The following is a 144,179-nucleotide window of genomic DNA, read 5'->3' as shown; positions in this document are numbered from 1 at the left end:
AGTTGTATGACTCATTATGCTAGAGGGCAGTTGTATTACTCATTATGCTAGAGGGCAGTTGTATTACTCATTATGCTAGAGGACAGTTGTATTACTCATTATGCTAGAGGACAGTTGTATTACTCATTATGCCAGAGGACAGTTGTATTACTCATTATGCTAGAGGACAGTTGTATTACTCATTATGCTAGAGGACAGTTGTATTACTAATTATGCTAGAGGAAAGTTGTATTACTCATTATGCTAGAGGACAGTTGTATTACTCATTATGCTAGAGGACAGTTGTATGACTCATTATGCTAAAGGACAGTATAATTACTCATTATGCTAGAGGACAGTATAATTACTCATTATGCTAGAGGACAGTTGTATTACTCATTATGCTAGAGGACAGTTGTATTACTCATTATGCTAGAGGACAGTTGTATTACTCATTATGCTAGAGGACAGTTTTATTACTCATTATGCTAGAGGGCAGTTGTATTACTCATTATGCTAGAGTGCAGTTGTATTACTCATTATGCTAGAGGACAGTTGTATGACTCATTATGCTAGAGGACAGTTGTATTACTCATTATGCTAGAGGACAGTTGTATTACTCATTATGCTAAAGGGCAGTTGTATTACTCATTATGCTAGAGGACAGTTGTATTACTCATTATGCTAGAGGACAGTTGTATTACTCATTATGCTAGAGGACAGTTGTATTACTCATTATGCTAGAGGACAGTTGTATTACTCATTATGCTAAAGGACAGTTGTATTACTCATTATGCTAGAGGACAGTTGTATTACTCATTATGCTAGAGGACAGTTGTATTACTCATTATGCTAGAGGACAGTTGTATTACTCATTATGCTAGAGGGCAGTTGTATTACTCATTATGCTAGAGGACAGTTGTATTACTCATTATGCTAGAGGACAGTTGTATTACTCATTATGCTAGAGGACAGTTGTATTACTCATTATGCTAGAGGACAGTATAATTACTCATTATGCTAGAGGACAGTATAATTACTCATTATGCTAGAGGACAGTTGTATTACTCATTATGCTAAAGGACAGTATAATTACTCATTATGCTAGAGGACAGTATAATTACTCATTATGCTAGAGGACAGTTGTATTACTCATTATGCTAAAGGACAGTATAATTACTCATTATGCTAGAGGACAGTATAATTACTCATTATGCTAGAGGACAGTTGTAATACTCATTATGCTAGAGGACAGTTGTATTACTCATTATGCTAGAGGACAGTATAATTACTCATTATGCTAGAGGACAGTTGTATTACTCATTATGCTAGAGGACAGTTGTATGACTCATTATGCTAGAGGACAGTTGTATGACTCATTATGCTAGAGGACAGTTGTATTACTCATTATGCTAGAGGGCAGTTGTATTACTCATTATGCTAGAGGACAGTTGTATTACTCATTATGCTAGAGGACAGTTGTATTACTCATTATGCCAGAGGACAGTTGTATTACTCATTATGCTAGAGGACAGTTGTATTACTCATTATGCTAGAGGACAGTTGTATTACTAATTATGCTAGAGGACAGTATAATTACTCATTATGCTAGAGGGCAGTTGTATTACTCATTATGCTAGAGTGCAGTTGTATTACTCATTATGCTAGAGGACAGTTGTATTACTCATTATGCTAGAGGACAGTTGTATTACTCATTATGCTAGAGGACAGTTGTATTACTCATTATGCTAGAGGACAGTTGTATTACTCATTATGCTAGAGGACAGTTGTATTACTCATTATGCTAGAGGACAGTTGTATTACTCATTATGCTAGAGGACAGTTGTATTACTCATTATGCTAGAGGACAGTTGTATTACTCATTATGCTAGAGGACAGTATAATTACTCATTATGCCAGAGGACAGTTGTATTACTCATTATGCTAGAGGACAGTTGTATTACTCATTATGCTAGAGGACAGTATAATTACTCATTATGCTAGAGGGCAGTTGTATTACTCATTATGCTAGAGTGCAGTTGTATTACTCATTATGCTAGAGGACAGTTGTATTACTCATTATGCTAGAGGACAGTTGTATTACTCATTATGCTAGAGGACAGTTGTATTACTCATTATGCTAGAGGACAGTTGTATTACTCATTATGCTAGAGGACAGTTGTATTACTCATTATGCTAGAGGACAGTTGTATTACTCATTATGCTAGAGGACAGTTGTATTACTCATTATGCTAGAGGACAGTTGTATTACTCATTATGCTAGAGGACAGTTGTATTACTCATTATGCTAGAGGACAGTATAATTACTCATTATGCCAGAGGACAGTTGTATTACTCATTATGCTAGAGGACAGTTGTATTACTCATTATGCTAGAGGACAGTATAATTACTCATTATGCTAGAGGACAGTTGTATTACTCATTATGCTAGAGGACAGTTGTATTACTCATTATGCTAAAGGACAGTTGTATTACTCATTATGCTAGAGGACAGTTGTATTACTCATTATGCTAGAGGACAGTTGTATTACTCATTATGCTAGAGGACAGATGTATTACTCATTATTCTAGAGGGCAGTTGTATTACTCATTATGCTAGAGGACAGTTGTATTACTCATTATGCTAGAGGACAGTTGTATTACTCATTATGCTAGAGGACAGTTGTATTACTCATTATGCTAAAGGACAGTATAATTACTCATTATGCTAGAGGACAGTATAATTACTCATTATGCTAGAGGACAGTTGTATTACTCATTATGCTAAAGGAGGGTATAATTACTCATTATGCTAGAGGACAGTATAATTACTCATTATGCTAGAGGACAGTTGTATTACTCATTATGCTAAAGGACAGTATAATTACTCATTATGCTAGAGGACAGTATAATTACTCATTATGCTAGAGGACAGTTGTAATACTCATTATGCTAGAGGACAGTTGTATTACTAATTATGCTAGAGGACAGTATAATTACTCATTATGCTAGAGGACAGTTGTATTACTCATTATGCTAGAGGGCAGTTGTATTACTCATTATGCTAGAGGACAGTTGTATTACTCATTATGCTAGAGGACAGTTGTATGACTCATTATGCTAAAGGACAGTATAATTACTCATTATGCTAGAGGACAGTATAATTACTCATTATGCTAGAGGACAGTTGTATTACTCATTATGCTAGAGGACAGTTGTATTACTCATTATGCTTGAGGACAGTTGTATGACTCATTATGCTAGAGGACAGTTGTATGACTCATTATGCTAGAGGGCAGTTGTATTACTCATTATGCTAGAGGGCAGTTGTATTACTCATTATGCTAGAGGACAGTTGTATTACTCATTATGCTAGAGGACAGTTGTATTACTCATTATGCCAGAGGACAGTTGTATTACTCATTATGCTAGAGGACAGTTGTATTACTCATTATGCTAGAGGACAGTTGTATTACTAATTATGCTAGAGGACAGTTGTATTACTCATTATGCTAGAGGACAGTTGTATTACTCATTATGCTAGAGGACAGTTGTATGACTCATTATGCTAAAGGACAGTATAATTACTCATTATGCTAGAGGACAGTATAATTACTCATTATGCTAGAGGACAGTTGTATTACTCATTATGCTAGAGGACAGTTGTATTACTCATTATGCTAGAGGACAGTTGTATTACTCATTATGCTAGAGGACAGTTTTATTACTCATTATGCTAGAGGGCAGTTGTATTACTCATTATGCTAGAGTGCAGTTGTATTACTCATTATGCTAGAGGACAGTTGTATGACTCATTATGCTAGAGGACAGTTGTATTACTCATTATGCTAGAGGACAGTTGTATTACTCATTATGCTAAAGGACAGTTGTATTACTCATTATGCTAGAGGACAGTTGTATTACTCATTATGCTAGAGGACAGTTGTATTACTCATTATGCTAGAGGACAGTTGTATTACTCATTATGCTAGAGGACAGTTGTATTACTCATTATGCTAAAGGACAGTTGTATTACTCATTATGCTAGAGGACAGTTGTATTACTCATTATGCTAAAGGACAGTTGTATTACTCATTATGCTAGAGGACAGTTGTATTACTCATTATGCTAGAGGACAGTTGTATTACTCATTATGCTAGAGGGCAGTTGTATTACTCATTATGCTAGAGGGCAGTTGTATTACTCATTATGCTAGAGGACAGTTGTATTACTCATTATGCTAGAGGACAGTTGTATTACTCATTATGCTAGAGGACAGTTGTATTACTCATTATGCTAAAGGACAGTATAATTACTCATTATGCTAGAGGACAGTATAATTACTCATTATGCTAGAGGACAGTTGTATTACTCATTATGCTAAAGGACAGTATAATTACTCATTATGCTAGAGGACAGTATAATTACTCATTATGCTAGAGGACAGTTGTAATACTCATTATGCTAGAGGACAGTTGTATTACTCATTATGCTAGAGGACAGTATAATTACTCATTATGCTAGAGGACAGTTGTATTACTCATTATGCTAGAGGACAGTTGTATGACTCATTATGCTAGAGGACAGTTGTATGACTCATTATGCTAGAGGACAGTTGTATGACTCATTATGCTAGAGGACAGTTGTATTACTCATTATGCTAGAGGGCAGTTGTATTACTCATTATGCTAGAGGACAGTTGTATTACTCATTATGCTAGAGGACAGTTGTATTACTCATTATGCCAGAGGACAGTTGTATTACTCATTATGCTAGAGGACAGTTGTATTACTCATTATGCTAGAGGACAGTTGTATTACTAATTATGCTAGAGGACAGTATAATTACTCATTATGCTAGAGGGCAGTTGTATTACTCATTATGCTAGAGGACAGTTGTATTACTCATTATGCTAGAGGACAGTTGTATTACTCATTATGCTAGAGGACAGTTGTATTACTCATTATGCTAGAGGACAGTTGTATTACTCATTATGCTAGAGGACAGTTGTATTACTCATTATGCTAGAGGACAGTTGTATTACTCATTATGCTAGAGGACAGTTGTATTACTCATTATGCTAGAGGACAGTTGTATTACTCATTATGCTAGAGGACAGTTGTATTACTCATTATGCTAGAGGACAGTTGTATTACTCATTATGCTAGAGGACAGTTGTATTACTCATTATGCTAGAGGACAGTATAATTACTCATTATGCCAGAGGACAGTTGTATTACTCATTATGCTAGAGGACAGTTGTATTACTCATTATGCTAGAGGACAGTATAATTACTCATTATGCTAGAGGGCAGTTGTATTACTCATTATGCTAGAGTGCAGTTGTATTACTCATTATGCTAGAGGACAGTTGTATTACTCATTATGCTAGAGGACAGTTGTATTACTCATTATGCTAGAGGACAGTTGTATTACTCATTATGCTAGAGGACAGTTGTATTACTCATTATGCTAGAGGACAGTTGTATTACTCATTATGCTAGAGGACAGTTGTATTACTCATTATGCTAGAGGACAGTTGTATTACTCATTATGCTAGAGGACAGTTGTATTACTCATTATGCTAGAGGACAGTTGTATTAGTCATTATGCTAGAGGACAGTATAATTACTCATTATGCCAGAGGACAGTTGTATTACTCATTATGCTAGAGGACAGTTGTATTACTCATTATGCTAGAGGACAGTATAATTACTCATTATGCTAGAGGACAGTTGTATTACTCATTATGCTAGAGGACAGTTGTATTACTCATTATGCTAGAGGACAGTTGTATTACTCATTATGCTAGAGGACAGTTGTATTACTCATTATGCTAGAGGACAGTTGTATTACTCATTATGCTAGAGGACAGTTGTATTACTCATTATGCTAGAGGACAGTTGTATTACTCATTATGCTAGAGGACAGTTGTATTACTCATTATGCTAGAGGACAGTTGTATTACTCATTATGCTAGAGGACAGTATAATTACTCATTATGCTAGAGGACAGTTGTATTACTCATTATGCTAGAGGACAGTTGTATTACTCATTATGCTAGAGGACAGTTGTATTATTCATTATGCTAGAGGACAGTTTAATTACTCATTATGCTAGAGGACAGTTGTATTACTCATTATGCTAGAGGACAGTTGTATTACTCATTATGCTAGAGGGCAGTTGTATTACTCATTATGCTAGAGGACAGTTGTATTACTCATTATGCTAGAGGACAGTATAATTACTCATTATGCTAGAGGACAGTTGTATTACTCATTATGCTAGAGGACAGTTGTATTACTCATTATGCTAGAGGACAGTTGTATTACTCATTATGCTAGAGGACAGTTGTATTACTCATTATGCTAGAGGACAGTTGTATTACTCATTATGCTAGAGGACAGTTGTATTACTCATTATGCTAGAGGACAGTTGTATTACTCATTATGCTAGAGGACAGTTGTATTACTCATTATGCTAGAGGACAGTTGTATTACTCATTATGCTAAAGGACAGTTGTATTACTCATTATGCTAGAGGACAGTATAATTACTCATTATGCTAGAGGACAGTTGTATTACTCATTATGCTAGAGGACAGTTGTATTACTCATTATGCTAGAGGACAGTTGTATTACTCATTATGCTAGAGGACAGTATAATTACTCATTATGCCAGAGGACAGTTGTATTACTCATTATGCTAGAGGACAGTTGTATTACTCATTATGCTAGAGGACAGTTGTATTACTCATTATGCTAGAGGACAGTTGTATTACTCATTATGCTAGAGGACAGTATAATTACTCATTATGCCAGAGGACAGTTGTATTACTCATTATGCTAGAGGACAGTTGTATTACTCATTATGCTAGAGGACAGTATAATTACTCATTATGCTAGAGGACAGTTGTATTACTCATTATGCTAGAGGACAGTTGTATTACTCATTATGCTAGAGGACAGTATAATTACTCATTATGCTAGAGGACAGTTGTATTACTCATTATGCTAGAGGACAGTTGTATTACTCATTATGCTAGAGGACAGTATAATTACTCATTATGCTAGAGGACAGTTGTATTACTCATTATGCTAGAGGACAGTTGTATTATTCATTATGCTAGAGGACAGTTGTATTACTCATTATGCTAGAGGACAGTTGTATTACTCATTATGCTAGAGGACAGTTGTATTACTCATTATGCTAGAGGGCAGTTGTATTACTCATTATGCTAGAGAACAGTTGTATTACTCATTATGCTAGAGGACAGTTGTATTACTCATTATGCTAGAGGACAGTATAATTACTCATTATGCTAGAGGACAGTATAATTACTCATTATGCTAGAGGACAGTTGTATTACTCATTATGCTAGAGGACAGTTGTATTATTCATTATGCTAGAGGACAGTTTAATTACTCATTATGCTAGAGGACAGTTGTATTACTCATTATGCTAGAGGACAGTTGTATTACTCATTATGCTAGAGGACAGTTGTATTACTCATTATGCTAGAGGACAGTTGTATTACTCATTATGCTAGAGGACAGTTGTATTACTCATTATGCTAGAGGACAGTTGTATTACTCATTATGCTAGAGGACAGTTGTATTACTCATTATGCTAGAGGACAGTATAATTACTCATTATGCTAGAGGACAGTTGTATTACTCATTATGCTAGAGGACAGTTGTATTACTCATTATGCTAGAGGACAGTTGTATTACTCATTATGCTAGAGGACAGTTGTATTACTCATTATGCTAGAGGACAGTTGTATTACTCATTATGCTAGAGGACAGTTGTATTACTCATTATGCTAGAGGACAGTATAATTACTCATTATGCCAGAGGACAGTTGTATTACTCATTATGCTAGAGGACAGTTGTATTACTCATTATGCTAGAGGACAGTTGTATTACTCATTATGCTAGAGGACAGTTGTATTACTCATTATGCTAGAGGACAGTATAATTACTCATTATGCCAGAGGACAGTTGTATTACTCATTATGCTAGAGGACAGTTGTATTACTCATTATGCTAGAGGACAGTATAATTACTCATTATGCTAGAGGACAGTTGTATTACTCATTATGCTAGAGGACAGTTGTATTACTCATTATGCTAGAGGACAGTATAATTACTCATTATGCTAGAGGACAGTTGTATTACTCATTATGCTAGAGGACAGTTGTATTACTCATTATGCTAGAGGACAGTATAATTACTCATTATGCTAGAGGACAGTTGTATTACTCATTATGCTAGAGGACAGTTGTATTATTCATTATGCTAGAGGACAGTTGTATTACTCATTATGCTAGAGGACAGTTGTATTACTCATTATGCTAGAGGACAGTTGTATTACTCATTATGCTAGAGGGCAGTTGTATTACTCATTATGCTAGAGGACAGTTGTATTACTCATTATGCTAGAGGACAGTTGTATTACTCATTATGCTAGAGGACAGTTGTATTACTCATTATGCTAGAGGACAGTTGTATTACTCATTATGCTAGAGGACAGTTGTATTACTCATTATGCTAGAGGACAGTTGTATTACTCATTATGCTAGAGGACAGTTGTATTACTCATTATGCTAGAGGACAGTATAATTACTCATTATGCCAGAGGACAGTTGTATTACTCATTATGCTAGAGGACAGTTGTATTACTCATTATGCTAGAGGACAGTATAATTACTCATTATGCTAGAGGACAGTTGTATTACTCATTATGCTAGAGGACAGTTGTATTACTCATTATGCTAGAGGACAGTTGTATTACTCATTATGCTAGAGGACAGTTGTATTACTCATTATGCTAGAGGACAGTTGTATTACTCATTATGCTAGAGGACAGTTGTATTACTCATTATGCTAGAGGACAGTTGTATTACTCATTATGCTAGAGGACAGTTGTATTACTCATTATGCTAGAGGACAGTTGTATTACTCATTATGCTAGAGGACAGTTGTATTATTCATTATGCTAGAGGACAGTTGTATTACTCATTATGCTAGAGGACAGTTGTATTACTCATTATGCTAGAGGACAGTTGTATTACTCATTATGCTAGAGGACAGTATAATTACTCATTATGCTAGAGGACAGTTGTATTACTCATTATGCTAGAGGACAGTTGTATTACTCATTATGCTAGAGGACAGTTGTATTATTCATTATGCTAGAGGACAGTTTAATTACTCATTATGCTAGAGGACAGTTGTATTACTCATTATGCTAGAGGGCAGTTGTATTACTCATTATGCTAGAGGACAGTTGTATTACTCATTATGCTAGAGGACAGTATAATTACTCATTATGCTAGAGGACAGTTGTATTACTCATTATGCTAGAGGACAGTTGTATTACTCATTATGCTAGAGGACAGTTGTATTACTCATTATGCTAGAGGACAGTTGTATTACTCATTATGCTAGAGGACAGTTGTATTACTCATTATGCTAGAGGACAGTTGTATTACTCATTATGCTAGAGGACAGTTGTATTACTCATTATGCTAGAGGACAGTTGTATTACTCATTATGCTAGAGGACAGTTGTATTACTCATTATGCTAAAGGACAGTTGTATTACTCATTATGCTAGAGGACAGTTGTATTACTCATTATGCTAGAGGACAGTTGTATTACTCATTATGCTAGAGGACAGTTGTATTACTCATTATGCTAGAGGACAGTATAATTACTCATTATGCCAGAGGACAGTTGTATTACTCATTATGCTAGAGGACAGTTGTATTACTCATTATGCTAGAGGACAGTTGTATTACTAATTATGCTAGAGGACAGTATAATTACTCATTATGCTAGAGGGCAGTTGTATTACTCATTATGCTAGAGTGCAGTTGTATTACTCATTATGCTAGAGGACAGTTGTATTACTCATTATGCTAGAGGACAGTTGTATTACTCATTATGCTAGAGGACAGTTGTATTACTCATTATGCTAGAGGACAGTTGTATTACTCATTATGCTAGAGGACAGTTGTATTACTCATTATGCTAGAGGACAGTTGTATTACTCATTATGCTAGAGGACAGTTGTATTACTCATTATGCTAGAGGACAGTTGTATTACTCATTATGCTAGAGGACAGTTGTATTACTCATTATGCTAGAGGACAGTTGTATTACTCATTATGCTAGAGGACAGTATAATTACTCATTATGCCAGAGGACAGTTGTATTACTCATTATGCTAGAGGACAGTTGTATTACTCATTATGCTAGAGGACAGTATAATTACTCATTATGCTAGAGGGCAGTTGTATTACTCATTATGCTAGAGTGCAGTTGTATTACTCATTATGCTAGAGGACAGTTGTATTACTCATTATGCTAGAGGACAGTTGTATTACTCATTATGCTAGAGGACAGTTGTATTACTCATTATGCTAGAGGACAGTATAATTACTCATTATGCCAGAGGACAGTTGTATTACTCATTATGCTAGAGGACAGTTGTATTACTCATTATGCTAGAGGACAGTATAATTACTCATTATGCTAGAGGACAGTTGTATTACTCATTATGCTAGAGGACAGTTGTATTACTCATTATGCTAGAGGACAGTATAATTACTCATTATGCTAGAGGACAGTTGTATTACTCATTATGCTAGAGGACAGTTGTATTACTCATTATGCTAGAGGACAGTATAATTACTCATTATGCTAGAGGACAGTTGTATTACTCATTATGCTAGAGGACAGTTGTATTATTCATTATGCTAGAGGACAGTTGTATTACTCATTATGCTAGAGGACAGTTGTATTACTCATTATGCTAGAGGACAGTTGTATTACTCATTATGCTAGAGGGCAGTTGTATTACTCATTATGCTAGAGGACAGTTGTATTACTCATTATGCTAGAGGACAGTTGTATTACTCATTATGCTAGAGGACAGTTGTATTACTCATTATGCTAGAGGACAGTTGTATTACTCATTATGCTAGAGGACAGTTGTATTACTCATTATGCTAGAGGACAGTTGTATTACTCATTATGCTAGAGGACAGTTGTATTACTCATTATGCTAGAGGACAGTATAATTACTCATTATGCCAGAGGACAGTTGTATTACTCATTATGCTAGAGGACAGTTGTATTACTCATTATGCTAGAGGACAGTATAATTACTCATTATGCTAGAGGACAGTTGTATTACTCATTATGCTAGAGGACAGTTGTATTACTCATTATGCTAGAGGACAGTTGTATTACTCATTATGCTAGAGGACAGTTGTATTACTCATTATGCTAGAGGACAGTTGTATTACTCATTATGCTAGAGGACAGTTGTATTACTCATTATGCTAGAGGACAGTTGTATTACTCATTATGCTAGAGGACAGTTGTATTACTCATTATGCTAGAGGACAGTTGTATTACTCATTATGCTAGAGGACAGTTGTATTATTCATTATGCTAGAGGACAGTTGTATTACTCATTATGCTAGAGGACAGTTGTATTACTCATTATGCTAGAGGACAGTTGTATTACTCATTATGCTAGAGGACAGTATAATTACTCATTATGCTAGAGGACAGTTGTATTACTCATTATGCTAGAGGACAGTTGTATTACTCATTATGCTAGAGGACAGTTGTATTATTCATTATGCTAGAGGACAGTTTAATTACTCATTATGCTAGAGGACAGTTGTATTACTCATTATGCTAGAGGGCAGTTGTATTACTCATTATGCTAGAGGACAGTTGTATTACTCATTATGCTAGAGGACAGTATAATTACTCATTATGCTAGAGGACAGTTGTATTACTCATTATGCTAGAGGACAGTTGTATTACTCATTATGCTAGAGGACAGTTGTATTACTCATTATGCTAGAGGACAGTTGTATTACTCATTATGCTAGAGGACAGTTGTATTACTCATTATGCTAGAGGACAGTTGTATTACTCATTATGCTAGAGGACAGTTGTATTACTCATTATGCTAGAGGACAGTTGTATTACTCATTATGCTAGAGGACAGTTGTATTACTCATTATGCTAAAGGACAGTTGTATTACTCATTATGCTAGAGGACAGTTGTATTACTCATTATGCTAGAGGACAGTTGTATTACTCATTATGCTAGAGGACAGTTGTATTACTCATTATGCTAGAGGACAGTATAATTACTCATTATGCCAGAGGACAGTTGTATTACTCATTATGCTAGAGGACAGTTGTATTACTCATTATGCTAGAGGACAGTTGTATTACTAATTATGCTAGAGGACAGTATAATTACTCATTATGCTAGAGGGCAGTTGTATTACTCATTATGCTAGAGTGCAGTTGTATTACTCATTATGCTAGAGGACAGTTGTATTACTCATTATGCTAGAGGACAGTTGTATTACTCATTATGCTAGAGGACAGTTGTATTACTCATTATGCTAGAGGACAGTTGTATTACTCATTATGCTAGAGGACAGTTGTATTACTCATTATGCTAGAGGACAGTTGTATTACTCATTATGCTAGAGGACAGTTGTATTACTCATTATGCTAGAGGACAGTTGTATTACTCATTATGCTAGAGGACAGTTGTATTACTCATTATGCTAGAGGACAGTTGTATTACTCATTATGCTAGAGGACAGTATAATTACTCATTATGCCAGAGGACAGTTGTATTACTCATTATGCTAGAGGACAGTTGTATTACTCATTATGCTAGAGGACAGTATAATTACTCATTATGCTAGAGGGCAGTTGTATTACTCATTATGCTAGAGTGCAGTTGTATTACTCATTATGCTAGAGGACAGTTGTATTACTCATTATGCTAGAGGACAGTTGTATTACTCATTATGCTAGAGGACAGTTGTATTACTCATTATGCTAGAGGACAGTTGTATTACTCATTATGCTAGAGGACAGTTGTATTACTCATTATGCTAGAGGACAGTTGTATTACTCATTATGCTAGAGGACAGTTGTATTACTCATTATGCTAGAGGACAGTTGTATTACTCATTATGCTAGAGGACAGTTGTATTACTCATTATGCTAGAGGACAGTATAATTACTCATTATGCCAGAGGACAGTTGTATTACTCATTATGCTAGAGGACAGTTGTATTACTCATTATGCTAGAGGACAGTATAATTACTCATTATGCTAGAGGACAGTTGTATTACTCATTATGCTAGAGGACAGTTGTATTACTCATTATGCTAGAGGACAGTTGTATTACTCATTATGCTAGAGGACAGTTGTATTACTCATTATGCTAGAGGACAGTTGTATTACTCATTATGCTAGAGGACAGTTGTATTACTCATTATGCTAGAGGACAGTTGTATTACTCATTATGCTAGAGGACAGTTGTATTACTCATTATGCTAGAGGACAGTTGTATTACTCATTATGCTAGAGGACAGTATAATTACTCATTATGCTAGAGGACAGTTGTATTACTCATTATGCTAGAGGACAGTTGTATTACTCATTATGCTAGAGGACAGTTGTATTATTCATTATGCTAGAGGACAGTTTAATTACTCATTATGCTAGAGGACAGTTGTATTACTCATTATGCTAGAGGACAGTTGTATTACTCATTATGCTAGAGGGCAGTTGTATTACTCATTATGCTAGAGGACAGTTGTATTACTCATTATGCTAGAGGACAGTTGTATTACTCATTATGCTAGAGGACAGTTGTATTACTCATTATGCTAGAGGACAGTTGTATTACTCATTATGCTAGAGGACAGTTGTATTACTCATTATGCTAGAGGACAGTTGTATTACTCATTATGCTAGAGGACAGTTGTATTACTCATTATGCTAGAGGACAGTTGTATTACTCATTATGCTAAAGGACAGTTGTATTACTCATTATGCTAGAGGACAGTTGTATTACTCATTATGCTAGAGGACAGTTGTATTACTCATTATGCTAGAGGACAGTTGTATTACTCATTATGCTAGAGGACAGTATAATTACTCATTATGCCAGAGGACAGTTGTATTACTCATTATGCTAGAGGACAGTTGTATTACTCATTATGCTAGAGGACAGTTGTATTACTAATTATGCTAGAGGACAGTATAATTACTCATTATGCTAGAGGGCAGTTGTATTACTCATTATGCTAGAGTGCAGTTGTATTACTCATTATGCTAGAGGACAGTTGTATTACTCATTATGCTAGAGGACAGTTGTATTACTCATTATGCTAGAGGACAGTTGTATTACTCATTATGCTAGAGGACAGTTGTATTACTCATTATGCTAGAGGACAGTTGTATTACTCATTATGCTAGAGGACAGTTGTATTACTCATTATGCTAGAGGACAGTTGTATTACTCATTATGCTAGAGGACAGTTGTATTACTCATTATGCTAGAGGACAGTTGTATTACTCATTATGCTAGAGGACAGTATAATTACTCATTATGCCAGAGGACAGTTGTATTACTCATTATGCTAGAGGACAGTTGTATTACTCATTATGCTAGAGGACAGTATAATTACTCATTATGCTAGAGGGCAGTTGTATTACTCATTATGCTAGAGTGCAGTTGTATTACTCATTATGCTAGAGGACAGTTGTATTACTCATTATGCTAGAGGACAGTTGTATTACTCATTATGCTAGAGGACAGTTGTATTACTCATTATGCTAGAGGACAGTTGTATTACTCATTATGCTAGAGGACAGTTGTATTACTCATTATGCTAGAGGACAGTTGTATTACTCATTATGCTAGAGGACAGTTGTATTACTCATTATGCTAGAGGACAGTTGTATTACTCATTATGCTAGAGGACAGTTGTATTACTCATTATGCTAGAGGACAGTATAATTACTCATTATGCCAGAGGACAGTTGTATTACTCATTATGCTAGAGGACAGTTGTATTACTCATTATGCTAGAGGACAGTATAATTACTCATTATGCTAGAGGACAGTTGTATTACTCATTATGCTAGAGGACAGTTGTATTACTCATTATGCTAGAGGACAGTTGTATTACTCATTATGCTAGAGGACAGTTGTATTACTCATTATGCTAGAGGACAGTTGTATTACTCATTATGCTAGAGGACAGTTGTATTACTCATTATGCTAGAGGACAGTTGTATTACTCATTATGCTAGAGGACAGTTGTATTACTCATTATGCTAGAGGGCAGTTGTATTACTCATTATGCTAGAGGACAGTTGTATTACTCATTATGCTAGAGGACAGTATAATTACTCATTATGCTAGAGGACAGTTGTATTACTCATTATGCTAGAGGACAGTTGTATTACTCATTATGCTAGAGGACAGTTGTATTACTCATTATGCTAGAGGACAGTTGTATTACTCATTATGCTAGAGGACAGTTGTATTACTCATTATGCTAGAGGACAGTTGTATTACTCATTATGCTAGAGGACAGTTGTATTACTCATTATGCTAGAGGACAGTTGTATTACTCATTATGCTAGAGGACAGTTGTATTACTCATTATGCTAAAGGACAGTTGTATTACTCATTATGCTAGAGGACAGTATAATTACTCATTATGCTAGAGGACAGTTGTATTACTCATTATGCTAGAGGACAGTTGTATTACTCATTATGCTAGAGGACAGTTGTATTACTCATTATGCTAGAGGACAGTATAATTACTCATTATGCCAGAGGACAGTTGTATTACTCATTATGCTAGAGGACAGTTGTATTACTCATTATGCTAGAGGACAGTTGTATTACTCATTATGCTAGAGGACAGTTGTATTACTCATTATGCTAGAGGACAGTATAATTACTCATTATGCCAGAGGACAGTTGTATTACTCATTATGCTAGAGGACAGTTGTATTACTCATTATGCTAGAGGACAGTTGTATTACTCATTATGCTAGAGGACAGTTGTATTACTCATTATGCTAGAGGACAGTTGTATTACTCATTATGCTAGAGGACAGTTGTATTACTCATTATGCTAGAGGACAGTTGTATTACTCATTATGCTAGAGGACAGTTGTATTACTCATTATGCTAGAGGACAGTTGTATTACTCATTATGCTAAAGGACAGTTGTATTACTCATTATGCTAGAGGACAGTATAATTACTCATTATGCTAGAGGACAGTTGTATTACTCATTATGCTAGAGGACAGTTGTATTACTCATTATGCTAGAGGACAGTTGTATTACTCATTATGCTAGAGGACAGTTGTATTACTCATTATGCTAGAGGACAGTTGTATTACTCATTATGCTAGAGGACAGTTGTATTACTCATTATGCTAAAGGACAGTTGTATTACTCATTATGCTAGAGGACAGTTGTATTACTCATTATGCTAGAGGACAGTTGTATTACTCATTATGCTAGAGGACAGTTGTATTACTCATTATGCTAGAGGACAGTATAATTACTCATTATGCCAGAGGACAGTTGTATTACTCATTATGCTAGAGGACAGTTGTATTACTCATTATGCTAGAGGACAGTTGTATTACTAATTATGCTAGAGGACAGTATAATTACTCATTATGCTAGAGGGCAGTTGTATTACTCATTATGCTAGAGTGCAGTTGTATTACTCATTATGCTAGAGGACAGTTGTATTACTCATTATGCTAGAGGACAGTTGTATTACTCATTATGCTAGAGGACAGTTGTATTACTCATTATGCTAGAGGACAGTTGTATTACTCATTATGCTAGAGGACAGTTGTATTACTCATTATGCTAGAGGACAGTTGTATTACTCATTATGCTAGAGGACAGTTGTATTACTCATTATGCTAGAGGACAGTTGTATTACTCATTATGCTAGAGGACAGTTGTATTACTCATTATGCTAGAGGACAGTATAATTACTCATTATGCCAGAGGACAGTTGTATTACTCATTATGCTAGAGGACAGTTGTATTACTCATTATGCTAGAGGACAGTATAATTACTCATTATGCTAGAGGGCAGTTGTATTACTCATTATGCTAGAGGACAGTTGTATTACTCATTATGCTAGAGGACAGTATAATTACTCATTATGCTAGAGGACAGTTGTATTACTCATTATGCTAGAGGACAGTTGTATTACTCATTATGCTAGAGGACAGTTGTATTACTCATTATGCTAGAGGACAGTTGTATTACTCATTATGCTAGAGGACAGTTGTATTACTCATTATGCTAGAGGACAGTTGTATTACTCATTATGCTAGAGGACAGTTGTATTACTCATTATGCTAGAGGACAGTTGTATTACTCATTATGCTAGAGGGCAGTTGTATTACTCATTATGCTAGAGGACAGTTGTATTACTCATTATGCTAGAGGACAGTATAATTACTCATTATGCTAGAGGACAGTTGTATTACTCATTATGCTAGAGGACAGTTGTATTACTCATTATGCTAGAGGACAGTTGTATTACTCATTATGCTAGAGGACAGTTGTATTACTCATTATGCTAGAGGACAGTTGTATTACTCATTATGCTAGAGGACAGTTGTATTACTCATTATGCTAGAGGACAGTTGTATTACTCATTATGCTAAAGGACAGTTGTATTACTCATTATGCTAGAGGACAGTATAATTACTCATTATGCTAGAGGACAGTTGTATTACTCATTATGCTAGAGGACAGTTGTATTACTCATTATGCTAGAGGACAGTTGTATTACTCATTATGCTAGAGGACAGTATAATTACTCATTATGCCAGAGGACAGTTGTATTACTCATTATGCTAGAGGACAGTTGTATTACTCATTATGCTAGAGGACAGTTGTATTACTCATTATGCTAGAGGACAGTTGTATTACTCATTATGCTAGAGGACAGTATAATTACTCATTATGCCAGAGGACAGTTGTATTACTCATTATGCTAGAGGACAGTTGTATTACTCATTATGCTAGAGGACAGTTGTATTACTCATTATGCTAGAGGACAGTTGTATTACTCATTATGCTAGAGGACAGTTGTATTACTCATTATGCTAGAGGACAGTTGTATTACTCATTATGCTAGAGGACAGTTGTATTACTCATTATGCTAGAGGACAGTTGTATTACTCATTATGCTAGAGGACAGTTGTATTACTCATTATGCTAGAGGACAGTTGTATTACTCATTATGCTAGAGGACAGTTGTATTACTCATTATGCTAGAGGACAGTTGTATTACTCATTATGCTAGAGGACAGTTGTATTACTCATTATGCTAGAGGACAGTTGTATTACTCATTATGCTAAAGGACAGTTGTATTACTCATTATGCTAGAGGACAGTATAATTACTCATTATGCTAGAGGACAGTTGTATTACTCATTATGCTAGAGGACAGTTGTATTACTCATTATGCTAGAGGACAGTTGTATTACTCATTATGCTAGAGGGCAATTGTATTACTCATTATGCTAGAGGACAGTTGTATTACTCATTATGCTAGAGGACAGTTGTATTACTCATTATGCTAGAGGACAGTTGTATTACTCATTATGCTAGAGGACAGTTGTATTACTCATTATGCTAGAGGACAGTTGTATTACTCATTATGCTAGAGGACAGTTGTATTACTCATTATGCTAGAGGACAGTTGTATTACTCATTATGCTAGAGGACAGTATAATTACTCATTATGCCAGAGGACAGTTGTATTACTCATTATGCTAGAGGACAGTTGTATTACTCATTATGCTAGAGGACAGTATAATTACTCATTATGCTAGAGGACAGTTGTATTACTCATTATGCTAGAGGACAGTTGTATTACTCATTATGCTAGAGGACAGTTGTATTACTCATTATGCTAGAGGACAGTTGTATTACTCATTATGCTAGAGGACAGTTGTATTACTCATTATGCTAGAGGGCAATTGTATTACTCATTATGCTAGAGGACAGTTGTATTACTCATTATGCTAGAGGACAGTTGTATTACTCATTATGCTAGAGGACAGTTGTATTACTCATTATGCTAGAGGACAGTTGTATTACTCATTATGCTAGAGGACAGTTGTATTACTCATTATGCTAGAGGACAGTTGTATTACTCATTATGCTAGAGGACAGTTGTATTACTCATTATGCTAGAGGACAGTATAATTACTCATTATGCCAGAGGACAGTTGTATTACTCATTATGCTAGAGGACAGTTGTATTACTCATTATGCTAGAGGACAGTATAATTACTCATTATGCTAGAGGACAGTTGTATTACTCATTATGCTAGAGGACAGTTGTATTACTCATTATGCTAGAGGACAGTTGTATTACTCATTATGCTAGAGGACAGTTGTATTACTCATTATGCTAGAGGACAGTTGTATTACTCATTATGCTAGAGGACAGTTGTATTACTCATTATGCTAGAGGACAGTTGTATTACTCATTATGCTAGAGGACAGTTGTATTACTCATTATGCTAGAGGACAGTTGTATTACTCATTATGCTAGAGGACAGTTGTATTACTCATTATGCTAGAGGACAGTTGTATTACTCATTATGCTAGAGGACAGTTGTATTACTCATTATGCTAGAGGACAGTTGTATTACTCATTATGCTAAAGGACAGTTGTATTACTCATTATGCTAGAGGACAGTTGTATTACTCATTATGCTAGAGGACAGTTGTATTACTCATTATGCTAGAGGACAGTTGTATTACTCATTATGCTAGAGGACAGTATAATTACTCATTATGCCAGAGGACAGTTGTATTACTCATTATGCTAGAGGACAGTTGTATTACTCATTATGCTAGAGGACAGTTGTATTACTAATTATGCTAGAGGACAGTATAATTACTCATTATGCTAGAGGGCAGTTGTATTACTCATTATGCTAGAGTGCAGTTGTATTACTCATTATGCTAGAGGACAGTTGTATTACTCATTATGCTAGAGGACAGTTGTATTACTCATTATGCTAGAGGACAGTTGTATTACTCATTATGCTAGAGGACAGTTGTATTACTCATTATGCTAGAGGACAGTTGTATTACTCATTATGCTAGAGGACAGTTGTATTACTCATTATGCTAGAGGACAGTTGTATTACTCATTATGCTAGAGGACAGTTGTATTACTCATTATGCTAGAGGACAGTTGTATTACTCATTATGCTAGAGGACAGTATAATTACTCATTATGCCAGAGGACAGTTGTATTACTCATTATGCTAGAGGACAGTTGTATTACTCATTATGCTAGAGGACAGTATAATTACTCATTATGCTAGAGGACAGTTGTATTACTCATTATGCTAAAGGACAGTTGTATTACTCATTATGCTAGAGGACAGTATAATTACTCATTATGCTAGAGGACAGTTGTATTACTCATTATGCTAGAGGACAGTTGTATTACTCATTATGCTAGAGGACAGTTGTATTACTCATTATGCTAGAGGACAGTATAATTACTCATTATGCCAGAGGACAGTTGTATTACTCATTATGCTAGAGGACAGTTGTATTACTCATTATGCTAGAGGACAGTTGTATTACTCATTATGCTAGAGGACAGTTGTATTACTCATTATGCTAGAGGACAGTATAATTACTCATTATGCCAGAGGACAGTTGTATTACTCATTATGCTAGAGGACAGTTGTATTACTCATTATGCTAGAGGACAGTATAATTACTCATTATGCTAGAGGACAGTTGTATTACTCATTATGCTAGAGGACAGTTGTATTACTCATTATGCTAGAGGACAGTATAATTACTCATTATGCTAGAGGACAGTTGTATTACTCATTATGCTAGAGGACAGTTGTATTACTCATTATGCTAGAGGACAGTATAATTACTCATTATGCTAGAGGACAGTTGTATTACTCATTATGCTAGAGGACAGTTGTATTATTCATTATGCTAGAGGACAGTTGTATTACTCATTATGCTAGAGGACAGTTGTATTACTCATTATGCTAGAGGACAGTTGTATTACTCATTATGCTAGAGGGCAGTTGTATTACTCATTATGCTAGAGGACAGTTGTATTACTCATTATGCTAGAGGACAGTTGTATTACTCATTATGCTAGAGGACAGTATAATTACTCATTATGCTAGAGGACAGTATAATTACTCATTATGCTAGAGGACAGTTGTATTACTCATTATGCTAGAGGACAGTTGTATTATTCATTATGCTAGAGGACAGTTTAATTACTCATTATGCTAGAGGACAGTTGTATTACTCATTATGCTAGAGGACAGTTGTATTACTCATTATGCTAGAGGACAGTTGTATTACTCATTATGCTAGAGGACAGTTGTATTACTCATTATGCTAGAGGACAGTTGTATTACTCATTATGCTAGAGGACAGTTGTATTACTCATTATGCTAGAGGACAGTTGTATTACTCATTATGCTAGAGGACAGTTGTATTACTCATTATGCTAGAGGACAGTTGTATTACTCATTATGCTAGAGGACAGTTGTATTACTCATTATGCTAGAGGACAGTTGTATTACTCATTATGCTAGAGGACAGTTGTATTACTCATTATGCTAGAGGACAGTTGTATTACTCATTATGCTAGAGGACAGTTGTATTACTCATTATGCTAGAGGACAGTTGTATTACTCATTATGCTAGAGGACAGTTATATTACTCATTATGCTAGAGGACAGTTGAATTACTCATTATGCTAGAGGACAGTTGTATTACTCATTATGCTAGAGGACAGTTGTATTACTCATTATGCTAGAGGACAGTTGTATTACTCATTATGCTAGAGGACAGTTGTATTACTCATTATGCTAGAGGACAGTTGTATTACTCATTATGCTAGAGGACAGTTGTATTACTCATTATGCTAGAGGACAGTTGTATTACTCATTATGCTAGAGGACAGTTGTATTACTCATTATGCTAGAGGACAGTTGTATTACTCATTATGCTAGAGGACAGTTGTATTACTCATTATGCTAGAGGACAGTTGTATTACTCATTATGCTAGAGGACAGTATAATTACTCATTATGCTAGAGGACAGTTGTATTACTCATTATGCTAGAGGACAGTTGTATTACTCATTATGCTAGAGGACAGTTGTATTATTCATTATGCTAGAGGACAGTTGTATTATTCATTATGCTAGAGGACAGTTTAATTACTCATTATGCTAGAGGACAGTTGTATTACTCATTATGCTAGAGGACAGTTGTATTACTCATTATGCTAGAGGGCAGTTGTATTACTCATTATGCTAGAGGACAGTTGTATTACTCATTATGCTAGAGGACAGTATAATTACTCATTATGCTAGAGGACAGTTGTATTACTCATTATGCTAGAGGACAGTTGTATTACTCATTATGCTAGAGGACAGTTGTATTACTCATTATGCTAGAGGACAGTTGTATTACTCATTATGCTAGAGGACAGTTGTATTACTCATTATGCTAGAGGACAGTTGTATTACTCATTATGCTAGAGGACAGTTGTATTACTCATTATGCTAGAGGACAGTTGTATTACTCATTATGCTAGAGGACAGTTGTATTACTCATTATGCTAAAGGACAGTTGTATTACTCATTATGCTAGAGGACAGTATAATTACTCATTATGCTAGAGGACAGTTGTATTACTCATTATGCTAGAGGACAGTTGTATTACTCATTATGCTAGAGGACAGTTGTATTACTCATTATGCTAGAGGACAGTATAATTACTCATTATGCCAGAGGACAGTTGTATTACTCATTATGCTAGAGGACAGTTGTATTACTCATTATGCTAGAGGACAGTTGTATTACTCATTATGCTAGAGGACAGTTGTATTACTCATTATGCTAGAGGACAGTATAATTACTCATTATGCCAGAGGACAGTTGTATTACTCATTATGCTAGAGGACAGTTGTATTACTCATTATGCTAGAGGACAGTATAATTACTCATTATGCTAGAGGACAGTTGTATTACTCATTATGCTAGAGGACAGTTGTATTACTCATTATGCTAGAGGACAGTATAATTACTCATTATGCTAGAGGACAGTTGTATTACTCATTATGCTAGAGGACAGTTGTATTACTCATTATGCTAGAGGACAGTATAATTACTCATTATGCTAGAGGACAGTTGTATTACTCATTATGCTAGAGGACAGTTGTATTATTCATTATGCTAGAGGACAGTTGTATTACTCATTATGCTAGAGGACAGTTGTATTACTCATTATGCTAGAGGACAGTTGTATTACTCATTATGCTAGAGGGCAGTTGTATTACTCATTATGCTAGAGGACAGTTGTATTACTCATTATGCTAGAGGACAGTTGTATTACTCATTATGCTAGAGGACAGTTGTATTACTCATTATGCTAGAGGACAGTTGTATTACTCATTATGCTAGAGGACAGTTGTATTACTCATTATGCTAGAGGACAGTTGTATTACTCATTATGCTAGAGGACAGTTGTATTACTCATTATGCTAGAGGACAGTATAATTACTCATTATGCCAGAGGACAGTTGTATTACTCATTATGCTAGAGGACAGTTGTATTACTCATTATGCTAGAGGACAGTATAATTACTCATTATGCTAGAGGACAGTTGTATTACTCATTATGCTAGAGGACAGTTGTATTACTCATTATGCTAGAGGACAGTTGTATTACTCATTATGCTAGAGGACAGTTGTATTACTCATTATGCTAGAGGACAGTTGTATTACTCATTATGCTAGAGGACAGTTGTATTACTCATTATGCTAGAGGACAGTTGTATTACTCATTATGCTAGAGGACAGTTGTATTACTCATTATGCTAGAGGACAGTTGTATTACTCATTATGCTAGAGGACAGTTGTATTATTCATTATGCTAGAGGACAGTTGTATTACTCATTATGCTAGAGGACAGTTGTATTACTCATTATGCTAGAGGACAGTTGTATTACTCATTATGCTAGAGGACAGTATAATTACTCATTATGCTAGAGGACAGTTGTATTACTCATTATGCTAGAGGACAGTTGTATTACTCATTATGCTAGAGGACAGTTGTATTATTCATTATGCTAGAGGACAGTTTAATTACTCATTATGCTAGAGGACAGTTGTATTACTCATTATGCTAGAGGACAGTTGTATTACTCATTATGCTAGAGGGCAGTTGTATTACTCATTATGCTAGAGGACAGTTGTATTACTCATTATGCTAGAGGACAGTATAATTACTCATTATGCTAGAGGACAGTTGTATTACTCATTATGCTAGAGGACAGTTGTATTACTCATTATGCTAGAGGACAGTTGTATTACTCATTATGCTAGAGGACAGTTGTATTACTCATTATGCTAGAGGACAGTTGTATTACTCATTATGCTAGAGGACAGTTGTATTACTCATTATGCTAGAGGACAGTTGTATTACTCATTATGCTAGAGGACAGTTGTATTACTCATTATGCTAAAGGACAGTTGTATTACTCATTATGCTAGAGGACAGTTGTATTACTCATTATGCTAGAGGACAGTTGTATTACTCATTATGCTAGAGGACAGTTGTATTACTCATTATGCTAGAGGACAGTATAATTACTCATTATGCCAGAGGACAGTTGTATTACTCATTATGCTAGAGGACAGTTGTATTACTCATTATGCTAGAGGACAGTTGTATTACTCATTATGCTAGAGGACAGTTGTATTACTCATTATGCTAGAGGACAGTATAATTACTCATTATGCCAGAGGACAGTTGTATTACTCATTATGCTAGAGGACAGTTGTATTACTCATTATGCTAGAGGACAGTTGTATTACTCATTATGCTAGAGGACAGTTGTATTACTCATTATGCTAGAGGACAGTTGTATTACTCATTATGCTAGAGGACAGTTGTATTACTCATTATGCTAGAGGACAGTTGTATTACTCATTATGCTAGAGGACAGTTGTATTACTCATTATGCTAAAGGACAGTTGTATTACTCATTATGCTAGAGGACAGTATAATTACTCATTATGCTAGAGGACAGTTGTATTACTCATTATGCTAGAGGACAGTTGTATTACTCATTATGCTAGAGGACAGTTGTATTACTCATTATGCTAGAGGACAGTTGTATTACTCATTATGCTAGAGGACAGTATAATTACTCATTATGCCAGAGGACAGTTGTATTACTCATTATGCTAGAGGACAGTTGTATTACTCATTATGCTAGAGGACAGTTGTATTACTCATTATGCTAGAGGACAGTTGTATTACTCATTATGCTAGAGGACAGTATAATTACTCATTATGCCAGAGGACAGTTGTATTACTCATTATGCTAGAGGACAGTTGTATTACTCATTATGCTAGAGGACAGTATAATTACTCATTATGCTAGAGGACAGTTGTATTACTCATTATGCTAGAGGACAGTTGTATTACTCATTATGCTAGAGGACAGTATAATTACTCATTATGCTAGAGGACAGTTGTATTACTCATTATGCTAGAGGACAGTTGTATTACTCATTATGCTAGAGGACAGTATAATTACTCATTATGCTAGAGGACAGTTGTATTACTCATTATGCTAGAGGACAGTTGTATTATTCATTATGCTAGAGGACAGTTGTATTACTCATTATGCTAGAGGACAGTTGTATTACTCATTATGCTAGAGGACAGTTGTATTACTCATTATGCTAGAGGGCAGTTGTATTACTCATTATGCTAGAGGACAGTTGTATTACTCATTATGCTAGAGGACAGTTGTATTACTCATTATGCTAGAGGACAGTTGTATTACTCATTATGCTAGAGGACAGTTGTATTACTCATTATGCTAGAGGACAGTTGTATTACTCATTATGCTAGAGGACAGTTGTATTACTCATTATGCTAGAGGACAGTTGTATTACTCATTATGCTAGAGGACAGTATAATTACTCATTATGCCAGAGGACAGTTGTATTACTCATTATGCTAGAGGACAGTTGTATTACTCATTATGCTAGAGGACAGTATAATTACTCATTATGCTAGAGGACAGTTGTATTACTCATTATGCTAGAGGACAGTTGTATTACTCATTATGCTAGAGGACAGTTGTATTACTCATTATGCTAGAGGACAGTTGTATTACTCATTATGCTAGAGGACAGTTGTATTACTCATTATGCTAGAGGACAGTTGTATTACTCATTATGCTAGAGGACAGTTGTATTACTCATTATGCTAGAGGACAGTTGTATTATTCATTATGCTAGAGGACAGTTGTATTACTCATTATGCTAGAGGACAGTTGTATTACTCATTATGCTAGAGGACAGTTGTATTACTCATTATGCTAGAGGACAGTATAATTACTCATTATGCTAGAGGACAGTTGTATTACTCATTATGCTAGAGGACAGTTGTATTACTCATTATGCTAGAGGACAGTTGTATTACTCATTATGCTAGAGGACAGTTGTATTACTCATTATGCTAGAGGACAGTTGTATTACTCATTATGCTAGAGGACAGTTGTATTACTCATTATGCTAGAGGACAGTTGTATTACTCATTATGCTAAAGGACAGTTGTATTACTCATTATGCTAGAGGACAGTTGTATTACTCATTATGCTAGAGGACAGTTGTATTACTCATTATGCTAGAGGACAGTTGTATTACTCATTATGCTAGAGGACAGTATAATTACTCATTATGCCAGAGGACAGTTGTATTACTCATTATGCTAGAGGACAGTTGTATTACTCATTATGCTAGAGGACAGTTGTATTACTCATTATGCTAGAGGACAGTTGTATTACTCATTATGCTAGAGGACAGTATAATTACTCATTATGCCAGAGGACAGTTGTATTACTCATTATGCTAGAGGACAGTTGTATTACTCATTATGCTAGAGGACAGTTGTATTACTCATTATGCTAGAGGACAGTTGTATTACTCATTATGCTAGAGGACAGTTGTATTACTCATTATGCTAGAGGACAGTTGTATTACTCATTATGCTAGAGGACAGTTGTATTACTCATTATGCTAGAGGACAGTTGTATTACTCATTATGCTAAAGGACAGTTGTATTACTCATTATGCTAGAGGACAGTATAATTACTCATTATGCTAGAGGACAGTTGTATTACTCATTATGCTAGAGGACAGTTGTATTACTCATTATGCTAGAGGACAGTTGTATTACTCATTATGCTAGAGGACAGTATAATTACTCATTATGCCAGAGGACAGTTGTATTACTCATTATGCTAGAGGACAGTTGTATTACTCATTATGCTAGAGGACAGTTGTATTACTCATTATGCTAGAGGACAGTTGTATTACTCATTATGCTAGAGGACAGTATAATTACTCATTATGCCAGAGGACAGTTGTATTACTCATTATGCTAGAGGACAGTTGTATTACTCATTATGCTAGAGGACAGTATAATTACTCATTATGCTAGAGGACAGTTGTATTACTCATTATGCTAGAGGACAGTTGTATTACTCATTATGCTAGAGGACAGTATAATTACTCATTATGCTAGAGGACAGTTGTATTACTCATTATGCTAGAGGACAGTTGTATTACTCATTATGCTAGAGGACAGTATAATTACTCATTATGCTAGAGGACAGTTGTATTACTCATTATGCTAGAGGACAGTTGTATTATTCATTATGCTAGAGGACAGTTGTATTACTCATTATGCTAGAGGACAGTTGTATTACTCATTATGCTAGAGGACAGTTGTATTACTCATTATGCTAGAGGGCAGTTGTATTACTCATTATGCTAGAGGACAGTTGTATTACTCATTATGCTAGAGGACAGTTGTATTACTCATTATGCTAGAGGACAGTTGTATTACTCATTATGCTAGAGGACAGTTGTATTACTCATTATGCTAGAGGACAGTTGTATTACTCATTATGCTAGAGGACAGTTGTATTACTCATTATGCTAGAGGACAGTTGTATTACTCATTATGCTAGAGGACAGTATAATTACTCATTATGCCAGAGGACAGTTGTATTACTCATTATGCTAGAGGACAGTTGTATTACTCATTATGCTAGAGGACAGTATAATTACTCATTATGCTAGAGGACAGTTGTATTACTCATTATGCTAGAGGACAGTTGTATTACTCATTATGCTAGAGGACAGTTGTATTACTCATTATGCTAGAGGACAGTTGTATTACTCATTATGCTAGAGGACAGTTGTATTATTCATTATGCTAAAGGACAGTTGTATTATTCATTATGCTAGAGGACAGTTGTATTACTCATTATGCTAGAGGACAGTTGTATTACTCATTATGCTAGAGGACAGTTGTATTACTCATTATGCTAGAGGACAGTATAATTACTCATTATGCTAGAGGACAGTTGTATTACTCATTATGCTAGAGGACAGTTGTATTACTCATTATGCTAGAGGACAGTTGTATTATTCATTATGCTAGAGGACAGTTTAATTACTCATTATGCTAGAGGACAGTTGTATTACTCATTATGCTAGAGGACAGTTGTATTACTCATTATGCTAGAGGACAGTTGTATTACTCATTATGCTAGAGGACAGTTGTATTACTCATTATGCTAGAGGACAGTTGTATTACTCATTATGCTAGAGGACAGTTGTATTACTCATTATGCTAGAGGACAGTTGTATTACTCATTATGCTAGAGGACAGTTGTATTACTCATTATGCTAGAGGACAGTATAATTACTCATTATGCCAGAGGACAGTTGTATTACTCATTATGCTAGAGGACAGTTGTATTACTCATTATGCTAGAGGACAGTTGTATTACTCATTATGCTAGAGGACAGTTGTATTACTCATTATGCTAGAGGACAGTATAATTACTCATTATGCCAGAGGACAGTTGTATTACTCATTATGCTAGAGGACAGTTGTATTACTCATTATGCTAGAGGACAGTATAATTACTCATTATGCTAGAGGACAGTTGTATTACTCATTATGCTAGAGGACAGTTGTATTACTCATTATGCTAGAGGACAGTATAATTACTCATTATGCTAGAGGACAGTTGTATTACTCATTATGCTAGAGGACAGTTGTATTACTCATTATGCTAGAGGACAGTATAATTACTCATTATGCTAGAGGACAGTTGTATTACTCATTATGCTAGAGGACAGTTGTATTATTCATTATGCTAGAGGACAGTTGTATTATTCATTATGCTAGAGGACAGTTGTATTACTCATTATGCTAGAGGACAGTTGTATTACTCATTATGCTAGAGGGCAGTTGTATTACTCATTATGCTAGAGGACAGTTGTATTACTCATTATGCTAGAGGACAGTTGTATTACTCATTATGCTAGAGGACAGTTGTATTACTCATTATGCTAGAGGACAGTTGTATTATTCATTATGCTAGAGGACAGTTTAATTACTCATTATGCTAGAGGACAGTTGTATTACTCATTATGCTAGAGGACAGTTGTATTACTCATTATGCTAGAGGACAGTTGTATTACTCATTATGCTAGAGGACAGTTGTATTACTCATTATGCTAGAGGACAGTTGTATTACTCATTATGCTAGAGGACAGTTGTATTACTCATTATGCTAGAGGACAGTATAATTACTCATTATGCTAGAGGACAGTTGTATTACTCATTATGCTAGAGGACAGTTGTATTACTCATTATGCTAGAGGACAGTTGTATTACTCATTATGCTAGAGGACAGTTGTATTACTCATTATGCTAGAGGACAGTTGTATTACTCATTATGCTAGAGGACAGTTGTATTACTCATTATGCTAGAGGACAGTTATATTACTCATTATGCTAGAGGACAGTTGAATTACTCATTATGCTAGAGGACAGTTGTATTACTCATTATGCTAGAGGACAGTTGTATTACTCATTATGCTAGAGGACAGTTGTATTACTCATTATGCTAGAGGACAGTTGTATTACTCATTATGCTAGAGGACAGTTGTATTACTCATTATGCTAGAGGACAGTTGTATTACTCATTATGCCAGAGGACAGTTGATTGGACCTTACTGTATCCATTGGGACCCTGTTTTCATGTGTTTTTTCCCCCATTTTTCGAGCCTTGGTAATTGAATGCAGTTTTACTTCATCATGTTGATAATTAGCAATGCTTTCTGTATGCAATATAACTGTATAATCATCAATAGTCATTTTATTTTATGTTCATACGCACATACTTAAAAACACAGGCGCTGGGCTAATAAAAGATTACTGGTACAGAAGAAGAACGCCCGCACACTGTTAAAGCTGCCAATTCATTCATTATGGACAACGCTTCGATCCTAAACAGATCTTCGCCAGGTCAAAACAAACTGAGTGCTCACATCCCCCAAAAAATACACATTTCACCTCACATGACCATCGCGGACATGATGCATGGTGGGTGTAACAAAACAAAACAGATCTCTAATCATGTAATAACAATGAGATAGGTCCATGTAGTAGATCCAGAAAATAATATTGACCAAGTGGGTTTTTACCCCGGAAGGCAAGACAAATCAAAAGTGACATTCATGTAATAAAAATGGTGTGATATCAAACTCTTGAGTTCAGACTTCTAGGACCTCTAGGACTGCCATTTAACAGCTGATGGACATGCGAACAAAAGCTCTTTGAGTTCAGACCTCTAGGACCCTCTAGGACCCTCTAGGACCGCCATTTAACAGCTGATGGACATGCGGACAAAAGCTCTTTGCACACTTCTTCTGAATGCGTTACTAAAACTTCACTACCCAGCGAAATCATTTTTAGCTAAGACAAAGTAGGGTCCGTTCCAAATTGCACCCTACTTCCCATGTAGTGCACTATACACAGTGCATTTGGAAAGTATTCTGACCCCTTGACTTTTCCCACATTTTGTTACGTTGGCACCTTATTCTAAAATGGATTAAATTGACCCCCCCCCCCCCATCTAAACACAATACCCCATAATGAAAGCAAAAAACGGTTTTTAGAAATGTTTTCAAATATCTTCAAATAGAAAAACTGATATCACATGCACATAAGTATTCAGACCCTTTACTCAGTACTTGGTTGAAGTACCTTTGGCAGAGACTACAGCCTCGAGTCTTCTTGGGTAAGAGACTACAGCCTCGAGTCTTCTTGGGTAAGAGACTACAGCCTCGAGTCTTCTTGGGTAATAGACTACAGCCTCGAGTCTTCTTGGGTAAGAGACTACAGCCTCGAGTCTTCTTGGGTAAGAGACTACAGCCTCGAGTCTTCTTGGGTAAGAGACTACAGCCTCGAGTCTTCTTGGGTAAGAGACTACAGCCTCGAGTCTTCTTGGGTAAGAGACTACAGCCTCGAGTCTTCTTGGGTAAGAGACTACAGCCTCAAGTCTTATTGGGTAAGAGACTACAGCCTCGAGTCTTCTTGGGTAAGAGACTACAGCCTCGAGTCTTCTTGGGTAAGAGACTACAGCCTCAAGTCTTATTGGGTAAGACGCTACAAGCTTGGCACACCTGTATTTAGGAGTTTCTTCCATTCTTCTCTGCAGATGCATTTTTGTTACGTTACAGCCTTATTCTAAAATGTATTAAATATTTTTTTTTTCCTCATCTACACACAATCCCCCATAATAATAAAGCAAAAACAGGTTTTTAGAACGTTTTGCAAATGTATTAAAAAAATACAACTGAAATGCCTTATTTGCATAAGTATTCAGACCCTTTGCTATTAGACTCCAAATGGAGCTCAGGTGCATCCCGTTTCCATTGATCATCCTTGAGATGTTTCTACAACTTGATTGGAGTCCATCTGTGGTAAAATCAATTGATTGGACATGATTTCGAAATGCACACACCTGTCTATACAAAGGTTCCACAGTTAACAGTGGATGTCAGAGCAAAAACCAAGCCATGAGGTCGAAGGAATTGTCAGTAAAGTTCCGAGACAGGATTGTGTTGAGGCACAGATCTGGGGGAAGGGAACCAAAAAAAATGTATCACCAAGAATAGTGTCCTCCATCATTCTTAAAATGAAAGAAGTTTGGAACCACCAACACTTCCTAGAGCTGGCCGCCCTGGCAAACTGAGCAATCAGGGGAGAAGGGCCTTGGTCAGGAAGGTGACCAAGAACTCGATGGTCACTCTGACAGAGCTCCTCAGTGGAGATGGGAGAATCTTCCAGAAGGACAGCCATCTCGGTAGCACCACCAATCAGGCCTTCATGGAAGTGGCCAGATGGAAGCCACTCCTCAGTAAAAGGCACATGATAGCCTGCTTGGAGTTTGCCAAAAGGCACCTAAAGGACTCTCAGACCATGAGAGACAAGATTCTCTGGTCTGATGAAACCAAGATTGAACTATTTGGCCAGAATGCCAAGACAACAACCCTAAGCACGCAGCCAAGACAACGCAAGAGTGGCTTCGGGACAACTCTCTGAATGTCCTTGAGTGGCCCAGTCAGAGCCCGGACTTGAACCAGATCGAACATCTCTATCGAGACTTGAAAATAGCTGTGCAGCAAACACTCCCCATCCAACCTGACAGAGCTTGAGAGGATCTGCAGGGAAGAAACTCCCCAAATACAGGTGTGCCAAGCTTGTAGCGTCATACTCAAGAGGACTCAAAGCTGTAATCGCTGCCAAAGGTGCTTCAACAAAGTACTGAAAAGGGTCTGAATACTTATGTAAATGTGTTAGTTTATTTTAAATAAAGGTGAAAACATTTCTAAAAACCTACTTTCGCTTTGTCATTACGGGGTATTATTGTGTGTAGATTGATGAGGGGAATTCATTTTTAGAATAACGCTGTAATATAAAATGTGGAAAATGTGAAGGGGTCTGAATACGTTCCGACTGCACCGTAAAAGGGAAGCGGATGCCATTTCGGACACAACCTAGGATTTGTTAACTCTACATGGCTGTAACATACAGAACAACTCTTTGGTACAGGTATATATACACACACAGACAATTTTATTTTTTTGAAAATCTCTTATTTTGGATGGGGGGGCCTCTTATGAACATAATATTACTTAATGAAACCCACAAAACATGAGAAAACCAGTCTCTTATCCAATGAGAATGAATCAATGACAAGGTAGAACAATAACAGATTCTGTACAAACAAGGTGGTGTGGATTTTACTGATCCGAACAGCTAGACAGTCCTCTAAATGAATTTCCTGTGGAGAACTAGAAATCGTTCAGTCAGAAAAGAGAGAGAGTGGAGTGCAACCTACACGTTTGTTCATGTTCGTTTGCCCCATGTGCAACTTCCTAATACAAAACAAAATGCCTTATGGGTGAAGGTGTAACACATTAGTACTCTTAGCCTTTATCAGAGGAAAAACCAAGTGGTATCAAGTTATATGACAGAGAAAAGTGGTGGAGAACACTAGTGACTACAGTTCCTTGATCGTGTTCTGCTCCAGGTCTTTTGCTGGGTTAGAACAAAGCAAGATGGTGTTGGAAATCACAAGTTATCTTACACTACATAACCAAAAGTATGTGGACACCTACTCAACGAACATCTCATTCGGAAACCATTAATATGGAGTTGACGTTGCTTCCGGAGGTAGTTTGGAACTCGGTAGTGAGTGTTGCAACCAAGGAGATGATTTTAAACGTGCTTCAGCACTCGGTGGTCCCGTTCTGTGAGTTTGTGTGGCCTACCACTTTGCGGCTGAGCCGTTGCTGCTCCAAGACGTTTCCCACAACAGCAGCATTTACAGCTGATCGTGGCACCTCTAGCAGGGCAGAAATTTGACAAAATGACTTTTTGGAAAGATGGCATACTATGACAGTGCCACGTTGAAAGTCACTGAGCTCTTCAGTAAGGCCATTCTACTGGCAGTGTTTGTCTATGGAGATTGCACGGCGGCATGCTCGATTTTATACACCTGTCAGCATCGGGTGTGGCTGAATTAGCCAAATCCACTAATTTTGAAGGGGTGTCCACATACTTTGTATATATAGTGTACATCGGTGAGAAGTGTACAGAGCACAGAATTGTGGACCACCAAAATGATTGGTTTATATGGTCAGTGTTGTCTACTGGCTTCTTAAACATCAGTACAAAAGGAAAGAAAAAAGGAGAAACAAATATTTTTTTTAAAAGACAAAGAGTCCTTGATGATGACAATAAGAACAAAATGTAAGAATATAAACCAAAAATAAATAGCCATCTCTCAGATGATCCAATTGGAAAGTGATCTGTTGCAACAAGTCTCTTGCAAGAGGTTTAATTTGCATCCCAGTGGCCAGATGCCTCCACATCTAGGGATGTAATTCAGGGACGTGAAACGCTACTTTTACATTTGGAGTCATTTCGCACAGTATTTCCTAACTCCACAACAGTACACATTCTCAGATAAGCACACCTGATTCAACTATTCATCAGGTCCTCAGTGAGCTGTATCAGGTGTGTTTGTCCAGGTCTACAACAAAAGGCTGCTGTAGGGCTTTACTGGAGGACCGGAATTGAGCTTTACTGGAGGACCGGAGTTGAGCTTTACTGGAGGACCGGAGTTGGGCTTTACTGGAGGACCGGAGTTGGGCTTTACTGGAGGACCGGAGTTGAGCTTTACTGGAGGACCGGAGTTGAGCTTTACTGGAGGACCGGAGTTGGGCTTTACTGGAGGACCGGAGTTGGGCTTTACTGGAGGACCGGAGTTGGGCTTTACTGGAGGACCGGAGTTGGGCTTTACTGGAGGACCGGAGTTGGGCTTTACTGGAGGACCGGAGTTGGGCTTTACTGGAGGACCGGAGTTGGGCTTTACTGGAGGACCGGAGTTGGGCTTTACTGGAGGACCGGAGTTGGGCTTTACTGGTGGACCGGAGTTGGGCTTTACTGGAGGACCGGAGTTGGGCATTACTGGAGGACCGGAGTTGGGCTTTACTGGAGGACCGGAGTTGGGCTTTACTGGAGGACCGGAGTTGGGCTTACTGGAGGACCGGAGTTGGGCTTACTGGAGGACCGGAGTTGGGCTTACTGGAGGACCGGAGTTGGGCTTTACTGGAGGACCGGAGTTGGGCTTACTGGAGGTTACATACTCCTGAACATAGCCCCAGGGTTTTACATTACAGTGGTTGGAAGGTTTCATCAGGGGCAAACCAGGCCGGGCCGCATTCAGCAGGGCAAAACGTTATGGAACGTTCGGATAGAACTCCTTAACGGAGAACAAACATGCCTCAATGACAAGTAGAAAAATGAGTTAAGTCAGCTCCAGTCATTCGAATTAGCTGCAACATTCAAAAACGTTTGTCGACTGAACAGGCCCTAGGTGTTTTGCATTGCAGTACTGGGGGGCCGTCACTGGGGGGCGATCCAGGGGTGGCGCAGGCAGTCTGCAGCCGTGGCTCTCTTCTCTGGTACCAGCTCCAGCATGGGGAGGAGGAAGTCAGCGAAACAATCAGCCTCCTCTTTGGACCACTCGTACTTATCCTGCAGCACCTCTAGTAACCCCCATGGCTTCAGCTTGGTGATGTGCTTCAGGTCCCCTAGGAAAGAGAAGAGACAGTCATAGTCAGAGACACATAGAAGGATTAGACAGAGAGAGAGAGACGGCAGTCAGCCAGCCAGTCAGACAGGGTTTCACGTCACCACAGCACACGACAAGACTCACCACCATCACACACACACACACATTACACCATACAAGAAAATCCAACCCAAAAAACTTTGGCACTATGAAATACACGCATAGATGTACAACAAAGGAGAGAAAGGTCATTTAAAAACCTTTACATAACCACTTTTCTTTACCTTTCTTGGTGAAAAAATCCTTTGAATATCTCCCGGCTGTTACGAGTTTGTGTGGGACTTGCCCCAGCAGCTCGATGATCAATGCGATATGGTCTGCACAGACACAACGAGAGGAAAGAAACCAGGGGAAGAGAAGAGAACGAGACAAACAGAGTCATCAGACTTGGTGTGCCAGTCAGTCACAAGCCCACCCCGGGTGAGGGTGAAGGGGTCAGTCTGACAGCACTGAGGAACCCGCCTTTTATTTTGGGGGTGTACAGTCCCTTTTATTTTGGGGGTGTACAGTCCCTTTTATTTTGGGGGTGTACAGTCCCTTTTATTTTGGGGGTGCACAGTCCCTTTTATTTTGGGGGTGTACAGTCCCTTTTATTTTGGGGGTGCACAGTCCCTTTTATTTTGGGGGTGTACAGTCCCTTTTATTTTGGGGGTGTACAGTCCCTTTTATTTTGGGGGTGCACAGTCCCTTTTATTTTGGGGGTGTACAGTCCCTTTTATTTTGGGGGTGCACAGTCCCTTTTATTTTGGGGGTGCACAGTCCCTTTTATTTTGGGGGTGTACAGTCCCTTTTATTTTGGGGGTGTACAGTCCCTTTTATTTTGGGGGTGCACAGTCCCTTTTATTTTGGGGGTGCACAGTCCCTTTTATTTTGGGGGTGTACAGTCCCTTTTATTTTGGGGGTGCACAGTCCCTTTTATTTTGGGGGTGCACAGTCCCTTTTATTTTGGGGGTGTACAGTCCCTTTTATTTTGGGGGTGTACAGTCCCTTTTATTTTGGGGGTGTACAGTCCCTTTTATTTTGGGGGTGTACAGTCCCTTTTATTTTGGGGGTGCACAGTCCCTTTTATTTTGGGGGTGCACAGTCCCTTTTATTTTGGGGGTGCACAGTCCCTTTTATTTTGGGGGTGCACAGTCCCTTTTATTTTGGGGGTGTACAGTCCCTTTTATTTTGGGGGTGTACAATCTCTATAACTACCTGTCAAACAGTAAAAAGACCGCTGCCTAAAACTAAGTAGAGAACACCTTCACATGACAGAGACTGAATTTAAAGTGGTTCTGATTCTACGTAGTATACAAGTGTTGACATTTGGAATGTAGCAGTTGGGTCTCCTGGTGCTCTCAGAGGAGAGCCTGCTCTACCTCCCCACACAGTACCGCTGTCAGAGGACCTCGCCTGCTCTACCTCCCCACACAGTACCGCTGTCAGAGGACCTCGCCTGCTCTACCTCCCCACACAGTACCGCTGTCAGAGGACCTTGCCTGCTCTACCTCCCCACACAGTACCGCTGTCAGAGGACCTTGCCTGCTCTACCTCCCCACACAGTACCGCTGTCAGAGGACCTTGCCTGCTCTACCTCCCCACACAGTACCGCTGTCAGAGGACCTCGCCTGCTCTACCTCCCCACACAGTACCGCTGTCAGAGGACCTTGCCTGCTCTACCTCCCCACACAGTACCGCTGTCAGAGGACCTTGCCTGCTCTACCTCCCCACACAGTACCGCTGTCAGAGGACCTTGCCTGCTCTACCTCCCCACACAGTACCGCTGTCAGAGGACCTCGCCTGCTCTACCTCCCCACACCCCCCAGTGCTGGCCACAGACACACAGTAGCGCTGTCAGAGGACCTTGCCTGCTCTACCTCCCCACACCCACCAGGGCTGGCCACAGACACACAGTACCGCTGTCAGAGGACCTTGCCTGCTCTACCTCCCCACACCCCCCAGTGCTGGCCACAGACACACAGTACCGCTGTCAGAGGACCTTGCCTGCTCTACCTCCCCACACCCCCCAGTGCTGGCCACAGACACACAGTACTGCTTCTGGTGAACCATTCCTGGGAGAATTTCCCACTCTGTTCATTGTGGTGGGGAACTTCCCCAACAACTCAATAAATCAGAGATATATATATACATAAATAAAAGAGAGAGACATGAGAAAGTGGAGGAAGAGAGAAAGCCAGGAAGAAGCAGAGAGGAAGAAAGAAGCAGAACAGAGCCAAGCGGCAGCATATTTTGGGGCGCCCGAGTGGCGCAGCGGTCTAAGGCACTGCATCTCAGCGCTAGAGGCGTCCAGGCTGTATCACAACTGGCCGTGAATGAGTCCCATAGGGCGGCACACAATTGGCCCAGCTTGGTCCGGTTTTGGCCGGTGTAAATAACAACTTGTTCTTCAATGACTTGCCTAGTTAAGTAATAGCTTAAATAAAACACTATTAAGACAACGAGAACGTAGTATGACATGAAGCACATGTAGACGACAACCACAGTATCTTTGCCAACTGAACACCTTCAGTCTTTGGAACAGAGCTGTCAGAAACCATAGCGATAATCCATTCAACACCATCCTCTCTGTAGATTTATCTCTACGGCAGAAACTAGTTTCAGTAGACTGAAGTCACAAAGCAGAAGGAAGACAATGTCTGCTTACATGCAGACATTACAAGCCAGTAAGTTAAAAGATGGACATGGAGTTAGAAGATCCTCAGATCAACTCACATGTCTTACTATACTTGACATTCAAAATCCTATTTTCACTAAACCTAACCCTATAATAGCCTTTAAAAACAGTGAGGACTGTCCTCAACTTCTACATTTTATCTTATTTATGATTCTTGTAAGGACTTCTGGTACTCACAAGTAGAGTAATACGTGTCCACACGCACAACGTCGGGCCAATCTATAACTAGGTGTTGAGGTTCAAGGTGTGAGTAGTCAACACGTGGCTGCAGCAGATGGAGAGCTGTAGCTTATGACAGTTAGCCCTGGGCTAGCTTCCATCTACCTCTGCAAATACCTAACGTGCCACTGAATCAAATCAAGCTGTGCCAAATATATATATATATTTTTTTTATTAAAGTTACTCAACATACGCAAGTCTGAGCAAAAAGCCTAGCAGAGGAGAAGAAGGAGGAGGAGGCAGATGAGTAGAGGGTGTGGGGAGGAGGAGAAGGAGGAGGCAGATGAGTAGAGGGCGTAGGGAGGAGAAGGAGGAGGCAGATGAGTAGAGGGCGTAGGGAGGAGGAGAAGGCAGATGAGTAGAGGGCGTGGGGATGAGGAGAAGGAGGAGGCAGACGAGTAGAGGGCGTAGGGAGGAGAAGGAGGAGGCAGATGAGTAGAGGGCGTAGGGAGGAGAAGGAGGAGGCAGATGAGTAGAGGGTGTGGGGAGGAGGAGAAGGAGGAGGAGTAGAGGGTGTAGGGAGGAGGAGAAGGAGGAGGCAGATGAGTAGAGGGTGTGGGGAGGAGGAGAAGGAGGAGGCAGATGAGTAGAGGGTGTGGGGAGGAGGAGAAGGAGGAGGAGGCAGATGAGTAGAGGGTGTGGGGAGGAGGAGAAGGAGGAGTAGTAGAGGGCGTAGGGAGGAGAAGGAGGAGTAGGCAGATGAGTAGAGGGCGTGGGGAGGAGGAGAAGGAGGAGGCAGATGAGTAGAGGGTGTGGGGAGGAGGAGGCAGATGAGTAGAGGGTGTGGGGAGGAGGAGGCAGATGAGTAGAGGGTGTGGGGAGGAGGAGAAGGAGGAGGCAGATGAGTAGAGGGTGTGGGGAGGAGGAGAAGGAGGAGGCAGATGAGTAGAGGGTGTGGGGAGGAGGCAGATGAGTAGAGGGTGTGGGGAGGAGGAGGAGGAGGAGTAGAGGGCGTAGGGAGGAGGAGAAGGAGGAGGAGGCAGATGAGTAGAGGGCGTAGGGAGGAGGAGAAGGAGGAGGCAGATGAGTAGAGGGCGTAGGGAGGAGGAAAAGGAGGAGGCAGAAGAGTAGAGGGTGTGGGGAGGAGGAGAAGGAGGAGGAGTAGAGGGCGTAGGGAGGAGGAGAAGGAGGAGGAGTAGAGGGCGTAGGGAGGAGGAGAAGGCAGATGAGTAGAGGGCGTGGGGAGGAGGAGGAGGCAGATGAGTAGAGGGTGTGGGGAGGAGGAGAAGGAGGAGGAGGCAGATGAGTAGAGGGCGTGGGGAGGAGGAGAAGGAGGAGGAGTAGAGGGCGTAGGGAGGAGGAGAAGGAGGAGGAGGCAGATGAGTAGAGGGCGTGGGGAGGAGGAGAAGGAGGAGGCAGATGAGTAGAGGGTGTGGGGAGGAGGAGGCAGATGAGTAGAGGGTGTGGGGAGGAGGAGAAAGAGGAGGAGGCAGATGAGTAGAGGGCGTGGGGAGGAGGAGAAGGAGGAGGAGTAGAGGGCGTAGGGAGGAGGAGAAGGAGGAGGCAGATGAGTAGACGGCGTGGGGAGGAGGAGAAGGAGGAGGCAGATGAGTAGAGGGTGTGGGGAGGAGGAGAAGGAGGAGTAGTAGAGGGCGTAGGGAGGAGGAGAAGGAGGAGGCAGAAGAGTAGAGGGCGTAGGGAGGAGGAGAAGGAGGAGGCAGATGAGTAGAGGGCGTAGGGAGGAGGAGAAGGAGGAGGCAGACGAGTAGAGGGCGTAGGGAAGAGGAGAAGGAGGAGGCAGAAGAGTAGAGGGCGTGGGAAACTGGAGTGGATGTGCAGTGTTGACAGAAATATAGCTCCAATTGTCACGAGGGGGAAAATAAACACAGGAATGCAGGTAGGTACTCAACATCACATGATCATAGATTTACTCATAACAATAATGTCCAATAAACACCTAGCAGGTTATTACATAGCAGAAAAGCTGTAAAAGAGGCGTGGATAGGTTAACATAGCAGGTTATTACATAGCAGAAAAGCTGTAAAAGAGGGTGGATAGGTTAATTAACACATAGCAGGTTATTACGTAACAGAAAAGCTGTAAAAGAGGGTGGATAGGTTAATTAACACCTAGCAGCTTATTACGTAACAGAAAAGCTGTAAAAGAGGCGTGGATAGGTTAATTAACACCTAGCAGGTTATTACATAGCAGAAAAGCTGTAAAAGAGGCGTGGATAGGTTAATTAACACATAGCAGGTTATTACGTAACAGAAAATCTGTAAAAGAGGGTGGATAGGTTAATTAACACATAGCAGGTTATTACATAGCAGAAAATCTGTAAAAGAGGCGTGGATAGGTTAATTAACACATAGCAGGTTATTACGTAACAGAAAATCTGTAAAAGAGGGGTGGATAGGTTAACATAGCAGGTTATTACGTAACAGAAAAGCTGTAAAAGAGGGTGGATAGGTTAATTAACACATAGCAGGTTATTACGTAACAGAAAAGCTGTAAAAGATGGGTGGATAGGTTAATTAACACATAGCAGGTTATTACGTAACAGAAAAGCTGTAAAAGATGGGTGGATAGGTTAATTAACACATAGCAGGTTATTACGTAACAGAAAAGCTGTAAAAGATGGGTGGATAGGTTAATTAACACATAGCAGGTTATTACGTAACAGAAAAGCTGTAAAAGAGGGTGGATAGGTTAATTAACACCTAGCAGCTTATTACGTAACAGAAAAGCTGTAAAAGAGGCGTGGATAGGTTAACATAGCAGGTTATTACGTAACAGAAAAGCTGTAAAAGAGGGTGGATAGGTTAATTAACACATAGCAGGTTATTACGTAACAGAAAAGCTGTAAAAGAGGGTGGATAGGTTAATTAACACATAGCAGGTTATTACGTAACAGAAAAGCTGTAAAAGAGGGTGGATAGGTTAATTAACACATAGCAGGTTATTACGTAACAGAAAAGCTGTAAAAGAGGGTGGATAGGTTAATTAACACCTAGCAGCTTATTACGTAACAGAAAAGCTGTAAAAGATGGGTGGATAGGTTAATTAACACATAGCAGGTTATTACGTAACAGAAAAGCTGTAAAAGATGGGTGGATAGGTTAATTAACACATAGCAGGTTATTACATAGCAGAAAAGCTGTAAAAGAGGGTGGATAGGTTAATTAACACATAGCAGGTTATTACGTAGCAGAAAAGCTGTAAAAGAGGCGTGGATAGGTTAATTAACACATAGCAGCTTATTACGTAACAGAAAATCTGTAAAAGAGGCGTGGATAGGTTAACATAGCAGGTTATTACGTAACAGAAAAGCTGTAAAAGAGGGTGGATAGGTTAATTAACACATAGCAGGTTATTACGTAACAGAAAATCTGTAAAAGAGGCGTGGATAGGTTAACATAGCAGGTTATTACATAGCAGAAAAGCTGTAAAAGAGGGTGGATAGGTTAATTAACACATAGCAGGTTATTACGTAGCAGAAAAGCTGTAAAAGAGGCGTGGATAGGTTAATTAACACATAGCAGGTTATTACGTAACAGAAAAGCTGTAAAAGAGGCGTGGATAGGTTAATTAACACCTAGCAGGTTATTACATAGCAGAAAAGCTGTAAAAGAGGCGTGGATAGGTTAATTAACACCTAGCAGGTTATTACATAGCAGAAAAGCTGTAAAAGAGGCGTGGATAGGTTAACATAGCAGGTTATTACATAGCAGAAAAGCTGTAAAAGATGGGTGGATAGGTTAATTAACACATAGCAGGTTATTACGTAACAGAAAAGCTGTAAAAGAGGCGTGGATAGGTTAATTAACACCTAGCAGGTTATTACATAGCAGAAAAGCTGTAAAAGAGGCGTGGATAGGTTAATTAACACCTAGCAGGTTATTACATAGCAGAAAAGCTGTAAAAGAGGCGTGGATAGGTTAATTAACACATAGCAGGTTATTACATAGCAGAAAATCTGTAAAAGAGGGTGGATTGGTTAACATAGCAGGTTATTACGTAACAGAAAAGCTGTAAAAGAGGGTGGATAGGTTAATTAACACCTAGCAGGTTATTACATAGCAGAAAAGCTGTAAAAGAGGCGTGGATAGGTTAATTAACACATAGCAGGTTATTACATAGCAGAAAAGCTGTAAAAGAGGGTGGATAGGTTAATTAACACATAGCAGGTTATTACGTAACAGAAAAGCTGTAAAAGAGGGTGGATAGGTTAATTAACACATAGCAGGTTATTACGTAACAGAAAAGCTGTAAAAGAGGGTGGATAGGTTAATTAACACATAGCAGGTTATTACGTAACAGAAAAGCTGTAAAAGAGGCGTGGATAGGTTAACATAGCAGGTTATTACGTAACAGAAAAGCTGTAAAAGAGGCGTGGATAGGTTAACATAGCAGGTTATTACATAGCAGAAAAGCTGTAAAAGATGGGTGGATAGGTTAATTAACACATAGCAGGTTATTACATAGCAGAAAAGCTGTAAAAGAGGCGTGGATAGGTTAATTAACACATAGCAGGTTATTACGTAACAGAAAAGCTGTAAAAGAGGGTGGATAGGTTAATTAACACATAGCAGGTTATTACGTAACAGAAAAGCTGTAAAAGAGGGTGGATAGGTTAATTAACACATAGCAGGTTATTACGTAACAGAAAAGCTGTAAAAGAGGGGTGGATAGGTTAATTAACACATAGCAGGTTATTACGTAACAGAAAAGCTGTAAAAGAGGGTGGATAGGTTAATTAACACATAGCAGGTTATTACGTAACAGAAAAGCTGTAAAAGAGGGTGGATAGGTTAATTAACACATAGCAGGTTATTACGTAACAGAAAAGCTGTAAAAGAGGGTGGATAGGTTAATTAACACATAGCAGGTTATTACGTAACAGAAAAGCTGTAAAAGAGGGTGGATAGGTTAATTAACACATAGCAGGTTATTACGTAACAGAAAAGCTGTAAAAGAGGGTGGATAGGTTAATTAACACATAGCAGGTTATTACATAGCAGAAAAGCTGTAAAAGAGGCGTGGATAGGTTAATTAACACATAGCAGGTTATTACGTAACAGAAAAGCTGTAAAAGAGGGTGGATAGGTTAATTAACACATAGCAGGTTATTACGTAACAGAAAAGCTGTAAAAGAGGCGTGGATAGGTTAACATAGCAGGTTATTACGTAACAGAAAAGCTGTAAAAGAGGCGTGGATAGGTTAACATAGCAGGTTATTACGTAACAGAAAAGCTGTAAAAGAGGCGTGGATAGGTTAACATAGCAGGTTATTACATAGCAGAAAAGCTGTAAAAGATGGGTGGATAGGTTAATTAACACATAGCAGGTTATTACGTAACAGAAAAGCTGTAAAAGATGGGTGGATAGGTTAACATAGCAGGTTATTACGTAACAGAAAAGCTGTAAAAGAGGGGTGGATAGGTTAATTAACACATAGCAGGTTATTACATAGCAGAAAATCTGTAAAAGAGGCGTGGATAGGTTCATAATAACAGGTAGCAGGTTTTTAAAATCTGAACATTACTTTCCAGTCCAAGTCAAGGCTTTAAAATAATCTGGGAAACTGGCCCTTTAGGATTTGACTATAGCTGACATATATATATACACAACGTTCTATAGTCAACAACTTAATCTCTCCTATTAAACACATGGTATGACAATGATAGACCAGATGGCTACAGTAATGAACAGGCCCAGGCTAGCTGACACCTGCTAAAACAATGTGTCCAGATGGCTATTAAACCAATTACAAAATCACTGTAGTCTTTACTGTCAACTAGACTACTAATCAATATTGTACCAAGAAATGCATTGCACAGTATTGTACTCACCATATTGTATAACTCTTGGTTTTTAAATCATTAATGCATTCATGAATATTTAGGACCAAGTAAAATCCCAAAGTGACAAGAAGAGATTGAATGAAAACCTATTAATATTTCGGAAGGCATTTCACAGTATGCAAACGGGTTAATGCCAATAATCCAAAACAGCTCTTCTCTGTAGGCCAGGGCTCTTCAACCCTGTTCCTGGAGAGCTACACTCCTGTAGGTTCACACCAGGGCCCTCCAACCCTGTTCCTGGAGAGCTACCCTCCTGTAGGTTCACACCAGGGCTTTCCAACCCTGTTCCTGGAGAGCTACCCTCCTGTAGGTTCACAGCAGGGCTCTTCAACCCTGTTCCTGGAGAGCTACCCTCCTGTAGGTTCACACCAGGGCTTTCCAACCCTGTTCCTGGAGAGCTACACTCCTGTAGGTTCACACCAGGGCCCTCCAACCCTGTTCCTGGAGAGCTACCCTCCTGTAGGTTCACACCAGGGCTTTCCAACCCTGTTCCTGGAGAGCTACCCTCCTGTAGGTTCACAGCAGGGCTCTTCAACCCTGTTCCTGGAGAGCTACCCTCCTGTAGGTTCACACCAGGGCTCTCTCTCCAACCCTGTTCCTGGAGAGCTACCCTCCTGTAGGTTCACACCAGGGCTCTCTCTCCAACCCTGTTCCTGGAGAGCTACCCTCCTGTAGGTTCACACCAGGGCTCTCCAACCCTGTTCCTGGAGAGCTACCCTCCTATAGGTTCACACCAGGGCTCTTCAACCCTGTTCCTGGAGAGCTACCCTCCTGTAGGTTCACACCAGGGCTCTTCAACCCTGTTCCTGGAGAGCTACTCTCCTGTAGGTTTTAACTCCAACCCCAGTTGTAAATAACCTGATTCAGCTGATAAGCCAGCTAATTATTAGAATCAGGTATGTAAGATTAGCACAGAGGCAACCTTCTAAAATTAGACTACTAAACATATATTCAAATCAAGCAGATTAATATTCGGCTGCATAACTACCTTCGTCCCTGGAGTAATCTTCCCCGGAATGAGGCTCAAACAAGTAGTCCCCAGTGGCCAGCTCAAACGCCTGCAGAGAAGGACACAATAAACAACAACAAAACACAGACAGCCTAATGGCAGGAAGCAGACCGTGTCCATCAGAGTCAATTATCTGACTGGCTGACAGCCGTGGTATATCAGACCGTATAGCACAGGTATGACAAAACATTTATTTTTACTGCTCTAATTACATTGGCAACCAGTTTATAATAGCAATAAGGCTCCTCAGCGGTTTGTGGTATATGGCCAATGTATCCAGGCACTCCGCGTTGCGTCGTTTGTAAGAACAGCCCTTTAGCCGTGGTATATTGGCCATATACCACACTCCCTCATGCCTTATTGCTTAATTATTCCAAGTGGGGAAATTCACTAGGCTAGCAAAAGGGAATTCTAGTCCGTCGTAGGGTCGCAATCCATCCAAGAAATAACTAAATTAATGTCTTCTACTTTCTGTTTATTTACTGGTTTTAAAATGTTGTTTTATTTGAATGTAAAGTGTGTTGTTGTCCAGTCTTACCATGCAGGCTGTACTCCATATGTCAGCTGGTGTGTTGTAGCCAGACCCTATGAGCACCTCTAGAGAACGGTACTGTCTCGTCTGGATGTCTTCCGTAAAGTGCTTGTGCTGCGGAGTAGAGAGAAAGGGACAAGGGGGAGCCAGGTCAATGAGACTGCTATTGCAGAACTGGGTTCAAGCAGTGTTTAAAAAATAAATACAAAATTACTTTCCACATTTGATTGAGCCTGTATAGAGTGGCAGCTGGGGGGGGGGGGTTGATTTTTTTGGGGGGGGATTATTCCATTCGCAAACTCAAGCAAGCAGGTAGGCGACATGAATGACAGGGGAAGACTTAAGCAAGAAATCCCTTAGGTCATCTGCACACAGATACTCACCAGCCAGCAGGCGTTGCCCAGGTCTGCTATCTTGACCTTCAGTCTGTCTGCGTTGAGTGGCTCCAGAGGGTTCACCAGGAGGTTCCCCGCTGCTAATTTGGCTGTATCGAGAGAGAGAGAGAGAGAGAGAGAAACTCAGCAACCTGCCATTACAACACTGATCTGACCGTCAAATAAAGAAGGAATACAACAACGTACTGTAGTCGACGCCCACACCAAAATCTAATTAGCATAATAATCCAAAATCCGCCCGTTTAAATAAACAAATGTGTGATTTTTAATACCCGTCTTCTCACCATCCTTCAGACTCTCCTGTTCTCCTCCATACTGGACGTTCTCCAGCACCTCCTCTCCACGACTCCTGCCCTGCGCCTCCTCTGTGACTTCCACTTGACTCCTTTCCTGATTCTTCTGCTCCTCCGACGATAGCTCCTCCCGGCCACCAAAGCTTTTCGTCTCAGTCTTGGATGCTTTAGTCTTTATTTCAGCCTCCTTCCTGGTCGGTGCTCCACTCCCCTCCTCACTCTCTGGGGTATCCGGGGACACCAGGCCGTTATACACGGGTCGAAGTGGTGGAGACTCCTGAAGAAGAGGACAATCCCCTGTTTGGTCTACGTTGCCGTTGTGTTGGTCTTGCTCTCTCCACTGTGCCTTCCTCTCCTCCGTTTCATTGTCCCCTGCCTCAGGATGAAGGCCGTTACAGTTCACTTCTGCGTCTGTTATTATCCCTTCTGGTCCTAACCACGTCACCTCCGCACCCGCAATGCATCCTGGGTAAATGAGAAAATAACAGAAGATCTAGTGGAGGCTGGACTAGTAGTTCCCTTCTAATTAGTCTAATTCTGTGTTCTTAATCCTAATCTGGGAGACCCAACTGGGTGTGCAGGCTTTTTTGTCCCAGCTCAGCTGGTTCAACTAATCAAGGGCTTGATAATTAGTAGATTAGTTGAATCAGGTACATCACTGCTGAGCAAAAAGCCTGTACAACCCAGTGTGGATCTACAGGCCCATGATTGAAAAATACTAACGTCCCCTTGAGTGACAAAGTAGTATTGAATTGAATTACAGAAAGTCACCTGCTGTGTCTTGGCTGGCTACTTCCTGTAAGGAGACTTGTCTGAGAGGAGCACAATATGGCCGCTGCTGCTTGGGAGATACGGGAGACTCCGGATCCTCTTCGTCATCCTCCTCCTCCCTCTCCGGAGCCTTCTCCATCTCCTCCAGATCCAGAATGCACTTCTCCAACAGCTCCGCCTGACGCTTCTGCTTCTTCTTTAATTTCTTCTTCTTGTTCTTGGACATTTTGGTCGTCTGGAGAGGAGGAAGAAGCAGGACGGACAGGACAGACGTCAACAGGGTTTACTGAATACAATAGCTACGGGTTGTGGTTGCAGTAGCACAGTAACACTGAATGGCTGAAATTGTAAGAAAAGGGCAATGAGTGAAAAGGGGAGACTTACTGCTTTTGGAGCTGGAGCTGTGCTGACTGAAAATAGAACAAAGTTAAATCAACATACTTCACGTACACCAAAGTACCGTATTTCGGGGAAACTTTTGCACGAGTGCTGCTGTCTGTGTGCTGGCGTCTGTGGAGTGCATGGACTTAACCCTTACCTGCGGACCCTGAGGGAGGGGGAGCCCCTGCTTTCTGCCACTCTGTGGCCTCCGCGGCCAGCCTCCTCACGTACGGCTCATTCACCGTCAACAGGATGTTCTCTGGCTTGATGTCAGTGTGGATGATCTCACACTTGGTGTGAAGGTAGTCCAACCCCTGGAGAACCTGCACAATGGGCACCAATTATTTTATTTAACTAGGCAAGTCAGTTAAGAAACAAATTCTTATTTACAATGACGTCCTAGCCCGGCCAAACCCTCCCCTAAACCCAGACACCGCCGCACTATGGGACTCCTGATTACAGCCGGGTTGTGATACAGCCCGAGATCGAACCAGGGTGGGGCTGTATTGAAGCCTCTAGAGCTTCAGACCGCTGCACCACTCAGTAATACTAGCCCCATCCCTCTTGGTCATTGGTCAAGGAAGTCTGGAAATCAATTTCCCTTCAGCCAGAGGTCATGTGATAGCGTAAGTAGATAAGTAAATGAGACATTCAAAAAAAATAGGACTGAATCGTTTTTAAATGAATCTTTACAAGGTCAATGAGGTGAAGGATCAGTAGCAGGGTTGGTGCCAATTCAATTTCAATTCATTGCTTTTCAATGGAGGAAATAAGGAATCTTAATTCACTTGCTGAATTGATATGGAACTGACCCCAATCCCGATCAGCAACCAGGTCTAGGATTAGGTTTGGATAGCCACGGTATGGAGGACTACGCCCTGTGGTATTACCTGTCGTATGATGGTCTTGACGCAGGGCAGTGGAAGGCCCTGGTAGTTGGACTTGATGATCCACTTCAGTAGGTGGTGCCCCAGCACCTCAAACACCATGCACACATGAGTCCCGTTGATGCCGGAGATCTTGAAGTCATCCAGTAGCTGAACCACCATCTCCCTCTTGGGGTCGTCAGGGTCCGTGTTTCTCACCTACGAACCACAACAACAAAAAGAAAACAGGAAATGAAATAAAAACTTATCAGAACAAAATGTCTGAAATGGACAAGGAAGAAAAGGGACAAGGAAGAAAAGGAAGCATTTTTACAGATGACAATATCAGGCTGACGTCATGCTGGTGAGTATGATTGACCAAGTTAATACTCACAGATCTGAGCAGTTTGATCTCATCTACAGCCGTCTCTGTGTAATGCTCTGCACTCTTCACCACTTTCATAGCCACAAACCTCTTCACCCTACAAAACAAACAGTCAGTCAGTCAGTCAGTCAAGCTGACACAGAAGACGATGTATGTTTGATTCTATGCAATATAGGATTATTTCAGCAACAAAAAAGTTGATTTAACAAATACTGCTTCTGGTATTGTGAGGATGTGTTGATCTGAATCTAGTGTGATGCAGTCTCAGGCCTTCACAGACAATGATATGAGAAGTGATCTTACTGAATGTCCCAAGCCAGCCACACAGTGGAGAAGTGTCCCCAGCCCAGCTTCCTGATCACATGGTACCTCCCATTGAACAGGTCTCCTATCTTCACATGGTGGTAGCCACCTAGACACGCAGCAGAGGGAGATAGAGAACATCATTCAAATGAGTCATTGGCTCAGCCCTAAAGTCCAAAATAACCTAAATAAGCATGTTGACTCCCAAGTTCATGTATTATAACTAGAGAGGACTAATAATTAAATAACATTCTACTTTTAAATAGTCATACAATGAGTTGGTTGACTTTGCCAACTTTAAACTCTTGGCTCTGCCTGAAACCAGTGGCAAGGAACGTAACTTTCTGGTCAGTTCTATCCACACAGCCAGAACTCAGAAAGAAAGCAGACACCGCAGGAACTCCCTAGAGACTAGCTAGGGCACTTCATCATTGTCACACCCCTCACCCTCGCCGCAGTCATCCCCTCACCCTCGCCGCAGTCATCCCCTCACCCTCACCGCAGTCATCCCCTCACCCTCGCCGCAGTCATCCCCTCACCCTCGCCGCAGTCATCCCCTCACCCTTGCAGTAGTCATTGGGATCCTCCTGCTCCTCATCATCAGAGCCTAAGATCTCCTCAGGCTCATCTGGTTCCTGGGGAGAGGCCTCTGGCTGGGACTGCTGCTGGGGTGCTGCACCCCTGGGGTGGGCTGGCTGTCTGGATGGAGGACACGCATAACAATGGTTAGAGACCTTCTTCCTGAGCACTTGGCACAGGCTGTGACAATATTTACCAATACTGTTCAGTGTTCAACTTTTCCCTCTTTCCTTAAAAATCACGAGTGGAACTCGTTTCAATAATATATTTTCAGTCACAGAAAATAATACATGACAAAACATTTGGGTATTTCTGGAAGACCTACTAATGTATATTACTAATGGCACTAAGATGATATGTTGTTGTATAACAGCACTGTATCAGATCTACATTCTATAACCATTTTTCCAGAGAAAACGTGACATTTTCCAAGAAACGAGTGATACTTGCATGGCATTTAATACAGGACTGTCACCCTTTCCATTCACGACATCTCACAGTAGAGTGACAGCCCACTAACTGTAAGGGATAATCAGTGTGTGTGTGTGTGTGTGTAGGGGGGGGGGGGGGGGGGGCTAGGCGTTCTATGGAAGATAGTGAACAATATTCTACCGAGTTGCATTATTTTCCAGAGAACGCATAGAGCCCCGAGGTGATTATGCCTTTTATACCATGGCTATAACTTTAACACATTGGCGTCTAGAAACGTGTTCAACATCCGCTGAAGTAGCTGGAACGTTTAACTAGATACAGCTACCGTAGTTGCCTTGGTAACCAAACCAACACACTTGCTAGTTTAGCTAACCAAATCATCAGTCCTATAGCTTGCCATTATGAAAATTGAATTCAACAACGCCAATAATGTTTCGGGTTTTGCTTTCAAAAGCAGCCCCAAACATGGAAGAATGAACTATAGACATTGAATTCTAACGTGAAATATACTGTGTTATTTTAGCAATAAGGCATGAGGGGTTGTGGTATATGGCCAATATACTATGGCTAAGAACTGTTCTTAGGCAGAACGCATCACCGAGTGCCTGGACACAGCCCTTAGCTGTGTTGCCTTATTGTTGTTGCGAATATAAACTGATTACCAACTTAATTAGAGCAGCAAAAATAAATGTTTTGTCATACCTTTGGTATATGGTCTGATATACCACGGCTGTCAGCCAATCAGCATTCAAGGATCTAACCACCCAGTTTATAAAGGGAAATAATGCACGCTCTAGAATGCCCTTCAAACCAATCAGATGTGAGGGGGATGCTGATATATCCTCCAAACACCGGCTTTGAGGGCATTATGACTTTTATACAATGACTTACATATCCAAATATAAAAAAAAATATTTACATATTTTCATTAAAAACATTATGATAAATATATTCATACCAATTCATCCTTCCACAATATAAAGTTCCGACACAAATCGTTACCCAAGCCGGCTGGTCGTTCGTTCTCTCGGTTTGGTTGCCAAAGACGCGACCCCGTCGTTTGTTCTAAATATTCCATTGCCATACTGGCTGGCAACGACCTTATCCCTTGCATTGCTAGATAAGCCAACTATGGCTAACTTAAGTCACGTCAAAAAGTGCAGCCAGAATAACAGCAAAGCAGTGCATTTGCATAAGCTGTTTTCTAGTTACATTTATTTTGATACATCCGTAACAATGAGCTAACGAGGTGCGATTTAGCCTGGCATAGAAAATGTGCTCTCTAGTCAAGACACTGTTGTTCAGAGGAGCTAGTCAACAACACAGCTAACACAATCACTTCAAACTGAAGCTGGAAAGCAAACTAGCTACACTATTTAATTTGACCTGTTTTCCATTGATAGTTCTTTGAATATATCCAGAAAAATGATGCTGATTCATGGTTGGCTGACAAAAGCTGCCTACCTAAATGGTCTCATCCCAACAAGATTATTACTGTGGGACAACCGGAGATCGAATTTGAATATTGAAACAATGTTGCAGATGTCAGAGAGACAGACATCAAGGTTTATACAAATCTCTGTTGAAAACTAAAATGTTAGTTTAGATGATTTTTAATCTAGAGATCAAGTTTATAAATTGCCTGGCTGGGCTGATGAGACAGTGGATTGCGCAGTCAGATTGAAGAGTAAATAGGCATTACAACGCCATAAATTTAGCCGGTTGTAATTTCTGGACTAGACACCAGCTGGAATGCGGTTTTAACCAATCAGCATTCAGGATTAGACCCACCCATTGCATAATCCTCTATAAAACAATGTTCACACATATACATAGGATGACTACAGTTTGCGAATCCATTGTTTTGAAGGACAACATTAACTTGAGTCATTTTGCTTATGTAATGTTTAAAATGTGATTTATGAATGATTTATAAATGATTTAGCATGGTTTAGGTCAGCAAAAGGAGGAAGTGACAAACGAATAACAACTTCAAGGGCAGGGCGTTTTCCCTTATTCATAACGTTGTGCTTCAGCTGGCCCGTGCTGAGGACTTCATCGTTCTCCTGCTGCTCTAAATAGCAGCACAACAGCTAGGCATTACATAATATCGGGCCTACAGAAAGGATGTCTGCTGGCATAGTGTGGGTTGGCTCGGCTGTTGTTGGGTAAACCACAGAGATCTCAATCCGTTCTAGAGGAACATTAACTAAAATACTCAACATCATTCAGAATATTGAAAATGGGTGTTATAGGATTTTTATTTTTAGGCATATTTTTGTTCAGGGCAGGCCCAGTGTCACCTACATTTGTACTAAACTTTGTGCAGGTGCTACTCAAAAATCAGGCCCTCGAGGCCAGTTACACTTCTGCCAGCTTTCAATCTCGCCTCCTACTTAGGGACTGATTTAGTGTAGGCCTAGGACACCAATTAACTGCGTGCAAATTAACAATCCGATGGAAACAAAACCCAGAAGTGCATTTGGTGCACCAGGAGTAGCCCTGCTCTACGCATTCAGATGTCCATATCTACCTTAGACGTGTCGTGGTCTCACACACACACACACGATACCATACACTGATGTGATGGGAAGTTTGTGTCACTATGTAAATAGACGTTATTAGCTCATTACATTTCCAGATATGCTGCATTCCTTCTGACGACAGAGAATAAACCAGACACACTCAAAGCCAACAAATTAACTGCTGCTATGGAAACGAGGGACAGGTGCCATCTAAAGTCTTTACCCGAAATTTCACACAACAACAAAAAACAACTTTCATTGCATTTTTCATACAACATCTCATATAGTTTCATTCCTAAATAAAGAATTAACTGGTGCTTATGGTATGTGATAGAAAACGGGTGTACTTGAATTTGACAGGCAACTGACAATTTATTAAAAACTAAAAATACACGACATCACGACATCTGCCGCAAGTGAAGTGTGGTAATAATTGTGGCTCTCGTCGACATGCCGGACCACAGTCAGTCCTTTTTCAGGACCCAATGGAAACGTGATTCAATGCTTATGGTCAAACTAAATGTCCTGTGTCAAATGTAGCGAGACATGCTAACACAATTACTCACTTCTTGCTCGACTTCTTTGCTTTCGCCCTCTTCTTCCTTGCCTGAAGTGCTAGAACTGTAAATGCAAAGGATTTTTTTTTTTTTTAAACACACATTTATTCAATATCTAGCTAACTTAACTATCCCATTTCTGGTGAACCAGTATTTTAGGAGCTATATGTTTCTTCATCTGGGTTGAACGTTATGTGCTAGCTAGCTAACGTTAGTTAGCCAAAGACATTTGAAAGCTGACTGAGGTATATCAAATAAATGATTAGCTAGCTAGCTAACGTTAGCAAACATTTGTTAGCTATTGTCGCAGAAAACAGAAAGGAATTCAATTCTGGTTCGTATTTACAAAAGTGAAGACAGTGATTGAAAATATTCAGTAACGTCCTCTTTTTAAAAAAAACAGGAAGAGCCACTGAGATGTTTGGCACCAACGTTCACTGAAGATCTGTCGTATAAATATTGCATTATTCCCTCCACGTTTACTCAATTACTTTTTCCATGAAAAGCACATGAAATAGCAGTTAGACATGATTGTAGGGTCAGGTTGACGGTGCTAATTAGTTAGTATAAAGGTAGCTAGCTGAGCCAATGCGTTCAGCTTAGCAAGAGATGCAGTTCCACAAAACACTTCGTACATAAAGATTGTCGATATAATGAACTGTCACTTTTTAAAAAAACGACATCCATTGACATTTGTTATTAATATGTTAACACACAACTGATTAAACGTTTGTATTTTGTGTCTTTATGAAGATTACCTTTTCTCTCCATGTTGGATCCGGTAGTTTCAGAGACGTTCGTTCTACCAGCAGCACAAACGATGACGTCACTATAGTATGGCAATAAGGAAACCTTCAGATTAAAAGCCCGCGTTTCAACATTGCAAAGTCAACAACTGACTTAAAAACATATATTTTATCCAACATTTTTTATTTTTTATGTTAAGGCCCAGTGCAGTCAAAATACGTTTTTCCTGTGTTTTATGTCATATTGTACAGCAGCTGATAAAACTAACACTGTAAAAGCTTGAAAAAGTTCAGTGTTATTCGCTGATACAGTAGTTGCTGGTTGAAAATACAATCTACACAGGGCCTTCTAAATCACCAGGTTGTGGGTGGGAGTTTCAGCTTTACATGGTGACATTGACGTGATAAATTGTTTAATAGACCAATAACAACGAGTTCCAAACCTCTCCGCCAGTAACTACTAGTTATATTTTCTCTTCATTATTTCTCTTCGTATGACAAGGATTAAAAAGGATTTGCCAGTAGACTTGATTCACGATGATGACTGCTAGCTGAGTGAAAGTACGATGTTGACATGATCAGTCCAATCAAAGCTACTGTACATAACGTGATTTGACTTAATTTCTGTGGCCAATGACCTTGAGCCTTCTTGGAAGGGCAATTGTAATATAACTCTACCGTAGGATCCAAAAGGCTGAAATTTTGGATGTCTACCATTACTAAAACTGTCGTTCTGCCCCTGAACAAGGCAGTTAACCCACTGTTCCTAGGCCGTCATTGAAAATAAGAATTTGTTCTTAACTGACTTGCCTAGTTAAATAAAAGGTAAAAATAAAAATAAAATAAAAAAAAGGACTGAAGCTAGGGGATTGCGTAAGGTCCCCATGAGTGACAGAATAGTGAGCCAATCACGGCGCAAAGCTACTATTTTCTGCTGGCCCGACCCACCACCACAGAAAGCACTGAGCTAGACTGAAACACCTGCATTTTGGATCTGCCTTACTCAAGAAAACAAACAAGAGACCAAGGTTGTGTGCGGCTTTATTAACTCAATGATATATATCTTATATATATCTATTTTTTACATTGTTTGCAAACTGATATGTGACACATTAATGTCCAAATAACATGCAGCCCCCCCCCCCCCCCCCCCCCCCCCCCCCCTCCCACAAAGAAATGTGGGTCTCAAAACAGGTGGGGCAGAATGACTAGTCGCCACTGAATACAGCGTATTACACATTGGGCTATAGCAACAACAACAAAGCTTGATGGAAAATACTCAGCAGGGTCTCTACTAACCGAATATGTTCAGGTTTTCTCATACACATCCAGGAGCACTTCATACCCCTCTATTTAAATAGAGTTGAACATACCAATATTTGTGTAAACTTTCAAAATAATAATGCTGATCTATTTTTCCTAGATTGTTGCAACGCTGTGCAACACGTTTCACTGCACTAGAGTGCTTCGAAAATCGATTTTCCCAATGTTTAGTGTCTTTGCAGGGGGACTCTTATTTTGAGAGAAAAAAAAGTTCAGCATAACTTCCTGCTGCTAGCAGAACGGAGATGAGAAAACCTATTCAACTGTCAAGGCAATCAAAATCCTGTTTCCCATTCCGCAGCTTTCTTCATTAAATAACATATGAAATAACATAAAATGTAGCCTATTGCAAATAAAACCTATATTAATTTGATTCATATTTTTTTCTGGACAATGAAATGACTGTCAAATTAGTTTATATCCTAGCCTGCTGATTGTGAGACCGTCAATAGACAGGTAAACTGCGACCACTAGCGGCTGTTCAGGCTATAGCATTCTACATAAATATAATTCATGTAAATAAATATCAGTACCAGAAGAAAATACATCTGGATTTTATATTTAGATAATTAAAATCGCATGGCATCAAACATTTTCACAATCAGAATTTCTTCAGCCTATATTTCCCCATTTCAAAAATAATTTTCCATCTACATCAGCGGTGTAGAGAGATGGATAGCCTCAGGGGTTTGCTTGTGTGATATGTTAGTGTGGTAATTCCCAAAACATCTAATGAAAATGTATAGATTGTGTCGGGTGTTATTCTCAGATTATTTGTAGGGAATCTAAAATGATCCACCATAGCCCATGGCCAACCCTAACCACAGCACACCAATAATATATTCTTCCTAACGTATTGTATAAGCAAGGCCATTTTTAAAAGCTTATCGCGGCTCAGTAGTCACAGAATAGTTCCCCATCGAGGATCACTTTGGAAAGAAGTGCTTTAATAATACTGGTAATACAGTCGTCATGTGTCAATTGCCCCGGAGTTTGCAGTGCAGGGCCCAACTGGGATGCTCACACACATTCCACATGATTGTCTTGAGATTTACCTCCCCATTCATCACATGATTCCTGATGATTAGTCAATGCCATGCCAGCTTCATATATAGACCATTGTAGAGCAGCACCGGCTGGCAGTTTGGTGTAACCCTCCTCTGTAATGTGTTCTATTTTCAGATACTCCCCGGGCTTATGTAGGGCCACGCCATGGATCTGGGAGAAGAGCAAAGGCAAGTCTCTAGGTAGGGTGTAGCGTGACACAAACCCTAGCTCGGCAGGGATGTCCTTCTCCTCAGAGTACTCAAATATAGCAGCCATGTACTTGGAGATGTCTCTCCCCTTGGCTTTGGCACGGCCAAGCTCTTCCCCCATCAGGGATACTACGGCTGCAGCGGTGCTTCTGCTTTCCCCCGCATCTCTCTCCGTTGGCCGCCTCTGTAGTCCCCGGGAACAGATGACCAGAACAAAGTCACTCTCCTGGATCCTCCTGCAGTGCCATCCCATGATCCCCTCCTCTGCCAAGCTTAGAGAATCCCACAGGTCCAGAAACACCTGGCATGACAATGCAACAACAAATAATAATAATAATAATAATAATAATACAAATAATATAATATATTATAAATAACATTTATTTATAATCCATTTCAAATGCAATTTCAACCAGTCATTTTTTATTTTCTATTTATTTAACACAGACCAGGGCAGGCGTGCATTCCATTCGGGTTCAAAGATGGCCGTTTCATAACGGTTTGAAATAAAATAACACGTTTCCCTCCAAAACAATGTGTACCATTCTTCAACAGCCTGTTTGGTGGGTGTGGCGAGGGGTGGCGAGATCAATATGGATGTGACCATTTGAAATCACGTCCAACACGGCACACACACAATCCCTCTCTGGGCCACTATATTCACAACATTCTTCAACTGGTCGTTCAGTACAGAACCGTTTGTGTTGAATTAAACATTGCACGGCGTTCTGTCGTACTGATATTTTCCTCCCAGTGTTACCTGTGTTGCCATGTGCTGCTGTAGGAAGACTGCTAGTTGCATTACAGCTCGGACATGGGCGTGGCCGTCATCGCTGCTGTAGCAAATCAGTAGTCGAGGCGGAGTTAACCTGCTGATCAGTGACACATGTTCCTCGTTCCCATTATTGTCATGATGTTGCTCGATTATTTCTGAAAACCACAAAAATATATATATATTGTATTACCATGTTCTTGTTAGAGGAAAACATTTGTATGTCTGACCTGCACATGCAAAGAAAGCATTGGTATCGTTAGTGAAATGTAAAAAAAATGCCGACCTGGATTTATCTCCGTCTTCCTCCTAATCTGCCTGGGATTCTTCCAGACGACAGCCAGTAATAACACCACTAACACGGCTGCCAGGGCAACGCCAACAGGGAGCAGCAGGGTCAGGGATGGAGTGGCCGTGGGAGGTGGGTCTGAGGGGAGCAAGGTAGACTAAATACACCAAACCAAAATATAAACACAACAGGCAACAATTACGGTTCATAAGGAAATTAGTCAATGGAAATGTAATTATTAAGCCCTAATCTGTGGATTTTGCATGACCCGGGAATACAGATATGCATCTGTTGGTCATAGATACCTTTAAAAAAACCAGTTGTGGCGTGGATCAGAAAACCAGTCAGTATTTGGTGTGACCACCACATTTGCCTCACGCAGCGCAACACATTTCCTTCGCATAGAGTCGATCAGGCTGTTGATTGTCGCCTGGGGAATGTTGCACCACTCATTTTCAACGGCTCTGCAAAGTTGCTGGATGTTGGCGGGAACTGGAACACGCTGTCGTACACGTCGACCCAGAGCACCCCAAACATGCTCAAACTGTGACATGTCTGGTGAGTATGCAGGCCATGGAAGAACTTGGACATTTTCAGCTTCCAGGAATTGTGTGCAGATCCTTGCGACATGGGGCTGTGCATCATCATGCTGAAACATGAGGTGATGGCAGTGGATGAATATCACGACAATGGACCACAGGATCTCTTTACGGTATCTCTGTGCATTCAAATTGCCAAATATAAAATTAAATTGTGTTAGTTGCCCGGTACAGTTGAAACCGGGATTCATTCATGAAGAGCACACTTCTCCAGCCTGCCCTGAAGAGGACGACAAGCACGCAGATGACCTTCCCTGAGACGGTTTCTTAAAATTTGTGCAGAAATATTTTGGTTGTGCAAAGCTGCAGTTTCATCAGCTGTCCAGGTAACTGGTCTCAGACAGATGTGGAGGTGCTGGGCTGGCGTGGTTACATTAGTGTGTGCGGTTGTGAGGCTGGTTGGACGTACCGTCAAATTCTCTAAAACAACAATGGAGGTGGCTTATGGTAGAGAAATTAACATTCAATTCTCTGGCAACAGCTCTGGTGGACATTCCTGCAGTCAGCATGCCAGTTGCACAGTCACAAAAAACATGAGACATCTGTGGCATTATGTTATGTGAAAAAACTGCACATTTTAGAGTGGCATTTTCTTGTCCCCAGCACAAGGTGAACATGTGTAATGATCATGCTCTTTAATCAGCTTCTTGATATGGCACACCTGTCAGGTGGATGGATTATCTTGTAAAATGCTCAATAACAGGGATGTAAACAAATTTTCAACAACTTTTTTCTAGAGAAATAAGCTTTTTTTTTCTGCGGATGGAACATTTCTGGGTCATCAAACATGGGACCAACAGTTTACATACTGTGATTATATTTTTGTTCAGTATAAATAGCTAGATATGCTCTATACTGTTATACACACTACACTGTTTCTCATTTTCAGAAAGGGAGTTTTTCACATTGCCCAATTTCTTTTCAAAACCTAGGGGGAGAAGGAGAAGTGTATTGTTTGCATAATATGACAAGGTGATTTACGGCCATACTTTATGATTCATTCTGCATATCATTTAGTTTTGTGCACAAGTACTTAAAGAAGCAGTGTGTTCAAGGCCATACCATTTGGTGTATGACACGGAAATAAAATAAACCAATCAAAAAACACGCTAAGTACACAGCAAAAAAATATCTACAATAATGTGTATAACTTGTATAAGTGTTGGTATTGATTGGAACATACCTTGATTGATCTGCATCACTTGAACGTTGAATGTTTTTCTTACAGCGTCTACCTCGTCAACTGCGATCTGCGATAATAAAATAAAAAGAGGAGTGATTTATGGAAACATCGGTTGGAACTATACGTTTTGTTTGTATAGAGTATGAGTTGCGTAACATTTTTAATGACTCACCTCACACGTGTAGTTGAACCCTACCATCAGGCCTTGGAGATGATAACTGTAGTGAGTTCTGTTTTTTGTGGAATTCTACAGAAAGTAACAATAGAAAGGTAGCAATCTTTATACACGGCAGACTAATAAGGACAGTAAATCATTCTCCACGTAGACGTGTAAAATAGTTGGATCAAAATGCTCTCACTCACAGGTTTAATGATGTATCTCTTCAGGCCACCTCCTCCCCGCCGCCCCTCTCCATAGCATAACGAGAAGTAGCGGTTGATTCCAAAATGTGGGGGGGCAAGGTTGAACGTTACAATAACGTCATGCTCTTCCTGCTGAACTTCTATATGTTTTGGGTACCAATCTATAACAGAAAACAAAACAACAACAACAACAAACGTTTACAAACAAAATGAACCAATGGCGGTACAGAGAGCGGTTCATAAGATTGTAAACAAACGCAGCAGAGTTTTATTTCTCACCTTTCTTGCAATGTTCAAGTCCGTTTTTCTCCGGGCATGCTGCAAAACAGCAAGGGAATTCACACGTTTACAATACATTCACTTGTTTTTTTGTGACTGGATTATGGTTGATTGTAAAATGTACAAAATAAAAAACATTTGTCATAGATGAAGCCAACAGTGTTAGTGAACACTGTTCTCGTGTTCCATTGATGTGGTACTGTATATTGAGAAGGAAGATTTACTGCGTGTGGAGAACATTGTGCTGTGATAGAATTTATCCCACAACTCAGGAACTGGCAGGGCCATCACAGTGACAGCATACTGGGCCCCCAGGGTTAGACGGGCGAAGGTGTCTGACTGGTACACCTACAACACCCAATAAAGCCTATTAAACATGTCTGGAATCTGGACAAGACAAACCCTGCTTTACTGGTCCAATTACATCTATCATTCTGACTTTAAACAGTTTCACTTTACAGTAGCTTCCCTTTCACTACCTTTCAGTGAGAAAAAATATATACTATAGAAAACTTCTATAAGAACTTGGTATTGAGGTTGTACTGGGTTTTATCCACCTTTTTCATAGATGTGTTTTTAAACAAAAAGATTATGACAAATTTTGAGGAATGGTGTCATGTTAGCTAAGTGTCCTACCGTTTGGGCGTGTGAGGCAGAGAGAGAAATATTGATTTGAAAGAGGAAAAGCTGACAGGCCATATGAGATCCTCCCAAGGCCTGAAGGGAGACCTGGAACCCTCTGAGGAAGGAGATCCCTGGAACAAACACAGGGACAAGGCCAGTAAGAAGTGAGTCAACTAACATACACAGTAAAGAGTGAGTCAACTAACATACACAGTAAAGAGTGAGTCAACTAACATACACAGTAAAGAGTGAGTCAACTGACATACACAGTAAAGAGTGAGTCAACTGACATACACAGTAAAGAGTGAGTCAACTAACATACACAGGAATGCATGGCAATACTATTCATTAACATGAATGTCATTTTTATGGCAATACACAATGACAGTCACCATTATTACTGTATTTTCAGATTGATGCCATCTAGGCCTGTACCTTTTCATTCCATGAATTCATATTCCATTTGAGTGACATCACAAACAACCACATTATAAATGACCACTACATTGGCTCTACAGTAGACGATTGATGATTACAGGAAAGGGTTTGTATCTTACCAAACTGGCTGGGTTGCCAGGAGACAACGACAGTGTCATATTTAGTGTTCTCATCAGCTACGAACTCTACAGTCACATCGTGTGGAGCATGGACATAATGCTGGCACACATCAGAACTCTGTCCACCCAGAAAGACAAAACATGGCCACGGAACACAACCTGGGGAAATTCATGATAATAATAATAATAATAATGATTAACATGGAACACACTGCTGAATTTTAAAATCAGTGTTTATTATACAGTGAGACAGATATATACACACACATACTCAGTGCATTTGAAAAATTCGGACCACTTGACTAACTCTACCTACATGTACATATTACGTCGACTAACCGGTGCCCCCTGTTTATAGTCTCGCTACTGTTATTTTACTGCTGCTCTTTAATTATTTGTTACTTTTATTTTTTTAACTCAGTTATTTTTTACACAAGTTATTTTTCTTAAAACTGCATTGTTGGTTAAGGGCTTGTAAGTAAGCATTTCACTGTAAGGTCAATAGACATTTACAACATTAAAATTGTCTACACTGTATTTCTGATCAATTTGATGTTGTTTTAACGCTTTTCTTTCAAAAACAAGGACATTTCTAAGTGACCCCAAACTTTTGAACGGTAGTGTAAGTATTCAGACCTTTTACTCAGTACTTTGTTGAAGCACCTTTGGCAGAGATTACAGCCTGGAGTCTTCTTGAGTATGACGCCACAAGCTTGGCACACCTGTATTTAGGGAGTTTCTCACATTCTTCTCTGCAGATCCTCTCAAGCTCTGTCAGGTTGGATGGGGAGCGTTGCTGCACAGCTATTTTCACGTCTCTCCAGAGATGTTCGATTGGACATTCAGAGACCTGTCCCGAAGCCACTCCTGCATTGTCTTGGCTGTGTGCTTAGGGTCGTTGTCCTGGCATTCAGGCCAAAGAGTTCAGTCTTGGTTTCATCAGACCAGAGAATCTTGTTTCTCATTGTCTGAGAGTCCTTCGGTGCCTTTTGCCAAACTCCAAGCGGGCTGTCATGTGCCTTTTACTGAGGAGTGGCTTCCGTCTGGCCACTATACCATAAAGGCCTGATTGGTGGAGTGCTGCAGAGATGGTTGTCCTTCTGGAAGGTTCTCCCATCTCCACAGAGGAACTCTGGAGCTCTGTCAGTGACCATCGAGTTCTTGGTCACCTCCCTGACCAAGGCCCTTCTCCCCCGATTGCTCAAGTTTGGCTGGACGGCTCTAGGAAGAGTCTTGGTGGTTCCAAACCTCTTCCATTTAAGAATGATGGAGGCCACTGTGTTCTTGGGGACCTTCAATGCTGCAGAAATGTTTTTAGTACCCTTCCCCAGATCTCTGCCTCGACACAATCCTGTCTTGGAGCTCTACGAACAATTCCCGCGACCTCATTACTTGCTCTGACATGCACTGTCAACTGTGGGATCCTATACTGAGAGGTGTGCGTCTTTCCAAATCATGTCCAATCAATTGAATTTATCACAGATGGACTCCAATCAAGTTGTAGAAACATCAAGGATGATCAATGGAAACATGATCCATCTGAGCTCAATTAAATCTCATAGCAAAGGGTCTGAATACTTATGTAAATAAGGTATTTCTGTTTTTAATACATTTGCAAACATTTCTAAAAACCTGTTTTTGCTTTTTATTGTGTGTAGATTAACGATGAAAAACATTTAATCAATTTTAAAATAAGACTAATGTAACAAAATGTGGAAAAAGAGAAGGGGTCTGAATACCTTCTGAATGTACTGTATACACTGAGTATACAAAACATTAAGAACACCTGCTCTTTCCATGACAGACTGACCAGGTGAATCCAGATGAAAGCTATGATCCCTTATTGATGTCACTGGTTAAATCCACTTCAAATCAGTGTAGATGAAGGGGAGACAGGCTACAATTTTTAAACCTTGAAACAATTTAGACATGGATTTTATATGTGCCACTCAGAGGATGAATGGGAAAGACACTAAAATATGAGTGCCTTTGAAAGGGGTATGGTTGTAGGTTCCAGGCACAATGGTTTGTGTCAAGAACTGTAATGCTGCTGAGTTTTTCACACTCAACCGTTTCCTGTGTGTATCAAGAATTGTCCAGCACCCAAAAGGACATCCAGCCAACTGGACACAACTATGGGGGCTTGATATTTATGCCTCTAACTTTCTCACTCATCATTATTATTATTATTCACAATTCATTCATGTTTATCTGTAATCATGCTAGCATCTACATTAATGATTCTTCAAGTTTTTTGGGGTAAGTCTCTAAGAGCTTTGCACACCTAGATTGTCCAATCTCTCTAAAACTTATTCAAGCTCTGTCAAGTTGTTGATAATGGCTAGACAGCCATTTTCAAGTCTTTCCATAGATTTTCAAGACGATTTAAGTCAAAACTGTAACTAGGCCACTTAGAATGTTCCTATGTCGTCTCGGAAAGCAACTCCAGTGTAGATTTGGCCTTGTGTTTTAGGTTATTGTCCTGCTGAAAGGTGAATTTGTCTCTTATTGACTGTTGGAAAGCAGACTGAACCAGGTTTTCCTCTAGGATTTTGTCTGTGCTTATAGCTGTATTCCGGTTCTTTTTATCCTCTAAAACTCCTTAGTCCTTGCCGATGGCCAGTGTAACATAACATGATGCAGCCACCACCCTGCTTGAAAATATCAGGAGAGGTATTCATTGATGTGTTGTGTTGTATTTGCGGCAAACATAACACTTTGTATTCAGGGCAAAAAGTTCATTTCTTAGCCAAATGTTTTGCATTATTACTTAAGTGCCTTGTTGCAAACAGGATGCATGTTTTGGCATATTATTTATTCTGAACAGGCTTCCTTATTTTCACTCTGTCATTTAGGTTAGAATTGAAGAGTAACGACAATGTTTTTGATCCATCCTAAGTTCTCATATCACAAGCATTAAACTATGTAACGTGTTTAAAAGCACCATTGACTTAATGGTGAAATCCCTGAGCAGTTTCCCTCCTCTCTGGCAACTGAGTTAGGAAGGACGCCTGTATGGGGTAGTCATTCAAAATTAATGTTAACCACTATTATTGAACACGGAATGAGTCTATGCAACATATTAAGCTATTTTAACACATTTTTACTCTTGAACTTATTTAGGCTTGCCACAACAAAAGGTTTGAATATTTGACTCGAGTTTGTATTAATTTCTCAAAAATGTTCCACTGTGACATTATGGGGTATTGTGTATAGATCAGTGACACAACATTTCAATTTAATCCATTTTAAATTCAGGCTGTAACAACAAAATGTGGGGGGGGGGGGGGGGGGGAAAGTAAAAGAGATGTGAATAATTTCTGTAGGATGAGAACCTGTTTAGTCAGACCAGTCAAACACACTTACTTCCAAATGCCTCGACAGAGGGAACGCCTAGGGTTCTTCCTACATCTTCTCTGCTGATTCTGCAGTATACACATCCCGGACCCCCCTAAGACGGTGTGTGAGAGGACAGGGTATGCATAAAGGACTTGTACGTGACGCCGTGAATAGGTAAACACAGTGGTGGAGGAGAGGAGGAGCCATCCTTTCTTTTCCTTTTGGCTGTGTCCTCAGGAGTCATTGCTAGTCTAAGAGACAACACACAGCTGGAGAAAATGAGAGAGAAAACAGAAACAGCCAGAGAGCCCAGGCTCTCACTTGTCAGGTGGGTAGTATACTAGGTAGGTTAAAGGCCTCCATCTTGTCTACTACCTTTGCGTGCATGGCTGTAAATCACTTTGGATAAAAGCATCTGCTTGTTAATGGCATATAATATCACTTCAGATGGGAGAAATGTACATACTGTACTAGGGCAAAACTTCACACGATCAATCACCGTACTACTTTAAATCTACTCTACAGTTGACTATGTACTGGGATTAATCATTTTGTACTTCTGTAGTCCATTTAAAGATGTTGTCCTTAATTTAGCCCTTTTTAAAAAAAAATCCTGCATGTCACAGGCCTTCGCTGGTCAGTTACCTTTGTAATATGTTAGATTATAAAAATGAAAATTTTTTAAAAGAAAATGCATATTATGCATGTAGTAAACAGGACATATCAGGTTTGTCAAGAACTCTTGACAACACGATTTGTAATATAAGTGTGTAGCGGCAGAAAACAAAGCATTTTACCTTTCAGTATTCCTCATCTGAGGTGCAGGAAACTTTGCAGCTGCCAGATTATTTCCTCAAATCAAATCAACTTTGTTGGTACAAGTCGTAGTCGTATTGGTTAGAGCGTTGGGCCAGTAACTGAAAGGTGACAATCTTGTCGTTCTGCCCCTGAGAGCAAGGCAGTTAACCCACCATTCCCCGAAAACCTGGATGTCGATTATGACAGCCCCCCCCCCTCACCTCTCTGATTCAGAGGTGCGGAAGACACATTTCAGTTTAATACATTCCTTTGTACAACTGACTAGGTATCCCCCCTTTCCTAATAACCCAGTCTGATTCCTACCATTCAGTGTTCCAACAATAGCAGTGAAAATTAGCCAAATATTTTGTGAAAGATATAGAAAGTCAGGTAGTGGGCAGAGGCTTAAATCATGTGTGTGGAGGATTACCTGCAGGACACATTCTAGACTGCAGTCCTGTGGCGAGATGGCTGTTAGGTCCTCCTGGGCCCAGAGGTACTGACTCAGAGTCAGGACGTGGAGCAAGATGAGCTTGGATCTCCGCATGCTGCCAAAGCACACATAGTAGTGCCCAAAAGCAAAGCACCTGGACTCAAACATCTCCCAATCGGACTGTATATCCGTTTTCTGTGAAACAATAGGTGTTGTCGGGTCCTTGTATGTACAGCGTGGAGAACGCTATGAAGTTTCGACACATCGGGGTGAATGCATGAGAGAGAGTGAAGGAGACAAGGGTGTGGTATCTTGAAGCTAAAGGGTAAAGAAAAACACAGGCACCTGCACGCTTTAACTGTTCAGTCTCCAAGAGCCAACCAAACCATATTCTCATTCATGACACTTAAAAACAACAAGGACAAATTTAAATATATATATTTTTAAATAATATAAATAAATCAAGTTGATATAATCTAATTTATATCAACAAAGTGGACAGCATCCAAGTGTAGGTTTATTTGTATAAAAAAATAATAATAATAAATAAATAAATAAAAAATAGGATCACATTTTCATAGGAATTCAAATGGGAATATTTCTTCAACAGGACTGTTATGTTATTGGTGAAGAGATCACTATGGTTTCATGATTTAGGCAACAACACTTTGGGGAATTTAAATTTAAAAAAGGTAGAGGAGTAACAATGAAGAGTAACCTAATGTTTTAAAGTTAATGCAATGTATTAATCTGAAAGGAGAATGCATCTGACAATACATTAATAGTTAAACATGAATATAAAATATGGGTCCAGAATGATCCTGAAGGCAATATTTTCACCAGATCTGAAAGACAAGAAATTATTGCACATTTTAAGATCAACCTCCCAACTTCAGTTCAATTTTTTTTTTTTTATCTAATAACACAATTTTACACTAGAATTATGAAGAGGCCTATTTTGGAGTTGCCTCAGCCATTTGACATGTTTTATGAACTAACAACTGACAGTGAACAGGCCCATGCATGCCACACTTAAAAAAAAACTGACACCCATTCGTCGTCATGTGAAGCATACCTATGAAACAATCCTGTTGTTGCGGTTTGAAAAACGGCCATAAATCATGAGCCACTATATGCATGATAATAATCTATCTAGCAATTGATGCAACATTCCTTTCATTATTAATTTGGGCGTGTGAGAAAATGAGACAAAACAGAAAACAGAACAGCCAGAGAGCCGTAAATAAAAAAACCTACGATACCAATCACATACAGCGCTGTGAAAAAGTATTTGCCCTCTTCCTGATTTCTATTTTTTTTTTGCACATGTCACACTTAAGTGTTTCAGATCAAACAAATTTTAATATTACAAAAAAAAAAAATGCAGTTAAGTGATAATTTTAATTATTAAGGGAAAAAAAAGCTATCCGAACCTTCATGGCCCTGTGACAAAGTAATTGCGCCCCATTGTTAAATCATGAATTTAATGTGGTTAATCACATTTTTTGGGAATTTCACTAGCCACATCCAGGCCTGATTACTGCCAGACCTGTTAAATCAAGAAAATCACTTAAATAGAACCTGTCTGACAAAGTAAAGTAGGCCAAAAGACCTCAAAAAGCAAGACATCATGCCGCGATCCAAAGAAATTCAGGAACAGATGAGAAACAAAGGAATTGACATCTATCAGTCTGTAAAGGGTTACAAAGCCATTTCTAAAGCTTTGGGACTCCAGCGAACCACAGTGAGAGACATTATCCACAAACGGAGAACATTTGGAACAGGGGTGAATCTTCCCAGGGGTGGCCCGGGCAACCAAAATTACCCCAAGAGCGCAGCGACGACTCATCCAAGAAGTCACAAAAGAACCCACAACATCTAAAAGAACTGCAGGCCTCACTTGCCTCGGTTAAGGTCAGTGTTCATGACTCAACCATAAGAAAGAGACGAGAGTGGCTCGTGTATGCATAAGCCTCACCTCTCTGTTCCGTTCTGGCAGGAAACTGGTGTCCACATCTGGGTTCTTCCCTAACTACTTTTTCTTTGCAGGGAAATCCTTATAAGATAAAAGTCCGTATTAATTGATTGTTCTTAGACAAGAATAATATATTTTTTTATTTCACCTTTATTTAACCAGGTAGGCCAGTTGAGAACACCTTTATTTAACCAGGTAGGCCAGTTGAGAACACCTTTATTTAACCAGGTAGGCCAGTTGAGAACACCTTTATTTCACCAGGTAGGCCAGTTGAGAACACCTTTATTTAACCAGGTAGGCCAGTTGAGAACACCTTTATTTAACCAGGTAGGCCAGTTGAGAACACCTTTATTTAACCAGGTAGGCTAGTTGAGAACACCTTTATTTAACCAGGTAGGCTAGTTGAGAACAAGTTCTCATTTACAACTGCGACCTGGCCAAGATAAAGCATAGCAGTGTGAACAGACAACAGAGTTACACATGGAGTAAACAATAAACAAGTCAATAATAATAATAATATTTTTATTTTTTTAAGTCTATATACATTGTGTGCAAAAGGCATGAGGAGGTAGGCGAATAATTACAATTTAGCAGATTAACACTGGAGTGATAAATGATCAGATGGTCATGTGCAGGTAGAGATACTGGTGTGCAAAAGAGCAGAAAAGTAAATACATATAAACAGTATGGGGATGAGGTAGGTAAATTGGGTGGGCTATTTACCGATAGACTATGTACAGCTGCAGCGATCGGTTAGCTGCTCAGATAGCAGATGTTTGAAGTTGGTGAGGGAGATGAAAGTCTCCAACTTCAGCGATTTTTGCAATTCGTTCCAGTCACAGGCAGCAGAGAACTGGAAAGAAAGGCGGCCAAATGAGGTGTTGGCTTTAGGGATGATCAGTGAGATACACCTGCTGGAGCGCGTGCTACGGGTGGGAGTTGCCATCGTGACCAGTGAACTGAGATAAGGTGGGGCTTTACCTAGCATAGACTTATAGATGACCTGGAGCCAGTGGGTCTGGCGACGAATATGTAGCGAGGGCCAGCCGTCTAGAGCATACAGGTCACAGTGGTGGGTGGTATAAGGTGCTTTAGTAACAAAACGGATGGCACTGTGATAAACTGCATCCAGTTTGCTGAGTATAGTATTGGAAGCCATTTTGTAGATGACATCGCCGAAGTCGAGGATCTGTAGGACAGTCAGTTTTACTAGGGTAAGTTTGGCGGCGTGAGTGAAGGAGGCTTTGTTGCGGAATAGAAAGCTGACTCTAGATTTGATTTTAGATTGGAGATGTTTGATACGAGTCTGGAAGGAGAGTTTACAGTCTAGCTAGACACCTAGGTACTTATAGATGTCCACATATTCTAGGTCGGAACCGTCCAGGGTGGTGATGCTAGTCGGGCGTGCGGGTGCAGGCAGCGAACGGTTGAAAAGCATGCATTTGGTTTTACTAGCGTTTAAGAGCAGTTGGAGGCCACGGAAGGAGTGTTGTATGGCATTAAAGCTTGTTTGGAGGTTAGATAGCACAGTGTCCAAGGAAGGGCCAGAAGTATACAGAATGGGGTCGTCTGCGTAGAGGTGGATCAGGGAATCGCCCGCAGCAAGAGCAACATCATTGATACATACAGAGAAAATAGTCGGCCCGAGAATTTAACGCTGTGGCACCCCCATAGAGACTGCCAGAGGTCCGGACAACATGACCTCCGATTTGACACACTGAACTCTGTCTGCAAAGTAGTTGGTGAACCAGGCAAGGCAGTCATTAGAAAAACCGAGGCTACTGAGTCTGCCGATAAGAATATGGTGATTGACAGAGTCGAAAGCCTTGGCCAGGTCGATGAAGACGGCTGCACAGTACTGTCTTTTATCGATGGCGGTTATGATATCGTTTAGTACCTTGAGCGTGGCTGAGGTGCACAGCGAGATTGAGATTGCACAGCGGAGAAGGTACGGTGGGATTCGAGATGGTCAGTGATCTGTTTGTTGACTAGGCTTTCAAAGACCTTAGATAGGCTGGGCAGGATGGATATTGGTCTGTAGCAGTTTGGGTCCAGGGTGTCTCTCCCTTTGAAGAGGGGGATGACTGTGGCAGCTTTCCAATCCTTGGGGATCTCAGACGATATGAAAGAGAGGTTGAACAGGCTGGTAATAGGGGTTGTGACAATGGCGGCAGATAGTTTCAGAAATAGAGGGTCCAGATTGTCAAGACCAGCTGATTTATACGGGTCCAGGTTTTGCAGCTCTTTCAGAACATCTGCTATCTGGAGCTGTTGGCCGAGGTTGGAGTAGCCAAGTGGAAGGCATGACCAGCCGTTGGGAAATGCTTCTTGAAGTTTTCGATTATCATGGATTTATCAGTGGTGACCGTGTTACCTAGCCTCAGTGCAGTGGGCAGCTGGGAGGAGGTGCTCTTGTCCTCCATGGACTTTACAGCATCCCAGAACTTTTTGGAGTTAGAGCTACAGGATGCAAATTTCTGCTTGAAAAAGCTGGCCTTTGCTTTCCTGACTGACTGCGTGTATTGGTTCCTGACTTCCCTGAACAGTTGCATATCGCGGGGACTATTCGATGCTATTGCAGTCCGCCACAGGATGTTTTTGTGCTGGTCGAGGGCAGTCAGGTCTGGAGTGAACCAAGGGCTATATCTGTTCTTAGTTCTGCATTTTTTGAACGGAGCATGCTTATCTAAGATGGTGAGGAAGTTACTTTTAAAGAATAACCAGGCATCCTCAACTGACGGGATGAGGTCAATATCCTTCCAGGATACCCGGGCCAGGTCGATTAGAAAGGCCTGCTCTCAGAAGTGTTTTAGGGAGCGTTTGACAGTGATGAGGGGTGGTCGTTTGACTGCGGACCCGTAGCGGATACAGGCAATGTTTACAGATTTAGGGTTGTACCTGGTGGGTTCCTTGATGATTTGTGTGAGATTGAGGGCATCTAGCTTAGATTGTAGGACTGCTGGGGTATTAAGCATATTCCAGTTTAGGTCACCTAACAGAACAAACTCTGAAGCTAGATGGGGTGGCAATCAATTCACAAATGGTGTCCAGGGCACAGCTGGGAGCTGAGGGTAGCAGGCGGCAACAGTGAGAGACTTATTTCTGGAGAAAGTAATTTTTCAAATTAGTAGTTCGAACTGTTTGGGTATGGACCTGGAAAGTATGATATTACTTTGCAGGCTCTCTCTGCAGTAGACTGCAATTCTGCCCCCTTTGGCAGTTCTATCTTGACGGAAAATATTATAGTTGGGTATGGAAATCTCAGAATTTTTGGTGGTCTTCCTATGCCAGGATTCAGACACGGCAAGGACATCAGGGTTGGCAGAGTGTGCTAAAGCAGTGAGTAAAACAAACTTAGGGGGAGGCTTCTGATGCTGACATGCATGAAACCAAGGCTTTTTCGATCACAGAAGTCAACAAATGAGGGTGTCTGGGGACATGCAGGGCCTGGGTTTACCTCCATATCACCAGCGGAAGAAAGGAGGAGTAGTATGAGGGTGCGGCTAAAGGCTATCAAAACTGGTCGCCTAGAGCGTTGGGGATAAAGAATAAAAGGAGCAGATTTCTGGGCATGGTAGAATATATTTAGGGCATAATGCGCAGACAGGGGTATGGTGGGGTGCAGGTACAGCGGAGGTAAGCCCAGGCACTGAGTGATGATAAGAGAGGTTGTATCTCTGGACATGCTGGTTGTAATGGGTGAGGTCACCGCATGTGTGGGAGGTGGGACAAAGGAGGTATCAGAGGTATGAAGAGTGGAAGGGGCTCCATTGTAAACTAAAACAATAATAACTAACCTGAACAACAGTATACAAGGCATATTGACATTTGAGAGAGACATACAGCGAGGCATAAAGTAATCGCAGGTGTTGATTGGGAGAGCTAGCTAAAACAACAGGTGAGACAACAACAGCTAATCAGCTAAGATACATAAGTATTGTGGATTTATTATTGACACCACTCACAGTCCTCTTCCTCCTCCGTCTCCTCCTCTTCAGGATTAAAGGATAAACTGGCATCCTTTCTCTTCTTCTCCAGCTTCCGGGTGGTAGACAGGAGAGCAGAGACGAGATACTGACAACAGCTTTCGACAGAAGACTTCCTACATAATCATGAGTCACTGAGAGATCATAACAGACAAAAGTGGGAGTGAATACAGTAACTTGGGGAATACAGTAACTCGGGGAATACAGTAACTCAGGGAATACAGTAACTCACAGCATCAACTCCTTTGTTTGCTCTTTCTTGGCCAGTTGCTTTTCTCTTTCTTTCACAAGAGCCTCCTGCCTGGCCTTCATATCATTGAGTGTCACCAGACCTGACAAGGTAACACACGATTGCAGTAAGATTGCTTTCTTCACAATCACGTATTGAAACATTCATTCTAGTAATAAAGATGTGCCTGACATACAAGAATACCATTATTTTTCTTAACTTCTAGCTACAATTACTTACCAACAGTGCTGGATTTGAGCTCTGCTTCCACCGCATCATAATTGAGCTTTGAACTTTTATTGACGTTGGACTTGACCATGTTGTCCTGCAGGAGACATTCAGATGGTTAAGAGGGGTGGAAATAGGTAATGTTGAAGGCTTTCAGTAACTACAAAGCATTGAATATGCAAGAAAAATAACGTTACTTAGCTAACTAACGTTAACAAGTTGACTGACATGAGCAATTTTCTCCTTTAGCTGTGAAAGTTGTTCTCTTTCACGCTTTAAAAAAAAAAAATCAGCTGCATGGCTCTTCCAGCCTCGCTTTCTGCATCTTTGTACTAAGCCATATCTTTGAATCAGAAAAAAAAGTAGCTAAATGCCACAGACAAATTGTCTTTACAACATCCAAACACCGTTTTATAAGGTCCCACAGCAAAATGCAATTGTAGATGCCGAGATATCCCCACATCATAACGCCACCAAGAGCTGTCTCGACGAAGTGCATTCTGGGCAGTGTGTGATCCTGTAAAAAATAATAAAAACACTTCCGACGGGGTTTCAAAATAAAAGTACAGCAGCTAATTGCGTCTATTTGTGATGGGCATTCGGACTCTTTTTAGTGAGCCGGCTCAATCAGCTCCGTTCACGTAAAAGAGTCGGCTCGTTTGTCTCCCAAACGGATCAGATTGACGCCCTCTCCCCACTATTTATTGTTTCTGCAGTGAGGATTCATCCTATTTTGGATCATTATTTTTTATTATCTACAGAAAAACGTTTGATTTGAGCTCATAAAGCAGTAGTAGCAGTATGCAAATCAGGGAACCAAATGAACGGCTCTTCCACCGATGCGGTTCGGTTCCCAATTTCACCAAAGAGATCCGTTCAACAACAAAAAAAAGAGTCGTTTGTTCGCGAACGACTCATCACTAGCATCTACTGCGCTGACTCTGCTGATGGTGACAACAAAGCTGTTTTGACATGATGCTCACTGTACCCGGCGCCGGAATTATCATATTATTTGCTTGGCTCTCTCCAAGTTACGCTCTCTATTTTCACATTGGGGAGACGGAGAAAAAATGCTTTATAGAGGAAATTCCAGATGAAACTATGGTTATTGGTAAGTTAGCTAGCTATGGTTTTAGCGTTAGCGAGCTAGCTGCTTCTGGCTCATAGGCTATTTTTATTCAGTCAGTTAGTGCATATGCATGTCTTTCATTTCCGGATGGAGGAAAAATATCTATCACATGGGTATTAATAAATAAAGAGTTTTCGAGCTAGCTACAAAATATGAGAAGATTTAATATGTGGTGAGCCAGTGCAGTGTATTGTTATTTGAGATGGAGTAGGCCATCTATTGAGGATATGAGGAATAGCTTTCATAAGATGATTTCATTTGTCAAATGTCGTCTCTCTATTATTAGGGAAATACAGGACCCAGCTGTGGGACAAGCAGACCGGATCGTTCCTCCCAGCCACACCTGGCCTTGGAATGCATGTGGAGATCAAGGATCCAGATACTAAGGTCAGTTGTTCATCATTGAGAAAAGACATTAGATGTAATGTAATCTCAGGTTAACCCAGAACAACAATTTAGCGTAATTTACGTTGTCAGTCCATGAGAGATTAGAAATAAAGTTACCACACTCTGAAATGTGTACAGTCACTACAGTTTGTATATTCAGAGAACTTGAATGACCTCAATGAGGCAATTCATTTTGCATCACACAATACATATACACAAGACAAATATCTAAATATTACATCATGAACACAATGCCTCCACGTACATTTCATCAGCATGTCTCTATTTCTCTCCAAACCTTTCTTATTCTAGATCATCCTGTCTCGTCAGTATGGGTCAGATGGACGGTTCACCTTCACATCCCATACCCCGGGCGAGCATCAAATCTGCCTGCACTCCAACTCCACCAAGATGGCCCTGTTTGCTGGTGGCAAACTGGTATGAGTGGGATACTTTGCTCATACAGAATGGGTTGTTCAGAACAATTTTCTGCTCACAACAAAATAACCTTCCATAAAGCAGTAAATACACTGAGTATACAAAACATTAAGAATACCAGCCTCAATTCGTTGGGGGGCATTGGACTCTACAAGGTGTTGAAAGCGTTCCACAGGGATGCTGGCTCACGTTGACTCCAATGCTTCCCATAGTTGTGTCAAGTTGGCAGGATGTCGTTTAGGTGGTGGACCATTCTTGATACACACGAGGAAACTGTTGAGCGTGAAAAACCCAGCAGCGTTGCAGTTCTTGACACACTCAAACCGGTGCGCCTGGTTCCGACTACCACACCCTGTTTCGAACCGGTGCGCCTGGTTCCGACTACCACACCCTGTTTCGAACCGGTGCGCCTGGTTCCGACTACCACACCCAGTTTCGAACCGGTGCGCCTGGTTCCGACTACCACACCCTGTTTCGAAGGCACTTACACCCTTTTTCTTCTTGCCCATTCATCCTCTGAACGACACACATACACAAGTCTGTCATTATAACCTTGTGCTCTATCTTACAGAGAGTTCACCTGGATATTCAGGTTGGTGAGCATACCAACAACTACCCTGAAATCGCAGCAAAAGACAAGCTCACAGAGCTGCAATTGAGAGCTCGACAATTACTGGACCAAGTAGAACAAATCCAGAAAGAGCAAAACTATCAGCGGGTGAGTTGAAAGATTAAGTTATTCAACTCAAAAATGTAGACTAAGCTACAACATATGTGATAATAAAATCTTGAAAATGTATTTAAACATGCCATACAAATCCATGTTGTGGAATGTCTGTCTTTTCACAGTATCGTGAGGACTTCCCCTTGTCTTTCAATGTTCTCGTGACTGTCTGTGTATCTCATTTAACAGTATCGTGAGGAGCGGTTCCGCATGACAAGTGAGAGCACCAACCAGCGTGTGCTTTGGTGGTCGATAGCGCAGACGCTTATTCTCATCGTCACTGGCATCTGGCAGATGAAGCACCTCAAGAGCTTCTTTGAGGCCAAGAAGTTGGTGTAATGCTCTCAGGCCATCACTGATTGAGTTTAAGACCGGCATCACACCCATACAGAGTTGACTGGCAGAGAGACAAGGTGTTGATGTGATTTAGTAGATGCTTAAAAAGGGCAATTCCGCCACTTTCAACCTCAAGTGTACATATGTGAAACCAGCTCATTTGTGGTTAAATTGATAAGGTCCTAAAAAAAAAAAAAAAATGCTTCTCTGTGGGTTAAAAATAAAAAGTGATTTTCCAAACCTGCAATTATTTTCTTGCTCCCCATGTCACCACAAATGTTTGAAAATCAGTTTTTAAAATGTTAACTTTTGATGTCATCAGGTAGAACTTCACTTAAATTGTTTTAAAATAAACAAATGTGCCATTTCACATATGTCGACAATGGTATTATGCTGGAGATAAATGAGGTTGAGAAGTGGTGGAGTTGCCCTTTAAATGGGCAATCTGCAGCTGAAGGATAGGGCTGGAGAAATTTAACCACACTCAAATTTTTAGTCAAAGCTATACATTCCAAGGACTTGACCAACTTTGAGATCAAAATTGTTTACATTTACTTTGTTTATAAACAATGAAGTAAAACAAGCTTTTATTTTAGGTTCTGATGAGGTACAACAGTTGAACTAAGCTCATCAGGCATTTGTAAGTTATTCAAGAATCAATGGGTACATATTAATTTGTAAGTCTAAAAAAATTTAACAACTGCAGATTGCCCCTTTTAAACCTGGGAAGCAAATGAATTGATGCCATCCAGTGCATTTTGTATTGTCCATTATTATTCCGTGATTTTAATTATTGTGTTAAGGAGTAAGCAGCACCTGTGTCCATGTTGTTGTATTAGGTCTACTGCTGTGTAGTTGTTGTATAAAACTGTGTTGGACTGTACATATAAGCAGTGGCAAAATTTTGAACTAAGCAGTCAGATCCACATTACTAGTATTTTGTAGATCTTGGTCTTTCTGAAAACTGTATTATTTTGGTTTAAAACACTTGTATTTATTTGGACTATATTGTGTTTTAGTCTACTAACATGATTGTAACATAGCTAATAATAGGGATATCTTAATGACTAACCTGTTCACGCCCAAACACCAGTTCACAAGTAGAATGGCATCCACAACCTTACCTTCTGTTGAAGAGCAGTATCATTCCAGAAAATATTACTTTATTTATATTTCCAGAGGTCCAAACAGCCCCGTTTAAAAAAAATTAAAAAAGACCCAACTAATTAAATTAGGTGCAGATTCAATTTGAATGTTGTGAAATGAATGCCCATGATAAAATACCCCTGAGTTATTCAAAACTGAACAAGGGTTTAGGTTACAAGCTAGATATCAGTAAGATGCGAATACAAATACTGTAGTGTTATGACAAGGAATAAAGTCACAAGGTTTGAATTTGTCATTATTAAGGTTTTTTACTTTTGGTTGGCTGTCATTTCAATGTACTCAATAAAAATGGAAAAAGTTGTTGATTCCCATCTGTGGTCTGTTTATGTAGCATTCCCTGAACAGGATTTTTTTCTAACAGTTATTTTCAATAAATATTGTATTGCTTGTCACCTTCCTCAGTATCAATTTAACCCTGTATCTTGTTTAAGTGAATGTTTTTGCAATACAATTCACTGAATGTGTTCATTATCACCCTTGGTTATGGATTTAGTTTTACATTGATGGTAACTACAGCATTATTGTTCCATAATAACTATAGGATAGACAATCTCATAACAGAACAAACTAAACTATTTCATCTTTGCATAGGTTCATTCTTAAATCTTTTACTGCACCAACAAATAATTCAGACCAGAAGAATCACTGACATCACACAAAATGAAATAACGTGGCAATGTAAACATATGGTATGAATCATTCTTTACCTGCCGTTTTCTAATTTGGTTTATCAATTATAAAAAAAACGTCAAATATCTGACACCATACAAAACAATTTCATTGACTCATACCATACGTCATGATATAAGGGGGAGTCGAGAGAGTCGACCTCTGCTTGACTCTCCAAATTATCTTGAATTCCGTTATCGTGTAAAACGGTGTCTATTGAATCTAGGGGTTGGCACAAGATCAAGATGTGAGGTAGGGAACTTCTTATATCCTATACCATCAATTGATTAATGAGAATCTATGTCTAATGTCAACTTAAAAGATCGAACGTCATCCCAAAAATGCTCAAATAAATGAATGGGCTCTGTAGAAAACTACTACATCAACCAAAGACATCGTAAAGACATACTGTGGAAACCTGCTGTTGTTTTTTCCCCCCCAGAAAATCTCATAAAATACTAAATCCTTTTCAGCCTGTTGTGAGAGTAGGAAGGAGAAACATCACTGTTCTGTCACAGTGAGACGCTCCATCTTCTTAGCTGCCTCTTCTGTAGGAACCTTTGACTTTCTCTCTGGACTGGGAGTGGGAGTGTTGGGATAATCCCTATTACCAAAAATAGTACTACCCACTCGCACGTTGGTTGAACCCACCTCAATCTAAAAGGAGGAAATGGAAGAGGAGATATACCTCAGAAGGTTATAACTTATACAAACAGCATGAGCAATCGAGTTGCAAATGGGTAGCCTAATTAATATTTGATCATTCAGTATGTTAAGAACATATTGTATTAGCCATTAAGAAGTCTGGAACAGTGGAACTTACCGCGTGTTCGAAGTCAGTGGACATGCCCATACTAAGCTCCACATCTTCAAGCGGCAGCTGTAGACTGGCACACACTTCCTGTCGCCGACTCAGCAAAGCCTGGTTGGTGATGCGCAGCAGACTTAACACACACACACACACCTATAGATGTTTACCAAAAGCCTTAACATAAAACATTAGGGTAATCATAACAGTCAAATACCTGAAAATCCGGGTTAGGGCCATCAGCTAGGTCATAACCATAGCGACCAATGGTCATGAGTCCGGAGAAGTGTAGGGCAGAGCATTTGGATAAAATGTGTTTCACTGTGGTCACGGTCTCACCAGGAGGCAGTCCATGTTTACCTAGAGGTAATGTACAGTGTACAAAACATTAAGAACACCTGCTATTTCCATGACTTTGACTGACCAAGGCCAATCCAGGTGAAAGCTATGATCCCTTATTGACGTCAATTGTTAAATCCACTTCAAATCAGTTTAGATGAAGGGGAGGAGACGGGTTAAAGAAGGATTTATAAGCCTTGAGACATGGATTGTGTCTGTGTTCCATTCAGAGGGTGAATGGGCAAGAATAAAAGTGTAACTGCCTTTGGTTATGGTAGTAGGTACAAGACGCACCAGTTTGTGTCAAGAACTGCAACGCTGCTGGGTTTTTCACACTCAACAATTTCCCGTGTGTATCAAGAATGGTCCACCACCCAAAGGACATCCAGCCAACTTAACAACTGTGGAAAGCATTGGAGTCAACATGGGCCAGCATCCCTGTGGAACGCGTTCGACACCTTGTAGAGTCCCTGCCCCGACGGATTGAGGCTCTTCTGAGGGCATAATGGGGGCGGGGGACTCAATATTCGGATGGTGTTCTTAATGTTTTGTACACCGTGTGGAACAGCAGTTTGTGTATCTGTCTGTGAAGCAGGTTGACTTCATGATTGTTGCCCTTGAGACAGAACTGAGTGAATTCTACTAGATGGGCCAGCTGCAAAGTCAAAATTGTCTAGATATATATGTTGGATAAAATATTAAAAACAAAAATTAGCCTTTTGGTCTTATTTTATTAAAGGTCAGGGTTAGGATTCAATTTAAAAAGCAGATTTTATGACATTGCGGATGTGCCAGCTAGTGACCTCTGCAGTGCTTCCTCCAGTACATGAGTCACCTCAATAAATGCCAACCTGCGTGTGTGTGAACCAAGGGTTGAAACAGGTTCATGAAACAGAACCAAAAAAACCAGAAAACAACTAAATTATTTAAGGAACAGAACCCGAACCGAAAACGAGAGTGATCTATGCTGTTCCGGAACAGAACCGTCATTTTAAAAGCATGGGAACCGGTTAGTAACTATATTTCACGTTCCAAGCATTTTATTCCAGTCCCACAAAAAAAAACGCAACAAAGCGCCTATGCAAAGCCCTCACTCTGTCACGCAGAGACTTATTCCAGCATCTGCCTGCCAGTTGGAAATCTTTGCCAGCCGGTCGGTGTATACGCTACCTGCCCCTCCCCATGTAAGCATAGGTTACTGTAGCCTACTGACAAAGTGTAATTCAGAAATTAGGGAGAGATGTTTAATTAGAGAAGAATGAATGGACTTTTTCAATGCTATTTGATACTATAGTTACCATGTTTCACATTGGATTTATTAACTACAAAAAAGGTAAATGTTTTATTTTAAATTCTGGTGCCGCTCTGCACACACACAAGCTTGATAGCTAGTTAGCTCTGGTCCAACGTTAAATCAACTCAGCAGATCAAAGTCATTCAAAGTTCCGTCATAGAAGCCGCTGCTCCGTAGCTATAATTCTGCGTGCCTAATTCCAATAATGCATGTCATAACAAGATGCCCAGCACTTCAAGGCAAGCTTCCTCCATCCTCACCCTCACAATTCCTGATGCATCTCGTGCCCTACACCGTGACTGGCAGCACAGTGTGTGTTTGTCTTTCAATAGGATTAAACCATGATTTCACTGCAAAATTGGTTCATAACGGATTTTCTATACAGATTAAATCGCTTATCCACTCCACAGAAAGCTGCTCTATCCGCACTGATTGGTAATTTAATAACGAGCTTAATGTAAAAATAAATGTATATTTCAGAGGTTTAAAAAGGAACAGAAAGGAAAGATATAAAGTGGTATTTTTTGGGCGGTTTGAACCGGTTCAGAACTTTATTTTTCTGGTCGGAACAGTGTAACGTAACAACAAAAATGATGGTTCTGTTCAGAACAAAACGATTGGGGGAAAAAATGTCAGGGTTCCAACCCCTGGTGTGAACACTTACTTTCCTCCCCACTGGTGTTGATCTGAACCATGATCTTTAACGTCTGCGTACTAGCTGTTCTCAACCGCAGCCAGGAGCTGTTTACCTTGTCGGCCAACTTGACAGAGTCCACTGTCTCCACCATGAACAGGTTTGGTACACCTGTGGGAAGTGTGTGGGCAGAGTGAACATATGCCAGGGTTACTAAGGGCTTCTACAGAATGGTGTTCAAAAATGAATGGTGTCCTTTTTGACAAGGACCGCTGGGTATAGGAAGACATGCAAGTTGATGTTAAAAGCTTTAGAGAAATGGAGGCATAGGATGTTGCACAAGATGTGACATATTACTTACCCAAAAGTTTGTTGACATTATTCTTCTGTAAATGGCCAATAAAATGCCACTCGATTTCTGGGCATGATTCTAAAATCTAGGTTAGGACAGAAATATAATTTTTTTTATCGGTTGCTGGATAGACACATTACATATGGTAAAGAACAATGTGACTTAAACCTTTCAACACACCTGAGGATTTGAAGCTTTATCCACAAGTTCATTCACCTAAGAGTGAGAGGTAAAAGGAACAAAAATAAACACTACTAATAAAGGTTTTATGTGGAACTGTACAACATGTTCCCATCATATACAATGGGGAGAACAAGTATTTGATACACTGCCCGATTTTGCAGGTTTTCCTACTTACAAAGCATGTAGAGGTCTGTAATTGCTTATCATAGGCAAGCTATATTTATCACTTCAACTGTGAGAGACAGAATCTAGATTCCGAATCTAGGACCATGCTCTACTAACTACAGAGGACCATGTTCTACTAACTGAACTACAGAGGACCATGTTCTACTAACTGAACTACAGAGGACCATGTTCTACTAACTGAACTACAGAGGACCATGTTCTACTAACTGAACTACAGAGGACCATGTTCTACTAGCTGAGCTACAGAGGACCATGTTCTACTAACTGAGCTACAGAGGACCATGCTCTACTAACTGAGCTACAGAGGACCATGTTCTACTAACTGAACTACAGAGGACCATGTTCTACTAACTGAGCAACAGAGGACCATGCTCTACTAACTGAACTACAGAGGACCATGTTCTACAAACTGAGCTACATAGGACCATGTTCTACTAACTGAGCTACATAGGACCATGTTATACTAACTGAGCTACAGAGGACCATGTTCTACTAACTGAGCTACAGAGGACCATGTTCTACTAACTGAGCTACAGAGGACCATGCTCTACTAACTGAGCTACAGAGGACCATGCTCTACTAACTGAGCTACAGAGGACCATGTTCTACTAACTGAACTACAGAGGACCATGTTCTACTAACTGAGCTACAGAGGACCATGTTCTACTAACTGAGCTACATAGGACCATGCTCTACTAACTGAGCTACAGAGGACCATGTTCTACTAACTGAGCTACAGAGGACCATGTTCTACTAACTGAACTACAGAGGACCATGTTCTACTAACTGAACTACAGAGGACCATGTTCTACTAACTGAACTACAGAGGACCATGTTCTACTAACTGAACTACAGAGGACCATGTTCTACTAGCTGAACTACAGAGGACCATGTTCTACTAGCTGAGCTACAGAGGACCATGCTCTACAAACTGAGCTACAGAGGACCATGCTCTACTAACTGAGCTACATAGGACCATGCTCTACAAACTGAGCTACAGAGGACCATGCTCTACAAACTGAGCTACAGAGGACCATGTTCTACTAGCTGAACTACAGAGGACTATGTTCTACTAGCTGAACTACAGAGGACCATGTTCTACTAGCTGAGCTACAGAGGACCATGCTCTACTAACTGAGCTACATAGGACCATGTTCTACTAACTGAGCTACAGAGGACCATGTTCTACTAACTGAGCTACAGAGGACCATGTTCTACTAACTGAGCTACAGAGGACCATGTTCTACTAACTGAGCTACAGAGGACCATGCTCTACTAACTGAGCTACAGAGGACCATGCTCTACTAACTGAACTACATAGGACCATGTTCTACTAACTGAGCTACAGAGGACCATGTTCTACTAACTGAGCTACAGAGGACCATGTTCTACTAACTGAACTACAGAGGACCATGTTCTACTAACTGAACTACAGAGGACCATGTTCTACTAACTGAACTACAAAGGACCATGTTCTACTAACTGAACTACAGAGGACCATGTTCTACTAACTGAACTACAGAGGACCATGTTCTACTAACTGAACTACAGAGGACCATGTTCTACTAACTGAACTACAGAGGACCATGTTCTACTAACTGAACTACAGAGGACCGTGTTCTACTAACTGAACTACAGAGGACCATGCTCTACTAACTAAGCTAGAGGACCAGTGTACAATACTCAGTATAACACTCACATAGTTTTCACCAAAGTTGCGATGTCCTTTTCGGTACGCCTCGATCACCATGTCAGGTGGTTTCGTCTTACTTACAGCTACCAGGCGGGGCGGCACCGCGGGCAACGTCTTGGGTGGGAGAGCAGAGGAAAAAGGAAAGCAAAAAAATATATTGTAAATAAATTATGAGTTATATGAACCCAGTCGACATCTGAGGCTCATTCAGGAAGACATATTGGGGGACAATACAGAACAGGAATGCCTCTGTCATGTAGAAAACTATATAGTGTTAGCTGTACTGGTAACGCGTAAAACATTGTGCCTTCCTAAACACAACCAAGGTATGCTGTCCAAATGCACTTATTTTATCATGCTGGCATTTCCTTACAATCAAGACGACAGGAATCTGAAAGGGTCGTCTTTGTCTGTCTACTCTGTATTATGTTTCATTGTTTGTCCAAGATGGCGTAGCAGTCAGACGTCTTTTTGTCCTCGTCTCGTCGTACACAGGCAGTTAGGAAAGCAAAGGCTATCTTTTTCAAACAGAAATTCGCATCTTATAGCACAAACTCAAAAAGGTTCTGGGACACTGTAAAGTCCTTGGAGAATAAGAGCACCTCCTCCCAGCTGCCCACTGCACTGAGGCTAGGAAACACTGTCACCACCGATAAATCTGCGACAATTGAGAATTTCAATAAGCATTTTTCTACAGCAGGCCATGCTTTCCACCTGGCTACCACTACCCGGGTTAACTGCCCGGCACCCCCCACAGCAACCCGCCCAAGCCCCCACCTTTTCTCCTTCACCCAAATCCAGATAGCTGATGTTCTGAAAGAGCTGCAAAATCTGGACCCCTACAAATCAGCCGGGCTAGACAATCTGGACCCTCTCTTTCCAAAATTATCCACCAAAATTGTTGCAACCCCTGTTACTAGCCTGTTCAACCTCTCTTTCGTATCATCTGAGATCCCCAAACATTGGAAAGCTGCCATGGTCATTCCCCTCTTCAAAAGGAGGAGATACTCTAGACCCAAACTGCTACAGACCTATATCTATCCTACCCTGCCTTTCTAAGGTCTTCGAAAGCCAAGTTAACAAACAGATCACCGACCATTTCGAATCCCACCGTACCTTCTCCGCTATGAAATCTGGTTTCTGAGCTGGTCATGGGTGCACCTCAGCCACGCTCAAGGTCCTAAACAATATCATAACCGCCATCGATAAGAGACAATACTGTGCAGCTGTATTCATCGACCTGGCCAAGGCTTTCGACTTTGAGAATGCGGTGATTGACATCGGCAGACTCAACAGCCTTGGTTTCTCAAATGACTGCCTCACCTGGTTCACCAACTACTTCTCAGACAGAGTTCAGTGAATCGGAGGGCCTGTTGTCCGGACCTCTGGCAGTCTCTATGGGGGTGCTACAGGGTTCAAATCCTCGGGCTGACTCTTTTCTCTGTATACATTAATGATGTCGCTCTTGCTGCTGGTGATTCTCTGATCCACCTCTACGCAGATGACACCATCCTGTATACTTCTGGCCTTTCTTTGGACTCTGTGTTAACTAACGTCCAGACGAGCTGCAATGCCATACAACTCTCCTTCTGCGGCCTCCAACTGCTCTTAAACACAAGTAAAACTAAATGCATGCTCTTCGACCAATCACTGCCCACACCTGCCCGCCCTGACCAGCATCATTTCAACAAAACTAAGGAGATGATTGTGGACTTCAGAAAACAGCAGAGGGAACACCCCCTATCCACATCGATGGGACAGTAGTGGAGAGGGTAGTAAGTTTCTCGGCGTACACATCACAGACAAACTGAATTGGTCCACCCACACAGACAGCATCGTGAAGAAGGCGCAGCAGCGCCTCTTCAACCTCAGGAGGCTGAAGAAATTTGGTTTGTCACCAAAAGCACTCACAAACTTCTACAGATGCACAATCGAGAGCATCCTGCCGGGCTGTATCACCGCCTGGTACGGCAACTGCTCCACCCACAACCGTAAGGCTCTCCAGAGGGTAGTGAGGTCTGCACAACGCATCACCGGGGGCAAACTACCTGCCCTCCAGGACACCTACACCACCCGATGTCACAGGAAGGCCATAAAGATCATCAAGGACAACAACCACCCGAGCCACTGCCTGTTCACCCCGCTATCACCCAGAAGGCGAGGTCAGTACAGGTGCATCAAAGCTGGGACCGAGAGACTGAAAAACAGCTTATATCTCAAGGCCATCAGACTGTTAAACAGCCACCACTAACATTGAGTGGCTGCTGCCAACACACTGACTCAACTCCAGCCACTTTAATAATGGGAATTGATGGGAATTGATGTAAAATATAGAAATAAACAGAAATAAAATATTTGGGACAGTGGAAAAGGAGAACGGACCAGTTATGTGGTTTGACTGTGTGCACAGGACCAATGGTAGTGCTCGGCATATCTTCCGGAAATGAAATTAAAGATGACATGTTTAATTGGAAAGAAAAACTATTATCAATTAATAAAAGATTGGGACTGTGGAAAGTCAGGCGACTATCTTTTAGTGGGAAGGTGTTAGTGCTGAAGGCGGACATTCTGCCTTCATTACTTCACCTTGCCTATGTGTTTCCCATGCCGGTGTCACTAAGAAAAACTTTCATACAGATGTTTAATTTCTTTTGGGGGGGGGGGGGGGGGGGGGGGTATGAGTACATCCGTAGAGATCGGATGTACCAGCCTAGAGGCTGGTGGAAGGGATTTCCCTCATATTCCTCTCAAGCTAGATGCGTTGTTCTACTCAAACATTTGTCGTCTTTTGTCGTCTTCTGTACACAAATGTCACATTTTAATAAAATTCTGTCTGTTTGTACCGTTAAGGTTCATGGTGAAGTGGGATAATAGTAAGCCAAAAGCTGAAATTATCCCGTTACATTTTAAGAAAATAGTGGAATGGGCAAGGAAAACCCCTGTCTGCAAAGTAAAGGAAAATGTAATCAACCACAGAATGCTATACGCCAAATTAATAGAAAATTGTCGTCCTAGAGACGGATTACCAATATCGCCTTCCACCTGGATACGGACACAATTAAAAGGGTTAGACAACAGACTGAAAGATTTTAATTGGCTTGTTTTACACAGACGTCTTCCGGTCCGTTCAACTTTACACGATCATAATTTGACCCTAAATAAATTGTTCGCAATCGAAACAATTCCACATGTTTTATGGGAATGTTCTTTTGCTCAATCAGTTTGGGGAATAAGTCAATAATTTTTTGAGATTTTAAAAAACATTGGATTATGAAGGGGTTGCGAAACTTGAAATAAAAAAATGTGGAAAGGGTGCAATTATTAGCATTAGTGACTCTGGTGTCCCTTATCAAGACCAAACTTTGGGAGGCCAGATGTGGTGCAGTTAATGACACCCTCAAGCGGTCACCGACGGGATTGGTTCAATTTATAAAACAGGAAGTTTGGAAAAGAATACAATTTGAAATAGATAAGGGGGGCATTGCATCAGTAAAACAGAGATGGAAAGGGATTTACCCGTCATTGTAAATGTGTTTATAACCAATATATAATTGTATTACATAGGTACAATTGAAATGTAATCTAAGCATTTGTAGATATTTGATATACACTGAGGTTTATCTAGAGTGCATTTTGGCATATGTATATATTTTTATTTATAGAATTGTTTTGTTTTTGGAGATTGTTTGATAGAGGCATGTTAAGCTTGAATATAGGCCAATAATACTGGTCAAGAATAACAGCACTTTTTTTTTTAGGAGTTTTGATATTCGTATATGGTTACGGTACTTGTTGATACTGTTTAAGTATCCATGTTATGTACAACGTTATGCACTACATTTGTAATTGTATTTGAATGTGAAATGAAAATAAAAATAATTTTTCAAAAAAAAAAAAAAAAAATACCTACTGTTTTCGAATGGTGGTGGGATGGTCTCAATTGAACCAATCAAAACGGTCATTCCTTACGATCAGGAGTGAACGGAAGTTGATGGAAATGTTTTGCAACGTTTACAAAACATTGTTGACGTTTACATCAAAATTATAAAAGCAGCAGATCCTCTAGAATCCTCCACGCGCAAACTGGTGGCATGCAGCGCGCGCCTTTAAAGAGTTTGCATTAAAATAATCAGCACGTATCAAAACGTAATGTGAATGTTACGGTGTGCTTTCTCAATTCAAAGGTTGGTGTTTTTCCTTGCATAACTGGTCCACCGACCCTCGACACTTAAATGATAAGACCATTTCTCACGACATGACAATCTAAAGTACATACACCGGTTCTTCCCAAGATAATATTGAACTGGATTTACCTTGGGTCGACGTGCCGCGGCTTGATTTACCCTGTCTACCACCGCTTGTAACGCTTTTCCAACCTCCTCCGACATTCCTACTTTCCACATACCCTCAATCCACCGACCGTGCGTAAGCAACAGCAACGTGATCAACCTGTCAAAATAAAAGTCCTTTCTATATTATAGAACGCTTGTGTGGAGGTGAGTGGGCGACGCCTTGTTGACTATTGATAAACCATTCCGCATCAATTCAATCTAGCTGGGTGTTTGTTGAACTATGAGACCCGCACGAAACCAGAAATAAATCGACTCCGTTAGTAAATCCATTAGCTGCACCGGTCACTGGCTCCCTGCTCATAGCGGCTGAGTATCCATATAGCAATGCTGGCTCAGCTCAATGACGAGGCACGAGAGCAGTTAGCTACTTTTCGTCACTAAACTTCGGCAAAACGCAAGGAACGTTATTTTCAATGTAAAAATCTCTCGTTTTATATTTGACGAGGTTGAAGCCCTTCAGACACTTATGATCTTAGTCAGATATGACTGTAGAGCAGCGCATGGCTCAGTATCAAAATGTTAGTAATGAATTTAGTGGTAGCAGAGCTCTGTCCATACCCTAAAATAAAACACTTTCCCTACCCAGCCCTAACCCAATGTAGAATGTCGGGCTCGGTTCGAGTAAATTAGCTCTTATACCATGTCTCTGCGTGCAGTTTGAATAAAGTTATCAACTAGCGTTCGCGCAATGCCTTTTTAAACGTATATTCTGATAAACGCCTATGTAAGCACACATTGTCAAGAATAATCAATCAAGTGCTTGAAACATGTAGGGCTAAAAACAGAATTACACCAAAATAAAGAAAACAAATATCCAAGTTTATTCACAAGATTTCACAATTCCAAACATTTCCAAATTAAACATCTGTAAACGTATCCAGATAGAAAAGGTCCATTATTCCACTTTCTTGAAGACGATTCTGCCATCCCAACTCCTCATACTCTCTCAAGGGCCTCCAACATGATGATACTGTTTCCTCTGATTACCTACAGACCCGTGAAGAGAAAAAAAAATATATATATATTTACTTGAAGAAAAAAAAACAAGGTATGTGATAACATTGAGAATAAAAGCAAAATGTGTCTGTCCCCAGAGATAGTGTAGTTAACAACGCTGTTGGGTACTGACCACCATGCCTATGGTGTTCTGTATTCCCCCAGGGGCCATTTCCAAGCAGTCATCCATCACCAAGTTCATGAAGGGGTCAAATCCTCGCAGGACTCCTTGGACCTGCCTGCCACCGTTCAGCTTCACTGGAGGGAGAAAAACGTACAACTGTAAGAACAGTTGAGGCAGTAAGGCAGGGCTCCCCAAACTGGCTGCCCGCGGGCGGTTTCATATACACAAGACTGTAAAAACACCAGGAAATGAGCTTGAGTGATTTTAATAAGAAATCTGTTCAAGCATAGAGAGACACGTGATTGTATACCAATGTAAGCAAGGTTTGAAAATATATATTTTTTTGGGGTCAAACATGAAGACGGCTTCTTGCAGTCTACAAATTATTTGTAATTATAAACTGGGTGGCTTGAGGTCAATGCTGATTGGCTGACAGACTTGTATACAACAGGTATGACAAAACATTTATTTTAACTGCTCTAATTATATTGTGATAGGTTTGGTTTTTGAGCTTTAATAATTATTAATCATTAGTTATAAAAGTGACATGAGGGGTACCATAATGAAGCCTGGGAGGGGCAGAGTGCAGGGAAAACACGTGGCAGCACAGATAAGGGGAGGAACCGTTTTAAGGACCAGATCACTCAACTCCCTGACAGGCGATACTGATGCAATGTTTGGCGATAACGAGGAGACTCCACCCAAGGTGGGGTACGAATACTACCATGGATGAAACCATGTCTTTGTCTAATGCAGCTGTGTTGACCCTCAGGGCAGAATAAACTTGGTTTAAAGCTTGGGAGTTTGTACTCTGAAAAATAGAACCTAACAGTTGGTTACGAGTTTATAATAGCAATAAGGAATCTCAGGGGTTTGTGGCTATATGGCCAATATACCACGGCTAAGGGCTGTATCCAGGCACTCCGAGTTGCATTGTGTCTTGCTTAAGAACAGCCCTTAGCCGTGGTATATTGGCCATATACCACACCCCTCGTGCCTTATTGCATTCCAGCCCACCTCGAACATCCGCCCAAGAAATAAAAAAGAAGAGAAATAAATACAACGGCCCGTCGGCTGAATCTAGTTGATGATCCCTGCGATAAGACAAGTTGGACCCACTTTTCATTTCAGTCCAACAAGTTCTATGGCCAAGAAAATGTCAATTGGGTTTAGGGCTGGGTGATAATACGTTACATTTGGAAAGTATTCAAGCCCCTTTACCTTTTTCACATTTTGTTATGTTATAGCCGTATTCTAAAATGGATTCAATGACCCCCCCCCCCCTCCCCTCATGAATCTACACACAATAGGCCATAATGAAAAAGCAAAAACAGGTTTTTAGAAATGTGCCAAAAACTGAAATATCACATTTACGTAAGTATTCAGACACTTTACTCAATACTTTGTTGAAGCACCTTGGGCAGCAATTATAGCCTGAACAACTGTATTTGGAGAGTTTCTCCCAGTCTTCTCTACAGATCCTCTCAAGCTCAGTCAGCTATTTTCAGGTCTCTCCGGAGATGTTGGCTCGGGTTCAAGTCTGGGCAACTCAAGGACATTCAGAGACTTGTCCCAAAACCACTCTACCATGAAGACCTGATCGGTGGAATGCTGCAGAGATGGTTGTCCTTCTGAAAGTTTCTCCCATCTCCACAGAGGAACTCTGGAGCTCTGTCAGAGTGACCATCGGGTTCTTGGTCACCTCCCTGACCAAGGCCCTTCTCCCACAATTGCTCAGTTTGGCTGCGCGGTCAGTTCTAGGAAGAGTCTTGATGGTTCCAAACTTCTTCCATTTAAGAATGGAGGTCACTGTATTCTTGGAGACGTACAATGCTGCAGAAATGTTTTAGTACCCTTCCCCAGATCTGTGCCTCGACACAATCCTGTCTCTGAGCTCTACAAAAGAAGTACTTTGACCCCATGGCTTGGTTTTTGCTCTGTCGTGCACTGTCAACTGAGGGACCTTAGACAGGTGTGCGCCTTTCCAAATCAGGTCCAATCAATTGAATTTACCTCAGGTGGACTCCAATCAAGTAACATCAAGGATAATCAATAGAAACAGGATGCACCTGAGCTCAATTTCGAGTCTCATAGCAAAGGGTCTGAATACTTGTGTAAATAAGGCATGTTTTTTTATATATATAAATATTTGCAAGAATTTCTAAACTTATTTTTCCGCTTTGTCATTATGGGGCATTGTGTGTTTTTTGTTGTTGTTGTAAGGCTATAACGTAACAAAATGTGGAAAAGGTCAAGGTCTGAATACTTTTCCGAATGCACTATCAAATGAACATTTTAGCACGATGTTCCAAATGCATGTATCGCAAGAATCAAGTTTAAAAAATGTTTTTATGAGCGTTTGTTTCTTTCAGGTCTCGTCTCCTTTGCTCTTTCTGTGCATCGTTCCACCCAGACACCACGCCCCCGTTCCACCCAGACACCACGCCCCCGGTCCACCCGGACACCACGCCCCCGGTCCACCCGGACACCACGCCCCTAACTACAAGCAGTTTGAACTCGCTATTGTCAATTGAGGTTTGGTCCAAACTAAATCGGTTGATAGCCCTTCTAAATGATACCCTCATATGTCAGCCATTTTTTTAAAAAAATACAGCGCAGACACTAAAAACTTGAATTTACATGATTGTGTTCACGTCCAGTTTGTTGCACAAGGTATTGCAGCTAGCAGTATCTTATCCACATGTTGTGTTAGCCGTCTAGTCTGTTTTATACATGTGCAATGAGCATTAAAAAAATTATCAATTATACAAGGAATTAGCAACTCGTTCTCATTTTGAAAAATGAGCATCATCTTATCCAGGTTGGAGCACTTGAATTCAACATCTAAACAAAATGAACAGGCCGTGTTGTTCAAACAGTTGGAGACAGACAGGAGGGTGTATTCATAACTGTTCTACCTTGTTAGCAATCAAATAGATCCAAGCTGGCTAGACTTTAAAATATAAAAAGATTAGCTGGCCAGTCACTAGCACGTGGGCTTGTGCTAGAGATATTGTTTATGAAAAGTGTTAATGTTCTAGAACACCTGCTATCTGAAGTTAGTCATTGTTATAGTTCTGATAAAATGCATAACAAAAAAAATGAAAGCCAGATCAGTGATGGTAAAAAGCAGGTTAAAAAGCAGGGTTCATTGTTGACATTTTGTTTTTTTTCAAACAGAAAATGCAGATCTAAAATGCTTCTTATTGTACATTTTGCTTGGCTTCAGTCAGAGTTCCCGCTAAATCATGAATGTAAACGGACACATTCCATTCCGTGCTACTTATCTTCGCTCTCATCATTGGATCACCAGACAGTTCTCTGACTGATGTGTAGGCATTTTTTTCTCCAGTACATTCCTCCGATAGCAAGTTAAAATGCAAAATTAACTTCAAGCAAAACATTAGCAAATGTAGCTAGCTACATTCTGTGATAAACATTAGAAATATGATGGCCTGATAATTTTTGGCAAAAATAAATAAATAAATGTATACATTTAAATAAAAATAAAAACTTGCCTTTTCATTCTAAGCAATGTTCCCTCTCATTTTTTCCAGCACTGAGCAAATTTCAGGTCTGCAGAGCGCAAACTTGAATGTGAAAACTTTGTGCGCGTTTACTTGGAACACTGAAGCTGTACCCCCTTTAAGTTACAGTTAACAGCGACAGTGGCTATTTGATCATAATGTAGACCTAACAGAGTGGCCTACCATAAGAAACAATGGAGAAAATGCATCCCATAACATTTTAACATGGAAATAGCTGTTCTATCATTCAGCCTACAGTAGCAGCCAATGTGTGGCGTTCAATGTAGGACTTACATTCCATGAGACTTTTGAAAAAAATAAAAAATAAACATGCAGGGCTTGACCTTTAACCTGTTTCTCCACTTGTCCTTCAGACAAGGTGACTGAAAATGTTGTTGTTTGATGCAAGAAACCACTTTATAAAATGCATTATTCACATAACATTATTACAGATTATCAGACAAATGGCTCCCTCTGCGTATTGGCTACATAGCTTATTCAAGCCTGTCTCAAAATACAACACTTCCCCTTTAAGACTGAAATAAATGCTCTTTAATAAGGCACTCACTTTTTGAAGATGTCTAGAAATGTACATGTTTTGTGCTTTTGTAAGATGCAATCACTGCTCCATTGCCGACTAGATATTATCTATAACTGGGCTAATAACTCACCACTAGCAAAGGATATGAACAAATGTGCACACGTGGCTACATACAGCTCTCGCTTTGATCTCAAAATAAGCGCATCTACTCACAAACGCTCATGGTGTAAACACAGTCCAGTTCAAAGTGAACGGCACAGATCCATATTTGGCAATGGTCTAGTTTCATACTCCAATCCATTGTGCCTACAACAAAATCTCATGCATAGTTTTTTTGTTGTTGTTAGGCTGCATTTAAAAAGTGGCTAATATTGCACTGAATTGATCACAATAACCCACAGTAAAGTGAAACGTTGATAGTGTTAACGGAGAAAACTCTAGAAAGTTGAGGAGTTCAATCTTGTGCTTCTCTGCGCAGGATGCTATTTCTAATGCCAGGCAGCCCAGCGGAGGTTAGAGGGAAAATTGAATTGGCGGGGGAGGCGCGCAGCTTAGAGGGAACATTGAATTGGCAGGAGACATTGATTGTAAGCCAATTTCCTCCTGTATAGCTGCTAGGCAAAAACAGAGATGCACTTCTGTTGTAATCTGATGAAAACACTCTTCTCAATGTGTTGCACTAGTGTTGTTTAGAAAAACTATATAGTTGCTCGCCCCTTAACACTCAATTGTTAAATTTTTAAATAACACTATTGACTTTACGTAAAATGCAGGCGAATTTCGTTAAAATATATATTTAAAGGCCTGCATTTTGAAAATGGTAGATTTCTGAAAGCTAATGCAACCCCTGTAAACAAGTGGGTCTTATCTTATGGTTGTAGAAGGCTTACATTTAACCTAGGTATAATTCTACAAGCCCTGAATTCATTAGATTATTCCTGATTGTTTGACCTTTATTCTCTATATAAGCTTTGTTGCACAATTTTTTATATTTTTTATGTAGATACAATAAATATACAAAAGTATGTGGACACACCTTCAAAATTAGTGGACTTGGCTATTTCAGCAACGCCCGTTGCTGACAGGTGTATGAAATCGAGCACACAGCCACGCAATCTCCATAGACAAACATTGACAGTAGAGAATGGCCCGTACCGAAGAGCTCAGCGACTTTCAACGTGGCACCTTCATAAGGATGCCACCTTCCCAAAGAGTAAGTTAGTGAGATTTCTGCCCTGCTAGAGCTGCCCCGGTCAACTGTAAGTGCTGTTATTGTGAAGTGGAAACGTTTATTTAACAAGGCAAGTCAGTTAAGAGCAAATTTTTATTTACCATGACAGCCTACCTCGGCCAAACCCTAACCTGGACGACGCTGGGCCAGTTGTGCGCCGCCCTATGGGACTCCCAATCACGGCCAGTTGTGATACAGCCTGGAATTGAACCAGGGTCAGTAGTGACGCCTCTAGCACTGAGATGCAGTGCCTTAAACCGCTGCGCCACTCGGGAGCAACAAAGGCACGTTTAGGAGCATCAACGGCCCAGCCGTGAAGCGGTAGGCCACACAGAACGGACCATTGAAGCACGTAAAAATCATATGTCCACAGTTGCAACACTCACTACAAAGTTCCAAACCGCCTCTAGAAGTAAAGTCGGCACAAACTGTTCGACGGGAGCTTAATGAAATGGGTTTCCATGGCAGAGCAGCCGCACACAACCCTGAGATCACCATGCGCAATGCCAAGCGTCGGCTGGAATGGTGTAAAGGTCACCGCAATTGGACCCTGGAGCAGTGGAAACACGTTCCCTGGAGTGATGACAGAATAATCTGGGTTTGGCGGATGCCAGGAGAACGCTACCTGCCCCAATGCATAGTGCCAACTGTAAAGTTTGGTGGATGCGGCATAATGGTCTGGGATGTTTTTCGTAGGTTCGGGCTAGGCCCCTTAGTGGGGCGACAGGTAGCCTAGTGCCTAGGTATCCTAGAGCGTCGGGCCAGTAACCGAAAGGTTGCAAGATCGAATCCCCAAGCTGACAAGGTAAAAATCTGTCGTTCTGCCCCTGAATGAGGCAGTTAACCCACTGTTCCTAGGCCGCCATTGAAAATAAGATTTTTTTCTTAACTGACTTGCCTAGTTAAATAAAGGTTAAATACAATTAAAATAAAGTTAGTTCCAAGGAAGTGAAATCGTAACGCTACAGCATACATTCTAGGCAATTCTGTGCTTCCAACTTTGTGGCCACTGTTTGTGGAAGGCCCTTTCCTGTTTCTGCATGACAATGCCCCCGTGCACAATGCGAGGTCCATACAGAAATAGTTTGTCAAGATGAGTGTGGACGACTTCACTGGCCTGAACAGTCCCCTTACATCAGCCCCATCTAACAACTTTGAGATGATTTGGAACACCTATTATTGCCCAACATCAGTTCCCAACCTCCCTAATGCTCGTGTCTGAATGGAAGAACGTCCCCGCAGCAATGTTCCAACATTTAGTAGATGATTGGAGCCTGTTGTAGCAACAAAAGGGGCACCAACTCTTTATTAATGCCTGTGATGTTGGAATGAGATGTTCGACAAGCAGGTGTCCACATAGTGTGTATTGTGAGCTGCCCATAATCTACATATGATTTTAAAGCTATTTGGCCCAGCCCTAATTGGATTTGTCAACATTAGTCTCAACTCTGCAAGCAAAGAGATGAGGTTTGTCCGTTCAACTCAGCAGAACCATAAACACTCAGAATCGGTACTCACATGAAAGCTTCTTGTCCATGAATCTGAAATTGAAAAAAAAATGTATTAGTTGCTAATAGAGATCGCAACGCCCCCGATTGTATGGCTATACCAGAGACGGTTTGGCTCTGGTCCATGGCTCTGATTTTCACTAGAAGCTGGACAATAACTAGTTTTTCACTAAAGCATCAAACGTTTTTAAAATAAAACATTTTTACACAATAGATCCATATAGCACGTTGGGAACGATGAAAACGGAAATGCCATTCATTTTCAATAAAGAAAGCGAAGTGGGCTGGAGAACCTTTGAGAAAAAAATGGAATAAACTAAACATTATTCAAATACTCCGCGACATCGGGTCGTGATTGACCAATCAAAGCTCACAATGGCTTCTAAGACCCAACTAGATTGGCTGTTGATACCGAAAGTTGGCATTCTTGCTCCAACAACAGTGCGAAACTAAATGTGGCTATCAGTATAACTTAGTGGATCATACAGAAATTCTCCATTCTAACATTTTAATCCGACAAGAGCGCAGAGGCAACTCGTTGTCGTTGAGCCGTTCATAATGCTGACACTTAATGATATTCGTACATCAATTAAATGTCAATGAAGGCATGGTTTAGTTATCTAACCGTTTCATTCAATAACTAACGTTAGCTAGCCAGTTTACTAGCCACAACAGTGTTAACTAGTTGCCGACTACCGGTAGCTTTGTGCTAGCGCGTAGCTACCTATGTTAGCTTGCTAGCCACATTATCTAAAATAAACAGCGAAATATTAGAAATTACACTGGATCGAAAACCAACTATGAATATGTATTTTTTGTTTGTTTTAATAACTCACTTTTTCAACTCTGGTGGGTGTGCTTTACTCATGTTTCTTCTTTTTGTTGAGGGCCTTCAGCTCGTGAGACTTCCTTTTGTGAAAAAAAGGAGAAAGCATGCGCAACGACCGGAACCGGAAAACGTATTCTTCTTCTACGATATAATGGCGTTCCGCAAACTAACGTTTAAGGTGCATTCCGTCACATACTGTGCTGGAGTGTGTGGTCAATTGCGGTTTACAACAATAGTTCCACATTTCTAAATCCTCCTACCTAACTCTGTACTTCAAATAACCTCATGCAAACTTCCTCTAACATAAGCGAGCACGTCGCTGCTCTACTGTATGGGAGTAGATCATTGAGGAGTTCTCTCTTTATATAAATTGCAGAACTACCTTGACAGAAAAGTTGTTTGAAATGTGTGCCTATTTACTAGGGTAGCCTAGTGGTTAGAGCGTTGGACTAGTAACCGGAAGGTTGCAAGTTCAATCCCCCGAGCTGACAATCTGTCGTTCTGCCCCTCAACAGGCAGTTAACCCACTGTTCCTAGGCCGTCATTGAAAATAAGAATTTGTTCTTAACTGACTTGCCTAGTTAAATAAATAAAATGTCTCACTCTCTATAAATCGGAATTATTTATTGATTGAGGGTAGTTTCACGATCTGCAATCAGTGTAAAAACGTGCCACGTAAATCAACAAATCACATTTTACAATGCAGGGCAGTGAGACATGTGAACAACTCTTCAAGCCCAAGATCCTTTCTTATGTTGTAATGGATATCGTGTATATATAGACAGTATTGTGTCAATTTAATAATATAGCAATGTTGTTGTTTTCTGTAACAAGATTAATGGAGTCAACACAAAACATCATGGGAGAATACTTTTAATGAGGTATTTTCTAAGACAAGGTTGCTAACTCGGGACACAAAAGGCACTTTCCAGAAGTAGAAACTTAAAAACCTTTTTTTCCCCCCCAAATGAAACATGACTTTCTTTTAAAAAAGGTAGACTCAGCGATATGACGTAGACGCAGAAAGTAAAACAGCATATAGTGGGTCTATTTCCACAACAACTAAGAGAGTGTTGAAGCTCAAGGTCTCCCTTTAAGTCTTATTTTCTTCTGTTTTTGGGTTTACTAAACTGCAGAAAATAAATGGATAACCTGGTAAACTCATTTCTAACCAACAAGTAGCAGCAAGGTTGCAATCACTGCTTGTTTTGCATAATATCCATGTTATATTACATCACATTGTCTTAACTGGCTCCACGAGTATGCATCTCACACAGACAGACGGACAGAGATAAATAATTAGTAAATTAATGCTAAATCAGTGTCACACAAGTCCAATGTCATCAAGAGTTTTAAAAAAAAATGTAAAAAAATGTTTCCTGTACCAAATAAAAAAAAATCTAAAAGTTCAATGTTTTTCCACCGCATTTTCAACTCTTACCAATAGTTTTGTCACAAAATGGTAGTAGGTACAAGACGGTTTGTGTCAAGAACTGTAACGCTGCAGGGTTTTTCACGCTCAACAGTTTCCCCATGTGTATCAAGAATGGTCCACCACCCAAAAGGATATTCAGCCAACTTGACACAACTGTGGGAAGCATTGGAGTCAACATGGGCCAGCATCCCTGTGGAACACTTTCAACACCTTGTAGAGTCCATGGCCTGACGAATTGAGACTGTTCTGAGGGCAAAAGGAGAGGGGGGGCATCTCAATATCAGGAAGGAGTTCATAGTGTTTGTTATAATCTTTCCACACTGTGAGGTTGGAATAATACTGTGAAATTCTGAAAATTATGATAATGCCCTTTTAGTGTAAGAGCTGTTTGGAAAGACCGCCTGAAATGTCTGTTTTTGGTGTCATGGAGTAAATTTGTGTGGGGTAAATTAATTAATAGCCAATAAGAAAGAGTTCCAAACCTCAATCCCAATAACAGCTTTCAGTTTTCCCCTCCTCACTCAGACCACTCCCAGACAGTCCTAGCTAAATTCTTGCTTGAGAAATTGCTCTTTGCTAAGAAGCTATTTTGGTTCCATTTTGACCATTTGAATTGAAATCAAATAACACAGTAAGGTATTGTTAACCAGAGATTTTTAAAAACTGCTGCAGCAACAAAACTAAATGAGTTATTGCGTATATTCATTTAAATTTAAACCATATTGACAAATGGATGGTTGGATCCGATCCAACATTTGTAAAGGAATATAAAAGGTCTAAATGAAGAGGATTTAGGATCAAGAGGATTTAGGCCTAGTAAGACTGTTTCTGTACTGCTTTCACAGCGTACCACTGTTGGTCAGTCACAAAATTAATGGTATCAAGACAGCGCACACACACAAAAAAAAAAAATGTTTTGTTGCAACTTGAATCGCGTGTTGATATGAATTACATTCAAACAGCTATTCTGGTGAGTGGTCTAAACATATTTTTAAATGTACATGAACACATAATATTCTCTTGGGGAACTCAGTACAGCTTGTTAAAAAAACAAAAAAGGAAGAGTAACATCATCTCACATTTTGCTGTCAGGGTCATAAATTGCTCCCTTCCTCATCGCCACTGTCAACGAGGTGATCTTGGCAATGTTGTAAGAAAGTGTCCAGTGTTACAAAAGCCTTCAAGCAGGGAACACAATGGTAGGCCCTCCGAAGCTTGGCCCCAGGCTTCTTAGAGATACCTATGCCCTGGCTGCACACGCTGCAGTGTCTCATAATCCCTGTAGGCTGATGCAGCTCCTCATGCTCCTTCAGAGCAGACTGCAAAGAAAACACCTCAGCACAAGACGGGCAAGGAAACTCTCCCTCTTCTTCTGGAATTTTCTTTGGTCTCCCTCTGCTAGCCTTGACCAATGTTCCTCCCACCTTCCGTGATATGTTGCCTTTAGGCTTTTTTGGCGTCTTCTCAGCTAACTTGGTCTCCTTGGCTGCTTTCCCAACCTGCTGAACATGGCTTGGTGGTTCTCGACTATGATTCTTGACGTGTGCTTTAAGTGACAAATGGTGCAAGAACACTTTACCACAAACGTCACATGAGTAAGTCTCTCTTTTCCTCCGCTTGCTAATCAGTGGCCTTGGATCTCTTCTGATATCCTTCTCTCTGCTGTGGGACTCTTGTCTGTGCAAGTACAGCTTGGCAGTGCTTAGGAAGACCCTGTCACAGGAACGACAGGAGAGGAGCTGGCTCTTTCTGCCTCTTCTTTTTGGTTGGGGTGGCCCAGCCATCTGCTTCGATAATCTATGAACCCCATTTGTGCATCCTCCTTTTAGTAGAGGACACTTGGAGATGATCCACTCCTTCCGATGGGTGGATCGCTGATGGCATGCAAGGCCAGCCCCTGAGCGAAACCTCTTGGCGCAAAGTGGGCATTGACTTGGCCTGTCAGGATCTGGGGCACTAGTGGCATCAGTTGGGGGAGAGTCAGGGGGAGAGGAGTCCAAGATGGCAGATTCAGGCGAGGGAGAGTCCGCAGGAGGGCTGACAACTTTTGCAGTTCGCGTGGCAGATTTACTACAGCCAGCCTGCTGATGGCGAAGCAGAGATTGCTTTTGGCTAAAGCTTTTACCACACGGAGCACAGGCATATGACCTGCTATCATGATGGTGGGACTGGTGATAAAGGGACTTATCCCGGACACTCTGAGAGTCTGAGGTTGAAGCCTTGCACGCACTGCATGGAGCACCTAGCTGGGTTTTACCACAACAGACCTGACAAGGAGCAGCATCACGAATGCACTTGTGCAACTGCAAAGAGGATAGGAGAGAAAACTCTTTGCCACAGGAAAGGCAGCAATGACACTTACGTAAGGCATGCTCTCCCTGCTGGTGGTGCAATAACTCAGCCATGTCAGAGAATCCCTGGCTGCACTGTGCGCACACACACGGGCACACATCAGGCAGTAGTTGGTTTTGGCTTTGACTATCTTGCTTTTGTGCAACAAGTTTTGCCAGCTTTGTTAGAGTGTCTGAGGCAGGCTTAGACCGAGCAAACGACTCCTGAACTCTTGTAGTGTTCCAACTGCAGGGAACTGCATCCATCTTCAACCAAGGCACCTATTTGGGAGGTACAGAGGACAGTCTATTAGACATGTTCATCATCCTGATAAGGGAAAACTTAGCTATAGCCTACAAAACATTTCCCTGGTCTCTCTTTTTATAGCACTAATGGTTGGCTGCAGAGACAGGCTGTATATCCGTCACCCTCTCTGTAGCTCAGCTGCTATTGCAACAGGATAGTTGGTTCAAATCGCGGGACCGCCCATACGTAAAATCTATGCACGCGTGACTAAATGGTTCTGGATAAAAGCGTTTGCTAAATGGTATATTCCCCCTTGACGCGTAGCTACCAATGATAGTCCATGAGGCAGACCCCCAAATTTGGGCCGTCAGACTTGGACCGATGTTGTCTCATAGGGATTTTTTTTCCAAGGTTTATGTCCCTTAGTTGGAAAATGCGTGTGCAATCATTCTTTCTTTCTTTCATCCCTCCATCCACTTATATTTTCCCCATATGACAAACAATGTCATTATATGAAATATGGCTGCCAAATAACTCAATGGGGTCTTATTGGCTTTCACATGGCGATACCTGTATGAAATATAATTGTAGTTAGCACAGAAATATCTTAAAATGTTCATAGCGACCACAAAACACAACCACATGAGCCAGATTTGTATTTTTTAAAATTTAACTAGGCAAGTCAGTTAAGAACAAATTCTCATTTACAATGACAGCCTACCCCGGCCAAACCCTAACGATGCTGTGCAAATTGTGCGACGCCCTATGGGACTCCCAATCACGGCCGGTTGTGATACAGCCTGGTATCGAACCAGGGTTTGTAGTGATGCCACTGAGATGCAGTGCCTTGGACCGCTGCACCACTCGGGAGCCCCACACAGTGGGGAGAACAAGTATTTGAAACCTGCAAAATCAGCAGTGTATTCCTACTTACAAATCATGTAGAGGTCTGTAATTTTTTATCATAGGTACACTTCAACTGTGAGAGATGGAATCTAAAACAAAAATCCAGAAAATCACATTGTATGATTTTTAAGTAATTAATTTGCATTTTATTGCATGACATAAGTATTTGATCACCTACCAACCAGTAAGGATTCTGTCTCTCACAGACCTGTTAGTTTTTCTTTAAGAAGCCTTCCTGTTCTCCACTCATTACCTGTATTAACTGCACCTGTTTGAACTCGTTACCTGTATAAAAGACACCTGTCCACACACTCAATTTTTTATTTTTTTATTTCACCTTTATTTAACCAGGTAGGCAAGTTGAGAACAAGTTCTCATTTACAATTGCGACCTGAAATTGCGACATCAAACAGACTCCAACCTCTCCACAATGGCCAAGACCAGAGAGCTGTGTAAGGACATCAGGGATAAAATTGTAGACCTGCACAAGGCTGGGATGGGCTACAGGACAATAGGCAAGCAGCTTGGTGAGAAGGCAACAACTGTTGGCGCAATTATTAGAAAATGGAAGAAGTTCAAGATGACGGTCAATCACCCTCGGTCTGGGGCGCCATGCAAGCTCTCACCTCGTGGGGCATCAATGATCATGAGGAAGGTGAGGGATCAGCCCAGAACTACACGGCAGGACCTGGTCAATGACCTGAAGAGAGCTGGGCCCACAGTCTCAAAGAAAACCATTAGTAACACACTACGCCGTCATGGATTAAAATCCTGCAGCGCACGCAAGGTCCCCCTGCTCAAGCCAGCGCATGTCCAGGCCCGTCTGAAGTTTGCCAATGACCATCTGGATGATCCAGAGGAGGAATGGGAGAAGGTCATGTGGTCCGAGACAAAATTAGAGCTTTTTAGTCTAAACTCCACTCGCTGTGTTTGGAGGAAGAAGAAGGATGAGTACAACCCCAAGAATGCCATCCCAACCGTGAAGCATGGAGGTGGAAACATCATTCTTTGGGGATGCTTTTCTGTAAAGGGGACAGGACGACTGCACCGTATTGAGGGGAGGATGGATGGGGCCATGTATCACAAGATCTTGGCCAACAACCGCCTTCCCTCAGTAAGAGCATTGAAGATGGGTTGTGGCTGGGTCTTCCAGCATGACAACGACCCAAAACACACAGCCAGGGCAACTAAGGAGTGGCTCCGTAAGAAGCATCTCAAGGTCCTGGAGTGGTCTAGCCAATCTCCAGACCTAAACCCAATAGAACATCTTTGGAGAGAGCTGAAAGTCCATATTGCACAGCGACAGCCCCGAAACCTGAAGGACCTGGAGAAGGTCTGTATGGAGGAGTGGGCTAAAATCCCTGCTGCAGTGTGTGCAAACCTGGTCAAGAACTACATGAAACGTATAATCTCTGTAATTGCAAACAAAGGTTTCTGTACTAAATATTAAGTTCTGCTTTTCTGATGTATCAAATATTTATGTCATGCAATAAAATGCAAATTAATTACTTAAATCATACAATGTGATTTTCTGGATTTGTTTTAGATTCCGTCTCTCACAGTTGAAGTGTACCTATGATAAATTCTAGACCTCTACATGCTTTGTAAGTAGGAAAAACCTGCAAAATTGGCAGTGTCTCATACTTGTTCTCCCCACTGTGTGTATATATGGATGTTAAATTATTCACAGAATTCTGGTAAGAATGTGCCCAAAACAGGACTAGAACATTTCTGCTTACATTACAATGTAAAGAATCCACAGTAATGCCAATAGGTTTTCATGGGATTGTAAGAGCAGCAAACCATTACACATGGTTAGTCTAAATGACAATGTGTTCTTACTATGAGGCCATAGCAGATTGGTCTGTTACCACAATACTAAAAGTAATGTAATTGGCCTCAACAGGCCCAACATTGGATTTTACTACTTTACATTGCAATGGAATGGTTTATATTCCTCAAAATTCGGAATAATTTGACAACTTTACATAATCTGGCTCATGTGGTTGTGTATTCTACATCACGATATGAACATTAAGATATTTCTGTGCATACTATTATATTTCATACAGGTATCGCCATGTGAAATGATCCAATAAGACCCAATTGAGTTGTTTGGCAGCCATATTGGGAAAAGGATTCTGTGGGATTAAGGGGAAGTTAATGGGTGAATTCGTGATGGCCCGATATGTACAAATCCTTTTTTAAAACCCTGTTCTAGCCGTGTGGGCAATTTGGTGCCTCTGTCACAAGTTGAAATTCAAAAATATAGCTGCCCCATTACATGGAATTCTATGGCTAAGCATCCACCATTTTAAATGTCACAATATATAATTTCAGAAGTTAGAACCACTTGTCAAACAAAAGTTTAAAATGAATCAGGGTTTCTGTGTCTAAAGCCATTTTTATACAGGTAATGCTGACATGTACCCTAGAGATCAAAGGTTACATTTCTGTTGACCTGAACATTCTGGAAATGTGTATCTAAGCTTTCCACTGAGATATGATTCAAGGGTATAAGTGAGCAATAACTTGTTGTATAGCTACTGACATAAGGTAAAAATTGAATCCCAGCAGCCACTGCAAATGTGGCTAGCTGGGTGGTAGCCCAATGATAGACTAAAGGAGCCCAACATTACTCCTTATAGTGTAAGACCATTACATGTTTTGTTATAAAGGCAAATTTACTCAATGCCAAAACAGCCAAATACTTCATCTAAATGTGAATTGATTGTCAATTGCGGTACGGCTCTAGAAACATAATCCCTCTACTTTCATATCCTATCAAAATAATTTCACAAACGCAAAATACACACTACTTGTACACTGTTTTAACACCGTTGCAGCCGACAGTATTTGTCAGTAACACATTCGTGAAGAACATATTCTGATAACACACAGGTGTTCAGAGACGCAGGTAGTTACAATTAGCCCAGGTAGTCCACTATCTTCAGTCCGTTTTCTATAAACAAGTGCTATATAACAAGGAAATATAACCCGTTTCGGAATCCTATAAAAATGGTGTTATCAATTTAACCTTTAGTTGTTTAAAAAAAAAAGATTTCTCCCTCCTTTAATGTTCAGACCGAGCGTCGGGGCTCTTAACAAAACGCCTTCGTCCAATGACTTCTGTGTGATGTAATGCTAGGTGAGTGTAGGCATTTCCCCATTTCTAAACGACTGAAAAGCTTTACCGCCTGTATAGCAACAACAACAAAAACAGGCTACGTGCAGTGATAACCTGGTAATAAAGCAAATCGAATGAAACATTATGCAGGAAATCGCTATTGCTACTAGCGTTAACTAGGCTATTAACCTCAACTCCACGATTTAGGATGTCACAAATTTACGTTTGTACACACACACACACACACACACACACACACACACACACACACACATGTATTGCTATTCGTAATTGCGGGCTGATCTTTGGGTGCTCAAATCAGTAGTTAAAAAAAAAAAAAAAACATTTAGTGAGGTCCACAATAATGTTACTGTTAGCCATCGAAATTGTGGAGTTTAGTCGGCTAACTAGCTAGCTAAAACAAGGCAGAATGTTAAAACATGCAACGCAATTAGCCTACCTTTTTTGGTCAAACAAATCTGAATATTGGCAACATATCAGTTTCCAACAAGTTTAATGGAAGTCATTTATTTTATTTTTTAAAGATAAATACTTGGATACCAAAACGTTGTTTTCATTTCCGTGCAGCACCGTAGCCATGTGTTCCAAAGTGAAGCCAAGTTGTTTGTGTACTTTTGAGCTTTGGTAGGACTACAAAACTTTGCATTCTGGTACTTTCTTTTCAACCAATGAGGCATTCAAGAACACAAATGGCTTCAGGAAAGTTGGTAATAATGGTAGAGTTGAACCCCATGGTTTATGATTAGAGAACGAAGTGCACAGTAAAATATTAAAATATTAGATTTATCCAGAGAGTATATAAAAACACCAGATTTAGTATGTACATTCAAAGTGTTGCAAAGTGTAAATGATCAGATTTAGCATGGCAATTCAAATGAACTCTGCTCTGTATGTGGAAATCAATGTGGGCATTTAATGCAAAAAATCTGCTCACTTACCTCCATCCATCTGAGTTTATCACATGTATTTCAATGAGGTGAGGTATGCATCCTCTCCCACGACCCCTCTTATGCACAACACCACGACTCAGTCAAAACAAAGGGTAACAATCGTTTAATATAAACAAAACATTTATATACAGCAGATTACTGTAATATTTCCTCCATTTAAGGCTAAAACCAGTATTGACTACAGAAGCATTGAACTGAATGAAAACATTATTGGCCAAATAGTTTGGCATTGAAGATAAGAAAATGAAAACTGAATGACTACAGATGAATTTTAGACAATGAATTCAGGTTACGTTACTGTACATCTTGTTTTTAAAACCTAAATGCAGTGAAACCTTTGAATGACCCTAAAACAACATGGGACATGGATTGAATAATACAAATGTAGAATGAATTCAATTTAAATAATAAAGTCATACATTTTGGGGAGCAAATAAACACATGAGGACAGAGCATGGTTTACTTTTAAGGCTGAAAGGTAAATACACAAAGTAATCATTATATATTTGAAAATGCCAACAACGAACATGAGTCTGAATTTGTTCTACAAAAAACCCTGAATTGAGAAGACATGGTAAAACGTCCACTGGGAACAATGCAGAAATCAAAAGTAGAATGATTAAATTAGATGATTTAAATTGCAGAAAAATCCTAATTGAACTACATGGTGATCTTGAAAACCAAAATGAGAATAATACTGGTTTGGAAGTTATGGCACTTCTGTTTCCTCCGTATCATGAAGTTAATTCATATCATTACAGGTCTAATACCACCAAGGTCACTGTCCTAGTAGTGATGATTAAAAAACAGAATTTCAGTTAAAACATGTTTTTTTTTTTAGGTTGTCATAGGGTCATTAAAACCTGACAAAACACAATTTACTCCATATTGTTCAATGTCATATCCACATGTCAATTTCACAAACTTGAACCTCAATGCCAATACAAGAATGATAAAATCTAAATAATGATTGTCAAACCTTTCGTACCATTAGCAGAGAAATGGTTATGAAGTTTGGTGAAATAATAATATAAATATTCACATTCCATTGTTTAAATGTAATTACTCTTCCTGCTTTACGTCCCCTAAGTGAGGTCACAGCAGGTGAGCTACTACATAACCCCAATATTTACATTGAAGCACAAATGCTGTACAAACAAAACAGGGCAAATGAGAACATTTCAGTTTTCTATGCTAGTCAAAGTGCATTACAAATGCTTATAACAAAGGCATCATTACAGACTTGAAACACAGCTGTGTTGATATCACAGTTTCCAACAGATCAAGTAACTGTGTAGGGGACTCGGGAGGGCTACTAAAAGTTGCCTTTGAATAACAACATCAGCATTAGCAGACAACCCTCAGAGGCAAGTCAAAACACATTCATTTACTGAAAAACAAATCTTAACATTTGAATTCTTAATAGACACAATTTTCACTTCTATATTATTAAAGTTTACGGACAAGTGTTTAAGTTAAACATACTAAATAAGAGTAGATGCTGTTGCAAACAACAGACAGGGAGGTACATTTTTCTCTCCTTTCTGAAGAGCTTCCTGGATGGTCATTACATCGTGTTGCAGATTGTTGATTTAGATTGCACTGGTTGCTTTGTATATATATTCAGAAAGAGGAAATAAACAATGCAAAATCTTCAGCGCATGTTATGGACACCGCAAACATACAAAATATAAATTTGGTTAAGTGTCAGACACTCTTAAATGTACATTACTTGAAGGTCTCATCAGTTTCAAATGACAACTTCATTTTGAAACAATTTAGCAACTTTCATATGTGCCACAGTTTCAAATAATCCAAAAAAGAAAGTGTGATTAATCTGAATGTGAAAAATTAAGCCTGAGAATTACAAAGCAAAATAGCTAGTAATCAGTTGAGATAAACATAACCTAAGATACAGATGAACTGAAAATGTAGCTCAATGTGTTAAAAATAATACACCATCTAAAAACACACGGTCCCCGTTCTCACCCTATTCACATTGAGGCCTTGTGATTCAATATGGCACCACTATAGATAGTTTTATCCACTTCATATATATAAACTGTATTCTAGTCTAGGCCTATTTAACTATAGATAAGCCCTGAAATAAAGTAGTACCTTTTCCTGGTCTACAGAGCGGCTATTAGTAACAGCTGTGACACCTCATTGTATCACGTTGTACTACACTGGACCATTTGTTCAGTAGATATTCAGACTGGCCTTTTACTGGACTCAACATAGCCATGAAGGGAACAAGTGGTGGACAAAGTGGTCAAATATGCGGACTAGCTTTACCACAAAACTCTGTTAGATAAAAATCGAAATAACTCAAAATATATTCTCTCTGAAACTTGAACGATGATCACTTAAACATTCATCATCCATTCAGAGTTCTTTCAAGTATATGTTAAAACTTCTGAGACAACCAATACTGATTAATGCCAGTATGAATTTGAATTTAAAAGACCATAAACCGATGGCCAAGTATTTATCCCCTCTGGATTAAAATATCATTCATTTATGCAGTATAGTATAGAGTTGCAATACCAGAACAGTATAGAGTTGCAATACCAGAACAGCATAGAGCTCCAATACCAGAACAGCATAGAGCTCAATACCATAACAGTATAGAGTTCAATACCAGAACAGCATAGAGCTGCAATACCAGAACAGCATAGAGCTGCAATACCAGAACAGCATAGAGCTCCAATACCAGAACAGCATAGAGCTGCAATACCAGAACAGCATAGAGCTCCAATACCAGAACAGCATAGAGCTGCAATACCAGAACAGCATAGAGCTCCAATACCAGAACAGCATAGAGCTGCAATACCAGAACAGCATAGAGCTCCAATACCAGAAAAGTATAGAGTTCAATACCAGAACAGTATAGAGTTCAATACCAGAACAGTATAGAGTTCAATACCAGAACAGTATAGAGTTCAATACCAGAACAGTATAGAGTTCAATACCAGAACAGCATAGAGCATAGAGCTGCAATACCAGAACAGCATAGAGCTGCAATACCAGAACAGTATAGAGTTCAATACCAGAACAGTATAGAGTTCAATACCAGAACAGCATAGAGCTGCAATACCAGAACAGCATAGAGCTTCAATACCGGAACAGTATAGAGTTCAATACCAGAAAAGTATAGAGTTCAATACCAGAACAGCATAGAGCTGCAATACCAGAACAGCATAGATCTCAATACCATAACAGTATAGAGTTCAATACCAGAACAGCATAGAGCTGCAATACCAGAACAGCATAGAGCTCCAATACCAGAACAGCGTAGAGTTCCAATACCAGAACAGTATAGAGTTCCAATACCAGAACAGTATAGAGTTCTAATACCAGAACAGTATAGAGTTCCAATACCAGAACAGTATAGAGTTCCAATACCAGAACAGCGTAGAGTTCCAATACCAGAACAGTGTAGAGTTCTAATACCAGAACAGTGTAGAGTTCCAATACCAGAACAGTATAGAGTTCCAATACCAGAACAGTATAGAGTTCCAATACCAGAACAGTGTAGAGTTCCAATACCAGAACAGTGTAGAGTTCTAATACCAGAACAGTATAGAGTTCTAATTCCAGAACAGCGTAGAGTTCCAATACCAGAACAGTATAGAGTTCTAATACCAGAACAGTGTAGAGTTCCAATTCCAGAACAGTATAGAGTTCTAATTCCAGGACAGCGTAGAGTTCCAATACCAGAACACTATAGAGTTCCAATACCAGAACAGTGTAGAGTTCCAATTCCAGGACAGCGTAGAGTTCCCATACCAGAACAGCGTAGAGTTCCAATACCAGAACACTATAGAGTTCCAATACCAGAACAGTGTAGAGTTCTAATACCAGAACAGTATAGAGTTCTAATTCCAGAACACTATAGAGTTCCAATACCAGAACAGTATAGAGTTCTAATACCAGAACAGTGTAGAGTTCCAATTCCAGAACAGTATAGAGTTCTAATTCCAGGACAGCGTAGAGTTCCAATACCAGAACACTATAGAGTTCCAATACCAGAACAGTGTAGAGTTCCAATTCCAGGACAGCGTAGAGTTCCCATACCAGAACAGCGTAGAGTTCCAATACCAGAACACTATAGAGTTCCAATACCAGAACAGTGTAGAGTTCTAATACCAGAACAGTATAGAGTTCTAATTCCAGAACACTATAGAGTTCCAATACCAGAACAGTATAGAGTTCCAATACCAGAACACTATAGAGTTCCAATACCAGAACAGTATAGAGTTCTAATACCAGAACAGTGTAGAGTTCCAATTCCAGAACAGTATAGAGTTCCCATACCAGAACAGCATAGAGCGTCAATACCAGAACTCACATAAGGTTATGGTTAATAGGAGTAAGGTTGAAGGGACAGGGGGATACCTAGTCAGTTGAGGATTAGCTGTGTTGTATGTCCAGAACCTACTACTCTACCGCATGAATTGTAACAGACTACTACTGACATGTCTAAGCCAGTGGCTCAGAGATAATACGCTGCAGTGTCAGTGGAATGTAACTTGCCAACAAAAGTCTTAACAAACAGAGAGAACCTGCAAGAAAACTATAGTAGAAATAGGGTTTGAGGGTTCCTATTTTGAGCTAACGATTCTGTACCTGTGTGCAAGCTATATGTCGGCCAGTCATATCAAAGAGAGGAAGGAAACCGTACATTCCTCCTAACAGTATATCAGAATCTGTTTTACACCATTGCATAGAAGCCTATCTCCTGTAGTGATTGGGCGCGTCAGCGAACATGTACTTGAGTCTGTACGCTTCAGCCAGGAGAAGGCCCACTTCCTCATTCCCCCAGTGGATTGTGGGAAGGTTCTGGAGTAACATGAGAAGACCCTGGAAAGCCAAAGACACATTTGATGACATTAATACCATGTTTGGAACCGGGTGGGTGGAAGTGTGCAAATAAACTCTGGTGGGCCTGAGTCACAATCTGCAAGTGTCATGAACACCGAAATATGCAGATCTGTTTTTAATGAGAGCTTTTCACTGGAGGGGTCAGGTCATACCAAAAACAAATGACACATTTTCAAATAGAAAGTACTTGAGTATTGTTCACTCAAACAAATCTCAAGAAAGGATAGAATTAATGGTACCTGAAAATCGACCATGGAGAGGATCTCTTTGCGCCACTCGATCAGGAAAGCAGCACAGACGTAGAGGTGGAAGTGGGAGAAGCCCTCTTGTTCAGCCTGCAGGGATACACGACCGGTCAGCATGTGTAGAACACGTACAGATCAGCTCTGTAAATCACTCAGACATTCAAAACTAAACACAAAGGTTTCAATGCACATATCTATCTGTGTCCAGGGAGTTTTTCCTAACCACCGTGCTTCTACACCTGCATTGCTTGCTGTTTGGGGGTTTTAGGCTGGGTTTCTGTACAGCACTTTGAGATATCAGCTGATGTACGAAGGGCTATATAAATACATTTGATTTGATTTTGTGTGTGTGTGTGTGTGTGTGTGTGTGTGTCACCTGATAGGTGTCCCAGAGGCGTATGGTGCAGCGTAGAGGTAGCTCTCTCATCAGCAGGTTGTTCATCCAACGAAAAGCAAACTGCAGGTATTCCACCTCATACCTCTTAAAGTAGTTGTGTATGTCCTCTGAGAGAGAAAAGGGACACAGTCACACAGCGAGTAGAGAAAACACAGAGAGGATGAAAACTGACCCTGAGGCCATCTGAAAATGATGGGAGTCTGGAGATCTACTTTCAGATTAATTAAAAGGTAAGATCTCACCTCAGATACGCGGTAACAACATGAGGAGATCATATCTCACCATCGATTCTGCTGACCAATTCTTCCAAAGCTTTCACATTGTTCTGAATCCCTGGCTGAGCAAAGGTGTAGTTGTCCTGCACAGATTAAACAACAGTATCAACAACACGTCACCAGGAGGATTTTATTTGTGATTGTGAAGGGGGGGAGGGGTTGCTGCTGGGGACAACAGTGGGTCAGAATGAAGACCATAAGAGCAGATGCAGAAAAATAACTGACTAACATTACTAACCTGTATTCCGTCCAGCAGCTTGGTCATGCACCAGAAACTGTCTGCCTCAATGTTCCTCTGGGTGTCAAGAGGCAGGGAAGCTACGTCAAAATTCTCCACATCCTCCACTGTGGATGTAAACCCAAACGATCAGTGCACGGTCAGTGAAACACAACCCTACTTCCAGTTCACTAAGGCAGGGGTGTCACTCATTTCCCTGCGGGCCGTATTCGGTCTTCACCGAGGTCCTGGGGGCCCGCACTTAAAGATTATTATTTTTTATTGCCGTAAAAATGTGCACAAAAAAAAAGAGGAGTTTTGGCATTTTCGATGCTCCCTGACTGCCTAGCTTTCGTTTCGATGACTGTTATCTAGCTGGACAGAGTGAAGAGACTGTACAGTAGATGACTGTTAGGAAGCTATACAGAGTGAAGAGACTATAGATGACTCTTATCTATCTGGACAGAGTGAAGAGACTGTAAATGACTCTTATCTATCTGGACAGAGTGAAGAGACTATATATGACTCTTATCTATCTGGACAGAGTGAAGAGACTATATATGACTCTTATCTATCTGGACAGAGTGAAGAGACTGTAAATGACTGTTAGGAAGCTGGACAGAGTGAAGAGACTGTAAATGTAGCGCCATTATCATTTCTACAGTTTCCATTTGGTTTTAGTCATTTCAATGTCGATTGAGACCGTTTTCCCGGGAGGGATACAAAGAAAAAGTATTACTCAAACCCAATTAAATTCGCCCCACGGGTGGTTTGATAAAAAAATAGATATATTTGAGTTTGACATGTGCACTAAGGGAAGCCGACTGGTTTGTAATGCTGACAAATATCCAGACAGGAAAAATGTATGCTTTAATCCTTCTGTATGTAATATAAAACAAGATAATTGGACACCCTGTCAGAGGATTCAGAGGTCATTTTCCTTTCATATGGACAAGCCTCATCTGGTTGGACAGAAATCTATGACACCCACCAGAGGAGGCTCTTGGGAAGAGCTATAAGAGGACAGGCACATTGTAATGGCTGGAATGGAATAAATGACACATGGTTTCTATAGGTTTGATGTGTTTGATACCATTCAATTTATTCCATGCCAGCCATTACACTGAGCCCGTCCTCCTCTACAGGTATAGGATCTTAATTTGATCGCTTTTGTTGCTGAGAATTGTTTACTGCACAGGAGGAAATACAAACTTGTAGTGTATTCGTGGGTTAAAATGGCTTCTAAAGTTTGTAATTTCCACTTTAAAATGTCAGACTTGATTTGCCCTAACAAAAAATGTATCAAACCCTACAAAAAAATCCTTATCCTCCAGCAAAACCTACCAACAAATTCGGAGAGGAAGACAACAAAGAATGGAGTGACCAAGTCATTGATTCCCTGGACATAGCCGCTGGCTGGATGGCGGATAGCCCAGATGAAGAGGATCCTCTCAAACACCTGATTGAACACATGAAGGCACAGACAGGACAGGATTCAATCCAAAGTGAAATGTAATGTCTATTACGTTGTAACAAAACTTCTCTCCAGAATATCAAAAAGTGGAATTGGCAGACTGTCCATCCAAGCCAGGCAACTAGTATGAAGACCTGAGAGAGAGAAGCTCACCTCTTGCACAGTGGGCTGCTGGAAAAGTGGAATTAGTGGATTTGTCCTTGGAATATCGATGTGGATCTGTGGAAACAAAGCACGGGCTACTTAAACACTGACTCACTACAGTAGACAGGGATACTTAAACACTGACTCACTATAGTAGACAGGGATACTTAAACACTGACTCACTACAGTAGACAGGGATACTTAAACACTGACTCACTACAGTAGACAGGGCTACTTAAACACTGACTCACTACAGTAGACAGGGATACTTAAACACTGACTCACTACAGTAGACAGGGATACTTAAACACTGACTCACTACAGTAGACAGGGATACTTAAACACTGACTCACTACAGTAGGAATATTCTACTTAAACACTGACTCACTACAGTAGACAGGGATACTTAAACACTGACTCACTACAGTAGGCATATTCTACTTAAACACTGACTCACTACAGTAGACAGGGCTACTTAAACACTGACTCACTACAGTAGACAGGGATACTTAAACACTGACTCACTACAGTAGACAGGGCTACTTAAACACTGACTCACTACAGTAGGATTATTCTACTTAAACACTGACTCACTACAGTAGGATTAATCTACTTAAACACTGACTCACTACAGTAGGCATATTCTACTTAAACACTGACTCACTACAGTAGACAGGGATACTTAAACACTGACTCTCTACAGTAGACATATTCAACTTAAACACTGACTCACTACAGTAGGCAGGGCTACTTAAACACTGACTCACTACAGAAGGCAGGGCTACTTAAACACTGACTCACTACAGTAGGATTATTCTACTTAAACACTGACTCACTACAGTAGGCATATTCTACTTAAACACTGACTCACTACAGTAGGCACATTTTACTTAAACACTGACTCACTACAGTAGACAGGGATACTTAAACACTGACTCACTTCAGTAGGCAGGGCTACTTAAACACTGACTCACTACAGTAGGCAGGGATACTTAAACACTGACTCACTACAGTAGGCAGGGATACTTAAACACTGACTCACTACAGTAGGATTATTCTACTTAAACACTGACTCACTACAGTAGGATTATTCTACTTAAACACTGACTCACTACAGTAGGCATATTTTACTTAAACACTGACTCACTACAGTAGACATATTTTACTTAAACACTGACTCACTACAGTAGACAGGGATACTTAAACACTGACTCACTTCAGTAGGCAGGGCTACTTAAACACTGACTCACTACAGAAGGCAGGGCTACTTAAACACTGACTCACTACAGTAGGCATATCCTACTTAAACACTGACTCACTACAGTAGACATATTTTACTTAAACACTGACTCACTACAGTAGGCATATTCTACTTAAACACTGACTCACTACAGTAGGTAGGGATACTTAAACACTGACTCACGACAGTAGACAGGGCTACTTAAACAAGGACTCACTACAGTAGATATATCCTACTTAAACACTGACTCACTACAGTAGGTTGGGATACTTAAACACTGACTCACTACAGTAGGCATATCCTACTTAAACACTGACTCACTACAGTAGGCATATCCTACTTAAACACTGACTCACTACAGTAGGCATATCCTACTTAAACACTGACTCACCAGAGTGGGTAGCATTGGTTGTTAGGATTTAGTGCTTTGGTGACTCATGTATTACCTGTCTATATGTGTCTTTGTAAGTTTCGTCTGTCCTGGAGTGGTAATACTGTTCAATGAAGCCAAAGTACTCGTCTCTCTTCCTCTTCAGCACCAGGTCTCTGCGCTCCATGTTGGCTGGGAGGTAACCCTGCCATGACAGAGAGGACGACAATGAAAGAGAAGAAAAGAGGATATTCTCTTGAAGATGTGAACAGTACCGGAACAGGGTAGAAGAGTGATACGAGTCAAGGGTCAATACTACAGTCAAGATTATGTAGATCATATCACAACAAATACCCAATGTGTGTGTAGTTGTCATATATACTACACTTAGTGTACAAAACATTAAGAACACCTGCTCTTTCCATGACACAGACTGACCAGGTGAAAGCTTTGATCGTTTATTGATGTCTCTTGTTAAATCCACTTCAATCGGTGTAGATGAAAAGGAGGAGACCGGTTAAAGAAGGGTTTATAAGACTTGAGACATGGATTGTGTCTGTGTGCCATTCAGAGGGTGAGTGGGCAAAACAAAAGGTTTAACTGCCTTTGGGTATGGTAGTAGGTGGCAGGTGCACCGGTTCGTGTCAAGAACTACAACGCTGCTGGGTTTTTCACGCTCAACAGTTTCCCGTGAGTATCAAAAATTGGTCCACCCCTTAAGGGACATCCAGCCAACTTGACACAACTGTGTGAAGCATTGGAGTCAACATGGGCCAGCATCTCTGTGGAATGCTTTCGACACATTGTAGAGTCCATGCCCTGACAAATTGAGACTGCTCTGAGGGCAAAAGGTGGGGGAGGGGGTCAATCGTCATACTCCTTGTGTGTGATCTCCTGCCTAGTCAAAGGTCATCAATGTACTTATAAAGAGCGAGTCAAAGGTCATCATGGTACTTACAGAGAGGAGCCTCCATGTAATGGGCCTCACTTCTCGTGGAATACCTGACCAGCTGTGCTTCCGGAGCTCCTCTGTGGATCACAAGGACCAGGAGATAGAATGAGAATACAGTACATACATTCTAAACACAACATTGGCCTTGTATTAGTTATTTCAATCTATAAGGTGGAGTTTATTCTCACCAAGGTCGGTGTTAGGACAGGACAGAAGGTATTTGAATTTGTCCAATCGGCTCTTGTCTCGCACTGTCATGATTGGGGCCCCCGAGGAATTTTGGTCGGAGATTCTGGCGACTAACGGGATGATAGGACGAACTGGAAGAGACTGTTGCTTCTGCAGGGTGGAGCGCACTGTGGAGGAAGAGACCCAGAGTGGAGGATCATGGGACAAGTCACAGATAGCAGACTATCAACAATATCAGCTTTTAGTTGATAATGAGAAGTATCTTTAATACATCCACATGGGACATGAACACTAAATGCAAAGACATGTTTCCTAAAATACACCCCACCCCTGATTTTAGTGTCCAGTGTCCACATTACCTGAATTGGTGTTGAGCAGGGCCTCACTGCTGGACTTCACCACCACTCTGCCATTGATCTGTCCACAGTCTGCGTCCTCCTCCTGCTGAAGACAGCCCTCTGCTGTTGGGGGAGCCAGCCGGTCTGCAGGCCCCGTGTCTGGCTCCCTGGTGGTGTCACTGGGTTGTTGTAAAGGAAGGGGAGGCACCTGGTGCACGGAGTGCAGGGTGGACGGGAGAGATGAGGGGTGAATGGGAGCTAACAAGTCCTCATCGTCCTCGTCATTAATGTCCCAGGCGTCGTTGGTGCTACGGGCAAATTCGTGGAAACTAGATGCTTTTTTAGACTTGAGATTGTTTCCCTTGGGAGTGTCTTTAGGAAACCTGCAGAGAGAAAAAGGGGGAGGAAAAAAAATGTAATCTACGTGTCACTGATACAGTGAAGACACCATTGAGTATCTACAGCACTCTCATGGTAAAGACAAGACGATGCATGGGACAACATACAATATAAAAAAGGAACAGCTGACCACATGGCATAAAAAAGGCCAACAAAACAAATAGCGTAAAAAAGAAAGACCAATGTGTTAAGCTTCCAAACACACCGACGGCGTCGTTACGCACAGCAGTACGGAGCCTCATCTGGATGTTTCTACAACACCAGTTCCAACGTTCACCTCCTGCTACCCGTTTCTGTCAAGCCGTCTACAGCGGACAGTTTGACTGCACACCGAGTTCCATAAATCCATCGTGTGTGTGTGTGTGTGTGTGTGTGTGCGTGTGTATGTGTGTGTGCGTGTGTGTGTGTGCGTGTGTATGTGTGTATGTGTGTGTGTGTGCGTGTGTATGTGTGTATGTGTGTATGTGTGTGTGTGTGTGCGTGCGTACGTGCGTGCGTGCGTGCGTGCACCACACCGAACGTGCACTGCAACTGCCTCTGCGACGCGCAATGCTGCAAGGCAAACGCAGCGTTTCATTGGAAATGAATGTAATTCTGGTGTACCAAACAAACAACAAAAAAAAAAATGCAATGATGCTGTCGGTGTGTTTGGGAGCGTTGACGTGGCACAATCAAACCAACAGTGCCATTCTCATCCACACATGTTCAAGGGCTTTTGGCAATATAGACACGAACATCCACGATCTAGTAGGAAGTAAGCATACAAATAGAAATATAAAAAAAATAAAAAATGCTGAATGAAGGGTGAAAAAGAATCCCTGCGGGCTGCATGCAGAGAGAGCACTTACGTGCGGTGTATTCTGGGGTCAAGGGGAGGATGCTGTGCTCCATAAACTGGCTGTATACTGTAGAGGAGAAAGAGCAGTGGCCTAGCAGCACTTCACTGGGGAGAACGTGGGCTCACTGAGGCCTCTTTTCATGTTTTCATTGACAATGTTGGCCATTATAGCGGACTCATTATGAATATGCCAGGTTCATAAAGCATAGACTCCCCAGAGCAACCACTATGGGCAGACAGAGGACTTCATTTTTTCTTATCTCCCCCCCCTAAACTATGAACCTCTCCTCTTCGGGTTTTGGAAAATGGTACAGTAGGAGTACAGCTGTAACACATTATGTGACGTGAGGCGACAGCCTTACTGACACCCCATGGAGAGTATCCACTCACCACCGATCTGATGATGCTACAAGACCTGAGACCTGCAACACACAGTCCAACGCCCCCCCGTGTGTCTGTCTCCCTTTGTGTTTCTGACGTGAACCAAGCTCGGTTGGAGAAGAAATAGCCCTATTGTTGTCGATGACTAAATTAGTAAAGTTACTGGGTCTTTAAAACAGCAATCAGCAGTTAAAACAAGAACAAAGCCTCACTGTGTCGGTAAGAAGATGAGGGATGGGGCTGGAGAAATGTACCCACTCTTAAATTCAAGGACTGACCATCCATTATATCAACATTATAGTTTTAACCATGAGGCAATACATTTTAATGCTATACAGTATAAGTTAAATATATATATATATATATATATATATATATATATATATATATATATATACGTAGCAACTGCAGATTGCCTCTTTAAAACAATAATAGCTAATGTTGTAATAAAGTGGCTCATCAGCTGGGTCTTAGGAGGATATTGTAGGATATCGACATGATCTAGTAACCTTTTAGTAGACTATTCATTTGTACAATGGCAATAACCCTGTCTGGTTGGTATCTCATAACAGCTTATTACATAGCTTGTTCTGTCAGGGATTGGGAAAAAAGTTACTTCCTGTTCTTGGCACTAGTGTTTGCATTGTGGCTACCACCAAAGACAACACCCAATCCTTAGAGACCACTCACATTACCTTGGCACCTGCCTCCAGAGATGAGACACATTGTGTCCATTTCTGTCAATTTTCCCAGCCGTAAAGAGGTTCCACAAGAAAGGCCATAATGCCAATCTATTTGGTAATACTGTATTGGGGACGTTTCTGACGTATTTTCTCAGTCTTTCCTGCTTATCCTAGATGTCAACGTTCACCCATTACAGACCACCTGACATGTTGTGTGGACATATGGTAGCCAAGACAAAGGCATGAAGATTACCTCATGAGCTCCAATGTGCAACAAAGACCACCACTTCCGTATTGCCTAAAGGGAAGGTTTATGTTTATTGTCATGAGTCTTGTCCTGGAGGCAGAACTGAGCGATTCCCCCATAGAACAGCTGCAAAGTCAAAATTGGCTATACTGTAAAAATGTATGAATACAAGAAAATAACTTTTTAGACTTAATTTAAGGTTAGGGTTAGTTATTAGGTTTAGCAGTGTGGTTAGGTTTAAAATACGATTGTATGACTTTGTGGCTGTGCCAGCGAGTGACCACGCTGCACAGCGGCCCCCAGAACAAGATTCATGGCGAAAAATGATAACCTGCGCATAACGGCTTCATAAACTAGCTATCTATCAAACAAGGTTAAGCATGTGTTTTTATTAACATTTAATGGCACTGTAATTACGCAAAACCAACGCTACTATGCCCACTAAAATACAGAGTTAACTCGTTATCAGAATACACATTTATAATCTTAAAAATCACGAACGATTATTCATCATTAACGAGAGCGAGAACTGAAACATACCTTCCTGGAACCTTCGCGTTTTTCCTCCAGAAATGAATTATGTTGTCGGTGGCCATGCTCGGTTAATGCAAATCCCCTCAGTCTAACACGGCGCGCAGTTCTACAAATGTACAACGCATTGGAGAAGATTTTAGCGTTTCAGATTCGATATACTAAACCGGCTTGTCTTTGCAGCAACCAACAATAAAAGTTTTGACGTGTGTCAATAATGTCCTTTTGTTGCAATTGCCGATACCGTATAATACAGAACGGTGGAGGTCGCCATCTTGGAGTACATTAACATGGACGTGTGATTGGCGGACGGGTTTAACAGGTGCATAGACACTTACCAATAGGAATACTATAGCGAAAGGAAGTCAACCTTCTCTGAACACGCGGCTTCCATCATGTTATAATTAAGTAATAGGGCCCGAGGAGGTGTGGTATATGGCCAGTATACCACGGTTAAGGGATGTTCTTTCTCACAATGCAACTCTTGAGTGCCTGCATACTAAGCTGTGGTACATTAGCCATATACCACAAACCCCCGAGGTACCATATTGCTATTATAAACTGGTTACCAACTTAATTAGAAAAGTAACAATAAATGTTTTGGCATACCCCTGGTATACCACAGCTTTCAGCCAATCAGCATTCAGGTCCTCGAACCACCCAGTTTTTAAATTATATTATAAACTGGGTGGTTTGAGCCCTGAATGCTGATTGGCGGACAGTATATCAGTATATCAGACCGTATACCATGGGTATGACAAAACATGTGTTTTTACTGCTCTAATTACATTGGTAGCCAGTTTATAATAGCAATAAGGCGCCTCAGGGGTTTATAGTACATGGCCAATATACCACGTCTAAGGGATGTGTCCAGGCACTATGCGATGCGTCGCGCGTAAGAACAGCCCTTAGCCGTGGTATATTGGCCAATATACCACGCCTCCTCGGGCCTTATTGCTTAAACATGCAACAGTTTAGATAAAGGGGGAAACAAACATTTGGCTTTGTTATTATTACTGTATAATAATATTAAACGAGCTAGCCTACTGAGGCCTACCCTCGGCCAGTTATCACCAATGCATTTTTTTGACAACGTCATGTTTGAATCCGTCCATAGGTCTACCATCCATTCATACTGTACACAGTTTGGGATTATAACCTGTAAAGAGTTTTATTATAGGCTAATGACTCTATGATCTGCTAGGCCCACTGTGTAGGGGAAGATCAGATAGAGCTCACACGGAAGTGATTACATCATACATTGCCACATTCTGCTGAAGTCTAAAAAGGTTTATCAGATTTGTTTTTGGTCAGATTTGGTAAATTAGATTGTGAAATTGATAGAAATACAAGGCTATTGCTTCTAGTTATATCACTAATAAGATTATACTTTATGCTAAATGGTTATTACTTTGTAAGGGACGGTGTTATTTTTCCAAACAGAAACAAAACAGCATCAGTCTTGCCCCTAGAATTTGTTTCAGCAGTGGGGGGCAAGGGTAAAAACCCCCCACAGATGTTATGCCTTTTTAGCTGTGCCAGCTACGGTGGGGTAGGGGGGTGCATTGTTACTAGTGATAGCGCAATGACATGCTAGCTGTCATTGAGCCAACGACTATCCATTTAAAAGTGTGTCTTGGCACAAATATATACAGTGCCAGTCAAAAGTTTGGACACACCAACTCATTCCAGGGTTTTTCTTTGTTTTTTTAAACTTTTTTTCTACATTCTAGAATAACAGTGAAGACATCAAAAATATGACACATATGGAATCATGTAGTAAACAATATATTTTATATTTGAGATTCTTCAAAGTAGCCACCCTTTGCCTTGATGACAGCTTCACACACTCTTGGCATTCTCTCAACCAGCTTTACCTGGAATGCTTTTCCAACAGTCTTTAAGAAGTTCTCACATGTACTGAGCACTTGTTGGCAGATTTTCCTTCGACTGCAGTCCTACACATCCCACACCATCTCAATTAGGTTGAGGTTGGGTGATTGAGGAGGCCACATCATCTGATGTAGCACTCCACTCTCCTTCTTGGTCATATAGCCCTTACACAGCCTGGAGGTGTGTTGGGTCATTGTCCTGTTGAAAACCAAATGATAGTCCCACTTTGTGCAAACCAGATGGAATGGTGTGTCCCTGCAGAATACTGTGGAAGCCATGCTGGTTAAGTGTGCCTTGAATTCTAAATAAATCACAGACAGTGTCACCAGCTAAGCACCCCCACACCATCACACCTCCTCCTCCATGCTTCACGGTGGGAACCACACATGCAGAGATCATCCTTTCACCTACTCTGCGTCTCACGACGGTTGGAACCAAAAATCTCAAATTTGGACTCATCAGACCAAAGGACATATTTCCACCTGTCTAATGTCCATTGCTTGTCTTTCTTGGCCCAAGCAAGTCTCTTCTTCTTATGGTGTTGTTTAGTCATGTTTTCTTTGCAGCAATTTGACCACGAAGGCCTGATTCACGCAGTCTCCTCTGAACAGTCAATGTTGAGATGTGTCTGTTATTTGAACTCTGTGAAGAATTTATTTGGGCTGCAATTTCTGAGGCTGGTAGCTCTAATGAATTTATCCTCTGCAGCAGAGGTAGTTCTGGGTCTTCCTTTCCTGTGGCGGTCCTCATGAGAGCCAGTTTCATCATCAGCGCTTGATGTTTTTGAAGAAACTTTCAAAGTTCTTGAGATTTTCCAGATTGACTAACCTTTATGTCTTAAAGTAATGATGGACTATCATTTCTCTTTGCTTATTTGAGCTGTTCTTGCCATAATATGGACTTGGTCTTTTACCAAATAGGGCTATCTTCTGTATACCAACACTACCTTAACACAACACAACTGATTGGCTCAAACGCATTAAAAAGGAAAGAAATTCCACATACGAACTTTTAACAAGGCACACCTGTTATTTGAAATGTATTCCAGGTGACTACCTCGTGAAGCTGGTTGAGAGAATGCCAAGAGTGTGCAAAGCCGTCATCAAGGCAAAGGGTGTCTACTCTGAAGAATATAAAATCAAAAATATATTTTGATTTGTTTAACATTTGTTTTTTTTTTAGTTAATATAGGATTCCATGTGTGTTATTTCATAGTTTTGATGTCTTCACTATTATTCTACAACATAGAAAATAGTAAAATGAAAAATAAATAAAATGGTGTCCAAACTTTTGACTAGTACTGTATTTTCTAAAAAAAATTACATGATATTATTCTACAGCAGTGGGCCTCCGCTGCTAAATGAATATAGGGGAAACACTGAGCATCAGTTGCATTGACTTTGATTATTACAAAGCAAAAAAACACTCATTTGTTGACCTTGTTCCCCATTTCCAGGTTCTGCATTGTGTTCTTATTACCACAAGAGGGCAGACATTTACTGATGCTAAGTAGCTGTGAGCTTTCTAGAAACCGGATGAACCACTCTATTTACTGTAAATTGTTGATATGCCAAATCGTTTGTAGATTTTGTTTTGGCTTGGGTAGCTCAGTCGTCACACACTTCATTTTGTTTGCTCCGAGATCATAGCAGTGTAAGCCAGTGAAAGTAAATAGTGTGTAGATTAGTGTTACTCAGAGTTGTAGGCTATTGTTAATTCAATTTCCTTTAATACAGCATATTGTTTCTCAATGGCTTTCACAAAACATGTAAATTACAATGCTCTTTTATATTTAAATGTAGGGAAATGAGAATTGTGCATACATAAATAAGCTGATCTTTCCACATCACCTTATATTTGAATGTCAGGTAGACTCCTCCGTCTGTTTGCTTAGGGAAATGTCAGGTAGACTCCTCTGTCTGGTTGCTTAGGGAAATCACTGCAATCTCCCTCTTCTTCCCTTTCTTCTGTTGACGGGCTTCAACTGGCAAAATGCAGGTAGACTGTTTTTACTACCTACTGTATTATGTTTTCTGTAATAACTGTTTATTTATCCGACACAGTGAGAAGAGTAGCGTAATGTGTTTGTTATGTGTGTTTTAGGGTAATTTATGTATCCTTCTCAGACTAACTTCGTTCTTGACTGTGCCTCTGCCCGACTCAGTAGCCTAGTCTCTATGTAAATCAACTGGGTAAACTTTTTGAAAACTTTCAGAAACTTTTTTTTTTCCTCTCTCAAACAGGTCTTGTGATCTCTTTCTCTCTTTTCTTTTGGCACGGGTTTTAACTTGATTAACAAAAACATGGTTGGGAAGAATGTCACAAGACATGACAATAAGTAACTCTGTTTTCTGAAATGAGAGACTGTTAATGGTGCCTGAGGTAGAATGAGGCTCCACACTAAGTCAGTTTGAACTGCAGTGGGATACAGGAATATGTGTTATAACGGTCTTGGGTGAATATGAGGACATATTACTCATGCTGCTTATTTTTTAAGGGCTGTGACATTTTACCATATTATGAGAACATATTTAGGCCTACATGTATAATATAGTATGAACAATCAGGCCTTTGTAAGCCTTTCAAAGTTCCATAAATGTCACAGAATCACAACCAAGATGTGTTCTTTCAAATTTTATTTTGCGGTTTAGAGACAAAATCTATACAGTACCAGCTGTGGCTAAATGGCACATTGTATTGTGTAGTTCAGCCAGGGTTGTGGACTTTGGACAAACCCTGGGACTTGGGATGGGATTTGTTTAAGTGGAGTGTTTGGTCTTCTATAAAGAGGTGCATTCTGTATATTTATTTTTTTTCTTTGAGGAGAGCTTTACAGCCCCCAGACATATTTGGGTTTGTGTGACCCCCTTGTTTTACTCTCGCGCTCCCCTCTGAAAGAAAAGCATTGAGACTTTTTCTTCGCGTGAATGTTTAAGTAGCAACAAAACCACTCCGACAGCATTCTTTCAGGAAATAGGAACGTTTTCTTCTTCTCTCCTGTTAGGCTACTACACTGCATGTTGTAAGCAATAGTTTACTGTAAAGAAAGAGTGAGGAAATCACTTTTTAACTCCTTTTTGCAGCTGAGGTAAGCTTTTTTATCAAAAGGTTACATTTTTTTTATTTTTTATCTAGTTACAGACACATCATTCGGGTTAACATTTAATGCTAAACTTCAACAAGATTTACTGTAAGTGTAATGTATTTTTTTGGGGCGAAGGGGGCACTGTCAGATGTTTTCAGGTTATTTTGTTGGTATGAGAAAGTGAAAGCTTTGTTTTTAAACAGAGAACTCACATTAGTGGCAGTGTTGGGTGTTGTGAACGGGACAGTTAAATGTTTACATTTGTTCATTTTTAGTCATTGAGCAGACACTCTTATCCAGAGCCTTGTACAGTTAGTGCATTCATCTTTTAAGATAGCTGGGTGAGACAACCACAGATCACAGTCGTGGTGAGGACATTTCTCCTCAATAAAGAAGTTATAAGCAAAAAGTTAGTGCTAGTCGTAAAATACAAGTGCAGTTTCTTTGTTGTGTGGCAGGGGGAAAGTGCTGAGAATATGTCTTATTTAAGATACTGTTTATTGAAGAGGCAGGGTAACTTTGCGTGTCTTCTCATCAGGCGGTCGGTGATGCCGGGTCAGTGGTCTGATTTAGAGGTTATGGTGTCAGCTGTAACGCTACAGAGAGACTCAGCCAAGGTCATGGAGGTCTGTGAATTCCCAGAGAAAGGTAGGATCCTTGTGCTGATGTACTGTAAACATACCCAACAATAAGGATTGTAAGGTAATAGGTTTCCCCTGACAAAGAGCTGCAACCCCAAATGTAAAAAAAAAAAAAAACTCTTCAATATTACAGTATTGACCACTTCCTGTATGTGTGTGTGTCAAGTATAAGTATTCTTTCTGTGGGTGGAAATTAGTTGACTCATCTGTCCAATTTTCCCATTCTCTAACATTATTTATATAAGCCATTGCCTTCTATGTGTTTACAGTATGACACTGGTATAGGCTGGCAGGTAGCCTAGCAGTTAGGAGCATTGGGCCAGTAATTGAAAGATCGCTGGTTTGAATCCCGTAGCCGACAAGGTGAAAAATCTGAGCAATGTCTTCGAGCAATGCACCTAACCCTAATAGCTCTGCATTAGAGCGTCTCCTAAATTACGTTTAAAATTGTTTTAAATGTACAAGATTTGACAGGACAGGATGACTATAAAGGACAGGATGACTCTAAAGGACAGGATTAATCTAAAGGACAGGATGACTCTAAAGGACAGGATGAATCTAAAGGACAGGATGACTATAGAGGACAGGATGACTCTAAAGGACAGGATGAATCTAAAGGACAGGATGACATTAAAGGACAGGATGATTATAGAGGACAGGATGACTAAAGAGGACAGGATGATTATAGAGGACAGGATGACTATAGAGGACAGGATGACTATAGAGGACAGGATGACTAAAGAGGACAGGATGACTATAGAGGTCAGGATGACTATAGAGGTCAGGATGACTATAGAGGACAGGATGACACTAAAGGACAGGATGACTATAGAGGACAGGATGACTATAGAGGACGGGATGACTATAGAGGACAGGATGATTATAGAGGACAGGATGACTATAGAGGACATGATGACTAAAGAGGACAGGATGATTATAGAGGTCAGGATGACTATAGAGGACAGGATGACACTAAAGGACAGGATGACTATAGAGGACAGGATGACTATAGAGGACAGGATGATTATAGAGGACAGGATGACTATAGAGGACAGGATGACTATAGAGGACAGGATCAAATCAAATTTTATTTGTCACATACACATGGTTAGCAGATGTTAATGCGAGTGTAGCGAAATGCTTGTGCTTCTAGTTCCGACAATGCAGTAATAACCAACAAGTAATCTAACTAACAATTCCAAAACTACTGTCTTGTACACAGTGTAAGGGGATAAAGAATATGTACATAAGGATATATGAATGAGTGATGGTACAGAGCAGCATAGGCAAGATACAGTAGATGGTATCGAGTACAGTATATACATATGAGATGAGTATGTAAACAAAGTGGCATAGTTAAAGTGGCTAGTGATACATGTATTACATAAGGATACAGTCGATGATATAGAGTACAGTATATACGTATGCATATGAGATGAATCATGTAGGGTAAGTAACATTATATAAGGTAGCATTGTTTAAAGTGGCGAGTGATATATTTACATCATTTCCCATCAATTCCCATTATTAAAGTGGCTGGAGTTGAGTCAGTGTCAGTGTGTTGGCAGCAGCCACTCAATGTTAGTGGTGGCTGTTTAACAGTCTGATGGCCTTGAGATATAAGCTGTTTTTCAGTCTCTCGGTCCCAGCTTTGATGCACCTGTACTGACCTCGCCTTCTGGATGATAGCGGGGTGAACAGGCAGTGGCTCGGGTGGTTGATGTCCTTGATGATCTTTATGGCCTTCCTGTGACATCGGGTGGTGTAGGTGTCCTGGAGGGCAGGTAGTTTGCCCCCGGTGATGCGTTGTGCAGACCTCACTACCCTCTGGAGAGCCTTACGGTTGAGGGCGGAGCAGTTGCCGTACCAGGCGGTGATACAGCCCGCCAGGATGCTCTCGATTGTGCATCTGTAGAAGTTTGTGAGTGCTTTTGGTGACAAGCCAAATTTCTTCAGCTTCCTGAGGTTGAAGAGGCGCTGCTGCGCCTTCTTCACAATGCTGTCTGTGTGAGTGGACCAATTCAGTTTGTCTGTGATGTGTATGCCGAGGAACTTAAAACTTGCTACCCTCTCCACTACTGTTCCATCAATGTGGATAGGGGGGTGTTCCCTCTGCTGTTTCCTGCTGTTTCCTGTTTCCTGGATGACTAAAGAGGACAAGAGGACAGGATGACACTAAAGAACAGGATGACTATAGAGAACATAGAGGACAGGATGACTATAGAGGACAGGATGACACTAAATGACAGGATGACTATAGAGGACTGGATGACACTAAAGGACAGGATGACTAAAGAAGACAGGATGACTATAGAGGACAGGATGACACTAAATGACAGGATGACTATAGAGGACAGGATGACACTAAAGGACAGGATGACTAAAGAGGACAGGATGACTAAAGAGGACAGGATGACATTAAAGGACAGAATGATTAAAGAGGACAGGATGACTATAGAGGACAGGATGACTATAGAGGACAGGATGACTATAGAAGAAAGGATGACATTAAAGGACAGGATGACTAAAGAGGACAGGATGACACTAAAGGACAGGATGACTATAGAGGACAGGATGACACTAAAGGACAGGATGACTAAAGAGGACAGGATGACTAAAGAGGACAGGATCACTAAAGAGGACAGGATGACACTAAAGGACAGGATGACTAAAGAGGACAGGATGACTAAAGAGGACAGGATGACTAAAGAGGACAGGATGACACTAAAGGACAGGATGACTATAGAGGACAGGATGACACTAAAGGACAGAATGACTATAGAGGACAGGATGACTATAGAGGACAGGATGACACTAAAGGACAGGATGACTAAAGAGGACAGGATGACTAAAGAGGACAGGATGACTAAAGAGGACAGGATGACACTAAAGGACAGAATGACTATAGAGGACAGGATGACTATAGAGGACAGGATGACACTAAAGGACAGGATGACTAAAGAGGACAGGATGACTAAAGAGGACAGGATGACTATAGAGGACAGGATGACTATAGAGGACAGGATGACTAAAGAGGACAGGATGACTAAAGAGGACCAGATGACTAAAGAGGACAGGATGATTAAAGAGGACAGGATGACTATAGAGGACAGGATGACTAAAGAGGACAGGATGACTAAAGAGGACAGGATGACACTAAAGGACAGGATGACTAAAGAGGACAGGATGACGCTAAAGGACAGGATGACTAAAGAGGACAGGATGACTAAAGAGGACAGGATGACACTAAAGGACAGAATGACTAAAGAGGACAGGATGACACTAAAGGACAGGATGACTATAGAGAACATAGAGGACAGGATGACTATAGAGGACTGGATTAATCTAAAGGACAGGATGACATTAAAGGACAGGATGACTAAAGAGGACAGGATGACTAAAGATGACAGGATGACACTAAAGGACAGAATGACTAAAGAGGACAGGATGACTAAAGAGGACAGGATGACTAAAGAGGACAGGATGACTATAGAGGACAGGGTGACTATAGAGGACAGGATGATTAAAGAGGACAGGATGACTAAAGAGGACAGGATGACTAAAGGGGACAGGATGACACTAAAGGACAGGATGACTATAGAGGACAGGATGACTAAAGAGGACAGGATGACACTAAAGGACAGGATGACACTAAAGGACAGGATGACTATAGAGGACAGGATGACACTAAATGACAGGATGACTAAAGAGGACAGGATGACTAAAGAGGACAGGATGACTATAGAGGACAGGATGACTATAGAGGACAGGATGACTAAAGAGGACAGGATGACTAAAGAGGACAGGATGACTAAAGAGGACAGGATGACTATAGAGGACAGGATGACTATAAAGGACAGGATGAATCTCAGAGACCTTTTTGCCTACAGTCATAAATAACATCATTACTGGTACTAGAGAGAGAGAACATATTGTGTGCTGCTGACACGTGTTTGCTTGTTCCGTTTCCATTTGGGCTGAAAATGAATTACGTATAGATAAGATGGTATCCCAAAACTACTGTTACATATAGCTAGGTGAATTCCCCTGGTCAGCTCCAGCTGTGAGTTCGCTGTGTTGGTGACTTTAGGTGTCTGACTGACTCCAGATCAGGTTGAAGGCAGTGAGTGGTGCTTCGCAACTCAGTGCCCTTGGATGGCATTCTCTCTCACGCTGCATAAATCAGTGTGTGTGTGTATATATATGTGTGTATGTGTGTGTGTGTGTGTTAGTGTGTGTGTGTGTGTGCGTGCGTGTGTATGTGTATGTGTGTGTGTGTATGTGTGTGTGTGTATATATGTGTGTGTGTGTGTGTGTGTGTGTGTGTGTGTGTGTGTGTGTGTGTGTGTGTGTGTGTGTGTGTGTGTGTGTGTGTGTGTGTGTTGGCGGAGGGTCGATGATAACCAAGGCTCAGCTCCCCCTGTGGTATTGTACTCTACAGCGCCTTGCAAAAGTATTCACCCCCTTTGGTGTTGTTCCTATTTTGTTTCATTACAACCTGTAATTTAAATAGATTTTTATTTGGATTTCATGTAATGGACATACACAAAATAGTCCAAATTGGTGAAGTGAAATTATTAGAGTATCTGTCTATAGGACCACTTTAAGCCGTACACTCCACAGAGCTGGGCTAAACGGAAGAGTGGCCTGAAAAAAAATAAGCAAACATGTTTGGTGTTCGCCAAAAGGCATGTGGGAGACTCCCCATATGGAAGAATGTACTCTGGTCAGATGAGACTAAAATGTAGCTTTTTGGCCATCAAGGAAAACGCTATGTCTGGTGCAAACCCAACACCTCTCATCACCCCGAAAATACCATCCCCACAGTGAAGCATGGTGGTGGCAGCATAATGCTGTGGGATGTTTTTCATCGGCAGGGACTGGGAAACTGGTCAGAATTGAAGGAATGATGGATGTCGCTAAATCCAGGGAAATTCTTGAGGGAAACCTGTTACAGTCTTCCAGAGATTTGAGACTGGGACGGAGGTTCACCTTCCAGCAGGACAATTACCCTAAGCATACTGCTAAAGCAACACTCGAGTGGTTTAAGCGGAAACATTTAAATGTCTTGGAATGGTCTAGTCAAAGCCCAGACCTCAATCCAATTCAAAGATTGCTGTACATCAGCGGAACCCATCCAACTTGAAGGAGCAGTTTTGTTTTGAAGAATGGGCAAAAATCCCAGTGGCTAGATGTGACAAGCTTATAGAGACATACCCCAAGAGACTTGCAGATGTAATTGCTGCAAAAGGTGGCTGTACAAAGTTTTCAGTTTTTTTTTGTCTTATTTCTTGTTCGTTTCACAATAAAAAATATTTTGCATCTTCAAAGTGGTAGGCATGGTGTGTAAATCAAATGATACAAACCACGCAAAAAATCCAATTTAATTCCAGGTTGTAAGGCAACAAAATACAAAAAATGCCTAGGGGGGGGGGTGAATACTTTCGCAAGCCACTGTATGTACTGTCCTGGTTATTATGACACACAGGGTTGGGACAGACAGAATGGAAGGTTGTTTGCCCTGTAGTGTAGAGTATGTTGTATAGTCCCCTATCAGTATGTACTATGAGAACTGAGAGGAAGAGGACGGGAATTGTTAATTGAAAGGAGAAGCCTTAGTTGAAGTGTCACGAAAAGGGAATGGAAAGCAGTGTGTTTTTTGTGGTTTGCACTTTATCGTAAACTATGAATGACTCGAGGCGTAAAAATATTTACTGCTTCTCTGCTTTTAACAAATATCCATTGTTACTGCTATGGTTTGTGACCTACTTGTCATGCATCTACAAGCAAACAGGCACCCACTGATACACACACACACGCGCGCGCACGCACGCACGCACACGCACACACACACACACACACACACACACACACACACACACACACACACACACACACACACACATACACACACACACACCCACTGACACACACACACATACACCCACTGACACACACACACACACACACACACACAATCCCATCGATACACTCGGTATAGCTTTGTGTGTGTGTGTGTGTGTGTGTGTGTGTGTGTGCGTGTGCGTGTGCGTGTGCGTGTGCGTGTGCGTGTGCGTGTGTGTGTGTGTGTGTGTGTGTGTGTGTGTGTGCGTGTGCGTGTGCGTGTGTGTGTGTGTGTGTGTGTGTGTGCGTGTGTGTGTGTGTGTCCAGCAGACTGAGTTATGGGAGTGAATGGGGGCTGGTAGTTGACTATGTGCATTGTGCTTTATGAGATGAGCAGGCTGTAATGACTCTGTCACTAGTAAATGGGATCTGATTTGTAGCACAGCTGTCATTCCACACTCTGTACAACTCTTCTATGGATGAATACACACTCACTCACCACACACGCACGCACGCGCACACACACACACACACACACACACACACACACACACACACACACACACACACTCACTCACCACACACGCACGCGCGCACACACACACACACACACGCACACACACACGTACGCACACACCTCAACAAACACTTGGGTTCATGTTGATTGTTATGCTGGCACAAACATTCTCACTTACACATGTAGTTGATATGGGCCTAAGTAATTACCATGTTTAATATAATCTGTGAAAAATGACAGGCTTTCACAGTTACAGCAGTCTGGCTTTAGTCATCTCGTTTCCTATCAATGGGTCTTTTTTTCAAAGCAACCTTAGATCTATACAATATGGACAGAGGAATTAACTTCCAGAGTACACAATATACAGTGAACAAATATACACAATATGCAGTGAACAAATATACACAATATGCAGTGAACAAATATACACAATATTCAGTGATCAAATACACACAATATACACAATATGCAGTGAACAAATATATACAATATACAGTGAACAAATATACACAATATACAGTGAACAAATATACACAATATACAGTGAACAAATATATACAATATACAGTGATATTCAGTGAACAAATACACACAATATACACAATATACAGTGAACAAATATACACAATATACAGTGATATTCAGTGAACAAATACACACAATATACACAATATACAGTGAACAAATATACACAATATGCAGTGATATTCAGTGAACAAATATACACAATATTCAGTGAGCAAATACACACAATATACACAATATACAGTGAACAAATATACACAATACACAGTGAACAACAATGTGATATTAAGCAAACCTTGAAACACAAACCATCTTAAAGGGGCAATCTGCAGTTGCTACCTATATTTTTGGACTAATAAATGAATGATACAGTGTTTTACCTGTTGATTCTTGAAGAATTACAATATAAATGTCTCATGGGATTAGTTTAACTGTCAAACCCCCATCATATCACAAAATATAAGCTTGTTTTACTTCAATGTTTGTAAACATTATACATTTCAATGAACACTGTATGGCCTCAAAACATGGTTAAAATGATAATGTTGATATCATGAATGGTCAGCCCTTGTGTCCATAGCTCTGTCTAGTGTTGATATCATGGATGGTCAGCCCTTGTGTCCATAGCTCTGTCTAGTGTTGATATCATGGATGGTCAGCCCTTGTGTCCATAGCTCTGTCTAGTGTTGATATCATGAATGGTCAGCCCTTGTGTCCATAGCTCTGTCTAGTGTTGATGTCATGGATGGTCAGCCCTTGTGTCCATAGCTCTGTCTAGTGTTGATATCATGGATGGTCAGCCCTTGTGTCCATTGCTCTGTCTAGTGTCCATAGCTCTGTCTAGTGTTGATATCATGGATGGTCAGCCCTTGTGTCCATAGCTCTGTCTAGTGTTGATATCATGAATGGTCAGCCCTTGTGTCCATAGCTCTGTCTAGTGTTGATGTCATGGATGGTCAGCCCTTGTGTCCATAGCTCTGTCTAGTGTTGATATCATGGATGGTCAGCCCTTGTGTCCATAGCTCTGTCTAGTGTCCATAGCTCTGTCTAGTGTTGATATCATGGATGGTCAGCCCTTGTGTCCATAGCTCTGTCTAGTGTTGATATCATGAATGGTCAGCCCTTGTGTCCATAGCTCTGTCTAGTGTTGATATCATGAATGGTCAGCCCTTGTGTCCATAGCTCTGTCTAGTGTTGATATCATGGATGGTCAGCCCTTGTGTCCATAGCTCTGTCTAGTGTTGATATCATGGATGGTCAGCCCTTGTGTCCATAGCTCTGTCTAGTGTTGATATCATGGATGGTCAGCCCTTGTGTCCATAGCTCTGTCTAGTGTTGATATCATGGATGGTCAGCCCTTGTGTCCATAGCTCTGTCTAGTGTTGATATCATGAATGGTCAGCCCTTGTGTCCATAGCTCTGTCTGGTGTTGATATCATGGATGGTCAGCCCTTGTGTCCATAGCTCTGTCTAGTGTTGATATCATGGATGGTCAGCCCTTGTGTCCATAGCTCTGTCTAGTGTTGATATCATGGATGGTCAGCCCTTGTGTCCATAGCTCTGTCTAGTGTTGATATCATGAATGGTCAGCCCTTGTGTCCATAGCTCTGTCTAGTGTTGATATCATGAATGGTCAGCCCTTGTGTCCATAGCTCTGTCTAGTGTTGATATCATGAATGGTCAGCCCTTGTGTCCATAGCTCTGTCTAGTGTTGATATCATGGATGGTCAGCCCTTGTGTCCATAGCTCTGTCTAGTGTTGATATCATGGATGGTCAGCCCTTGTGTCCATAGCTCTGTCTAGTGTTGATATCATGAATGGTCAGCCCTTGTGTCCATAGCTCTGTCTAGTGTTGATATCATGGATGGTCAATCAATCAAATGTATTTATAAAGCCCTTTTTATATCAGCCGATGTCACAAAGTCCTTATACAGAAACCCAGCCTAAAACCCCAAACAGCGAGCAATGCAGGTGTAGAAGCACGGTGGCTATGAAAAACTCCCTGGGAAGGCAGGAACCTAGGAAGAAACCTAGAGAGGAACCAGGCTATGAGGGGTGGCCAGTCCTCTTCTGGCTGTGCCGGGAGGAGATTATAAGAGTACATGGCCAAGATGTTCAAATGTTCATAGATTACCAGCAGGGTCAAATAATAATATTGACAGTGGTTGTAGAGGGTCAGCACCTCAGGAGTAAATGTCAGTTGGCTTTTCATAGCCGATCATTCAGAGTTAGAGACAACAGCTGTGGTAGAGAGAGAGAATCGAAAACAGCCCATCCGGTGAACAGGTCAGGGTTCCATAGCCGCGGGCAGAACAGTTGAAATGGGAGCAGCAGCATGACCAGGTGGACTGGGGACAGCAAGGAGTCATCAGGTCAGGTAGTCCTGAGGCATGGTCCTAGGGCTCCGGTCCTCCGAGAGAAGAGAAAGAGAGAGAGAGAGAGAGAATTAGAGGGAGCATACTTAAATTCACACAGGACACCGGATAAGACAGGAGAAATACTCCAGATATAACTGACCCACGCCCTCTGACACAAACTATTGCAGCATAATAGTCAGTCCTTGCATCCATAGCTCTGTCTATTAATTAAACTATATAAAATGACCTGTAGTCATTACTATTGGTTTGTTGTCTTATATATTATTACTGTAAACATGTTTATTATTTGAGTTGGTTTATGCTTTAAAATGTTATTTCACTCCCTTTACTTTCCATGTATTCACTGTGTAAATAATGACAAGCTACACTAATCAGTTTGTCTAAGATTCATGGTTGCTTGAGAGTGGGCTTGAAAATCTATTGCATTAAAATATATATATATTTTTTAATTTGCTGGTTGCCATGTGCTTTGTTTCCATGTGCTCTTTCACCAGCAGATGTCCCTGTTGCAAAGAATGAACATGTTTGTGTTCGTTTTTGAAGAGAGGGATATTACAAACCGACAGTATTTGTAGGTCTTCACGATGCTGCATTCAGAATTCTCTTCTGGTTTAAATAACTCTATGAATTATATATTTAAATAATTCATCTACCTACAATATATTTAAACCTCCTCCTATACTTACGATATATTTAAACCCACTCATCTACTTACAATATATTTAAACCTTCTCATCTACCTACGATATATATTTAAACCTTCTCATCTACTTACGATATATTTAAACCTTCTCATCTACCTAGGAAATATATTTAAACCTTCTCATCTACCTACGATATATATTTAAATCTCCTCATCAAACTACGATATATTTAAATCTCCTCATCTACTTATGGTCATATGGATATTCATCTGACCAAGGACATGCAGATCAGATGTCCACATATGACCTGTGTATTTATGAGAAACATATGTATTTGGCTTCATATAGACTTAATAATGTTGTTCGATTTTGAAACACAGGTATGTGTTATGTTAGGGCCAGGTTAAGTAGTGTACAACGTTGATATAGATGGAATGAATAACCTGTCACTATCACCTGTCATTACCACCTGTCACTACGTCACTATCACCTGTCATTACCACCAGTCACTACGTCACGTTCACCAGTCACTACCACCTGTCACTACCACCTGTCACTTCGTCACTACCACCTGTCATTACCACCAGTCACTACGTCACTATCACCAGTCACCACCACCTGTCACTACGTCTTTACCACCTGTCACTATCACCTGTCACTACCACCTGTCACTATCACCTGTCACTACCACCTGTCACTATCACCAGTCACTACCACCAGTCACTACCACCTGTCACTTCGTCACTACCACCTGTCATTACCACCAGTCACTACGTCACTATCACCAGTCACCACCACCTGTCACTACATCACTACCACCTGTCACGATCACCTGTCACTACATCACTACCACCTGTCACGATCACCTGTCACTACCACCTGTCACTACGTCACTATCACCTGTCACTACTATCTGTCACTACGTCACTATCACCTGTCACTACCACCTGTCATTACGTCACTATCACCTGTCACTACTACCTGTCACTACCACCTGTCACTACATCACTATCACCTGTCACTATCACCTGTCATTACGTCACTATCACCTGTCATTACTACCTGTCACCACGTCACTATCACCTGACACTACCACCTGTCACTACATCACTATCACCTGTCACTACCACCTGTCACTACGTCACTACCACCTGTCACTACATCACTATCACCTGTCATTACCACCTGTCACTACGTCACTATGACCTGTCATTACCACCAGTCACTACGTCACTATCACCAGTCACTACCACCTGCCACTACCACCGGTCACTACCACCTGTCACTACGTCAGTACCACCTGTCACTATCACCTGTCATTACCACCTGTCACTACGTCACTATCACCTGTCATTACCACCAGTCACTACGTCACTATCACCAGTCACTACCACCTGCCACTACCACCGGTCACTACCACCTGTCACTACGTCAGTACCACCTGTCACTATCACCTGTCACTACCACCTGTCACTATCACCTGTCACTATCACCTGTCACTACGTCACTATCACCTGTCACTACCACCTGTCACTAGGTCACTATCACCTGTCACTACTACCTGTCACTACCACCTGTCACTATCACCTGTCACTACCACCTGTCACTACGTCACTATCACATGTCACTACTACCTGTCACTACCACCTGTCACTACGTCACTACCACCTGTCACTATCACCTGTCACTACCACCTGTCACTACCACCTGTCACTACGTCAGTACCACCTGTCACTATCACCTGTCACTACCACCTGTCACTATCACCTGTCACTATCACCTGTCACTACGTCACTATCACCTGTCACTACCACCTGTCACTATCACCAGTCACTACCACCTGTCACTACCACCTGTCACTAGGTCACTATCACCTGTCACTACTACCTGTCACTACCACCTGTCACTATCACCTGTCACTACCACCTGTCACTACGTCACTATCACCTGTCACTACTACCTGCCAATACCACCTGTCACTACGTCACTATCACCTGTCACTACGTCACTATCACCTGTCACTATCACCTGTCATTACGTCACTATCACCTGTCACTACTACTACCTGTCACTACCACCTGTCACTACGTCACTATCACCTGTCACTACTACCTGTCACTACCACCTGTCACTACGTCACTATCACCTGTCACTATCACCTGTCACTACGTCACTATCACCTGTCACTATCACCTGTCATTACGTCACTATCACCTGTCACTACTACTACCTGTCACTACCACCTGTCACTACGTCACTATCACCTGTCACTACTACCTGTCACTACCACCTGTCACTACGTCACTATCACCTGTCACTACTACCTGTCACTACCACCTGTCACTACGTCACTATCACCTGTCACTATCACCTGTCACTACGTCACTATCACCTGTCACTATAACCTGTCATTACGTCACTATCACCTGTCACTACAACCTGTCACTACGTCACTATCACCTGTCACTATCACCTGTCATTATGTCACTATCACCTGTCATTACTACCTGTAGCTACGTCACTATCACCTGTCATTACTACCTGTCACTATCACCTGTCACTACCACCTGTCACTACGTAACTATCACCTGTCATTACTACCTGTCATTACTACCTGTCACTACCACCTGTCACTACCACCTGTCACTACGTCACTATCACCTGTCATTACTAACTGTCACTAACTCCTGTCACTACCACCTGTCACTACGTCACTATCACCTGTCATTGCCACCTGTCACTATCACCTGTCACTACATCACTATCACCTGTCACTATCACCTGTCACTACTACCTGTCACTATCACCTGTCATTACCACCTGTCACTACGTCACTATCACCTGTCACTACGTCGCTATCACCTGTCACTATCACCTTTCACTATCACCTGTCACTACCACCTGTCACTATCACCTGTCACTATCACCTGTCACTACATCACTATCACCTGTCACTATCACCTGCCACTATCACCTGTCACTATCACCTGTCACTACGTCACTATCACATGTCACTGCTACCTGTCACTATCACCTGTCACTATCACCTGTCACTACGTCACTATCACCTGTCACTACGTCACTATCACCTGTTATTACCATCTGTCATTACCACCTGCCACTATCACCTGTCATTACCACCTGTCATTACCACCTGTCACTACGTCACTACCACCTGTCACTATCACCTGTCGTTACCACCTGTCACTATCACCTGTCACTATCACCTGTCATTACCACCTGTCACTATCACCTGTCATTACCACCTGTCACTATCACCTGTCACTATCACCTGTCATTACCACCTGTCACTACCACCTGTCACTATCACCTGTCATTACCACCTGTCATTACCACATGTCACTATCACCTGTCATTACCACCTTTCACTATCACCTGTCACTACCACCTGTCACTATCACCTGTCACTACGTCACTATCACATGTCACTACGTCACTATCACCTGTCATTACCACCTGTCACTACCACCTGTCACTATCACCTGTCATTACCACCTGTCACTACCACCTGTCACTATCACCTGTCATTACCACCTGTCATTACCACCTGTCACTATCACCTGTCACTACTACCTGTCACTACTACCTGTCACTATCACCTGTCACTATCACCTGTCACTATTACCTGTCACTACCACCGGTCACTATCACCCGTCACTATCACCTGTCACTACGTCACTCTCACCTGTCACTATCACCTGTCACTATCCCCTGTCACTACTACCTGTCACTATCACCTGTCACTATCACCTGTCGCTACATCACTATCACCTGTCACTATCACCTGTCACTACCACCTGTCACTATCACCTGTCACTACCACCTGTCACTATCACCTGTCACTATCACCTGTCACTATCACCTGTCACTATCACCTGTCATTACCACCTGTCACTATCACCTGTCACTATCACCTGTCACTACGTCACTCTCACCTGTCACTATCACCTGTCACTATCACCTGTCACTACGTCACTATCACATGTCACTGCTACCTGTCACTATCACCTGTCACTATCACCTGTCACTATCACCTGTCACTACCACCTGTCACTACCACCTGTCACTATCACCTGTCACTACATCACTATCACCTGTCACTATCACCTGTCATTATCACCTGTCACTATCACCTGTCATTATCACCTGTCATTTCCACCAATAAAACATGTAATACAGGTAACCTTTATTAAGTCAAGGTCACTGTGTGTGTGTGTGTGTGTGTGCATGTGTGTGTGCGTGTGTGTGTGTGTGTGTGTGTGTGTGTGTGTGTGTGTGTGTGTGTGTGTGTGTGTGTGTGTGTGTGTGTGTGTGTGTGTGGGTATGATTAGGAGTGTTTGTGTGTGTGTTCTACTCGTGTATGTACCTTGTTGACTGCACACTCATTAAAGACCAAATGAATGTGACGAGTTCTGACATTAGGCTGCAGCTGGAACAAATGGGCCAGGCGCTCTCTATCCAGTCAGGCCAATTTTGAGAACCTCCGCCTCATACAGCCACTTGTTTATTTTGCAGGTTGTGAGGGGGTGGAGGGTGGGGGGTAGGGGCGGGGGGGCTGGAGATGATATTGGAAATGTAGATGGGACTGTTTTGAATTGGATTGCACGCTTTGATGCAGAGGCAGATTGTAAACTGTGATTTTATTAAATCCTTCATTAGGATTCATCAGTGAGATTGGATCAGAAAAAGGTCACTGTGCTCTTTCTCTACTTCTCTTTCTCCATCCCCCTCTCTCTCTTCATCCCCTTCCCCCTCTTTCTCTCTCTCCATCCCCCACTCTCTCTCTCCATCCCCTTCCCCCTCTCTCTCCCCACCCCCCTCTCTTTCCATCCCCCTCTCCCTCTCTCCATCCCCTTCTCTCTCTCCATCCCCTTCCCCCTCTCTCTCTCCATACCCTTCCCCTTCTCTCTCTCCATCCCCTTCCCCCTCTATCTCTCTCCATCCCCTTCTCTCTCTCTCCATCCCCTTCCACCTCTCTCTCTCTCCATCCCCTTCCCCCTCTCTCTCTCTCTCCATCCCCTTTTCTCTCTCTCCATCCCGTTCTACATATCTCTCTCCATTCCCTTCCATCTCTCTCTCCATCCCCTTCCATCTCTCTCCATCCCCTTCCATCTCTCTCTCTCTCTCGCACCACTCCTTCCCCCCCCCCCCCCCTCTCTCTCCCCCCACTCATTTGCACCCTTTTTCACTTCCCTTCTTTACTTGCAGAGCATTGTGGGACTTGCCAATGCCGAAACAATTTTGCTGTGAAAATGATCATCATGGGCTGGTGCAGAAACATTATCTCCCTCTTCTCTCCCCCCCCCCCCCCCCCCCCCCTCCTCGGCTGCCATCGGGACGGCCGTGCCACAAATCATTTGTACGCTCTCATTTCGGCGAGCGGGCCGAGATGTTGCTTACTGCTTAGCGAGCAGATGACTTTCAGAAAGAGTGAATGGAAGGGAGGGAGGGGGTGAGTGGCAATTTGCCCGGCACACGAGGATGTCAGTGGGAGTTGGATCTGAAATTGAGAAGGAAATTGTGTGCACCATATGTCAAGTTCCGGAAAAGAGGTTTCATTATGTGTGTGTATTTTTCCTTGTGTGTCTGTAGACTTTTCCGTGTAAACCATCTTGGTGTTTTATCAAATCACCTTCGCCATTGTCTATATTCCTATTATCATCAGTTGGAAAGGAGCATCACCCTTTCTTTAACAGAAGGAAATGTTTTTTTGTTCTTGCCTGTGGCTAGTGTTTGACCCTCCGTCTGGTTAGGCCCCTCCTCCCTCCTTTCTCCGTGTGAGACTTCAGGATTCTTCTGCTACACTGAATACATCCTGTTTGTCTGTGTCACGATCGTCGTATGAGTGAGACCAAGGCGCAGCGTGTGATGCGTACATTCTCTTTTAATGAATGAAAACACTTAACAAAAACAACAAAAACAACAAAAACAACAAAAACAACGAACGAAACGTGAAGCTATACAAATTAGTGCAGACAGGCAACTAAACATAGTCAAGATCCCACAACACAAATGAGGAATATGACTACCTAAATATGATCCCCAATCAGAGACAAAGATTAACAGCTGTCTCTGATTGGGAACCATATCAGGCAAATATAGACATACAAAAACACCTAGACAAACAAAAACACTAGACATACAAAAACTAGAGGACCCACCCTAGTCACACCCTGACCTAACCAAAATATATAGAAAAACAGAGATATCTAAGGTCAGGGCGTGACAGTCTGCATACATCCTATTTGTCTGAATATATTCTGCTGTTTGCCTGAATACATCCTGTTTGTCTGAATACATCCTGTTTGTCTGAATACATCCTGTTTGTCTGAATACATCCTGTTTGTCTGAATACATCCTGTTTGTCTGAATACATCCTGTGTGTCTGAATACATCCTGTTTGCCTGAATACATCCTGTTTGTCTGAATACATCCTGTGTGTCTGAATACATCCTGTTTGTCTGAATACATCCTGTTTGTCTGAATACATCCTGTTTGCCTGAATACATCCTGTTTGTCTGAATACATCCTGTGTGTCTGAATACATCCTGTTTGTCTGAATACATATTGTGTGTCTGAATACATCCTGTTTGTCTGAATACATCCTGTGTGTCTGAATACATCCTGTGTGTCTGAATACATCCTGTTTGTCTGAATACATCCTGTTTGTCTGAATACATATTGTGTGTCTGAATACATCCTGTTTGTCTGAATACATCCTGTGTGTCTGAATACATCCTGTTTGTCTGAATACATATTGTGTGTCTGAATACATCCTGTTTGTCTGAATACATCCTGTGTGTCTGAATACATCCTGTTTGTCTGAATACATATTGTGTGTCTGAATACATCCTGTTTGTCTGAATACATATTGTGTGTCTGAATACATCCTGTTTGTCTGAATACATATTGTGTGTCTGAATACATCCTGTTTGTCTGAATACATATTGTGTCTCTGAATACATCCTGTTTGTCTGAATACATCCTGTGTGTCTGAATACATCCTGTTTGTCTGAATACATCCTGTTTGCCTGAATACATATTGTGTGTCTGAATACATCCTGTTTGTCTGAATACATATTGTGTGTCTGAATACATCCTGTTTGTCTGAATACATCCTGTTTGCCTGAATACATATTGTGTGTCTGAATACATCCTGTTTGTCTGAATACATCCTGTTTGCCTGAATACATCATGTTTGCCTGAATACATTCTACTGTTTGTCTGGATACATCCTGTTTGTCTGAACACATTCTGCTGTGTGTCTGAATACATCCTGTTTGCCTGAATGCATTCTGCTGTTTGTCTGAATATATCCTGTTTGTCTGAATACTTCCTGTTTGTCTGAATACTTCCTGTTTGCCTGAATACATTCTGCTGTTTGTCTGAATACATCCTGTTTGTCTGAATACATCATGTTTGTCTGAATACATCCTGTTTGTCTGAATACTTCCTGTTTGTCTGAATGCATTCTGCTGTTTGTCTGAATACATCCTGTTTGTCTGAATACATCCTGTTTGTCTGAATACTTCCTGTTTGTCTGAATGCATTCTGCTGTTTGTCTGAATACATCCTGTTTGTCTGAATACTTCCTGTTTGTCTGAATGCATTCTGCTGTTTGTCTGAATACATCCTGTTTGTCTGAATACATCCTGTTTGTCTGAATACATCCTGTTTGTCTGAATGCATTCTGCTGTTTGTCTGAATACATCCTGTTTGCCTGAATACATTCTGCTGTTTGTCTGAATACTTCCTGTTTGCCTGAATACATTCTGCTGTTTGTCTGAATACATCCTGTTTGTCTGAATACTTCCTGTTTGTCTGAATACATCCTGTTTGTCTGAATACATCCTGTTTGTCTGAATGCATTCTGCTGTTTGTCTGAATACATCCTGTTTGTCTGAATGCATTCTGCTGTTTGTCTGAATACTTCCTGTTTGCCTGAATACATTCTGCTGTTTGTCTGAATACATCCTGTTTGTCTGAATACTTCCTGTTTGTCTGAATACATTCTGCTGTTTGTCTGAATACATCCTGTTTGTCTGAATACTTCCTGTTTGTCTGAATACTTCCTGTTTGTCTGAATACATCCTGTTTGTCTGAATACTTCCTGTTTGTCTGAATATATCCTGTTTGTCTGAATACTTCCTGTTTGCCTGAATACATTCTGCTGTTTGTCTGAATATATCCTGTTTGTCTGAATACATCCTGTTTGTCTGAATACATCCTGTTTGTCTGAATACTTCCTGTTTGTCTGAATATATCCTGTTTGTCTGAATACATCCTGTTTGTCTGAATGCATTCTGCTGTTTGTCTGAATACATCCTGTTTGTCTGAATACTTCCTGTTTGTCTGAATACTTCCTGTTTGTCTGAATACTTCCTGTTTGTCTGAGCAACGGCCCATACACTATCATACAAGTGACACTACTGGCAAGGAATCTCACACAATACACACACACAGTCCCTGTGAAGATACACTACGAACACTCAGACCCAGTAGCATTTATCAGTAGATGAAACACATTGGACCTGCTGAAGACTCCTGAACTGTACTTGGCAGTTCCACAAGGCCCTGTTTTTAGGAATCATATGCAATATCAGGGGCATGTGTAACAGTACAAATTTAGACCGTCCCCTCGCCCATACCCGGGCGCGAACTAGGGACCTTCTGCACACATCAACAGTCACCCTCGAAGCATCGTTACCCATCGCTCCACAAAAGCCGCGGCCCTTGCAGAGCAAGGGGAACTACTACTTCAAGGTCTCAGAGCAAGTGACGTCACTGATTGAAACGCTATTTAGCGCCCACGCTAACTAAGCTAGCCGTTTCACATCCGTTACACGTGCACAGACTTTTTTTGGGGTGGGGGGGGGGGGGGTATGTGGTCATACAAAAAAAGACAGACTCATTGAGCTCATTGTTACAGGACCTGCAATAAATGCTGCACTTAGTAACTACGACCAACACCATTCCAGTCAAAATAGAAGATAAGAAATACTGTAGCCTACCGTCACTGCAGTGAGCTCGAAAAGTATTGGGACAGTGACAAAGGTTTTGTTGTTTTTTTTTGCCTTAAAATGATTCAATGACTATGAAGTTAACGTGCATTCTGTCAACTTTACTTTTTGAGGGTATTTTCATCCGTATCGGGTGAACCGTTTAGAAATTACAGCACTTTTATTGTACATAGTCCCCCCCATTTTTTAGGGGATCAAACGTATTGGGAAAAATTCCCTTATACTGTATTTGTATTAAAGTATACGAAAGTTTTGTATTAGTTCCCATATTCCTAGCATGCAACGATTACACCAAGCTTGTGACTCGGGAGTATTTGCTGGGAGTATTTGCTGTTTGTTTTGGTTGTGTTTCAGATTATTTTGTACCGAATAGAAATGAATGGTAAATAATGTATTGTGTCATTTTGGAGTCACTTTTATTCTAAATCAGAATATAATATGTTTCTAAACACTTCTGCATTACTGTAGATGTTACCATGATTACGGATAATCCTGAATGAGTCGTGAGTAATGATGAGTGAGAAAATTTGAGGCGCACAATTATCATACCCCCCCCCCGCCCCCCCCCCAAAATGCTAACCTCCCCTGTTATTGTCATGATGAGAGATTAGCATGTCTTGGGGGTATGCTAACCTCCCCTGTTATTGTCATGGTGAGAGATTAGCATGTCTTGGGGGTATGATATAAAATTCTATCCTCCCCTGTTATTGTCATGATGAGAGATTAGCATGTCTTGGGGGTATGCTAACCTCCCCTGTTATTGTCATGGTGAGAGATTAGCATGTTTTGGGGGTATGATATAAAATTCTATCCTCCCCTGTTATTGTCATGATGAGAGATTAGCATGTCTTGGGGGTATGCTAACCTCCCCTGTTATTGTCATGGTGAGAGATTAGCATGTCTTGGGGGTATGATATAAAATGCTAACCTCCCCTGTTATTGTCATGATGAGAGATTAGCATGTCTTGGGGGTATGATATCTGCGCTTCTGTAACTTTCTCACTCATCATTATTCACATTTTGAATTTGTCCCAATACTTTTGGTCCCTTAAAAAAGGGGGGAACCTTGTACAGAAAGTACTGTCATTGTCAAGTGTCAGTTGTGCAGAGGTGTGGACGGATAACGTTAAA

General features: G+C 40.8%; 8 protein-coding genes and 3 long non-coding RNA genes across 19 annotated transcripts; 2 read left to right on the top strand and 9 right to left on the bottom strand.

Moving 5' to 3' along the window:
- Positions 1 to 30,160: 30,160 nt before the first annotated feature.
- On the bottom strand, positions 30,161 to 30,920 carry LOC118939481. Its single transcript, XR_005036398.1, has 2 exons — positions 30,677 to 30,920; positions 30,161 to 30,587 (listed from the first exon to the last, which is right to left on the bottom strand). It is a non-coding gene; the product is annotated as an uncharacterized LOC118939481 (long non-coding RNA).
- Positions 30,921 to 35,177: 4,257 nt separating this feature from the next.
- LOC110492651 (SRSF protein kinase 1) lies at positions 35,178 to 54,105 on the bottom strand. Of its 2 annotated transcripts, none has more exons than XM_036947695.1 (15): positions 53,993 to 54,105; positions 53,244 to 53,298; positions 49,704 to 49,840; positions 49,142 to 49,250; positions 48,848 to 48,935; positions 48,478 to 48,672; positions 47,745 to 47,910; positions 47,591 to 47,616; positions 47,207 to 47,441; positions 46,415 to 46,900; positions 46,131 to 46,231; positions 45,754 to 45,861; positions 45,195 to 45,264; positions 35,731 to 35,823; positions 35,178 to 35,465 (listed from the first exon to the last, which is right to left on the bottom strand). In XM_036947695.1, exons 1-15 carry the CDS (start codon positions 54,003 to 54,005, stop codon positions 35,278 to 35,280), a joined length of 2,070 nt encoding a protein of 689 aa, XP_036803590.1. In that variant the 5' UTR covers positions 54,006 to 54,105; the 3' UTR covers positions 35,178 to 35,277. The 2 variants fall into 2 exon arrangements, with proteins under 2 accessions (XP_036803590.1, XP_036803591.1); XM_036947696.1 differs by having other exon boundaries at positions 46,427 to 46,900; positions 53,993 to 54,103.
- On the bottom strand, positions 40,087 to 41,248 carry LOC118939580. The gene is made up of 3 exons (XR_005036616.1): positions 41,117 to 41,248; positions 40,765 to 41,062; positions 40,087 to 40,531 (listed from the first exon to the last, which is right to left on the bottom strand). It is a non-coding gene; the product is annotated as an uncharacterized LOC118939580 (long non-coding RNA).
- LOC118939579 lies at positions 40,569 to 41,207 on the top strand. The gene is made up of 3 exons (XR_005036615.1): positions 40,569 to 40,598; positions 40,772 to 40,890; positions 41,124 to 41,207. It is a non-coding gene; the product is annotated as an uncharacterized LOC118939579 (long non-coding RNA).
- A 1,035-nt stretch (positions 54,106 to 55,140) lies between the features above and the next one.
- si:ch211-207e14.4 (interleukin-17 receptor D) lies at positions 55,141 to 66,230 on the bottom strand. The gene is made up of 12 exons (XM_021567085.2): positions 65,793 to 66,230; positions 64,592 to 64,676; positions 61,226 to 61,384; positions 60,681 to 60,799; positions 60,269 to 60,392; positions 60,045 to 60,083; positions 59,766 to 59,926; positions 59,575 to 59,649; positions 59,403 to 59,469; positions 57,618 to 57,758; positions 57,320 to 57,489; positions 55,141 to 56,860 (listed from the first exon to the last, which is right to left on the bottom strand). The coding sequence occupies exons 1-12, from the start codon at positions 65,961 to 65,963 to the stop codon at positions 56,324 to 56,326; spliced, it is 1,848 nt and encodes a 615-aa protein (XP_021422760.1). The 5' UTR covers positions 65,964 to 66,230; the 3' UTR covers positions 55,141 to 56,323.
- Positions 66,231 to 71,575: 5,345 nt separating this feature from the next.
- On the bottom strand, positions 71,576 to 73,028 carry LOC110492662 (family with sequence similarity 50 member A). Of its 4 annotated transcripts, none has more exons than XR_005036614.1 (4): positions 72,442 to 73,003; positions 72,226 to 72,310; positions 71,989 to 72,088; positions 71,576 to 71,890 (listed from the first exon to the last, which is right to left on the bottom strand). XR_005036614.1 is itself a non-coding variant. In XM_021567101.2 (4 exons), exons 2-4 carry the CDS (start codon positions 72,302 to 72,304, stop codon positions 71,719 to 71,721), a joined length of 333 nt encoding a protein of 110 aa, XP_021422776.2. In that variant the 5' UTR covers positions 72,305 to 72,310; positions 72,424 to 73,028; the 3' UTR covers positions 71,576 to 71,718. The 4 variants fall into 4 exon arrangements, 2 of the variants coding, with proteins under 2 accessions (XP_021422776.2, XP_021422777.2); XM_021567101.2 differs by having other exon boundaries at positions 71,576 to 71,872; positions 72,424 to 73,028; XM_021567102.2 differs by having other exon boundaries at positions 71,576 to 71,872; positions 72,442 to 73,023.
- Positions 73,029 to 73,092: 64 nt separating this feature from the next.
- On the top strand, positions 73,093 to 76,699 carry tmed4 (transmembrane p24 trafficking protein 4). Of its 2 annotated transcripts, none has more exons than XM_021567100.2 (5): positions 73,093 to 73,324; positions 73,629 to 73,729; positions 74,042 to 74,167; positions 74,739 to 74,885; positions 75,017 to 75,223. In XM_021567100.2, exons 1-5 carry the CDS (start codon positions 73,186 to 73,188, stop codon positions 75,086 to 75,088), a joined length of 585 nt encoding a protein of 194 aa, XP_021422775.2. In that variant the 5' UTR covers positions 73,093 to 73,185; the 3' UTR covers positions 75,089 to 75,223. The 2 variants fall into 2 exon arrangements, with proteins under 2 accessions (XP_021422775.2, XP_021422774.2); XM_021567099.2 differs by having other exon boundaries at positions 73,094 to 73,324; positions 75,081 to 76,699.
- On the bottom strand, positions 76,623 to 87,452 carry plpbp (pyridoxal phosphate binding protein). 2 transcript variants are annotated; one of them, XM_021567093.2, is made up of 8 exons: positions 86,866 to 87,452; positions 82,559 to 82,666; positions 80,671 to 80,706; positions 80,500 to 80,575; positions 80,169 to 80,309; positions 78,089 to 78,231; positions 77,887 to 77,985; positions 76,623 to 77,720 (listed from the first exon to the last, which is right to left on the bottom strand). In XM_021567093.2, the coding sequence occupies exons 1-8, from the start codon at positions 86,953 to 86,955 to the stop codon at positions 77,565 to 77,567; spliced, it is 849 nt and encodes a 282-aa protein (XP_021422768.1). In that variant the 5' UTR covers positions 86,956 to 87,452; the 3' UTR covers positions 76,623 to 77,564. The 2 variants fall into 2 exon arrangements, with proteins under 2 accessions (XP_021422768.1, XP_021422769.1); XM_021567094.2 differs by lacking the exon at positions 86,866 to 87,452 and adding an exon at positions 86,463 to 86,807.
- Positions 87,453 to 87,702: 250 nt separating this feature from the next.
- On the bottom strand, positions 87,703 to 95,805 carry snrpg (small nuclear ribonucleoprotein polypeptide G). The gene is made up of 4 exons (XM_021567108.2): positions 95,668 to 95,805; positions 94,842 to 94,864; positions 88,034 to 88,158; positions 87,703 to 87,891 (listed from the first exon to the last, which is right to left on the bottom strand). Exons 1-4 carry the CDS (start codon positions 95,697 to 95,699, stop codon positions 87,841 to 87,843), a joined length of 231 nt encoding a protein of 76 aa, XP_021422783.1. The 5' UTR covers positions 95,700 to 95,805; the 3' UTR covers positions 87,703 to 87,840.
- Positions 95,806 to 96,517: 712 nt separating this feature from the next.
- si:ch211-148l7.4 (uncharacterized protein LOC563603 homolog) lies at positions 96,518 to 104,343 on the bottom strand. 2 transcript variants are annotated; one of them, XM_021567087.2, is made up of 2 exons: positions 104,166 to 104,343; positions 96,518 to 99,707 (listed from the first exon to the last, which is right to left on the bottom strand). In XM_021567087.2, exon 2 carries the CDS (start codon positions 99,690 to 99,692, stop codon positions 98,190 to 98,192), a length of 1,503 nt encoding a protein of 500 aa, XP_021422762.2. In that variant the 5' UTR covers positions 99,693 to 99,707; positions 104,166 to 104,343; the 3' UTR covers positions 96,518 to 98,189. The 2 variants fall into 2 exon arrangements, with proteins under 2 accessions (XP_021422762.2, XP_021422761.2); XM_021567086.2 differs by having other exon boundaries at positions 104,267 to 104,315.
- A 419-nt stretch (positions 104,344 to 104,762) lies between these two features.
- LOC110492655 (TBC1 domain family member 22B) lies at positions 104,763 to 118,799 on the bottom strand. Of its 2 annotated transcripts, XM_021567088.2 has the most exons (13): positions 118,490 to 118,786; positions 116,649 to 116,705; positions 115,423 to 115,784; positions 115,063 to 115,230; positions 114,881 to 114,951; positions 113,999 to 114,127; positions 112,322 to 112,387; positions 112,039 to 112,153; positions 110,716 to 110,822; positions 110,485 to 110,560; positions 110,182 to 110,309; positions 109,800 to 109,895; positions 104,763 to 109,539 (listed from the first exon to the last, which is right to left on the bottom strand). In XM_021567088.2, exons 1-13 carry the CDS (start codon positions 118,543 to 118,545, stop codon positions 109,411 to 109,413), a joined length of 1,560 nt encoding a protein of 519 aa, XP_021422763.2. In that variant the 5' UTR covers positions 118,546 to 118,786; the 3' UTR covers positions 104,763 to 109,410. The 2 variants fall into 2 exon arrangements, with proteins under 2 accessions (XP_021422763.2, XP_021422765.2); XM_021567090.2 differs by lacking the exon at positions 116,649 to 116,705 and having other exon boundaries at positions 118,490 to 118,799.
- Between the last annotated feature and the right edge of the window lie 25,380 nt (positions 118,800 to 144,179).

Source organism: Oncorhynchus mykiss, chromosome 16 (genome assembly GCF_013265735.2).
Source record: "Oncorhynchus mykiss isolate Arlee chromosome 16, USDA_OmykA_1.1, whole genome shotgun sequence".
Taxonomy (NCBI): domain Eukaryota; kingdom Metazoa; phylum Chordata; class Actinopteri; order Salmoniformes; family Salmonidae; genus Oncorhynchus; species Oncorhynchus mykiss.
The sequence above is the reverse complement of the archived record's forward strand: the minus strand, read 5'-3'. Positions and strand labels throughout refer to the sequence as shown.

Coding starts and splice junctions, on each gene's coding strand:
- LOC110492651 (XM_036947695.1), bottom strand. Junction 49,251..49,703: donor TCCCAATGACTACTGCAAGG/GTGAGGGGATGA, acceptor CTGCGTGTCTAG/GTGGCTACCACCATGTGAAG. Junction 46,232..46,414: donor GAAGGATGGTGAGAAGACGG/GTATTAAAAATC, acceptor CTCTCGATACAG/CCAAATTAGCAGCGGGGAAC.
- si:ch211-207e14.4 (XM_021567085.2), bottom strand. CDS start 65,963: ATGTTTGAGTCCAGGTGCTTTGCTTTTGGGCACTACTATGTGTGCTTT. Junction 60,800..61,225: donor CTGGCAACCCAGCCAGTTTG/GTAAGATACAAA, acceptor TGTTTGTTCCAG/GGATCTCCTTCCTCAGAGGG. Junction 60,393..60,680: donor CTGCCTCACACGCCCAAACG/GTAGGACACTTA, acceptor TGGGTGTTGTAG/GTGTACCAGTCAGACACCTT.
- LOC110492662 (XM_021567101.2), bottom strand. CDS start 72,304: ATGGTCAAGTCCAACGTCAATAAAAGTTCAAAGCTCAATTATGATGCG. Junction 72,089..72,225: donor GCTCAAATCCAGCACTGTTG/GTAAGTAATTGT, acceptor TTACCTTGTCAG/GTCTGGTGACACTCAATGAT. Junction 71,873..71,988: donor CAAACAAAGGAGTTGATGCT/GTGAGTTACTGT, acceptor ATGATTATGTAG/GAAGTCTTCTGTCGAAAGCT.
- tmed4 (XM_021567099.2), top strand. CDS start 73,186: ATGATGCTCACTGTACCCGGCGCCGGAATTATCATATTATTTGCTTGG. Junction 73,730..74,041: donor TCAAGGATCCAGATACTAAG/GTCAGTTGTTCA, acceptor TTCTTATTCTAG/ATCATCCTGTCTCGTCAGTA. Junction 74,886..75,080: donor AAGAGCAAAACTATCAGCGG/GTGAGTTGAAAG, acceptor CTCATTTAACAG/TATCGTGAGGAGCGGTTCCG.
- plpbp (XM_021567093.2), bottom strand. CDS start 86,955: ATGTGGAAAGTAGGAATGTCGGAGGAGGTTGGAAAAGCGTTACAAGCG. Junction 80,310..80,499: donor TAATGTCAACAAACTTTTGG/GTAAGTAATATG, acceptor CACTTCCCACAG/GTGTACCAAACCTGTTCATG. Junction 78,232..80,168: donor CAACACCAGTGGGGAGGAAA/GTAAGTGTTCAC, acceptor CATTACCTCTAG/GTAAACATGGACTGCCTCCT.
- snrpg (XM_021567108.2), bottom strand. CDS start 95,699: ATGAGTAAAGCACACCCACCAGAGTTGAAAAA. Junction 88,159..94,841: donor CATGGACAAGAAGCTTTCAT/GTGAGTACCGAT, acceptor TTCTCCCTCCAG/TGAAGCTGAACGGTGGCAGG. Junction 87,892..88,033: donor AGAACACCATAGGCATGGTG/GTCAGTACCCAA, acceptor ACGGGTCTGTAG/GTAATCAGAGGAAACAGTAT.
- si:ch211-148l7.4 (XM_021567086.2), bottom strand. CDS start 104,305: ATGGCTACGGTGCTGCACGGAAATGAAAACAACGTTTTG. Junction 99,708..104,266: donor GAAATGAAAACAACGTTTTG/GTATCCAAGTAT, acceptor CCTCCCAAATAG/GTGCCTTGGTTGAAGATGGA.
- LOC110492655 (XM_021567088.2), bottom strand. CDS start 118,545: ATGGCCACCGACAACATAATTCATTTCTGGAGGAAAAACGCGAAGGTT. Junction 112,388..113,998: donor ACAAAGACACATATAGACAG/GTAATACATGAG, acceptor TTGTTTCCACAG/ATCCACATCGATATTCCAAG. Junction 110,823..112,038: donor CTTCCTCTCCGAATTTGTTG/GTAGGTTTTGCT, acceptor TTACATCCACAG/TGGAGGATGTGGAGAATTTT.